This window comes from Colletotrichum gloeosporioides, assembly GCF_011800055.1.
Source record: "Colletotrichum gloeosporioides strain Lc1 chromosome Unknown consensus_24, whole genome shotgun sequence".
In the NCBI taxonomy this organism is placed as follows: domain Eukaryota; kingdom Fungi; phylum Ascomycota; class Sordariomycetes; order Glomerellales; family Glomerellaceae; genus Colletotrichum; species Colletotrichum gloeosporioides.
This window is the reverse complement of record NW_025544669.1, coordinates 320428-441362: the sequence shown is the minus strand read 5'-3', so window position 1 is coordinate 441362 and position 120935 is coordinate 320428. Positions and strand designations below refer to the sequence as shown.

The following is a 120935-nucleotide window of genomic DNA, read 5'->3' as shown; positions in this document are numbered from 1 at the left end:
TATATTAGATATTATCTAAGTAGATATATTAATCTTAACCTTAATTTCTAGTACTAAGTTATAATATCTTAATATTAAGGTTTTAATAAATACTTTTTAAAATATCTTAAATATAGTTTATATCTCCCCTATCTAAATAAAAGTTCCTAACTTTATACTATTTTAACTTCTTTTTAGTATATTATTTATAGGAGCTATAATATAAAAGTATTTAGTAATAAATTTATAGTAAAAGTTATAAAAATTAAGGAAAACTTAGATATCCCTAAAGGACTTTAGTATTAGCTATTTAGTAACTACTTAGACTTTATCTAAGTCTATTTTAATACTATCTTAGGTAATATAAAACCTAAGGAAATTTATTTCTATTTAGTAGAAGTTATATTTCTTTAGTTTTATAAATAGCTTAATAGCCCTTAAGTAATATAGAACTATATAGAGGTTTTTAGTATACTACTCTTTAGTATCTAAATAGATTAAAATATTATTTAAGTATATAATATAGTAAATATCTAAAAGGTTAGTAAATATTTAGTAAATATATATTTAGAAAGTTACTAAAACGTTTATAAGCTTAAATAGTATTACTATATACTTAAAATACCTATATTAAGTCTTAAATATAGTTTTCTATCTATCTACTTTATTAATTATAATTTTATAATATACCTTATTTAAATTAATCTTAGAAATAAATTTTATATTAGTAAGTTTATCTAAAAGCTTACTAATTAGTAGTAGAAAGTATTAGTTCTTTATTATAATTTTATTTAATTCTCTATAATCTATATATAACTATAAGTTACTATCCTTTTTAGGTATAAATAAGACTAATACCTTAATAAAGCTAATTAAGTAGTAGATATATCTAGCTACCTCTATTTCCTAAATATATTTAGTAAGAGTTTATAGCTATTTTATTAATATAAAGTATATTAGCTTATATAGAGGTTTTTTACTAAGTTTTAGCTTAATATAATATACTACTCCTTTTAATTTAGAGACCTTCTTTACGTTTTCTTTATTAAAAATATTAGTAAAAAGTTTAAGTTCTTTAGGGATATTCTTCTTATACCCCTTATCTAGTAAGCTTTTACTTAAAGTATTAATATTTTTTTTATTTAAAGCTAAAGCTCCTATTAAGTATATTATATAGGTTTTTTAGTTATTTTCTATAATCTCTTATATTATTACCTCTAGCTTAGTAAGTAAGATATAATTATATAACTAAATATAAGTATAAATATCTATATAGATACCTTCTCTACTTATTAAGTTATTAGATAGAAGGATATCTCTTACTCCCTTAAGATATAAGCTAACTATAAATACTCTTTAAATCTTCTATAGATAATTTTAACTATTAATTAAAAAGAAGGTAAGCTAATAAACTTTATTAGTAGGTATTAGTTTTCTTTAAAAGTTTATTAGCTCTAAAGCTATAATGCTAATAGCTTCCTTTAATAAGAGTTTCTTAATAAAGTCTTCTTATATAAAGTTTATTATAATATAAATATCTATATTAACTAATAGTTTAACTTTATTATATACTTAGAGTATAATTACTTAACCCTTAATAGTCTACTTTATAAGAACTAAAGTAATTTCTAGTATAATACCCCTTAAGGTTACTTCTACGCCTATTTATTTCTTAAGTCTTTAGTATTATTTATATAAGAGACTATAATAATATTAATCCTACTTTATTTTAGGTTTAGGTTCTAATTACTACCTATAAGCTATATATATAGTTTAGTATAATTAGGAGATATATACCTATATTTCTTATAATTATAATATTAGGTTCCCTAAAGATTAGGGGGCTTATTATTAGAGCTAAGCCTTATATAGGGGTTTACTAAGTAGTTATTCTAAGATAAGGTCTCTAAATAGTACTCTTTTAGGTTTATTAACTAAGGGGGTTATAAGTTACTTTTATAAGGGTAGTCTAAAAAGCCTAAGTATAGTTACTTATATAACTTAGAATAGTTAGTAGGTTTTCTTATATACCTCCCTTCTAAAATCTCTTATAGCCTCTATATATATAAGGTTATAGTGTATATATTAGTATAATTAATATCTTACTTAAAAAGCTTATTTTTTAGGGTTTTAGTGAAACCTTAAAAGAATATATAAGCTTTTATATTATTTATATTTAGCTTATTAAAGGCTTAGTTAATAGACTCCTAATAAGCTTAATATATAATAGGTTTCTTATTATCTTTTTAGTAGTACTACTTTAAGGTATTATAGTAGTTCTATTCTTAAAGTTTAAGCGCTATATATTACTTTCTTATAAAAACTCTAAAATCTTCTTATATAAGGTTAACCTACTTCTTTAATATATTTATAAGTATTTACTAATAAGTTTACTATTTTATTTATAAAGTATACTCTACTATACTTAAAACTTATTAGATATACTAGCTATTAGAGTAGCTAAAGTAGTATTTATAAGCCTCCTCTATTATAATAAACTAATCTTCCCTTTTTATACTAGTAGATTTACTAATAAGGTAAGCTATATTATAGTTTAAAGGTTTCTTATAAACTTTTAGTAACTATTTAATAGGTACTTAGTTACTTAATATAGTAGTAATTAGCTTATACTAGTTAGCTATTATAATTATAATCTACTATATTAATACTTAGCTAGTAGCTTCCTCTAGCCTTCTAGTTTAAACTAGCCTATTAGTAGTAGTTATAGATATCTAGCTCTATAGTTTATCTAATCTATAAGGAGGGGTCTTATATTCCCTATTCTCCTATATATACTTATTATCCTTTTAATAAATATTTAGTATAAGTAGCCTATTCTCTTTAAGGCCTCTAGCTTCACTTAAAGTATAGTTTCTTACCTCCCCTTATTAACTTATATTATCCTCTAATTATTTATTAAGGTTATTTTCCCTATATAGGTTTATATAAGTTATCTTACTTAGTACTTAGTAAATATTAAGTATAAGTTCTTTAGTCTAATTAGTAGGTATTACTTAGATATATAGTACTATTATTATTATTAATCTTCTTAAAGTAGAGTAGAAGTAAAAGAATTATAAAGGTATTTAGGGGCTATAAGCTATAGTTAAGTTAAATTAATAGAAGAAGTACCTAAAAGGTAGGTATAGTATTATTATACTACTTTTACTTACTTCTTCTAAGATCTTCTTTTCTAACTCTTTAATAAGTACTTATTAAGTCCTCGCTATAGAGGGTTTTATACCTTATCTCTATAAAGTTCTCTATCCTTTTAGCTTAGTCTAGCTAAACTATCCTTAAGCCCTTCTAGTCTAGGTAGCTAGACCTTTATATACTACTCCTCTCTTATAATATATTAAAACTATAAAAATATAATAAGATAATTATAAATATTAAGAGCTAAGTATATATAGGCTAAAGTATTTAATTAGTATACTTAAAGAAGAAGTTAAAATTAGAGGAGATAGTAGAGAGTGAGTTAGTAATTAATATAGCTCTTACTAACCTTAGAACTAATTTTTAAAGTAAATTAATAGTAGTATAGTATATTATAGTTATAAGAGAACTATTATTAAAACCTTAGAACTTTATAATATTATTAATAGTTTTTTAGAATAAAATAGAAAGTAATAATAAACTTAAGAGATTATATATAAACTAAATACTAGAGAAGTAGAAGGAGGGCTTTTTTTTAGTATTTTTTTTATATAGATACCTTATAGTGTTAGTATTAAAAAAAAGAGTATTTTTACTATATATAACTATATCTACTTACCTCTATTAATGTTAATATTAACTTACTTACTGCCTTACCTATTACCTCTTTTTTAGAGCTACTTTAACTATATCTCTACTACTATAATATTATAAATTTTACTTATTAACTTACTTATATAGCGATTATCTACTTATTACTATAATATATTAATATTAATATTATCTTAACCCTCTCCTTCTATCTATTTTATCTTTATTAATAAGTAGATTATTAAAAAGTTATAGAGTGCTATTACTATATATATTATAGTAGTTTATTACTTTAAACTATACTTTAGTACTAAACTTTAAATAATATAGAACTTCTTCTTAAAGTAACTAAAAGCCTACTCTATAATAACTTAAAGATAACTATACCTTAAATTATATAGTTTTTAGGTAGTTATTAGTAGTAGGTTTATATCCCTCTAATCCTATAGATAGTAATAAGTTTTATAGTATAGAATACTAAAATTACTCCTACCTCTAAACCTAGTATTAATAAGGAAATATCTACTTTCTAGTATAATAAATCCCTAGTTATATATAAATATTACTAACTTTAAGTTATAAATTAACCTTTTTATATTAGTAAGTATATATAAGAAGCTACTATTAAACCTCACTACTATAAAGACATTCTAGTTAATAAAGCTCTTATAGTATTACTACGTCTTCTACTTTTTTTCTAATATAAAAGTATAGATTAAAGTGCTATTAATAGTACTTATATAACCTAAAAAGGCCTCTCTCTTAAGGTCCCCTTTAATCTCTAAAGAGATCTCTCCCTCTATTATAAGTTAAATATATACCTTATATAGTTTAATATAATATAAAGTAATAAGCTAGGGGCCTTAACTAGGAAAGATCTAGAAGTTATAATAGGGGTTAAATTTAGTATATTAACTACAGCTTGCTTCCTCTAAGTTCCTAGGAAGCAGAGATTTTACTATTAAGGTTAGAATATTACTTAGCTGAGGTTTTACTAAGCGCTTACTAGTAACCCCACTTAGTAATCTTTATAATTACCCCCCTCTCTAAAGCCTTAGTCCCTAAGGTATATATATATAATTATGCTTTAAGTAGACCCCTTCTATAGTTTCCCCCTACTTAATTAGTACTAACTCTTAATTACACCTTCTATATCTAAATTACTTTACTAGTATATCTATAGCTTTATACTTATAGATATATAGTTTTTTTAAGCTATTTAATTAATTTAGGTTATTTATATTATTCTATAGGTTTATTAGCTAAAAACGAATTTTTCGTTTATTATTAAATTTTAAATAATCCTTTATATTAATTAGCTTATTATTATTTTATTATTATATCTCCCTCTTTAAGTAGCAGTCCTCTACCTATTCACTAGTATATACTTAAAGCAGCTAATAATAATAAGATTTTCGCTTACTACTTTATAGCTTTAAAGTTTTCCTTTCTTAGTATACTTTTTAGTAATCTCACACCCCTTTAGCTTTATTTTTTATTTATTATTTTTTATTTTTTTACTAGATATCTTACTAATAGCTTTATATACCTTTACTTATTAATCTATTATTTCTTCTTTATTTTTCTTATTTCTTATTCCCTTCTTACCTCTTATTACCTATTTTAGCTAGTCCTTCTAGAAGGTTTCTAACTATTTTTAAACTTAATTAAGTTTATAATCCCTTTAAGTTTTATATCTTTTTACGCTATACCTTTATTAATAGCTTACTAAGATATCTTATATTATTTAAATAGCTAAAGTTCTCTCTAAGTTTTAATATAATAATTAATTCTTCTTTAGAGATTACTAAGGTTCTACTAATAAAAGATACTCCTATATTAGCTACTTCTCCTCTATAAACCTTAATATCCTAAGTATATTATATATCTATAGTAATTATATTACTATCTATATTATCTATAAGTAGTAGAAAATTAAATATACTACTATAAGTTTCTACCTTACCTTCTCTTACTTTTTATTAAGAACTAACTAAGATTTTTAAGTTCCTAAAGAGCTTTATAGTATTACTTAGGCTAGTTAAAACGTAATTAATAATATCTATAAGCTAGAGGCTAATAATAACCTTACTCTATATAAGCGCTAGTATACTTAGTTTGTTTTAAATAAGCTTAATAAAGCTTAAGAGTATATAGCTATCCTTATTAAAAACCCTACTTAGGGTACTAGTTCTACTAATATAGATTAATTATAGTTCTAAGAGCTTACTTTAATTTATAAGTTACTTATAATTACTACTATAGCTTAAATAAGTTTTTACTAAAAGTTTAATATATATATACCTATTAATCCCTTATTAAGCTAGCCTTATTACTAAGTAGTTAGATATTACTATCTATATTAACACTACTTAGCCTACTTATATTTAGAATAATACCCCTACTAAGCACTTTTAGGACTAGCTCTATCTAGCTTATAATACCCCCTACTCTTACTCTCCTCTTAGTAACTATTTAGAAAAAAATCTAAAGGAATTCCTAAAGCTTTTTAAAGCTACTTAGAAGCTCTTTAATAAGTATACTAATAATAAAGTTTCTAACTACTAAATTGCTATTACTAATAGCTACCCTATCCCTTATAATAATATAAAGACCCCTATAGGTTAGTAAGTAGCCTAATTTAGCTAATACTTTACTATAAAAGCTAAGGGTACTAAGAAGTATAATACTACTACTTCTATTACTAAAAAGCCTCCTAAGAAGGCTAGAGGTACTATTAAGCCTTTAGTAAAAGCTAGCTATAGTAGTTATAATAGTAAAGCTACTTATAGTAGTTATAATAATAAGGCTAATACCTCCTCTAGCCCTCCTCCTACTAATAAGGAGGTTAATAAGCTTAGTTTTAATAATAACCCTCTTAGTTTAGATATTAACTCCTCTACTCCCCCTTCACTACCCCCTAGCCTTAATAAGTAAGTCCTTAGCCTTAATAAGTAGGTCCCTCCTTTTAAAACTAATAATACTTAAAGGATAGATATTTTAAGGTGTTTATAGTTATTCGCAGTATCTTATCGCTAAACCCTTACTATAGTTCTTATTATTTCTCTTAAGTTTCTTACTTTTAGATAGTTACTAACTTTAAGGCTAATTAAGTTCTTCCTTTCTATACCCCTATTAAGCTAAATAAAGTTTTTATTAGTATTACTTTATATTTATATAAAATTATCTATAAAATTAGGAATCTCTTAGTAATATCTTACTAAGTACTTAGTAAATAATTACTATTTCTCTATATCCTATTTCTTATAGGTTTTTTAGATTTACTTCTTAAACTTATATATAGTAGTTTAAGCGTTCTCTAAATAGCTTTTTAGCTCCTAAATATTATATTTAATAGGCTATCCTACCTACTTAATAAGCTACTTTATATTATTACCTTATCCCTAGTAATTAATAATCTCTTTAATTTCCTATTCTTTAGGTTCTTCCTTAAGCTCTAGTAAACCTACTTTAGCTTCTATAGCTACTTACCTTATTATCTATAACTTAAGTAATAAAACTAAGAATATATTATAAAACTTATAATATTTCTCTAAAAGGTTTATTTAATATACTTAGCCCCCTATATACCTAGTTATAATAACTTTAATATATTATAGTACTAGCTTCCTATATTTAAACTTAAAGAACTTTATTAAGAGGCCTACTATCTACCTAAGTTTAAATAAAATCTCTTTATACTTAAAATTATAGTATTTAGCTTATAACTCTATAGCTTTTTATTAGTACTCTATAGCTTTTCGCTATAAAGAAGTAATATAATTAATTCGTTCTCTAATACTTTATACTACTATATAGCTTTCTATCTATATATACTTAATACTTTATAGATAATACTTATATAAAGCCTCTATTAGTAAATAGCTAATAGTTCTATAGCTTAAGTTATTATATATAAACTTAACCTCTAGAAGTTAGGGCATCTATCTTTTTAAGGTATCCTTAGTATATACTTAGAGGTACTTCTCTAAAGTTTAATATATATATTCTATTTAATTATTAGTATATAGGTAATATACTATAGAGAGGTAGCATTTAATTACTTTTTTATAAGTAAACTCCTCTTAAAACTAGCTTATAAGTAGTTTATCCCTATTACTAATAATACCCTCTAGTATACTAAAGTTATACTTAATCTTCTTATAAAAGATCTATAAGAGTTAGGTAGTGTTTAGCTATTTAGTTATAAGAATAAATAGCTTAAACTTTATTATATAGTATATAATTACTAGGATTATATTATACTTAACACTATTATCCTAAGTGCTTACTAAGAGACTTATAATAAAGTCTATACTAATTTCTTAGAATAAGTAGGCTAGTAGAAGTAGTAACTATAACTTACTATATAGCTTATACTTTAGTATTTATACCTCTTAGTAGACTTTATAACTAAAGATATAATCTTAAATATCTATAGCTAAGTTTAGCTAATAGAACTTCTTTTTAATTAGTTTAGTTATCTTATTAGACCTTATATAGCCTACTCTATAGTTATTATAATATTAGTAAAATATCTTAAGTCTAAGTAATTACTCTATAGGGATCTTAAGTTTTCTCTTATAGAATAAGGTACTATCTATATCTATATAGAATCCTTCTACTTTACTAATTAGTCTATAAGCCTTCTCTAGCCTACTTTAGTAGTATTTATCTTTAGCCTATAGTCTTCTAATAAAAGCCTCTATTACCTCAGAAAGTTATTAGGTATATGCTATTTTATTTTTTATAAACCTCTTTATAATCTAATATAAGATATACTACTTTAGAATAGTAACCCTAGCTTACTATAAGTCCTCTTAAGATATATCCTCTTACTAAGTGTTCCTCTATACTTCCTATACCTTCTAGCTATAAATTATAATAACTTAGGTTCTTATAGAATTACTAGTATACCTATATATATATAACTAATATAAAACTAAAGTATCTCTACCCTTAAAGCTAAAGCGTTATTAGTAGGCTTTAATAGTATTAATATATACTTTTTTAACCTCTAATTCTACTTTAAAGCTAGCGATTTTTACTTATAGGTTTTCTAGGAGTTTACTAATAAAGTTTAACTTCTTTATAAGGGTTAGTAGTATATTATTATACTTTATCCCCCCCTCTATATAGTTTAGCCTCCTAGATAGCCTATTAATAGGGTTAGTAGCTTCTAGCTAATACTTTAGATTAAAGTTAAATATTAATAGCTTATATACCTAATAGGTAAGCTTTCCCTAAAGGTCTTACACTAAAGCGTTAATTACCCCCTTAAAGGCTTAGTAATTAATTAAAACTATAAATTTAGTTAATATCCCCTAGAGGTAATATACTTACTAATTAAGACTCTTAATAATAGTAAGGAGTTCTTATTAACTTATTACTTATTATTATTTTATATCTAAAAGCTTCTATAAGTAGTAAGTAACTAGTTACTATTAGTTATTAATTTTCTAGGAGAGTATATTAGAGATAGCCTTTATAGAGGTATCTATCTTAACTCTTATCTTATATATTAGGTCTTAGTACTAGAGAATAGTTATAGAGTAAAAAGTAATTTTAAGTTTATTAAAAGCCTTTTAGGCTTCTTCTAGCTATTAGAATTCTATTAGTTTCTTATTATTCTTACTACCCTTAAGTAGAGATATTATAAAAGCTATAATACCTAAATATCTTATAATAAATTTATAATAGAAATTATAAAATCTAAGAAATACTTAGATCTCTTAGTAAGATTTTAGTAGCTTCTACTTAGTAATAGCTTATATATATCTTAGGTCTATAGAAATACTATCTAGTAATATAATATATCTTAAGAACTTAACTTCTTATTAGTAGAACTTATACTTATTAAGCTTTATATATAACTTAAACTTCCTTAAGTAGTAAAGTATATAGAGAAGGTCTACTATATAATCCTCCTTTATCTCTAAGTATATTATAATATTATCTATATATATTATATAGTATATATCTAGAAACTTAATAAATACTTAGTATATATATACTTAAAATATTACTAATNTATATTAGTTAGTTTAAAAAGTATAACTATATACTTAAAGTACTTATATTATATATAAAATGTAGTCTTTTATTAGTCCTCTAGCTTAATTTAGATCTAATAGTAAGTATCTTATAAATTAATTTTTAAAATCTACTTTGCTCTATAAAACCTATCTAGAAATTTACTAATAAGTAATAATAGATATCTATTCTTAATTATAACCTTATTAAGGTTATAGTAATCTATATAAAACCTTAAGGATCTATCTTTCTTTAGGATGAAGAGGATTAATACCCTTACTTTATTTATAGAAAGTTAGATCCTCTTATTTACTCTATTCTTAGTAATATACTAGCGAAGTTTTTTTAGTTATTACTTATTAAGGGGATAGATTAATCTATATAGTAGTTTCTTACTTTTTTTTAGATTAATTAAGTAGTTTACTCTATTAAGAAGGTTTATTTCTTTTACTACCTATTTATTAAATACTCTCCTTTTAAACTTAAGTTCTTATAGTAGCTATATTTTTTTATTTCTTTTATCTTCTTCTTCTTAAAGCTTTTTAACTCTTATCTCTTTAGAGCTAATATTACTTAAGATATATAGGATATATATTTTATAGCTATTTTTAATAATTTCCCTTATAAATATTAAGGGTTTAGTAAGTATAATCCTATTATATTCCTATTAGTTTATCTATATATTAATAATAATCCCCTTAAGCCCTATAGAGCTTTATAAGAGTAGTAGATCTCTTATACCTTATAATTAGGGAATCTTAGTAAAGATCCTATAGATCTTATAAGGGTAACCCTTAGAGTCTATAAAGAAGAATATAAGTTTAAATATCTATCTTAAGGAGGCTATATAGCTATTAAATCCCTTAAGTAAAGAGGCTATAACGTTAGAAAGCTTTAAGCTTAAGAACTTAATAAAGCTAGAGCTAATAAGATTAATTTATAAATAACTATCTATATCTATAGTAACTTCTTTCTTAGTATACCTCTAGAGAATAATTACTCTACCCTTTACTATAGTATTAATAAGTATCTTCTTTAGTTTTATAGGTAGTATAAAGATACTTAGATTAAACCTTTAGTTTATTTATTTTCTAATAAGTTAAGCCTATTATTATATTATTCTTCTTCTTTAATTTAAATTATATTTATATTAACTTTCCTAGTGAACTATTAGTTTACTATTAGAGTAGTATTTATATCTCTTAGTTTCTTTAGCTTAAAATAGTTAGTAGACTTATACCTCTTATTTCTATAGTTATAATAAGTAATAAAATAATCCTTTTAGAATATATTATTTAATTATAGCTAAGCTATTTACTTTTAGCTATCTTTCTACTAAGGTTTCTTACTAGAAGGCTAAAGAATACTTATACTCTTTATAGCTATATAGTTATTCTTAATAGAGTCTCTTACCTCTAGTTAATACCTTAATCTAAGCTAACTTAAGTAGTTATCCCTAAAAGGTCTCTTATAACTATCCTCCTATAGTTTCTTACTAAGGTATTACTAATATAAATCCTAAAACCTCTTAACCTTAATAACTATATCTCTAAGTCTTTTTACTTCTACTCTCTACTACTATAGTTCTCTATATATAATAAGTAAAAGTCTAAAGAAGTATATATAAGCTTCTACTTTACTATTCTCTTAGTCCTCTATACTTAAGCTATAATATATTACTAACTACTTAGTAAAAAACTAAAGTAGTAATTAGCCCTCTTTCTACTTAATAGTATTAAGCTTCTCTTAATATTAAAACTCTTATATCTTTAAGTTAATATACTACTAATAAATAAATATAGTATAGTTAGCCTAAGGGACCTCTTCTATAAAACTCTTCTTATAGTAGTACTATTATATCTATTAAGTATAAGAGAGCTTTATAAGAGATTACTTAACTTATTAGTTTAGTATACTCTTAAGGTATATCTAATAACTATCCTCTATTACTTAGATCTAGTTATTAGTTTATTTAACTATAGTATCTTCTCTTAGAATTTTATAGTTATATATAAGGGGTTTATCTTATACTTTTACTACTACTTAGTTTATAGAACGCTTAATAAGTCTCTAGAAGAGGAGCTTTATTAATTCTTAATAAGCCTCTTATTATTACCTTAATATCTAAATATAAGTATCTTATTACTACTATAATAGTAATTAGAATATACCTATTTCCTTACTACTATTTATATATTATTCTCTTTAGGGAGTATTTATATTATACTTATATAGTAGTTACTCTATTACTAAGGTATACTCTTAGTTATTTAAGATAGAATAGTTATAAGGCTAGCTTTATAGGCCTATATACCTAATTACTTTATTAATAAGGTTATTAATTATCTCTTCCTATTTAATTAGTGTTATTCTTAGCTAACTTAGTCTTAATATAAGGTTATAGGTACCTCAGTAAAACCCTAAAGAAGATAGCTTTACGTTAAACGTAGACTCTTATAGTTTATTTATATTAAAGTCTAATTACTAACTATTTAGTAAGGTGTTACCCCTTTTATAAAATATTCTAACCTATACTAGTTACTTAAAATGAAGTAGAAGCTATAGAATTATAAGGTAATAAGCTAGAGGCTTTAACTAGGAAAGGTTTAGAAGTTATAATAGGGGTTAAATTTAGTATATTAACTATAGCTTACTTCCTCTAAGTTCCTAAGAAGTAGAGATTTTACTATTAAGATTAGGGTATTACTTAGCTGAGGTTTTACTAAGCGCTCGCTAGCAACCCCACTTAGTAATCCTTATATATAAGTAGTAAGTAAGAAGTTAATATATTATGAAACTATACTTTAGCTAACTTTAAAAGTATAAGTAGTAGTATATTAAGAGTAGTTCTAGTTTAAGATATATAGGAATATTATTAATTTCTACTTAGTATTTATATATTAAGAATCTATTAAGCTAGTATACTTACTAAGCTATTTAATAAATATATTAAACTACTTCTTAGTTATTTAGAATATCTTAAAGAAGTAATAAAATAACCTTATTAGTAGCCTTCTAGTATATATATATACTACTATAAAGTTACTCTTATTAATAGTTATATAGTAATTACTTAATAATACTCTTATTAAGTTAAAGTAATATAAGTACTCTATATTACTAACTCTATAGCTTTACTTATAGCTTTATTATTAGAGGAGTTTATTATAGAGGGGTTAATTCTACTATTTAAGAGGTCTAATTACCCTTAGTACTAACTTTAGTATATAGAGAGGGTTAGAAACTACCCTCTCTACGTATTAAGCTTTTTATATAGTAAGAAGAGGTTAAATAGTAGAAAACTTTAGTATTAGTACTAAAAAGAGGGGGTATATAGTTATTTTTTATATAACTATACTACTAAAATATTATAATAGGGTCCCTTTACTAGTAGTAATTTATTAGTACCTAGAAAGGTTAAGTATATTAAAAAGAGGTTTTTCTAGGCTTCTATTACGTTAGAGAATATACTAGTACTAGAAATCTCTAGTACTAGTGCTAGTACTAGGGAGAAGATCACACCCCTAGAGTCCATCTTTCAGAAATCCACCAACTATAAACCTATCGACAATGATGGTCCACGCTGTGGCCCGTTGGTTGATAGAAGCCACTGCAAGTAAACGTGGGACGCCTCAAACCCCACAATTGTTTCTGCAACAGCTGGCGAGAACACTAAACGAACCGAAGAAGTGTAGGTCAGGAAGTAGGAAAAACGAATTACATCATACAGGCCATGAGATTGACTAAGAGGGAGACAGACGAGGCGAACAGACGCCAAATGGCAATTGGTTGTCATGTTGAGAAAAAGCATTGGCTTTGTAGGACTTTGGGCCGTCGATAGCAGACTCACAATCTGCCAGGGTCACAGGGGATAGCCAACGTGACACGTCTGCACCAGTGAAGGCGCCCCCCGAGTACGGTTCCGAATCTATGCTGAATGCCAACCCCGGTCGGCACAGAAAATGGGTCTGAATCCCGGGTAGTGGGGCCGTAGATGGCCGACTGAAGCGGTGAAAATGACTCGTTTCCTGCAAAATCCAGCACACTCGTACGCAGATCTGCCTCGGCTTGATGGGGTTTGTAATCTTAAACGGCCGCAGCTCATTTGTCTCCATGAACACGAGCACGGCAGCTGTGCTGAACTGCTGATCCCACTTGGCGGTGCCAGCCATGTTGCGCCAGGGCTGCGTAGCCCAGCCAAGCTCAGTCTCTGGATGTTACATAGTAGATCAAGACATCTATACTAGCTTTAGAGAATTTTGGAGCTGATAAGTAACTATGATTCTCTTTTCTTTCCTTTTTTCCCCCTTAAGAATGGAAAAGATACGCGCAAGCAAGAAAATGGAGACTACATGTAGACCCAACGCTCAAGCGGTCTCGTTTTATCTTTCGAACACGTTAGGTCCGACAAAATCCCAGGCCACGTGGCTAGTAAGTCCTATTTCGTAGACCTACCGGATACATCCGGATAACAACAGCATGGGGTAATCGCAAGGTAAAAATTTCGCAACACTTTGTCATAAACCTTGTTGACATCGCTTGCGTTGGTTTCCCAGTATTGCTTGCCGCAGAAGTCACTGCAAGGGGCAGTTGAACCTTGGCAGGAACAGTCCTCGTGTGATTTTAAATTTCCAGGGCCTGGAAAAATTCATCAACAGACCCAATCTCTTGATATGTTGACTTGACTGTCCGTGTAGCCTTCTGGAATACAGTCTCTGGGTCTATTGCATCCCAACTCAAGTTGCCACCATACTGCGATTGAATACTGTTTGACACGGAATAAGTTCTCAACTCAATCCATTCCGTTTGGCGCTTTTGTTTTTGGGTTGTAATCTATACTACGAGTAGATGGTGCATTTCCAATACTCTCCACATATCACAACGACGATTTCTCGCCAATGATCAGTAGTATGGCAGCACCCTCTGCTGCTGGAGTGCTAGTATGCTTCCTACCTTTTCAGCGATGAAGTTTAGATGTGACGAGGCTGACATTGCGATCACTGCTGTTAGGGCTGCTTGTTCACGCTCCTCGGTTTGTCAGGTCTTCTCATCATAGCACGACTGTGGCTTCGGCTGCAGATCCAGTCACAGCCTCTCGCACTCAGTGATGGACTTTTGGTCATCGCATGGTTTAGCTGTCTAGCACAAGCTGTTTTGGTTATTCTTATGCGCAACGAAGACGTGCTGCATCCTGATATCAACTACACCCTCTTCAACTGGGAGGCCGACCCCCCCAAGCTTGAACATGTGAGAAAGGTGAGTGACCACACATGCATCCACTTGAGCCCAATATCGGAAGAGACTCATGTCTAGAGTTTAGTTAATCTGGGTGACCATTTTCCCCTTCTTCAGCGCTCTTTACTTCTGCAAATTTGCACTACTCGCAACATATCTCCAATTATTCCCACCATTTATGACGGTCTTGCGCAAAATGCTCTATGCCACAATTGTCTATTGCGTGTCGGGTTATATCGTTTCGATTTCATTACAGTTATTCCTTTGCTGGCCCATCGAGCGTAATTGGTATGGTGATCCTTGAAAAGCCCTTCTCCTAGTCTCTTGCTTAATGCCGCCTCTCCAGGTCGTTCTTGAACCCGTCAGGTCTCTGCAGCATCCAAATCATGACAACTATCTTCCATGTGTCGTGGGCATTACATTTCAGTGCCAATCTATGCAGTTAGTTGAGAGTTCCGCTGCCAGGCTTTCAACAAATGAGTGCTAACGAGTGTGGAAAGTACTGGCTATGCCATTCTTCATTCTCAAGGGTCTACAGATGAAGAGAAGCACCATGATTGGCATTTATACAACTTTCGCCCTGGGTCTTATTGATATTGCTGTTAGCCTAGCAAGGTTTTTGAGCATACAACTTGAGCCAACGTCCTCAAAATCGCTCACCATGATTCGTAAGCTTTCTCCATCAGTTTGGCTCAAACTTGAGCCTATACCTCCTTTCAAGGTATCCTCGGGGACTCCAAGTGCTAACAGACATCTACCCAAGAAATATGGGCTATTCTCGACGAGCACATTGCGCTGATAGTTGCTTGTATCCCATCATTACGTCAATACCTTCGACTACGGTTTGACGCTAATTCTGCCGCTAAACGGTCTTACGGTCATAACCACAGTCTACATAACAGACACCACGAAGCCAATCCAAGACAGGGAGGTGACGACGAGAGCGGCATTGAGATCAATAGACCTGTATTTGCAGAGACCTGCCGTTCAGGACGCAGATGCAGAGAGTCGGAAGACGATTCCTGGTCAGATGGGAAGAAGAGCAATCGTAGCGACGTGGAACTTGTTCCCATTCAAGTGCGGGAAGGCCAGAAAGGCAACGCGTCTCGAAGGACGCGTTCTGTCATCCGCGTCGACCAAGAGTTTACAATCACAACTACTATGCTAAGTTCATAGCAATAATAATACCATCGACGATTGAAACATACTGCCAGTACCAGACAAATATCGTATTGTCATACATCGCATTCATTACGACTCTCTTTAGGAGCCAAAACTTGCCAATGCGAGTCCTCTGAAGTGTGAAGAAATCGGAAATCTTGTTCGAGTACGTTATGAAAAGCCCGGCCGGTGCCACGAGCTCGAAACTATGGACTTCGCCGGCAAAGAGTCATACAAATGTTCAGCTTTCGTTTGAGGGAACCCCGTCTCCAGATGCAACTCGATATTGCAGGCTACATTCCCAATTTTCAACCAACTGATGGACGGTCGCAATGCCTCTCTTTGCCCGTCACATTATTAAAGGCTGGTAGAGGTTACGCAATCGTTTCACGAGACCATGCCTGCCGGCTACAACCTCAAAGACGCACTGCACTGTTGCCTGCAAAAAAGCCTGCCTGCGTCCATTAGTATTTCAAGCCAATCGATTATGTGCAAAGCTTGGCAGCACTACCATCTACTTACCTTAGGTAGGTTGTCGGGCGAAGAATCAGCGGGTGGGTGGCAATGCAAAAGTCAGGGGTGGTTAGTGGGACCTTCTACCAATGACACATGCAGCAGACGTGAAGATGGCACAGTCACTGTGGTGAGGCAGACCGGGTGCGGGTTGGATCAGGCTGGAGGGTACAGCAATGTCCATTTTCTCCTTCCATTTCCGTCATAACTTCCGTCGCTCTTGCGCGTTCTCATGATTGCTGCAAAAACGCATCGTGGACCTTCACCGCCAAACTTGCCGAGGCCTTGACGCTACTTCCATCGAACCCAGAGTGGAAGCCCGACACCCATATGTGCACAGTAGGGAAGTAGCAGAATGTTCAACGAGCCAAATGACGCTGACTTCCTGCGCAGCCTGACGTACAAGGTCTTGCCCATTCGCGCCTCCTCCCTTCTGTAACGAAGTCGATGCCCCCGCATTGCTGTTCAAATGGAGCGGAAGCGAAAAAGTCCTCATGGTAACCCCGAATATGAACCACACGCGCATCTCGATAAACGACACTACGTCGAACGAGAGCCAAGACCCAGACGCGGACGTCACGAATATACTATCGGCTGGATTTGCGCCATAGTTACGGAATACGTCGCCGGACAGGCGCTGTTTGACGAAGAGCACGAGCGCTATCACGACCTTCCCTTGCATGATGCGAGCCACTATACACTGGGCAGGATTGGGCCGCATAACGTTGTCATGGCCGTGCTGCCAGAGTATGGCACATCGGCTGCGACAGCCGTCGCAAGGGATATGCTACATAGCTTTCCCAACGTCCAGATTGGTTTGATGGTGGGCATCGGTGGTGGCGCTCCGACCCAAAAGAACGACATCCGCCTCGGAGATATCGTGGTTGGCACTGCTCGTGATGGGCAGAGCAGTGTAGTTCAGTACGACTTCGGAAAGACCGTGCAAGGTCAAAGTTTTCGGCAAACCGGTTTGTTGAACCAGCCGCCATGGCGCCTAAGCACCGCAGTCCACGGACTCCAGGCCCGGTACAGGAAAGACGGGCACCAAATCGAAGAGACCATCAGCGACATTCTTGACGATTACCCAAACTTGAAGAGTGAATATGCTCGTCCAAGTCTCGATAGCGACAAGCTTTATCGAAGCAGTGTTGTCCACCCTTCAATGTCCGAAGGGCCCTGTGCCGCAGTTTGTGGGTATGATCCTTCAAAGCTTGTGGAACGACCTGCGCGGGCTGTAGACAAGCTTGTTGTTCATTACGGAGCAATTGCCTCAGCCAACCAGGTGATGAAGGACGCCCTGACTCGCGACAAACTTGCTATCGAAAACAACTTCTTGTGTTTTGAAATGGAGGCTGCAGGCCTAAGCAACACCCTTCCTTGCTTGGTTATTCGCGGCATATGCGACTACTCGGACTCTCACAAGAACAAGGCATGGCAAGGGTACGCAGCCATTGCTGCTGCTGCATACGCTAAACATCTCCTGAATGAGCTTAGTCCGCTATGTTCTCCCACGCCAGCTCCGACATCAACTCAGTTGGGCAACCTGGAGGTTGCGGTTGATGGGGAACACCTGATTGACGAGCGGAGAAAGAAACTGCTGCAATCATTGACATTCGACCAAATCGATGCTCGGCAAATGACCATCAAGAGAGCGCACGCCAAAACGTGCAAATGGGTGCTGAAAAGTTCTCAGTATCTTGACTGGCTGGATCATACCAAACGCGACACACACCATGGTTTCTTGTGGATCAAAGGAAAACCAGGAACGGGGAAATCGACGCTGATGAAGTTCATCTCCACAAACTACCGGAATAGAAAGCAGCAAAGCACTCTCATCACCTTCTTCTTCAACGCACGAGGCGAGAAACTGGAGAAGTCCACAACAGGGATGTACAGATCGCTGCTTTTTCAACTCATCGAAGGGTTTCCTCAGCTTCGGACGATCTTAGACTATCCAGCTCTGATGACACCAAGCACCGGACCTCGAGAGTGGACCCTTGAATCCCTCAAAGACCTTTTTGAAGAGGCAGTCTTGAACCTGAAGAATGTGTCCGTGACATGCTTCATAGACGCTCTGGATGAGTGCGACGAAGATGAGATACGAAACATGGTATCATTTTTCGAACACGTTGCCGAAGCTACTACGCGGAAGAGCGTCAGCTTTCAGGTCTGCTTCTCGAGTAGACATTACCCTTACATCACGATTTCGAAGGCAGTCAGCCTCATTCTCGAAGGACAACAAGGGCACCAGGATGACATTATCAACTATGTGAGCAGCGAACTGAAGATCGGGGATAGCAAAGTCGTCCAGCAGATCCGCCATGATCTTGAGGAAAAGGCGTCCGGAGTTTTCATGTGGGTTGTTCTGGTCGTGGATATTCTCAATAAGGAATACGACGGCGGTCGCATGCATCGACTTCGACAAAGACTTCGAGAAATCCCTGGCGACCTGAACACTTTGTTTCGAGACATTTTGGTCCGTGATCGCCATCACAGGGATGAACTGCTTCTTTGCATCCAATGGGTGCTCTTCGCGAAAGAGCCATTGAGACCGGAGCAACTGTACTTTGCGATATTATCCGGGGTTGAGGTCGATTCAACCGTAGCCTTGTCTGACTGGGACCCTGAGGATATCACAGCCGACATTATGAAGAGATTCATCCTCGATTCCTCCAAGGGCCTTACTGAAGTCACCAAATCAAACACTCCGACAGTCCAGTTCATCCACGAGTCAGTGAGAGACTTTCTTATGAAGCATGGCGGGCTAAATCAAATTTGGTCCGAGTTTGGGAGTAATTTCAGCGGACAATGTCATGAAAGACTTAAAAGTTGCTGCATCAACTATCTAAATGTTGCTACTGCCATGGAAATTGGCGAGACTCTCCCTCATGCCTCATCACAGGAAGCTAATGAGCTGCGAGAATCAGCAGAGAAGAAATTGCCCTTTCTGCGATATGCGACCCAGCAAGTCCTGTATCATGCCGATGCAGCAGAACAATCAGGCGTAAGCCAACTTGAATTTCTTCAATCGTTCGATCTTACCGATTGGATAATTTTGGACAATCTATTCGAAAAGCATAGAATACGTCGGCACACCCCCAACGCCAGTCTCCTATACATCCTAGCAGAGCACGACAGAGCAAAGCTCGTCAGCATCGACCGCTCAAAGCTGGACTGTTTCAAACTCGAAGACGAGAGATATGGGGCTCCAATACTTGCAGCTCTGGCCACTGGGAGTTCTGATGCTCTACGTGCATTCTTGACGGCCCACAAAGAGGCCAACCCCAACAGCGCAGCACTCAAAGACTTTGAAACTCCAGACCGTCAGCAAAAGACAACACTGATCAAGCCGTCACGGGACTTCAAATTCGCGGCAAAAAAGGGTATCTTAGCCAATGCCCTTGAACTTGGCAACGAAACGGTCATTGTCCTTCTCCTCGAGCTAGGGAGGGGTGCTAATTGTCTGGACCATCAATCCAGGGCGCCAATTTCATACGCCGCTGAGAGAGGTACCCTGCATGTCTTCCGATTCCTGCTTGCGAATGGCCAATTTTACATTGACCAAGGGGACAATAATGGTCGGACGCCATTATGTCATGCTTCTATGTGTGGACATGATATTATTGTCAAGCTACTTCTGGGAACTGGTGGAGTCGATATCGATCGTAGAGATAAGTTTGGTCGAACACCACTCTCTTATGCTTCCGAGTACGGACATCATGCAGTTGTAAAACTACTGCTTGGAGTCAGTACAGCTGTGGTTGACTCTAGAAGTACCTCAGGCCGAACACCGCTGTCATATGCTGCAGGGTCACGGCAGGCTTCAGCTGTTGTCTTGCTTCTGCTTGAGACTGGCAAAGTCGACGTTGATTCAAGCGATGAAAAAGGTCGAACACCACTCTCATATGCTGCAGAGAGTGATGCTGCGAATGTTAAGCTTATACTTGACACCAACAAGGTCGAGGTGGACTCCCAGGATGGCATGGGTCGAACACCACTCTCATATGCTGTCGAGGCCGAAATGTACCACGTTACATCATTGCTATTGAACAGGGGTCATGCTAGCTCTAGTATAGAAGATAAGCAAGGACGGACACCATTGTTGTATACAATTGAGGGAAGTGTCGTGCACGCGATGCTACGACGAAGTAGAACATGAGTTTGGAAGGAGGACACATATTGCAGATTGCGCACTTTTGATAAATCCATTGTAGATTGACATTTATTCTCTGGTAATGCCATAGTGGTCCTTCCCCGAGCACCATAGGTTGGAAGAAGCTTACAGCCGGTGACCATCCTAGAGCCTGGAACAGCTGCCACCACTACATTATCTTGAAAGTAAACCATGAACGAGACTTAAGCAGCTAAAGTGTAGAGAATCGTGGATGATCTTAACACCACTATGTAGGTTTCAAGAACAGCAGACAGCGTAAGAAATTCCATTATTCTCGTTAACTAAAATACGTAAATACGTCTGCTCGCCTAATACGATAAGCGTCTCCTAGGGGTTTTATATTAGGGGTTAACACCCCTAGTCTTGAGCCATGCCCACAAGGCTGGCTACAACCTCTTGATCATTGCCGAGCCAACTGTGGCCGATAGACCTTAGATGTCCTCTTCAACCTCAAGGAGCATCGAAGTTGTAAGAGTTCTAGAGCTGAAGCTTATACTAGAGTGTGTTGCACACAGTATTGCTTCATGTTCTGTCTTTGACATAAGGCAACTGCCAAACTGCAAGTCTCTTCACTTACATCGGCGATCGATCTGATTTGCATCCATCAAGTCTCCAACGGATCCTTCCTAAGCCTGATTGATCAGCCTTGTAGCACTTGTGAGATTCATCTCGTGTCCACATTTCCATTGAAATGAAACCTTGTGTTCGCTGGTTGGCATCGGTATCAGAGACTTCGCTTCGAAGCTCGTTTTGCTTATTTCGAGTGACGAACTCTGGTTTTCACAGTAGACCAAAATAAGAAATAATCTGTTGCTGATCGTATCCCTCACCGTTAAACCTAGGGAACGCTCTCACGGCGTCAGCCTGTTGCATAATCCATTCTCAATACAAGATCGTAATCAGCGTGTTTGATGGACTTCTTAAAACATAGCATGGCTTGGTTTGTGAGGTTGTTGCAGTTGTGAACAGGGAGTGTGAGCGAATGCCGTCATCGAGCATTGTTCGAGTATTGCTGGAATATCTTAGGAGATGAACCCTCGTGGCGCAATCACCAAACATTTGAAGAGAGGGATGAAGCTGGTATAAGTAAGCTGCAAGTCTTGCGCCCGCAGACACGTGAATGACTACGGCAAGCGTTCAGATGGCGAAGAGAGATGATATGAGTGGTTCTGGTCGGGTGTTCGGCCAAGACATGGATGGGTGAGAACGCCCGCAAGAACGCAAGTCAGTGGGACGATACCAGATTGACGGGACGGCAGGAGCAGGAACAGGTGTGGTCTAAGAACTCTAAAAGCTCCGTGCGGCGCTGTGTGACGTGATGAAGAGTGTTCTAATAGTTCAAGATGGCCTATTTCGACTTCACTTCTCGAAAACTATGATAGACCTCCAACATTGACAGTTTTCTTCGCGTTTGCGAGGGGCTGCTGGGCACAAAGTCTAGATCTGGCGTTGAGTTGATCTTCACTTAGAGGCATGCTTGGCCAGAATGATGGCCAGAAGTCCATGGGAATGGCGGGGGATGAGATTGACCCCGAGGACACAAAGCGAGCAACAGCTGAATCAAAATGCGCCAGCGCACGGCCAGCGGGAGGGGCAAAGACGTGTCAGACAATCGGTGACCAGCTATCAGAGATTGCTGCGATATCTGCGGTATCAGACTATCTGCATCACAAGAGCAGAAAAGCGCTATCCGGCTTCTCTGAGCCGATGCAGTCCAGGCTGGGCGGGGATGGAAGTCGAATCAGGAGGCGAATGGGGACGCGGATATGAGACGGTAGGGATGTGGCGGTCGACCGTAAAGGTGCAGCATGACGGCTAGTCTCGCGACCCGTCTCTTACATGACTTCACAAGTGCTCAATCGACGATGGAAAACAATGATTTCCTCATGTCTAGATAAGGCGAGTGAATTTCATTGAATAGATATGAGCTGGTGACGTTGGCCGTATGAATTAGACGATGAGGGGCATTTCCCGGTGGTCCATGTTTGTATGAACCCGACGGCCTGGGTTGTGAGCTGGACAAGGGCTCCGTAAAATGCAATAGCAGGATAGATGTGCAATGTCACCCAGCGGTATGCCTGCAATGCCTCCCTCAGGCTTCCTTCGGTCAAAGTTGGTCGACCGTCAGTCTTTCATTCAACAGTCCAGTCCATTTCAACCGGTCGAGGTGGGAAGAGAAAGGGGGACATGGGGGGACCCTTGCATGACGGGCATGGGCTCGGTTGGTTCCAGCGGACCCTGGCTGGCCTTATCAGTGCCAAGATGACACTAAACACAAGCCTCCACCGTGCCGAGAGATAAGAAGCTTTAGCGAATGGGGAAGCACCTGTGAAGCAGCTTTTCTTAAAGGCTTCGTGGCAGTGGAGCGAGTCTTTCGCGGCGGGTAGGTGGAGGGTGGTGGTTCATGTCCTGTCACTTGGGAGATTGTCCGCTGTCCACAAGGCAGCAGAGATGGGGCCAGACGCAGCAGCTTCCTATTAGCGTACCCTTCCTCTGGATACATGGCGAGTACAAGACGCTTTCCCGGTGCTGCTATTGGAGAAGCCTCGGTCTGGGCATCCGGAGAAAAAGAGGTGAGCACTGGCCTTGGTTCATCCACTTCGAATCATTCCGTCCGTCCATGATCCATACTGCGTGCCATCACCATCGACAGAATTCCCTCTTGATGGATCATATTGAACACCCATGAGACTTTGCCATCGAATGAGAGGTCTCGGAGGCAATTCAATGTCTTGGCTTTAACATCTCCGTGCTCCATCCGGGCAACCATGACGACACTTTGGCTTCTTCCAAGACACCACCATACACTTTTGGCTTGTGAAGTCGTCCACCTGGCGTTCTCGTCACCCGCATCGTGGGCAATCTACGGCGCCACAGCCACGGCTCTTTTTTCAGCTCGGTTGGTGAAATCAAGTAAAGTCATTTTGGCTATCAATCGATATTCTCAAGCCTGCGATCCCCATACCATCTTTCCCTTAAGCCGTCCGCCGTCACCTGCCAATGCCCACCAGTCAGCCCCGTCATCTACGAGTCGCTTGGCTGCATCAGTCAACCATCGATATCCAACAGCCACCCCATAGTTGAAAAGATACACCACATCAGGCCACACTCAATGGCGTCTCTTAGACATTCCAATTACTTACCGCTCAACGTTCTTTGAGCACCCGCGGCCTGCCTATTGCACATGTGCCAGTGTCTTATCTATTGGTGGACCTGAAGGATTCCCGACATTTCAGCCTACGGCGCAGCACCAGAAGTCAGACCAACAAAAGCAAAAGTCTTGCGTCCTGCAGGATCCTTCCAACGGTCCTGCGCGAATCAACGTGGCCAGCCGCTGCAATCAAAGCCATCCACGGAACCAGCCCCGGCCACGCTCGCCTAACCAACCCACCTTTCCGCTTCTGGGGTCCGACATATCCCCATCCAGCTCGCTCCGATGTAAGCTCAGATTAGCGATTCGGTCTCTGTCCACCGGCCCTGGGGCCTCCCAGACCGTCTGCTGAGTGCAACTCTTGGACATCTGAGACCTAGCCCAGCTTCGAAGAGGTTTGGCACCCAAGTCGCGGTCCACGATTCAGCAAGGTCTGCGACATCGGGCTTTCTTCTTGTGAAGCCTTTCCCTCGGGGCGTTGGTGGAGAGGTTCTCCGGTATCGTTGCTTCTTCCCGCACAAACGGGACCGGAAGCCATCTTCTCCAATGTCAAAACGCTCCCTCCTTATTGCTTTTCCGTCCCGAACGTCTCGATAGCTCAGCAGATGGCGGGAAGCTAGTGTTGTCAAACCTTAACGGCAGTTTGCTGACGATCCAAGCCTTCTCGCCGCGCACAGAAGCTTGTGGCTGCGTCAATGTATCTAGGATTCGGAACTGCTGATCCTGCTGGCAGCCAGCGTCGTCTGTCAATACTCGATTGGTTGATATTTGTAGAAGCTGGAAGGATCAGATACAACGTCGCCTAAACAAGTCGTGCAACTTTGACACAGCTTTCCATGTTTGATGTCAACATTCAATGAGGTTGTGGCGTCGCACGAGCTGCGAACCATCCAGCCCTGTCGACAGGCACGGTCGCATGCATCCCTTCGCACACAATCGCTTTTGCGAAGATTTGAGTCGGTGCGATGACAGGCATCCTCCCATCAAGCGGCCCGCTTCAAACCAAGTCCCGTCCGCGTCTCCGATCGGAAGTCTTCTGGAACGCGGCAACGCGCAGGATTCGTTTGGCGCCTGGCTCTAATCTTGGACCAGCGCCGCTATGTGTTGTCATTGCTTCTCAGATAGCAGGCGGCGGCTAGGGATAGCAACAAATAACATCTTTGCTAGATTTAATGCTTCAACGTTCTATCGGATGGCACCACAAAGATGTTGTTGCATCAAAACAATACGCAAGTAAACCGCAATCCGATCCACGGCGATGCCTCCTGCCCCGAACTCACCCCCACTCGGCCGTGGCCAGGAAGAGCCGGCGAGCGCGGGCTTACGAGGTGCCTTAAGCATCTCGCAGGGAAGGGAAATGAAACACTTTCAATTGGCCGCGCGCCTCACGAGTGCGTCTCTGCCGTTGCGGCTCGCGTTGCTGAGGCACAGCATGCCTCCTCATCGGTTTTCCTTCAATCTCAAAGTGTTCTGATCGCCTACTTCTTGCAGCCTTGGCTGTCTCGGGTCAGGCTGTTGCTTGCGCCAGCACAGTCTGGATCGTGTCGCAATCTGGGCGCTAGACGAGGAAAACTTTGTCCTGGTTTTTAGTGTTGCATTCAATGTCGACATACTCTCGAGCCCGAGGGACTACCTTGCGCTGCGGTGAAAGACCCCGAAGCTACCTACCGTTTCCCTACGAGTTTCCGTGCCGTCCGATAAACAAACGAACAGCAACACCGGACGATGGGGCATCCAGACCCGCGGGCTGCTGAGCCTGCGGATGACCCTGGGGCTTTGTTGATTCTCTCCGCATACGGGGATCTGATCAACTGAGCACAAGCCATCAGTGATGTTGGGGGCAAACACCTCATCGTATTTACAGTCCTTTGAAGATGTCTTCAGCGCCAAAAGGCTGGTTGACTGTGGTCAACGGACAAAAGAACGTTCAATGGCCCAGCTTGCCAAGAACCACGGCACCGTCGAAGGGCCTGAATTAGCTTCCATCCGAGTCCCCCGATCCTAGACGACTCACCTCACGACCGTCCACTCCCCGGTCTCTCCCACTCCAAATTCCTTATCAGTTCCCACATATTTTCCCGACCCACATAAGACCTGGAGACATGGGCCACGAGCATGGGTTCGCAAGCATGTGGTGTACAGGTACGTACCTATCAGCGTGGGTAGGGCGTTCTCGATGAAGCTCTCCCACAGCCAGACGGACCTCGTACCACTGCTACCCGGTAGAGGAACACGGCGCGGCCTAGTCTCGTCTCTCGGAGACAGAGAAGGATTTGGGAAGCTCGTCCCAAGATGCCCTTCTCAGCATGCACCTCGAATCCATCTCGCCCTTTTTTATGCTTTCCTCCCCACCCCTTGGCCCTGCGCTACTGGTGTTCCCGGCATAGAGGACTGAGCAATCAGCTTGCTCCCCGTCCCATCTCTTCGGTCTCTGAGCTCCCCTTCATCATCTCTTCTGCACCAGTTCCATGGGCTGCCCATCCCTGCCCTGTTCGGGGGAGTTCCATATCAAGAGATACTGTATGCACAATGTCGGCCAGCTTACCACGAGGACCGAAGGTCCAAGGCGACGCCCACGCCCCGGCCTGCCTGATAATTTTGCTCCGTATTATTTATCTAGTCTGGACCCGGAAGGAAGACTTCATAACCGTGGTCTCCCCCTTCCCTCCATCCCTCTCCTCCCTGCCGCACCCCATTTCCATTCCACCCCCTTCGACGTCTGCTCGCCGTTCACGAGGACGAGTGGCCCGGCGAAAGAAGAGACGATTCTTAGGTTCTATCTCGCCAACTAATATCCATTGACCGCACTCGCGCCGGCGCACAACCACCAAGATGTCTCTCTACGCCCTTCCTTACAATGGAACCGAGGGCGAGGCCGACGCCGGCTACTCGACCAATGTCACCGACTTCAATGTCTTCTACGAGGTCAGTTCACCGTCGACAAGGGGTTTCGAGCATTTCTGACTTTGGTAGTCTGGTGATATGGCCTGGATCATGGTCTGCTCAGCACTCGTGCTGCTCATGATTCCCGGTGTCGGTTTCTTCTACTCGGGTCTGGCTCGCCGCAAGTCGGCGCTGTCTCTAATTCTGATATCGATGATATGTGTCGGAGTGGTGGGCTTCCAATGGTTCTTTTGGGGTTACACCTTGACCTTCTCTCACACCGGCTCCGTCTTCCTCGGCGACATGTCGAACTTTGGTCTCAAGGATGTCGTCGCCCAGCCCTCCGTCGGCTCGACTAAGCTCCCGGATATTCTGTTCTGCCTCTACCAGGGCATGTTTGCCGCCATTACGTGAGTAGACCTCCTCCCCTTCCGTCGTACCATCGCGCATCTGTGGTGAGATTTTGGTCGACGCCGCACATGTGCATGAGAGCGCCCGCTGCGACGCAGGTCTCAAATTTTGCCGAAAGCACCAGGAACTAACACGCAAAAAAAGTCCCGCCCTCGCTCTTGGTGCCATCGCCGACCGCGGTCGCATCCTCCCCGCGATGGTCTTCGCCTTCATCTGGGCCACCATCGTCTACGATCCGATTGCTTACTGGACCTGGAACGGCAACGGCTGGCTGTTCACCCTCGGCTCCCTCGACTTTGCCGGAGGTACTCCCGTCCACATTTCCTCCGGTTCCGCCGCGCTCGCCTACTCCCTCATGCTAGGCAAGCGCACCGGTTACAACAAGGTTCACGGTCTCCCCTACCGTCCCCACAATGTCACCCATGTTGTGCTTGGCACTGTGTTCCTCTGGGTCGGTTGGTTCGGCTTCAACGGCGGTTCTGCCCTTGCATCCAACATCCGTGCCGTCATGGCCTGCTTCAACACCAACCTTGCTGCTGGTGTCGGTGGTGTGACCTGGATGCTGCTCGACTACCGCCTCGAGAAGAAGTGGTCCACGATCGGATTCTGCTCCGGTGCCATTTCTGGCCTCGTCGCTATTACCCCTGGTGCTGGTTTCGTCACTCCCTGGGCTTCCGTTATCTTCGGAATCGTTGGTGGAATTGGCTGCAACTTTGCGACCAAGCTCAAGTTCCTCCTTGGCATTGACGATGGCCTGGATGTCTTCGCTGTTCACGGCGTCGGTGGTATCCTCGGCAACATCATGACCGGTATCTTTGCTGCGTAAGTCCCTTGCACCTCTTCATGGAGAACACTGCTAAAAAAATGTAGTTCCTACATTGCTGCTCTCGATGGTGCCTTGGTCATCGATGGTGGCTGGATCGAGCACAACTACGTCCAGCTCGGCTACCAGCTTGCTGGTTCCGTCGCCGGTTTCGCCTGGTCTTTCGTCTTGACCTGCCTGATCCTCTTCCTCATGAACCTCATCCCCGGTCTCAGCCTCCGTGTCCACGCCGATGATGAGGACCTCGGTCTCGATGACACCCAGCTCGGCGAGTTCGCCTACGACTACGTCGAGGTCACCCGCCACGTCTCCGACCTCGTCGGCAGCGGTAGCAGCCACGACCAGGCCGTCAGCGGCTCTGCCCACAGCTCTCTCCCTGAGAAGACCGTTTAAAGTCTTCTCTTTGGGAGAAAATCGCTAATATCAATATGGAGGTCATTGTGGAATGTTCATAGACTGTCACATTGACAATCAAAAAGAAGGGGGGAAATCGTCTATAATACTCTTGTTCATATCTTGCTTTGATACCACTATGGCACTCGCTTGCTAGATTTACTTTTAGTTTCTGTGGACCAATTCACAAATAACATACCATCAATCGTCCCCATGTGACATGGTGTTCCGAGGCACGTGTCGCACATTCTGGCAGTCATTCAACTGCTTCAGGGTGAAGTCTTGCATGCTCGTGCTGACTTGGTCTGCGGGATTGAAGCTACATCGATCCTAAGTCCTTCAATACGGATTCAATTCGTCGATGATGGGTGTTTGAGATAAGCACACGAGACACAGTCAGATTACTGCCTCCGTATCCGCCAATGTGAAGCTGACATGGATAGACGATGGCACTTAAACCTCCAGCCCGACGCGACCACCAAGCTTTATGTTCTGCTCGAGTCCCGTTTAGCCATCCATCAGATCTTCCTTCGCGTCTAGGAATATATCCAGAACCACCAATACCCTACACTACTATCCCGCCATCGACGCAAATGGCTTGGCCGGTGATATACGACGCTCCATCGCCCAGCAAGAAAGCAATCAAATCCGCGACCTCCTCTGGCTTCCCGAACCTCCCCAACAAGCACGGCGAGGGCCCAAACTCGGCCTGAGGCGCCTCCAGAGCCTGTGCCAAAATCGGTGTCTCGATGGTCCCACTGCGAGAAATCAGTTTAATACCGGTGCACTCATCTAGCCGATGCACTCACGGACAGACAGCATTCACCCTCAACCCTCTCCATCCGAACTCCTTCGCAGCGGTCTTCGTCAATCCAACAACCGCGTGTTTGCTTGCAACATATGCCCCGTTCATCGGCAGCCCAATCTTCCCCGCAACAGAAGACACGTTCACGATACTTCCTCCGTCAACGATGTCCGGTATCTCAGCGCGCATCGAGTTTCGAACCCCGCCAGCATTTATATCCATCACGAAGTTCCAGTCCTCATCTCCAATGTCAGGGATGCGGACGTTGTTACCTTGGGCACCGAGAACGCCTGCCACGTTGGCTGCGCCGTGGAGCGGGCCAAACATTTGAACGGTTTCCGTGATCCAGGCCTTTACTGCATCCCTGTCTCGGACATCCACAACCTTGGAGTGTATGTTTTCTGGGCCAAAAGCAGTGGAAAGCTTGAGTGTTGAGCTCGCGAGGAGGGCAGAGTTATTGTCTGAGAGCGACACCTTTGCACCCAGGGACACCAGGCGGCGTGCTGTTGCTAGACCTATACCGGAGGCTGCGCCTGTAATTGCGATCGTTTTGCCTGACAAAGAAGACATTTTTTACTCTCTTCGTGTACTTAGATCTCACTTAGATCTTCGATAGAGAGCAGGGGTAAGTGGCAGGTTAATATGGCTCAGGACTTCGGAGCCGAGTTGCCTGCCAGAGAAACAAAAGTAAGCTTCCCCCGCAGTGAGGCATGAGAGGTGACGACCGTCCGAAGTCGACAAAGTTTAAACATACTATGCGCTGTGTCATATACATACTAGTTAGAGGGCGGTCAGCTGGGACATTGACCAAGGTCAAGAACGGGAGGGGGCCGGGCCGCGTCCGGCAAAGGTGGGGCTTCCGGCGACGGCTTCCGGACACCAGGACCGGGTAACTCAATTCATTATATTCACGCCACAATACCGCACAAAGTGCGTTGAGGTCTTCCAAGCCCATTCGAATAATTGAGCTGAGGAACTGGGTGCGCGCATATGAAAAAAAGTAGCCCTCGTTTAAGCGGCAGAAGCAAAAAGATGCGCCGAGGGGGAATCGAACCCCCGGCTCCCCGACGCTGCTTGATGGCAACGGAGAATTTTACCACTAAACCATCGGCGCTGTGTTGATGATCATATTTCGATGCTGGTGCCGGGCAAGGTTGCGGTATTTCATGTCGAGTTGTGTGTTGGGGTGGAGATGAGGGCATCGTGAAGGATGGGGAAGGCATCCACAGAGGGTCCTTGATGGGGCCCCGTAGGGCTGAGTGAACACACTGCGACTTCATGTCGGCCAAGATTCAGCAGAAATATGAGCAAAGATAACACAAGGAGTTTCTTGTTACAATGTCTTGCAGCTCTGGTGAGGAGCAAGCAAAGTCCCACTGAGTAAATCAGACCATGTCATCGGCCTATACTTACCTAGTACCATATCTAACAAGATAGAAGTCCCCGAAGTAGTCCATCATTTCATTTAAAATCCCGGCGTAACAATTACAAGTTCAGCACCATGCCAAAATGACGAGTCAGAGGCCAACTTATCATTCATCTTTGCTCCCAGTCATACACTAGCAAGCGGATAAGCGGCCTGAATCCCTGTGTAACACTTGCTCTCGATTGGCCCGCCACCGATCCTTCAGCAACTTCACCTTCCTGTTCAGGTCAGCTCAACCGCACAGTCAGCCCCCTCGATCTCAATGTGGTACAGCTTCGAGAGGAGTGCGAGACTCACCCATAAGTCGCTCCGTGGTGCTTCTAGACAGATGTCGAAACCGACTCCTCTTCACATACAACCTGCCATCACACCCAGTAGTCCAACATCTCCTCAAGATGACAAGACGTCTAGTTCAGCAACCACCGCCAATGTACTCAACGTCTCTCGGCGGCACCTTTCGCCCCAAATATCCATCTGTCCCCTTCCAGAATGAAGACATTCACCCCCAGAAGAAAATGATCATCACCGTCATCAAAGCCGGCCTCCTGATCCCAGGCGACGGCGAGCCCACTAAAGACTCCGCCCTTGTCATCACAGACAAGCTGATTGCCTGGATTGGCCCGCAATCCGACATCCCGTCAAAGTACACCGATGCCCCCCACAGATCCTACACGGTGCCCTACCTCATGCCGGGACTATGGGACTGCCACGCGCACTTCACGATGGGCAGCCCCAACGACGCCGGCAATGGTGACGCGTACCTGGGCATCCTCACCGAGCACCCCTCCGCCATGGGCGCGCGCCTCACCCGTGGCTGCTGGCTGGCCATCCAGCGCGGCTACACCTCCATGCGCGACGTCGCCGGCCTAGGCTGCGAAATCAGCAAAGTCATTGACGAAGGGACCATCGTGGGGCCGAACGTGTACAGCTCCGGGTCGTGTCTGAGCCAGACGGCGGGACACGGCGACATCTTCTCGCTGCCGGCTGGAGATGTCCTTCTCAACCTCGGCGTGTCGCAGATTTCCCCGGGGCATTTTGGCACCTTCTCGACCATGCTCGTGGACGGGGTGGACGAGTGTCGCAAGGCGGTGCGGCTGCAGATCCGGCGCGGGGCCAAGTGCATCAAGATTCTTGCGTCGGGCGGTGTAATGTCCCGCGATGATAATCCCCTGTATGCGCAGTTCAGTCCTGAGGAGCTGCAGACCATCGTCGAGGAGGCGACGAGACAGGGAAGAGCTGTTGCGGCGCATGTCCACGGCAAGCCTGGCATCCTGGCGGCGGTCAAAGCCGGCGTAACCACGGTGGAACACGTCTCGTTTGCGGACCAGGAGTGCATCGATCTCATCAAGGAGAAGGGGACCATCTACATTGCCACACGTCTCATCATGGACATGATCATTGACAGCGGCGGCGAGGGGATCCCGAAGTACGCTTATGAGAAGGCCAAGATTTGCGCTGAGAATCACCTGGTGGCGTACAAGATGGCCATCGAGCAGGGCCTCCCCATCGCTTTGGGCACGGATACAGGACCAGGGTTCAACATGGCCATGGAGCTTGAATCGGCTGTCAAGGCTGGGATGAGCAACCTGGAGGCCATCAAGGCGGCCACAGCGAACGGGCCTTTGAGCGTTGGGAGCCAGGCACCCAGAACGGGGCAGTTGAAGGTTGGGTATGAGGCGGATGTGATTGGCGTGTTGGAGAACCCGGTGGAAGATGTCAAGGTGCTCCAGAAGATCGACAACATAGGCTGGGTGTGGAAGGGCGGGAAGATCTTCAAAGGACCCGGAGTTGGCCCATGGGGAGAGTCTGAATGGTGGGGTGACGAAGCTTCCTTCAGCAGTTGATTGATTACGGACGTCCATGCTTTCTGCTGGTGTCTGTGATGACAAGAAAATCCTCCTCTTCTTCAAATCAAAAGGTCTGACAAGGACAAAGATGTGCAAGGCGGCCTACCCTGTGACCACCCAGAAAGACATGAAGAACCTCTGCCCCTTGAAATGTCTTAGGAGAAAAGCCTGTCACTCTGCCAGATGGAGATGACAGCCTTAGAAACTGCACTTACCCGTCGTGCGGGATCTTGTCTCAACTCAGACAAACGGGCCTTCGGCCTGCCACCCTTCAAACAATTCCAGAAGCTTGTAGATATCATATTCCACCTCAGAGTGACCATTCATGCCGCATACAAATGTAGTCTTTCGCCGCAGGTCACTCTCATCCATCGTCATCCACAACTCATCTTCCTGACTCCTGAACTCCATCATTCCCACTCTGACCAAAACCGCCAACATGTCCGAACAACGCCTCGTCTTCCACCCAAGACACTCCCTGGCCTTCACCACAGATTTCATCTACAACGCAGTCAAAATCGACGATGCAGGCGACGCCCTCGAGGCCGTCTGCCGCATCCTCAGTGCGGAGGCCAAGGTTCACGCAGGCCGCGATACGGGCTCGCAAACCCTCGACCAGGCGACGTACCTCGTCGGCTGGCACGACGCGATCCACTCTCTCCGAAACTTCATCCTCGCCCGGAGAGACCTACAAATGAACAAGAACACGCACATCCACGGGGTCCCCATGTGTATGTCATTTCCGCTCTCGGCCACTATTCCGGAGGCTGCGATTCTGGTCGCCAGCCGGGGCACCGCGTCGGTCTTCAACATCCCCGAAGTCCCGCTCATTGCCCCCAACAGAGCCGAGAAGCAGGCCGATGACGGCTTCATTGTCGTGAGCTCCTCGTCCGCCACCCCCTTCAACACGCCCACGACAAGCTCTTTCCTCCAGAACTCCTCGTCTGCGCCCACCGCCCAAAGCTCCCAACTCAACACGTCCAAAATCCTCGCCGGCATGGACACCAAGACCATCCTCATGAACTACGAGCGCGAGGCCCGCGAGTCGGAGCAGAGGATCGCCACGGAGATGGCTAAGATGAGCCTGATGCGCCAGGCTATCTTCAAAGACCGCTTCTTCGGCGAGGAGCCCTCACTCCTAGACAACGGCGGCTTTGTCAACAAGAAGCAGCAAGACCGCGCCATCGACGCCGTGAACCAGATCTTCCGCAGGTGGAGAGGTGGACAGGTGCCGCCGACAACCCGGCCTTCTCACGAGGAGCCGGCCGTCAGGAATCTTGGTCTCTTCGGCGGAGCATTGCGCAATCTGCAGAGCAACAGACCGGCAGTGTCTCAGTCGCCCGGCAACGCGGGAACCTTTGGGGGTCCTTCGATTGGGAGCCCCTTTTTCAGCCCGTCTCAACCCAACACCAGCCAAGCTCCTCCTCGGAGCCAGCCATCCCTCTTCAACTATGCCTCGATGCAGTCCACTGCACCAAGAAGCCAGCCCAATCCGACGCCACCTGCTCCGCTCCTAGAATGGCAGCTCGACCAGCTTCTGCAGGATCGGAACGACACACACGACCTGAAGGAGTTGTGGCAGTCGTATCAGCCAGGCCCTTCCTTCATCGAGCGCAACGGGGTTCTTCTCCCTCCCCCTGATGCGACGCCCTCTGCTGGATCTTCCAAGTCCGTCGTATCCTCAGGCCCGCCCCAGACCTTTGGGAGGCGCTTGGGGTCCTGCGCCATATCTAATGGTGGCCAGCGTCAGTCCCGCCGTGAGCAGTTAGCGCCCAGCAGCATATTCCACATAGTCGCCCATCCCACGCCCTCGACTATTCCAGCCTCAACCCAAGGTACGCTTCTCCAGGCATCTCGACAGCAGCCATCTTCCTCCAGCCCGACCTGGACTCAACCCCAAGATGCCACCGAACGCGGGATGCAAGCAATGTACCGCGAAGGCGACCGCCTCCTCGATCTCGACGCCGGCAGTCGCGCAACTGCCGACAGATCCACTCGCCGAAGCCAGGCTGAGCTCGCCCACCAAGCTGCCCGGGACCTCCGGGCCCGCGTGCATGCCCGCAGGGCCATGGAGCAGGCGCAGACGCACACCCCGGAAAGCAGCGATTCCCTGATGACGGCGCCATCGCCGACGTCTAGTTCCACGGAGCCCGCGGAGCTGGACGCATTCAACACGCAGGTTGCCCCGAAGGCTGCTGCTCCTACGCCTCCCAGCCGGCCTTCTCTCTTCGAAAAGGCTCTCAGCCCGGAGGAGTACAACCCAGCACCAGTCCGGGGAGGTCCTGCTTCCGGCCGTGGGGGCCTCTTTGCGGAAGCTTTCTACAACCCAGCACCAGCCCGGGGCCATGCCACGGACAACACCTCCATTCCCAAGGCCGCCGCCCATGCTCCCGGCCGAAGTGGCCTCTTTGGGGAATCGCCTCACATGCCTTATGCCGGAGGTGGTCTCTTCGGTACCAGTCTAGCGCCGTCCCAGCAAGTTCCGTCCGGTATCTTCGGCTCAAAGCAGCCGTACCACACTACCACGGCAAATTCCTCTCCCAAGTCTAACGAGGAGGAAGATGACCTGTAATGGTCAAATGGCAAGTTCTTTGCTAAAGTAGTGCCACTTGGCTATCCGGGCAGTGGTCATCGCCGCCGTCCATCGCCGTCGTCCGTCGCCGTCGTCAACTTTCTTCGTAATCCAGCGTCGTTGTCCTTATCTTCACCCCTGTCTCTACTACTGTCGTCCTTGTGGTAAGTATTGGGTAAGCTGGATTAGAGGGTTCACTGCCCGGCTAGCAAAACTCTTTCTGAAACGCAAACAATCTTGTTATTGGGGTATCAAATCGTGTGTATTGTATTCGGACTGAATTCGTTCGCCTTTTTGTGCAATGTCTAGACTTGGGGAGGGTTAGTTTTCATAGATCATCCGTAAAAACAAAAGACGAAAAGCTCACAAAGCATGTCCACATCCGCCCCCCGTGAATTCCCTCCACGTCCCCCGCGTCCACCATCGTGAACCAACTCCTCTCTTTCCCTCCTCACGCAATGTTGTCCATCTCCACCTCATTAGCTGGCTTCTCCTCCTCCGCCTCCTCGTCTTCCTCGAGATCTACACCGTGTCAGTAAACCACCAGCACCACCACCACTACCCCAAGACCGAGCACTCACCCGCCATCTCCACCTCCCCATCCTCCGCCATCTTCCGCCTAATCGCATGCGCAATCTTCTTCTCGAGCTTCTTGGCCTTCTTCTTGCTCAGCGGCGCGTTCGGCCCGCTGTTGGGCATCAGCCCCGGCCGCGCGCCCCTCTGCGCGTCGCTCTTGGCGATCTTGTGCTTGTTCTCCTCGGACCGCTTCTGGCGCACCTTCTTGGCCTTGTTCGCCTGCGCCGCGAGGCGGTTCTTGGAGCGGTGGTTCGGGTTCTTGACGGACGGCATCGTGGCGGAGCTGTGTGTGGTGTGTTTTGCGGGTGAGGTGTCGGAGGTGAAGGTGGCAGAGAGTGCGATTGATAGCGGATTGGATTTGGCGATTGGGATTTTTTTTAGTGGAGCTTGGTGGGATGCGCCGGGCGGTCGGGGTCCAGGCACCGATCGCCCCGCACTCCTCACCGAGCTACTCCACAGTACACCGGGCACACCGACCACACCTTGTCTTCACCGAGGTGAGGCATGGACAGGGAATCACCCGGAGCATATCAAAAGTCTCTGGATCCTGAATGCAAGATTTGACATTGCGATTAATGCATTTCTCATATGACAAAAGATTCCTAGCCATCGATAGAGTTTGCGTCTTGCTAAGCGAATTAGATCTTTAACCAAAAAACTTTCATTTCTAGGTCGACGTAACCAGGAGGATTCTTGTTTGTCCAGACGCTTTCCAGCCCATTAAAAAGTATGCGGCAACCGGATCCAAACGCCAGCCTTCAATGCATGATGCCATCCCTGTCTATAATCCCACCACCACCAAGCTTTCGCTTTCCGCTCTTATCACCGCGCCACTCGGTCGCTGTTCTTGCCCACCGTGCTTGGGCTACCCAGGCCTTGATCGTCGTCGGTATCTTCGCGCAGGCCCTTCTGCGCGTCGTCCTCGTCATCGCTCATGAGGCCCTCTAGCTCAAACTCCTCGGCGTCTCGTACTTGGCGGTTCTCCGCACGCCCATTCGCCACCGGCGCGTCCAGGTTGACTTTGCCATCCACGTTGGAGTTACGGTCAAAGAGGTGAATGAGCATGTTGGCGAAGAGGAACACCAGGAAGGCAAAGGAGTAGAGAATCAAGATGTAGGAAACGTGATCCAGTCCGGAGTTGGCGACGAGTACCATCTGCTCCTCGGTCGCACCCATGAAGAGGAATCCAGAGGCGTACAACAGCTGCGACAGGCATGTCAGAAACATTCAAAGAGGGTCTCCGGGGGATTAGCACTTACGAATACGGGAATATACTGGAAGCTATTGGTCTTGCGGCCGTCGGCGGACATGCCGCTGGCGTCCTTGACGACAAAGGCAATCTCAATGATGCGAGTGATGCCGGCGGCCATCAACGTCTTGCCGAACATGGCGTGGGTCATGGCGCTGATGGGCAGCTCCTGGGGATGCGCCGACATGGCCCAGCCGGTCATGAAGAGGACGAAGCCGGGGATGAAGTTGCGCTGGGGGTTGCCATCGCGATCGCGGCTAAGCCAAACGCCTGCCAAGCCGGCGCACCACCAGATGATGCCCATGGTCGTGTGCTGCCAGTCATTCCTAACCCATTCGGTACCCCAGCGGTGCTCGGTGAAGGTGTTGACGCAGCCCCACGCGGCAATGACAACGCTGTCGAAGAACTCCTGGGATCGTCCGGATCGTCGGAGCCACAGCTGCCCCACGACAAGCAGCAGGGTCAGGATGATGCCGTAAGCGATGAAAGCGCTTCCCATAATGAAGTGAGCCAGACATTGTCCCAGGTGGTCGCCCTGGCAGAAACCCAGCGAAGTGATGCCTCCGAACAAGAATTGGACCCAGCCGAGGACGGGGAAGGCCTTTCCGAGAACTCCGTGGATGGGCTTGATGACCCTGCGAATCTTTCCGTTGAAGCCCTTCTCGAGGTGCAATTTCAAGTAGATTCCGACACCGACCTGGACGGCGAGCATCAACATCAACCATCCGGCGAAGCCCGAGTGAACGTTGCCGTGGACGAATTCTCTACCGCCGTGCATGTGGCCGAGGAAGTAACCGAGGATGGCGAGAGCGGTGCCGAGAACCTGTGTGGGAACATGCCAGCGATTCTTGGTGAGCTAGGTAGGGAGGAGAGGTCATGTTAGCAATCGCGTATTCTTTCGGCGGAAGTGTCGGATATTGACGTGAGGCCGCTTACTCCTAGCACCATGCCCACGGGGAAGATGACCCCGAAGGCCAGCATCATGATGAAGATGTGAATCCATAGTATCGTGTCGATGGGCTCTTGGGAGACTGTTTCGCCCTCCTGGATGTGGCTGACGCCGTGTTCGTGACCGAGAGCCATGGGGAGGGATGTGAGGATGACTGCAGCTGCTGCGGAGAGACGGATCGAGGATGGGATTCTGGAAGGCGGCGACGAGGCCGTAGAAAAGTGGTTGAGCGCCATGACTACTCCCGTACGGCGGCGGCTACCACCACGAGCAGACCAGACCAAGCTTGTTTGGTAGGCACAGAGGGCGCTGCTGCGGAAGGGCGTTTCGAAAGGCAGAGGCTCCCCTGTGCAAGTGCGAGGCCCTGGAGGCGGCTGGAGCCAGACGTGTCACAGACTTGGGCTTGGGGAGCGGGGCGGCGTCACGGCGTCGCAACGCAATTGGCGAGGTTCGGACGAGTGGTGGGTGTTTAGGGGTGGTGTCGGGCGGTCGTCTCGACTCTGTGGTGAAAGTATCGTACGGGCGAGGAGGTGGTTCGAGTGCCGCACCGCGCAGAGAGCGGGATGGAAGCCAAGCAAGAAGCGAGGCGAGTCGAGTTGAAGACTGTATCCGTCCGGTAGAACAAGCGAATGCCTACCACGGTATCTGTAATGTAATGGATGGATGGTACGTGGGGAAGAGTGTTGCGGTCGCGCTGACCAGGGGGGCCGGAGTCGCTATCTTTAGCTCGCTCGCTGGTCGCGGGAACCGTGGTGTTGTCGGTGTTGTTGGTCGTCGGATTTTGCGATGCGAAGGAGGAAGAAAGAAAAACGGCGAGGCGGAGGAGAAAAGAAAAAAGACAAAGAACGCAGTGAGGCTCGCAGCAGGCCGGAAGACGGCAAGGAGAGACAGCAGGACGGGAGTGCCGCTCTCTCTTTCTGAGGTGTCCTGGTGCTCCTTCTGTTCCTAGTGCTGGCTCAAATCAAACCAGAGTGGCTTTGCTGGGCGACACCCGGAGGCTTCGGTAACGCCCATATTGCCTGTGGAACTAGCGGGTGCGAGGTCACTCTGCATACACTTTTGTATGGCGTAGTACATTGCTGCTGAGTGAGTGCGTGTGTGTGTGCTGTGGAAGGGGCGGATCGCTGGAGCGTGGAGGGGAGGGGAGGGGAGGCCTGATGCCGGGGGCGATTACGCAGAGCTGATGTATTCTCCCCGCCAGATCTAGCAGGGGAGGTACAAGCGACGCCTTTCCACTATGTAGACTTTTTCTCACTGCAGAATTACAGGTGACTCTCTGCAGCAACGCTCTGCAACTCGGTGTTCTTCTCAGCAAACCACACAAAGTACCATTTAATGCGGCCATCCTGCACCCTTCTACCAGTCGAAAGCTGCTGACCACACATACTAACCCCAGGTTACCTTGCCTCCAGGTAGCACTTCGCAACGATCCATCCAGGAGGCCCCCCCATTCGCCAGCCAAAACACCGAGCAGTGTCCCCCCGGTTTGACCCTCTCGGACCGGCTGCATCGGTACGTACCCCTGGCCCACGCTGCCTTCCCTTCGTAGCATAACCGCATTGAGTCCGTTTCCATTGGCCACAGCTGTCCGTTCCCCGTCTTTTAAGCGGGGGCGCTGAGTAATGCCGTCATCGCCCAATCGCAGATCCAGACGGTCGTTACCGGCAAAAACTGTTTGCCCAATTCTCCGTCTCCTACTCTGCTTGCTGTACGTGTGGAGGACGGGAACGCGTACACTGAACGAAAAACACAGAAACACCGCCTCCGTTCTCACCGGCCCCTGCCAAGAACCCTCATTATTATTCCACATTGCCTGCGGATATTGCAAACTCAGTCACAACACGCTAACCGCCCCGTTCTGTCCTCTCCCTTATTGTTCCCCTAGACTCCCAAGACGGCATCCCTATCCCTAGTGGCAAGCCGAGCAACTCAAGAAAAACAGCGCCTTGGCCCAAGGGAGCCAAGCTTGCCTTTTCTTGCCCATCATGACTTTACGAGCAAACGTCAATAAACGGTCCCACTGTCAGTCGACCCCCTGACACGCCATAGCTTGCATTGCATTACCCGCACCGCCTGCCACCAACCTTCTGAGCGCCTCCCGCCTGTCATACCGTCTTGGTCAACGGTTCTCATCCCATCTGCTTGCATTTTTGACGACATGCACAGAACGTAGGGCATCTCATGCAATCATAAACCGCTCGTCTCGCGGCATCTGCAATCGTCGTCTGCATCGAATGAACAGGGCTCGAGCGTGCTTTGCTGAGCATGCCTTGAGGCTGCACCTAGGCCTACGCAAGTGTGAACCCTCACGAACACCTGGACGTGCCATTAATGCTGCCTCGATTTCTGAGAACTCTGCCACCAGACCCTGCCTGGGTTAATGACCAGCGGTTCCTGCCCAAAGAGGCTTAATCTGACATGACGGCCAAGCGAGGGTGACGGTTCACAGCATGATAGGGTCCACGAACACCTGGCCTCGACCGTCGAATCACCTTCTCTCGGGAGCGACGGATGTTCATGCCCTCACGAGGGAAAACGTTACCCACGATCAGATGGTATCCTGCTTCATGGTCCATTGTGTTGCTGCAGATCGAATTTGGAAAACTCCAGTTTGCGTGATATTGCATGATTCCGCGACGGCCAACCTTCCACCCAGACCATGTCCGAGAGGCTTGCTGGAGGAACGTCGTGTGCTTTGCCATGTTGAAAATCACAACCAATCCAAAGTCGAGCTAGTGGCACTTCCATTGGGCTGCAATATTGCCATGGTAGGGTCATCCGAGTCCGCTTCATGCTACAGCCACGTCATTCATGTCCCCTTCCGAATGCCCCGTGACACAGCTTCCGCAGGGAAATTGGAGCAAGGCAAGCAGCTTTGACTCAAGCCAGTATTTACTACACTGGAGATCTTTGATTACACCGTTTCTCGAGTACATTACTGTCATGACATTGAGGGGGGTAGACAGAAGTCTCGGCCTACTCTCCGGGATGTTCGAAAGTCCAGCCAACTGGATGACACGCAGTGCTTGCAAGTATCTCATAGGATGCATTTATAATCACCGTAAATTCCTCAAGTCGACAGGAGCCTTTGCCTGCCTCGAGCCAACGAATGCAACGGCCAACTCTGACCAACTTTGCGTGACGTTAAGCTCAACGGCGCCATAGTGCTTACCTCCCTGTCCTCCGGAGCCCGCCGCCCGGCGCCGGCGCCGAAACCCCCACGGCAACGGAGCGATCCATCCAACCACGACGCCGGAAGCGTCTAGCGCGGGGTGGCTACACGAACCCTGCAGCTGCCACCATGCACCGTTCGTCTGGCAGGACCAAGAACTGTCGCATGCCTCGGCTTTGACGGGCGATCACTAAACGATTACTCGACTATGGTACAGGCATATAATCACAAGGGAAGAGGCACGACACGGCATGTCATTTCAGCTTTCTCTCATTACTCATTGGCGCGTCTCACTCGGGTATGCTATCTCAGACTCAGCCCTCAGAATATGGATATCTTGCAACATTCACGATTCCCTCTCATTATCAAATAATCATGACGCCCTCTCACGCATCCGCTAGTAAGTATACCGGAATCCAGGCTGGGCACCCTCCTGCGATACAGTCAGCACAACACTCACGACCTCAGGATTCGCGGAGATACTCACATCAGACGCCTCAAGCTCCTTCTCGCCCCGGTCCGCCTTGCCGTTCTGACGCTTAAAGTCAAGGCTCAACAAGCCCACGAGAATCATCGTCAACAGGCTGCACGCAATGCAGGCGTACATGCCGGGTCGGTAGTGCGGCTTGTCCTGCTCGCGGAACAGCAGACTGCCCGCGATGCCGCCAATACCACCGAACGAGACCAGCGTCGCGCTGCAGAAGGCGCGCTTCCACTGGCCGCGGATGTTGTTCGCCTGGTACGCCATGACGGCGGGGATGTTGGAGTTGGCGCCGGCGGTCGTGAGGAAGACGCCAAAGTAGCGCACTTCGGAGCTCGGGTGGAAGCCCATGATCGGGAGGCCGACGATGAGGAAGAGCATGTTGATGAGGATCACGGGGCCGCGGAACTTGTACTTGTCGCCGAGCCAGGCGGTGGCGTACATGACGATGCCGGCGAAGGCGTACGGGGGTGCGACTGCTCCACGTTAGGCTTCATCTAGCCGACGTTTTGGGAGGGGGGGACTTACTGAGACACTGCGCCTTGGCAACGCTGAAGCCCATGTTGACCTGGAGGATGATGGGCAGGAAGTACGCCAGCGCATACGACACGGTGGTGGTGTTGAAGAAGATCATGGCGTAGGCCCAAATCTTCCAGTCAGTGCCAGCGCTGAGGAATCTCTTCAAGTTGAACGCAGGCATGTGCGCATCGCCACGGTCGCGGTTCACACGGGCAACAACCCAGGCGCGCTCGCGCTCGCCGAGGAAGTTCCACGACTTGCGCTTGGAGTCGGGGAAGTCGACCAGCAGCCAGTATCCGGCGACTCCGAGTGCGCAGGTCAAGACACCCTCGATGATGAAGATCCAGCGCCAGCCCGTGAGACCCTCGCGGCCGTTGAGCTGCATGAGGCCGTAGGCGAGAATGCCGGCGAAGGCGGAGGCGACGCAGCCGAGAAGGTAAAAGACGGAGTACCGCTTGCCGACCTCGTCTGGTTTTGTCAGTTCATTCTCATCTCCAGTCTAGATGAGGGGGTGGGGAACTCACATCTCGTGTACCATGTGCTGAGAAGATAGACGCAGGACGGGAAGAAGCCGGCCTCCAAGACACCGAGCAGGATTCTGCACGCATAGAGGTGAGAGTAGGTGCGCGCGAAACCCATGCCGATCATCACCGCACCCCAGAGCAGAGTGAGTCCGCCAAGGTGAAGTCTCGGGCCGATCTTGCGGACGATAATGGTCGAGGGCGGCTGGAAGATGATGTACGGGATGAAAAAGAGAAGCGAGGCAATGTTCTGCGCGGCCCATTCATTAGCAAATTCCACGCCTAATCAGCACCGACGCCTTCAATATCGACTCACGTATCGGTTCTCGAGCATGAGCTTCAACTCTACCGTCATGCCCGCAATGGCGGCCGCAGACAAGTTCGTGCGGTCCATCAGCGAGACGCAGTACATGGCGCCGACGGTCACGACGAGACGTCGGTCCACGCGGCGGATGATGGCGCGCTGCTCCTCCTTGGTGAAGCCGCCATCGACGTCGTCGACGTCGTGCGAGCCGGTGACGGAGTTGGCGGCGTTGTCGGCGTGCTCGAAGCCGACCTTCTCGGGGTCCGAGCCGGCGTACGGGTCGGAGTGCTTGTGACTCATGTTGGCGGCGCTTTCCCGTGAACGGATTGAGTTGGTGGTCTGGAAAGGAAGATCGGGACCGGGAGTGGGCGGTCACGAATAAGTCGTCGACGGAGAAGACGCAGACGTGCAGCTGCGAGTTGAGCGTCTACCCAACCCAAGGGACCGAGGGGGGGGAGGCTCTGGTCAGGCAAAGGGTCTGGAACCTGGGTTTGTCTGTACGTGTCGTGGGTGTTGCACAACAGAGCTTGGGGCTCAGCTGGAATCCCGCTCGTTTTTGTGTGTTGGGGCCGTACGTGGGACAGGGAGGAGGCACGAGGAGGAGGGACAATCGTGGTTCGGAAGGCGGGAAAGGCCAGAAGGTTATTCAACCCAAAAGACAAAATCTTGGAGGGTGCACAGAGAGGAGAGGAGACAAGAGAGGGTAGCATCAGACGACACGACGTTGATAAGGAGATATATACTCCTCCTTCAAAGACGACGGCAGAGTGAACACGACCCCAGCCCACAACTCCCGACCTCCCTTTTGAGGCTAACGAAATCCCCACGAAGCCATCCCAAACCGCTGGCGTCCCCTTGTTTCTCGTCTCTTCCCCAGGAAAAAAAGAGGATACCGCCCTCCGAAGCCAGCCCTCCGGCGTGCGTACGACAAGACACTTGGACCGCAGTTTGAGTCGCGAGATCCCCGCCTTCGTCCGGGGTGGGAGAGGGGGAACCCACCCTGGATGCTAGCTCTGGGGTGTGTTGCTGGCTGCGGGGGAACCAATCAAACTCAAAACAAGACCAGAAGATACCGAGGGTGGCGGCACCGGCGACCGACCCCGGGGGATGAAGGCATGGATGCACGGCGAGGTGTGGCCGCATTAGGGCATAAGGAAGGATGGGCAGGAGGAGAAGGACGCAGAAGAGGATGTAGGGCATGCGGCGAAGTACATACAGCACACAAACTGGCAAAGACATTCAGGGCCCAGAGAAAGACGCAGGATTAGAGCACGAAGAAAAGCAAGACACAGACAGAGACAGGCGGGCGATGTTCTCCCGGCAGAGACACCGCCCACGTTCCCAAGTGTCAATTGGCAATCTCCCACAACCACAGTCCACAATCCCATGTTTTCTTGTATTCTTCTCTTCAACAACAGTCCCGTTGATCAGTCAGTTGACAGTTATTGCCAATGTGGAAAACCCCCGTCGACCCGGACTACCTGCAAACACACAACAGCCCGTCAAATCCGGGGTACGAGGAGGGAGTGGGTTCGTCCCGGTCGCTGGCTGCGGGGTAAAACGCACGATGGGATGGGGGAGGGGGGAAATGATGGAGATGGATGGGGTTCGCCATGGGGTCAAGGTGGAGAGTCTGGAGCCTCCCTTGTCAACTCTCCCCTCCGTCTTACCTGGGTTCCTCCCCCTTTCCCTCTCTCTTTTCAGCCCACGCAATCGCTGCTTTCTCTTCCCGTATCCAGGATCATTAGATGGCGGAGAGAAATGGACTACGCGGCCAAGCCTAAGAAAAGAACCACACATTCGCAAAAGCCGGGGTAACGGGACCTGCCAACAGCCCAAAGCAGTTCGAATGGTCCGAACAGCAAAGTCATGATTCGGCCGGTCGACTCGGTACTTTGCACCGGGACGGCTTGGCGGGTATGCGATTGGACGGCCCGCCGGTCGATTGCCCGTTTCGGTGTTAGACGCGAAGCTCAGGCTAAGGCATGCAAGCCCACGCGATGAGACCCGAGAACGTACTAAGCTGCCCAGCACTGTCGACTTGACACCTGGACTTGGATTTCTCGCCTGCTTCTACACTACATACGACCCCCGGGCGGAGTGGAAGAACAGGTTGCAGGAGTTGCGGGAGGAAGGGGGTGGGAGGGAAGAAGATCGACGGAGCAGACAGGGCACCGAATGAGTGACACCCGGATTACGCATAGCATCCAGCAATGATTTGCCTGCTTCTCCATTCAAATGACAAAATCTGAGGGTCTCTTGCAGCAGTGACATAACTCATGGAGACGCATGGCCAAGATGGAACATCTGTCACCGTGCATCTTGACCGTATCTTTTTGCCCATCTCTTCAGATGGCAGATCTGGCCCGGGCTGGAATGACCGGGAGAACAGCAGCAACGATGTGTGGAAATGGATTCCGCGTCGGACCCCGAGACTAATTCTCCATCTTCTACCTAACTTCGCTTCAGTTACACTTTTTATCCGAGTTCAGAAGACCAACCGAGACCTCATCAAACCAGTCCGTCTCTTCAACCATCGACCCTCGCCTGCCAATGGCGCCAAGATGGCCCTATTACCCTTGGCAGACCCAAGTGCAACCCTCTTCCGCGCAGCTCTTCGTCAACGAGTCGTCGAATGCATCGAGCGGCACGCCAGCGGACCAAAATCACGGTCCATTCCCGACGCAGCGGTCTTCGAGAGGCATGTCTCATGCGCAACACCCTAGCGCCAATCATTCCCCCAGGATATACCAGACATAGAAGACTCGAACAACATTTCCCACTACCGTGCCCGCGGTTCAGACATCGTGTCCAGTCTCCCTTGCGTTGGCACGTTGACAATACTCGGGTCTAGACTCCATGCCGCTCGCTACCTGCGCCCTAATTACATGCCACGCTTCGTGCAACCATCAACAAATCCCCGGCGTCGTTGGCCACCGCACCGCCGCAACTCAGATCATGGACGATTCTGCCCTCACTCCGAATCAGAAAAGGATGCAGACACACCACCCTCCATCAGCCCGCCGCCGCTCATCACAGATCCCGCGCCAGAAGGAGCCAGCAGCTCTAGACCTGGCCGACCAACCCTTTCCCCTCACCCAACCTCGGCAACTTCAGCCCTTCTACGGCGTGTCATTGGGCGACGATCACCGTCTCCTGTATCCGATTGAATGATGCCCGAAGCTAATTTCAACGACACAAACTCCAATAACTAGGGAGATCTTCACCGCAGTGCCACGCGGTCGGGTCTTGGTAGCTCTGATCTCGAGAGGCTTCCCACCACTTCGGGAGACCAACCAGAGTAGGCTCGCAAGCTACGCCAAAAACGTATTATTCTGCCCAGCCCAGCCTCCATCGTGATCCTGCCTCAGGAGAGCTGTCCAGCCTCAGACTGAGTGTCTAGGTGTAACCTCTGCCGTAGAATAGACACCGAATGGGCAACGCGGCATTTCTGCGCCGCAGGTTGGCGCTGAAGGAACAGGGAATGACTGGAGGCAACCGAGGAAGGATTATCAGCTCTGATACGTACCTGAATAATGCAAACTGACGAACCAGAGCGCTTGGAATGCCCGAGCATCCTCGGTTGTTTTGGATGGCTTCAATCTGAGGGTCCCCAAGAGTTCCATCGAAATTCGCAAACCTTCGCCGTAGACTATCCTTTTCTTCATGGCAATAGTATTTTGCTGTCTGTTTTCTGATCAAGATGAATCTACGATCACATGAGTCTCCATTAGAGTTGACCGCAACCAAATGACGATAACTCGTGGGCTTCTTGCTCGACCCCTAGGCTCTAGCGTTGCGTACTTACTAACAAAAACCAACTGCTAACTTCACAGACCGAATTTTTCCAGAGATTTCTCTTTTGGCACCTCCTCCGCACATATCTACCGAGTTCCTAACGAAGCGAAGCCAAATACGCGTATCAAAAGTGATGAGGTGCGCCCTTGGAGAAGAATTTCCGTGGACTTCTCGCTGTCGTTTCTGCTTGAGACCTGCTAAGAGGCGCCTTCAGAACTTCTTCCATCTATGCGAATCTCCTTCCTAAGCGCATCAAAGTTTCAATACTACTGTGGAATCAGAAATTGATCGCAAGTGCAAGCCGGCCTTCGAAGGGGCAAGCCTACAGAGGAAAGCAGTATGCTGAACCTGATGCTCTCCGACTTGCTCCGTTACATGTATGAGTTGGCCTGTTTTCTCTGTCAACTTTCGCTGCTATCTGGGCTCTCCCGGGCATCCTTGGCTTGCATATTGTTGTTGCTATCATCGCGGCGATGGCTTTCATGTCGTACGTCGCCTCTGTTTCAGGTTCGCTGTACCAGCAACAAGCCCGCGGCAGCTTTTCCAGAGTCTGGTCCTTGAACATCATGATATTTTCCTTCGAATGCGAAGACAAATCTCCGAGATATTGCAGCCTAGTGACTTCCAGATGAGTCAGCGCGGCACAGCTAAGAATACCCAATCAACACACCACGATTGAACGGCTCCGGGGTCGCCTTGCCCCTCTTTCCATCAGCTGATGCTCCTGCTGGAAGCCTGAACCCTACAATATCACAGAGAAAGAACAAAAGAGGCCATAGATGCAATGATGTTCATCCACAGACTGCCACTGCACGTTGTTTCTAGCATCTTAGACCAGCTAGACACCATTGCAGAGCTTGGCATCGCTATTCAAAGCCACCGCATATTATACAACTCTTTCAAATACAACGCTCAGACAATATGTCGCAACATTCTATCAAGCCAAATACCACCCAACTTGTTTCCGTACGCGAACGCACTCCTCGAATCAAATGTAGTCGACCTAAGTAACCATGATTCCGTCAAAGATCTTCTTCGACGACTGGAATCTCGCATCAAGAACGATCCTAAATCTTTGGAACGATTCCCTGTTACTGCGTATGCTGCTCTCAGCCGTGCTTTGACAGCTATCGAAATCCTGAGAGAGGATTTGGTCTCGGAGGCGCTTCCCCTGTTCATGAGTAGCTTCGAGGCAGACCATGCGTCAGGGGCATCGCAGCAGGAAATCTTCCGGCTCAATAGAGCTTTCATGAGATACCAGATTATGTGCAACCTATTCTGCACGCCCTATGACGTGGGCAGTCGCTTTATTGACGAATATATAACACGATACTTCTTCCACCCTTTCTCGCCCTGGGTCAACGAGCAGATTCTCTGTGTGTACAGGTATCTCGAACGCAAGGTTGCTGAGGGTCAGTCGCTTCAACTTTACCTGAAGGGTGCAGACTTGTACTGATCATGTTTACAGCCTACGATGATGTTGCCGCTCACGATGTGGACTGGGGCAAAGTGCCCGTCGAGTGGGGCTATGACGCCAACGTCTGCCCTATGATACAATGGAATGTAAGTTCTCGTATTTCCCCGTGGCCTCCTTTCTTGTATTTAGTTTGAGGACCTAAGTTCATGGACAAAACGTTTTAATTTAATTGCTTCGAACAGCTAGGTCGCGGTCTGCCCGTTCTGCTTTCAATCATCCGTGCCACAAATTTCGAAGAAAGACGCCAGCTCTTACCTATGCATCCTCCACGCGCTTACAACATGTCCAATTTGCCTTTTCAGACGCTAGTTCATATGCTACCAGAGAACAGTCTCATAAAAGCCCTTAATCCCAACTTTTCGCAGCGCATATTAGACGAGTGCACAGAAGCGAACTTTCAACGGCTGTGCCAGCCTTTAGATGGCGTGCAGGACGATATCTCGTCAACACCCTACTTACTGTGGCGAGCCGTTCACAGTAAAGAGAGTGTGTCCTGGGTAGCAGTCGATTGGGAACTTCACAAGAATCATTGGGACTGCGCCTGCTTTGTTTGGGATCTCGAGAAGCCACAGAGATCCGCTGTCGTCCAGGAACGATCGAATGAACTCTCCGATATCGAGCCCTTCTTCCCTCGTCTTCAATCGTCTTGGGAACACGACGATAAGCTACGCTCGGAGAAGGAAAGGTGGCACATTTCTCTAGCCGGTGGGCAAGGATACTGGTCATCTATAACTAAGGACTTCAACGGAATCACAGGATTGCGCAAAGATCAACAGGACAGCTTGCTGAAGAGGTTCAAAGATTGGAAGGAGAAAGGCATTGGCCACACATGGCATCACGGATAAGTTTGCCATAGCCCGCGATGTGTCCGAGACGCGGCGAACTTAGGTAGTTGGATTCTGAGATAACTTGCTCCTCCATGATGTACATACATGTATGAGTCTTGCTATCCGGGCGGAGACTTCTGGCTACCCGGGCGAATAACTGTTGTACTAGGTCTGATGATTTATCATCTATTGACAATTGATTATCTCTATGCTACCTATCGCCCCTGTCGTCGCTATCGTCTTCGTTACTGTCCCTTTTATCGTTGATGCTTACTACTAGCCCGGACAGCAAAACTCATAAGTATGTATAGAAGCCTCTAGAGCCCCAAACTCGAATACGAGGCCGGCTGGATATCACCGCAGCTTTTCATATACCCCAGCTATCTCGCTTGTAATCGTGTCCATGTGGGAGCGGTCTTTGGCATCTATAACAAGCATCTTTTGCTCAATGATGTCCAAGAACTCAGAGATCGCAGTTGTGCAACGGCCATTACGTCTCAGCCTATCCAACCACTGGAAACAAAACTGTCAGTCACATAATCTGAATTGGACCTTGGTGAGACTTACTTCGGTGACACTTGACTTCAGCGTCGCATGCCTCCATCTCCGTCCGGCGGATTCGGCTTGCAAAATAACGAAATAGTTATCCTCTAGCACCTCAGGCAAGCAAACGTCCTCGAATTCATAGTAATCATTGGTCCTTGCGTCTTCGAACTCCATGAAACCTTCCATCCCTTCGACGTACCACGTAAAGAACTCAATATAAACACAGCCCAGGCTCCAAACATCATAAGTTGGAGTTATGGGCTCGTGCAAGTCGAACTCTGGGGCTCGATATGTAGGGGTACAGCCGTCAATGCGCGACACAAGTGACTTGGTGGCCGCCGAGTGATATCTAGTGAGTCCAAGATCGGAAACCACAAGAAGATTGCGATCATCTCCGTATGATGAGAACCAGAGAATGTTGTTTGGCTTTATATCTCCGTGGCGACCCCAGCTACTGTACGCGTCTCTTTCAGATTCTGACATAGAGCATCGCTCGCTCTTTTGTAAGCGAGATAGTCCGTGGATCAATGCGATTGCGTTAGCAATGCCCCAACATTGTTCAATCGCCCACTTTTCTCTTGTTAGGGATGGCTCAAGATGAACTAATGGATTCTGCCAGAACTCCATCAGGTTGCCATCTGCCCATTCAAATACAAGATAAAGTCTTCCTCGATATTGGTAGGTGAACAAAAGTTTGATCAGATGCTTCTCTTGCTTCACGTATGCACCGGACCTTTCCAGAGCTTTTAGTTCGTGTTTATAGCTCAACCGGTCAACGGCATCGACTTCTTTGACCGCAAAGTAGATAGATCCATCTGATGACTGGCAATTATTAGCCTATGATAGGGCACGGGAGCCTGAAAGTTTGGAAACGTACCCTGGTTTCCTTGAAATTATGGTGACTGGGGTGCATGAGCAACCGATATATGACTCCGTTTCCGCCATTGGTTTTAAGCTCATGTTCCTTCCAAGGAAGCCTGATATCAGACTCGAAATCGTACGAGTTTATTCCAAAGCCCGTGCCAATGTCGAAAAACGGGACGAAAAAGACATTTTGGTAATTGTGAAACTGATCAATATGAAATCTTTCCCAACTGCGGAACAGCGTTTCATTATGTTGAGAAGCGCGGTCGACGAACACCCTGTTGTCTCTCTCGGTGTATTGGATAGGTAGATGACCGTCACATACGTTCTCTTCAATGAAGGCATCGATGTGGTCTAGTTGACCCATATGAATGAGTATTGCGAGGATCCGCCGCCGTCCGATTATCCGACTACCATCTGTTTCTGCTGGGCATTTCTGTTCGCATTGAGTGATTCGTAGGACTTTCTCCTCCAGATCTCCTTCGACCAACTCTGGAAACTTCTCTTGCATTAATTGTGTGATGTTCAAGACTGTAAAGATCTCCTCAAAAGAGTCAATCGGCAAGTACTGCTCCCTCTTCTCCGCATGCATCTGATTCCACTCCAGTCTGTCCCTAATCTTTTGGCGGATGCAACCTTCGATCGGAAACCTTATGCTGTCATCTTCGCCGTCGTCGCTGGTAACTGAACTTTGAGAACTTTGGGTGGCGCTGATACCCAGATCTCGTACAGGTGAGACGGAACGACTGCCTGATGTGATCGAGAAGCGTCTGCTTGCCAGCACGTTATCTGAACTCTCGTAGGATGTCTCTGTGTCTCCTGTGAAGTAGTTGTTTTGCCACGGAAGACTTATCCTTGTGGGCGTGTTGTAGGCAGAATCGGTTGGAGACAGGACTATCGCCGGACTGGATTGGTTCCCAGACGACAGGGATATGGACGAGTTTCTTTCGCGAAATCGGATAGACAAAGGCCTTTGCAAAGATTCGGTCGCTGAACTCCCGCCAGTATATCGTACTTCGTAATCCTGCGTATCATTGGATTGCAGGGCCATTTTGTCCTAATATTCATCGTCAGCCTTGATCGTGGGCTGGACGAACCTTCCCTTGTTGTGCAAGAAGGCTGTGAAGATGAAAGACTTGACGGAAGATGTGACTAACCTCGGACGCGGCCGACATTGAATGGTTAGTCTATTGTGACACCCGGTGTTAGATGACAAGGGACTTGTCCAGGAGATTCGAATGTTAAGTTTGGGAGAAACTGCGTTGATTTCCTAAAAGATCATCGAGAACGGACAAACACTTGCGCTTGGGTTCCCGGAAGGTAATTGAAGGATGGTTATGGTTCGAGGTTACTTGGGGCTCCAAACTGATTGTCAGTAACGCACCTCGCCCCATACCTCCTAGCACGTGTTACGAGTTGATGAAGAGAGAGCCTTGTGTCAGCCCCTGAGCTTGATCGTCTTCAGCCTCATCTTCGGTGTCTCAAAGAATATCGAATGTACCTCAAAAAATGATATTTGTTTATTATTGGTGACTTAGCGGCTTGGTACAGATCTTGGACACAATCTCGCGCCTCATCTGGGTCATGTGCGACTGCACCATCGATTGGTTTAAGCCCGACATTGCGCAACAAATCAGCCGAGATAATATGCACTGCCCCTCTTCCGAGACCAGCCGAGGCGAACGAGTCTGTGGAGCTACATATCATTGAAATCTGACTGCCAAGGGTTGCCTTGTCTTGGATGCCTCGTTGCTTCGATCCCGCATTCGGAAGGGGTCCTTCATCGTTCAGGAATGCGATCGGGGATTCAATTTTGCGTCGTAATTTGCATGAAAGTAAGAAATTTGACGAGAATTTTTCTTTCAGGCCTTCTTTTGACTATGAAATCGTGCCCATGCCTGAGATGTGCTCAATCGCGAATAACTAACGCCCGCGTTCTGGCCCCCCTTTTAACGAAAGTGATCTGCGTACACGTGCACTCCGCCTGTAGAACTCTGCCCGCCCGCGGCAACGGAAGTCTTGTTATCTCAGAATACTTCTTCTGGTATTAAATCGTTTCGTTTGTTTTTGATTATTATTACTTTTGTGTTAGGGGATTTGGCTTTACGGATATTTGATAACGACGACGACGACGACGACGACGACGACGACGACGACGACGACGACGACGACGACGACGACGACGACGACAACGACAACGACGACAACGACGACGACAACGACGACGACGACGACGAAGATGACAACGACGACGGTGATGGCTCGTACCGCCTTTGGACCCGTGCAGTTGGGATTACGCCTCAAGTCTTGCCACCCTAGTCATCTTCAGAATATTCTCAGCCAAGCCGACATCTTTGAGCCTTTGACGGTAATCTTGTGACGCGAGGATTTTCGAAGTCTGTTCTCCTGGTCCTGCAGATTGGTTTGTCTGTCCTGTGAACTATCGCGGGGTCTGATTAGTTAAACGCTTGCAGAACGCATTTCTAGGGTCGTACCAAGTGGTCAACGAGCTCGCTCCCCGGCTCTTGCTTGACATAGATGATATAGATGTTTCTTTTCAGAAATATCTTGAACTTATTGTCTCCATAAGAATAGGAAAGAAATCTGGACAAGTCTCGCGGGTGTATGCGGTCGTGATGCTCCGTCAAAACCTTGACATATTGATCCTGCCGGACGAACTCAAGGTCTGGCTGTGATATCGCGAGCATAGTCGAAGATGCCAAGTGGAAACAAAGGAAAATAAAATGGTACTTTTTATCGTAGCGCTCACACTATTTCATGCGCGAAAACCCACCGGCGACGGAGTTATTATAAGACCTTGCGAAATCGACACAATACGAAATCAGTCGTTCAGACACACTAATTCTGCGGTTGATAAGGCTTATTGGCCTTAGTTCAGCCAGCGGCAGTGACGTATGACTGGTTGGATGCATGCAACTTTTCGGTGAGTGAAGATGGCTGTGTCAGTGTGGTGGCGCATCGCCCTTCCACAGCCTGATTATGTCTTGCCGAAATTAGAACAATGCCTCACATGCAACCAGCTGCAAGACAGATTAGGCATCCTGTAGGCTGACTGCTGTTCTGGTTGCCTTCTGAACTTGCGACCCACGGAGCCGACCTTACCATCCCGCCACCTCCGACGACGGATCGTCGATCTTAGGCATCTTGTCCGCTAGAGACTGACAACAAGCTCTTGATATCCCGAGAACGTCTTTCATTCTATGAGCTCTTAGGTGAATGACTCGGATACTTACTAGATTGAAAACTTCGCCAACGTCGTCCCTTCAATGCGTCCTTGGTTTTCATAACTCTTCCAAAAACTATCCAGTTCCCCGCTATTCGATTTGTCATTGTACTTGTCCAGACTGGCATCGAATATCTTTACTAGCAGGCAGCCATTGCTTGGCGATTTCACTGGCATCGGTGATATGCCCCGCCTGAAGTACATGAGCCTTCTCCTCACCGATCTGTGCCTCAATACAACGCCGCAGGTTGAATACTTAACCACAAGCAGGAAGCCAGGACGTACAGATTATCACAGGCTTCCTAAGCGCCAAGATTACAAATAATACTGATACTCTTCTGCCAACCTCACGCGAATCGATAAAAGTCTCCCCCAATTGGACATTCACTATTCACTGCTATTCTTGAGTGGCATCTTGGAGAAGATGGGTGAAATCCAGTATACTTGTGATGAGCTAGGAGAGGAAGTCGACATCCATTTTGAGTTCAACCATGAGAGACAGAAGTTTCTACCTTACAACAGGTTACAAGAACTGGTCGTGCACGAAAAAGTAAATGGAGCATTGAGAGACGCTGCCGTTCAGGATGCGCCGGTTCTACTTGATTTTGTCACCAGGCTTGCTCGAAAGACCTTCCTCATTCTTATCTTGATGTCAACAGTTAAGGACAAGAAGATACACTTGTTAAGAGAGCTGATGGCGAATGGGTTTACAGATGAATGGCTACCTGTTGAATTCACTGTTGATCGAAAGTCACAGCAATGGACACTTTCATCGATCAATTCGCCGGAAAACCCAACAGGTCTCCTCTCACCAGAATGGACTCGTACCGTGCGCGACGCCTTTGAACGATATCAGCGGCAAATTGCAGTGCCATTCTTCGACACGACTGCGAAATTCTACTTCAGTTTTCCTCCAGGCACAATTATGCCGTACTTAAAGGCTCCTCTCAAGCCCCAGGGTAGGGGGTTCTTTGGTGAAGTCTCCTGCTACGAGATGCACTCCGCGCACATACGCTTTCCCGGATCAAGTGCGGTAGGTTAGCCTTTTGAGCACTTTCTGGTACTGAGGCTAAGTAGTATTAGAATGCCGAAAAGCCTTCAATCAAACTGGCTGTGAAGAAGGCGAATGACAACGCAGATCTCGCCAAATTCTTCAGAAAGGAAGCCGAGAATCTCAATGCGCTCAAGAACAATACGACCCCAAATCTGATTAAGCCTATAGCTGCTTACGAGATCAACGGAGACAAGTGCTTACTTTTCCCCTGGGCGGACGGAGGTAGCCTGAGCAATTGCTGGAGATGCTGGAAGGCTGGTCCCCTCGACCCAGCCGGGATGGAGTGGATTGTCAATCAATTTAGGGGTATCTTCTTAGCCCTCGGCCAGCTGCACGACTCCAACTGTCGACATGGCGATTTGAAGCCTGACAATATACTGTGGTTCAAGGATGCACGAAATAAAGGCGAGCTTCAGATTGCTGATCTTGGCCTGGCCACATTTCACCAACTGGACGCTGACACCAGGAAGAGAGAGGAGCTTGTCATTCAAACCACAACACCAACCGGCACACGTCGCTACCAGGCCCCAGAAACGGATGGAGAGCAATATCATCGTAGCAATCCGCCTCGCTCAAGATCATATGACATGTGGTCAATGGGCTGTGTCATGTTCGAGCTGCTCATATGGCTGGCATACGGCAACGATGATGTTGAAACTTTTCAACGAAGCACGCCCGACTTCTTTTGGGAACGGGTCTCCAATTCCACAACTTTTAACAAGACATACAGCATAAATCCGGTTGTGAAACAATGCATTGATATTATGAGGAAGGATTTCCCACGCAACACAGTTTATGGAGACCTTTTCGATCTTATCAGCCATCAACTTTTAGTCTTTAATCCATCAAATGATCAAACTCCGTCCGAGGCACACCGTTTGACTGCCCACGAAACTGAGGCACTCCTTAACGATATCAGCAGGCGATTGGAAGATCCGTGGTACATTCCATTGCGGTCGTCCAGGTATCCTCGGTTCCAACGCAATGGTGGGCTCTTTCCATCAGATCAGCGATCCCGAAACAAGGCGGATTATCAAAAAGTAAGAGCAAGCTAGCCTTGATTTACATCCCAGAAATTTCTTGAGACTGACAAGGGACCTTGAAGTATGTAGGTAAAGTCTTAGTGGATGGCTCGTGCAAATGACCACTGCTAACTCACCTTTCTTTCCTCCCACGTAGAACATGGTAAGTACCGATTGCTGAGCAACGCGCCAGCTTGCCTCTTAGAACCCAAGGACACTTTCTAACCAACTCTAGATCGTAAGCATTGCCTTTCCAAGAGTCCAGGCAAGAAATCGGCCAGCTAATGTGCACCAGCTAGAAAGCAAGTTCAACGATGTATGGGATTCGACTCCAGATGAGGACCTTGCAGCGAAACTTTCCAAGACTACTCTTTGGCGTCAGTTGCAGCCAACTCAGGATGGCGACACGAGATTATGCAATCGATGCACTGCAATGAACATGGCCAATTTAGCTGGACCTTGGGTATTTCAACAGGGATGTGGACTATGCAATCTCGTCCGCCAAGCTCTTCAACGGGCACATATGCCGCTATCGTCAAGACTACAATTGCAGCGCGGTACAATACACGCAGAGAATGGCTCGGATCTTCTCTCCATTTACAAACCACCAGGTATTTGAATGTTCCGCATAGTTCATCAAATGGTGCAGTTATTGACGATGGAATCAGGAAGTATCTCCCAAGGGGAAGCGCAGGAAGGCCTACCGATGCTACCCAGTCAGGCAAGTCCTGAACAGTTCACCATTTTGAGCGAGTGGGTCAGGTCATGCGATTTCGATGCGTCTCACGAGGTATGCCGCCGCAGCAAGTATCGCGATGTCACTAGCTCGCCGACACGTCTCATTGATGTACGCGATGGACTTCGCCTTGTGCCATCCGATTCAGTGCCAGTTTCTGATTACGTTGCTCTGAGTCACTGCTGGGGGAAACTCGAGGAACATCAAAGGTTTTGCCTCTACAAAGACAATATCAGCCAACTGCAGAGATCGATCCAGTTTGAGCGGCTCCCCCAGAATTTCAAAGACGCTGTAACCGTCACTCGAGGCCTTGGGGTCAGATATCTCTGGATTGACTCTATTTGCATCATTCAGGACGATGCGCAAGACTGGGAAGTGGAGTCTTCTAAGATGGAAGAAGTCTTCAGCTCCGCATATGTGACTATAAGCGCAGTGTCCGCCAAATCATCCCTAGACGGGTTCCTTGGAGAAAGACCCTCCCGGGCCTGTGTTCAGGTTCAGGTGGATGGTAAGCAGCCTCTTTATGTGTGCCCAGCCATCGATGACTTCCACCGGGATGTGGAACTCGGAGAAATCAGCAAGCGCGGCTGGGTGTTCCAGGAAAGAGCGCTTTCACGCCGCACTATTTACTACACCTCTACGCAGGTGTATTGGGAGTGCGGATCAGGCGTCCGTTGCGAGACTTTGAGGTGTCTTTACAAGTGAGTTTCATCGGTGGAGATGATGGACAATTTACTAACAATGTGCGTTTAGCTCCAAGGCCGCATTCCTCAGCGACGCAAACTTCCCCCATTCGGCGCTCAACCATTACAAGGATGGCCGACAGATGCTGATCCAAGACTTATACGAGCGTTACTCTGCTCTAGAGTTTTCGTATGCATCAGACCGAGCAGTCGCTATACTAGGTCTTCAAAAGCGGTTGGCAAGAGCCTTCGAGACTCGGGCAACATATGGGTTGTTTGCGATATACCTGCATCGCGGGCTTCTCTGGAGGCGAAACCAAGCCGAGCCAATCAAAAGCATTGCACAGCCATCAGGTCGCCACGTGCCGAGCTGGTCATGGTTCTCCAAGATGGGCGCTATCAGGTACATGGATCTTAAGTTCGACAGTGTCAAATGGACAAATGACATTGAAAGCCCCTTCATCGGCGAGGCGTCCGGAGGCTCAATGGGATATACCGGCGTGAGGACTGCCAGCGGTGCTCCAGTTGTACGCGCCCTGGCCAAGGATTTGAAGCTCTCCAAAGCTGAGCTTTTGAAGAACGCCATATTTGACGATCGGAACAATTTCGAGGTTCATGACCTGTTATTTGCTGTCATTGGCTGTGATAAGGATGAGAACAGCATGGAGGTACGGGTTTCACACGGTCTGATCATACGGAAGCTTATAGAAAACTTGGATGAACGTAGTCAGGGCACATACGAAAGGGTGGGAGTGGCATCTTTGAAGCCAAGTCAGATCATGGACGGCGGATCATGGGTAAAGGTTTGCTAGGTTGTCAGGTATTCTCATTGATGTAAATTGAACGTTTGATAGCCTTCAAAAGAAGGAAAGATTATCTCCATAGTGTCCCAGCATCTTCGACGCCAATTTTACGGCGGATAATTAATAGTTTGTTCAAGTCTATGAAGGATCTGTTCTGCATTACGCCGAAGTCTGAGACCGTATGCCGTGCGTTTCACTCTGGTCAATGGAGACAACAGCAGTCTAATCCTAGAGACCGCCTCATTCTCCTGTGTCTGTGTATATTTCACGTATATTTAATTACTCCTAACGTCATCGATAGTATAAGTGATAATAATAATAACAGCGACGACGATAGCAGCGAAGACGATAGTAATGACGACGACGGCGGCGGCGGCGGCGGCGGCGGCGGCGGCAAAGAGTAGTCGCTCTAGCACAGGAAAATCAGGCGGTCCCTCGATCTGGCTCTTCAACATGGTTCTGCTTGTGGCTCCATAGTCGTGTCACATTCTCAGCAAGTCTATCTCAATGTCTTAGAAATATGACATGGCCTTGCACTTTTTATGGCATCATCTTGGGGGTTGGCGCGAATGCAACCGCTTTGATATCTTACTTCTTTCAACTGGGCTGCAGCCGCGGCTGTTATGCACTGCAGAGTGATAAAACAGGCACTAGAACGTCTGATTGAGCGGCACAGCAAATCCTACGAGGTATTTCTGTCGCCATCGAGCGCGGCTGACTTGCATGAGGAGTCGCATTACGCTGACCAGTCAGAAGGCAGTTTCGTTTCAAGCTGCCTTAGTTCATAGACTTGCCGGCTAAGACGCATGGATGGCTAGAATCCCAACAAGAAGCAAGCATCAGGCCATCGGCGATGATCTATCACACCTCCAGGGTGGGTGGGACGACGTTTGAATTTATTTCCCGATGCTGAGCGAACCGACTTCGCTTTGCTTTTGGGCCAAGGGCGCTGGATTGGGATCAACATTGGCACGTCGACGCTGTATGGATACGTACATTTCATTGGCGACGGACAAGGGTGACATTGTTCAACTTTACATCAAGAAACCATCGACCAATTTCACATTCACTTCCACATGGAAAAGATACGAAGCCACAAGGATCAAGTGAAAGACTTCTGTGATTGCGAACAAAATTGGCCCTGCTCGGAGCCTTTCTATAATATATATACAAGTATCATAAGATCGTATGCATCATAATGTGGTATCCTGGTTGCATCCCGTGCAAATGCGCTTACTGGACAGCGACGGCGGCGACGCCGGTGCCGTAAGCGATGTTGGTAACAGGCTGGTCCTTGAGAGCGGTCGTGACGCCGAGACCGCTGGGGCAGGAAGCCTGGTTGCTGACAGCGAGATCGAGGTTGCAGAGCTCGTCAACGCCCCAGGTGCAGGCAGAGTTCTGGATGTTGTAGAGAGCGTAGTTCTTGGCGACGAAGCTGTTGGGCTGGGCCAGGCAGGAAGCAAGGTAGTTCATGCTGTTGGCGGCAGAGAGAGGGAATTTGCCGTTGTCCTTGAGGAGGAAACCGCACTCGCTGGCGGGGACGGCCTCCCACTCCATGGAGATGGGACCACCCTGGCTGGGAGCCTCAGCGGCGCCCTTGCCGGTGCTGAGGTAGTTCCAGGCGTCGTAAGAGATGTCGTAGGCACCGCCGGACTGGTCGATGCGGAGCAGATGGACGTAGCGCTCGCCGTTGGTGACCTTGACGCAGATGTCGTCGCAGCCGACAGAGTTGGGCCAGTAGGCGACGCGGTTGGTGTTGATCTTGCAGCCAAGAACGCCGATGGAGGAGGAGAAGGCGTCGTGGGGGGTCATGCCCGCGGTACCGGCCTTGCCGGAGTCGCGGATCGGGATGGAAGCGGCGGAGACCAAGCTGGCCGAAGCAGCGAGGATGGTGGTGAAAGCGGTAGCGAACATATTGGCTGTTGTTGAAGTGGAAGATGTGAAATCTGAATCTGTTCCTAAAATGGGTCGGTTGCCGGGGTTGAAAGCTCGAGATCGAGGTATGAGATTCTTTCTCAGAAAGACTGGATATGGTATGCTTGCAAAGGAGTGAAGCTAGTAGTTGGTATCAAGGACTGGTTCCTGATCTGTAGAGCTTTCGGTGCCGGCCGAGGGAGTGACTGGAGGAAGAGAAGAAAGAGTAAGGATGGTTGGTTGGTGATCAGAACAGAAGCATCCCGGAGAAGATGAAACTGGGGGAGCTTATATATGAGAGTCCCATGTCTGCAAAACGAGCAGATGGCAAAGCTGAATAACAGCGTTGTACCCAGGGGAGATGAGATGTCACCCACACGGACGACGAACCAGAGTCCAATGCTCGGTCCATCTACGGAGACCCATGCAGCAGGCGTCGGCGACCCCACAGCTACGCCGCAGTCGATGATGACGGTCGGCTGAAATGATCCTTTGGGGGAAAAGTGAGATTGAGAGAGTCAGCAAGGGCCGAGGCTGTGGGTGCCTCCCGACCCGCAGGCGCGAGTCGGGTCGAGCTGGTCAATCAAAAAGTGCCAGGAATCTGACAAGCAAGTCGTGGAACCACTGGAAACGTCCCTGACGCTGCGGTGATCCATCGCAACATGGAGAAACAAGGTCACAAACAGAGTTGTCAGAGCCCTAATTGAGGGGGTGGAAGAGCGCAACGCTAGGCCGGGAACGCCCCTCGAGAAGGTTGAGTTTTCAAGCCCATTGTGAACGGTTTCGGGGAAATCAGCCATGAGGAAACATGGCCAAGGCCCAAGAGGGAAAGGAGGATGCGCGCTGTCAGGGGTGAAAATCGCTCATGGGTCCCCTTCGGACGACCGAATAGAGTTTAGTGACAGGAACCGCCAGGAACCAAACGTTCTTTGGGCGCCGGACAAGGGAGCGCCAAAGCCCCAAAGGAGCCGAGGGAAGGCCTAGCTACAGTTAGTACGGGCTAAAGGGGGACCAAAGAGGCGGCACAGCGGGGGCTACGGGAGTCAGGAAGGGTGGTGGACGGCACGGCACACGGGAGTCATGTTGGTTTGCGTGGTGCTTGTGTGTAGCTTGCCCTAGGCACGGCAGTGGGTTGTTGAAGGGTTTGCTGAATTGTCGGTGGACGGACGATACAAAGGATTCATGGGACGGACATGGGATGGCGATGGGACGGACATGCGTGCGATGTGTCATGTGCTCGTCCGCCAACAGACACGTTTGCATGTCGCCTTTCCCCTCTACTTGGGCTGACGGGACGGCGGATCAACGATGGCACAGATGGATCATGCAGGTACACGGCGCACCGCTCAGCGGGAAACAACGCAGAGAAGCAAGGCAAAAAAGCCGCGGACGAAACAGAAGGCCTGGAGTGCGCGTGGGAACCTGACGCCACGCGGTTCCAGCCCTGACGCTTGACTCGGCGCGGAACAGTCGGCGGGCCACCCGCAGAGCCGGACATGCTGGTCCATCCAGCCGGAACGAGAGAATTCGCATCCAGAAGCCTTGGAGCAGCCACGACAACGTAGCTTTGCAGCGATCGCCAGGGCGGATTTCTCAGAAAGATGCGGTGCAACCGTACTTTGACACCAAAGGAAGTAGACTTTTCCTCAGAAACCGCTCCAACTGGTCCACGGCAGGTCCCACAAGGCTCCAAGCCTGGGCGGCTTTCTGTGCCAGCTGTTATTTTGCTTTTTGCTCGTCAAAACTTTCCAAGGAACCCAGACACCAGGTCACTCTTCCACATCCAAGTACCCGAGAACAGGGCACACGGCACAGCTGAGAGACTTGGTCGTGTGGTACACCCCGCTTCCTCTGCCCAGTTCTCCCGTCCCGCCGCCAGCTTCCCACGCCGTCAGCCGGGCAGAAAACCTCTCGTCCCAGCGGCCGTGATGGATGCGTGACGGCGCGTTGGCGTCATGTCGGCAGCTGGCGATGGGTCTCGCGACGTTCTGGCCAAAAGTGCTTGCAGCTGTATCCATGCAGCCGAGACGGCCGGTCTTCGCCAATGGGATGAGCCGCATTGTAAGAGGGCGCAGCAAAAATTAATAGGCCGGTACTTTTATGTAACGAGAAATGTCTTACAGTGGCGTTGCTCAAAGGCGGCAACCGGTATGCAACCGGTAGAAAACGCCAGGATCTTTTGGATTCCCCTCACGAGAATTTTGCGATTTCATTGTCCATTGTCAGTCTGCAGGTTTTTCTTATCATAGTCGCTCGCAATAAGTCCGAAAGATCTTACAAATTGAGCGATTTTATGTCCGCACCTTTCCCGACACTGGCACTTGCCGAGACCCGTGAGGAGTTCTAGCCTCTGGGCCGCTTCGGCTTCCCAAGATCCGCCCCGGCAGCGGAGATGCCTCCGTCGTGCGGTCTTTTGTTCACCATGATTCAGTCGACGTCGGCAAATATGATTTTGAGCGCATATTAGTCACAACAGTTAAGATCTTGGATCGGGCAGATTGTTCACCCGCTGGATGCATGTGATGATGCTTAATAAGTCAGGTTCTTGTTCATGAATCTTATGTCATCCTGTTGGTGCGCCTGGTGGTACATACATGGTGACGGTCTGTTAACATCAGCAACTACGAGCGGCGATGCCCGCGTTGATGGACAAGTCAATGACAGCGAACATGCCATTTCCCCGCATCCAGTAGACACCGCATTGTAAGTGACACGCTGCAGATTCAGACGTTAGGATGCGGGGATGACAACAATCGGAAATCCAGAGCCAGAGGTTCCACCGCAGAGTTGTGAGACAGTCTTGTGTCCCAGTCAGCTGGACTGAAGCGCGGCATCACAGCATACAAGGGAGAGATAAGACGCAGTGCTTTCGCCTAAACATGCCAGCTTGCAATTGTAAAATCCAATACACCGCCCACAACGAAGAGGCCTTCGGGCTTGTGAATCAGCCCTCCACAGCATGTTACCTGCAACATACCATGCGAAGGATCAAGGTCATGACTGTATTTCCATTGCGCCATGCGTGGGCTCCAGCTCTGAATGAGATTAGTGCTGAGAATCAAACAAAGTGCGGGCTTTCTCACCTTGGTCGTAAGTCGGTCGAAGCCTTCGCTGAGTTTGACACTGATGTGAGAGGTTCCTCAGTAGATAGGCAGACTACCCAAAGACCAACCCATGACTGAGTGTACTAGCATGACTTGAAGATCATCCTCAAGGCCGTGGCGCTTCAGAATCTCAGCTAATACCTGCATGATTCCGTTGACCTTTCCCACGGTCAGGCCATCATAAGAGACGCCGACGGTAAGCGCATTAATACTAGAGCCGGTCTTCAGGTCTCCATGAGCCATTGTGGCTATGAGGAGGGACTTGGTTTGAAACTTTTCTTCCAGTTCAGTACTAATATCTTTGTGAAGTACTGTTCGCACGATGTCGACTTTGTCCCTGATAGAAACAGGGAGATTGCCAAATATGATACTCCATTTGGGATCGAGTGGGAATGATGCTGCAAACGTTCCCATCCAAGGGCCCCTTTCGACTGTCATGGCTTGATCTGTGGGGTGGGGGTTGGGCATGGTGAAAAGTCGTGACAGGTTGTTGTTGACTCCCGTCAGCAAAGGACTGATGTGAGGGAAGATGTATTGTGGAGTAATTCGTGGATGCAGAATGGCTGATAGATGTAGGAGGGAAAGAGTTGTGGTTACACGTGTTGCAAAGGGCGATATTAATGGTCGTGGACGGAGAATCGGACAAGACACAAATTTAAACTCACACGCCACAAGATCTTAAGCGCATGGATTGTGTCTGCGGACTGCCCAGGTTCTCAGTGCGTTACGCTTCACGTGATGAGTCACATCATATTACGACAGCAGATTCTTACCGTATTGCAGGAAAGTTTTATCCTTTTGGGTTCTCGTTAATCCTGAAGTATCTATTCGGAAATTATCTGAGGAAAGTAGATGGCGTCGTTTATTAGCAGACTGCGGGTGGGGGAGAAACACGTGCATACATTCCGTAATGGTGTCAATACATAGATGGATTTTCATCGTCTTTAGAATATTTTTCACCGTGAGAGTCATACGGCAGTCAACAAGGTGCGCCTCCAGGCGGCAAACTGCAAAGAATAAAAGTTAGAAGGGAAGAAATATTCATCATCTTTGTTGTTTACACCAAGGTGGCTAAAAATTGACTTTAATGTGCCCACAATTATTCGTACCATTGAATACGCAAATGATAACAGAGTCGGTGTTCGGTTTGATGACACCGCTCAATATTCTGAGCGACGAACATCAAGACGAGAACTAAAGCTCTTTATCACGTGGCAACTAGATCTTCCGATTTCTCAGCTCGCTAAGTTATGAATATCTAGTATTATTAAAAGTTCTATTTAATATTATAGTGCTAAATTACCGTTTCCCGGTACCACGGGAAGTCTTATTCCAAAATAAACAGATCTTCTCGCTTTTCAGTTCGCTGAATCATCTTAGGTCAGTTTCATCACAACATCCTGTCTCATCGAAGACAAGTTGAAAGTCATGTGTAGAAACGGGGCATGCCACAAATCTGTGTATTATTGTCCTCGGGTATTGTACGCTAGTGTCGTCTGACTTTGACAGGTAGGATTTGTAAAGCCGCACTTTGAAAGCGCTTTCGTTCACGCTCCGAGTTCTCGCTTCAACTTGCTTCCTCAATTATCCGACATTTCAGCCAAGTGACTTAGTTGGAACAGAAGGTGGCGGCAATGGTGATCTGGCAGTGTCCAGAGCAGCAGTCGCCGTTGCTGGCGCAGGGCTCTGTTTCAAGAGACAATCAGCATTCGTTCTCATGATTAACAGCCAGATGTCCAGCCGTATTTAGTGATGCTAGAAGAGCTTTCAGGATGATTCAAGTATGACTTACTTCCACCAACGGTGCAGCGTTGCTCCAGGATCTCGGCTGCGGGGGCGGCAATGGCAGGAACGGCGGCAGCCAGGACGGCCAAAACAGTGGTGAGGGTCGAGAACTGCATTTTTGCGGGTTGGTGGCGATGAGCGGAGAGAACCGGTATTGGGATTTTATGAAGTATCTTGAGCTTGATTGAGGCTGAACATCAAACTCAGTCACTTGGCGAAACAGCCCATCATTTATAGGCAAATTTGTTGATCCCACCGGCGTGAAACAACTTATTCTGGCGGAAAGCTTCCCAGTTCCAAGTTCACCGCCAGTGGGATATCCTGTCGATCATATCTCATCTAATCTTATCAGATGAACCGAACCCAATATTGAATCTGTCTCCAGAGCGGGGTTGCCGGTGGTATACAGCAGTCATTGGCTGGTTCGATCATTCTGCATCAAGACTGATATATCGAATGCTCCTTTGGGTTTACTATGATGCATCGACCGGTGGGATACCGAGGGTATGAACCACTCTTCTGCATAACCGACTCGGACTTCCCAGATCTAGCAGGTGCTACCCACTTGCCGATGTCAGAGATCTTGATCATAAGGGTTCTCAAGGAGCGAAATAACAGGCCCTGGTCAGCAGGGTCAGAGAGTTACCCGAGCAGGTAACCGGAAGCGCAAGCGCTGGGCAAGCCCGATTAAGCTTATTCAATGATATATGCAAGGATGCTTTTTTACCTATCTGTTCTCGAGGGGCCAGTCGTTGGGTATCTCCGCGCGTCAGAACAACTACATTAATCAACCATGACCAACTGTCCAGCCGATCTCCCATTCGAAGTTATAGCCACAATCACTAACATGATTTGATCTCTTGGAACCTTTCCGGGGGTCGGGTATTTCTCCATCACAGGTTCCCGCTCCAACTCAGCTTGCCACTCCCACGTTTTCCCGTTGATCTCAACCGAGGAAGACGGCTCGCCATTGGCATAGACTAGGATGTTTTCGGTAACCACAGCAGGATCGCTCGCACGAACCGACCCCCTGATCGAAACCTTTCGGATCTCCGAACCCATTTGAGAGATATTCTCTACGTGGAGGTCTTCGATCACCAAGTCCGGACTGACACTTCCGCGCAGAGATCCTCCGGAAAGCTTCACAAAGTCGGTTTGCAACCGAGGTGTGGCTGGGGGGCTTTCCCTGCGTCTTGTCGCAGTCTCATACGCAAACGCATATCGAAGAAGATCACTATCACTCCAGCCTTTTCCAGCAAAAGTCAGGCCAACGGGCATTTTCTTGTCAGATAGAGTCCCCATTGGCACCGTCACCGCCGGCACACCGAGGTGCTTCATCGCTCGATTGCCATTGGAGTACTTCACGCCGTCTTGCAGTGTATGCAGCATTGAATCGCGCCTCTCTTCGGAATCGGCCCTTCCGACGTCACCGTTGGTAGGGAAGACGAGGACGTCGAACTTGTTCTCGTCCATCCAATCCTCCAAGTCTCTCTTGCGGGCGGCTTCCAAGGCTACCAACGCTTCGGCACATGCGGGCAAGTCCTGAATCTTTTCGGGGCGCTTGCGAATAAAGTCAATCATCTCCGCGTACCGCACGTGATTTTGTTGCTCGGTGAACTCCGCAGGGTCGTCCATTGGCGCAAATCCGGGGTTGATCTTTCGGCTATCCACGTTCTCTAGGCGCAGATAGATCGGGTCGTTGTTGTACTTGAGAAAATCATCCCAGGCGGTGGCAATCATTTGGCATCGCTCGGTGTCCATCCACGTGTCTGGCATTCCCGGTACGTTGGCGGCCTGCCCCGGGAAATCCTGCTTCGAGTAGTTTTCTACCATGGGGAAATCCGTCTCAATGATGGTTGCTCCTAATGCTTCCAAGTCGGCACGAGCCTGTTCCCACAGTTGACGCGTGGCCTCCGTGCAAACTACGGAGTAGCCGGACAAAGTCTTCTTGCCGATGTAACACTTGGGAACCGCGATACGCCTGCCCTTCAACGAATCAGAATCCATCAGGCTGCTGTAGCTCCGCGGACGAAGGTCTGAAACCTGGGGGATAGAAACAGTCGTTTGTTCTCGCCAAAAGTCGCCTCTCGGGTTCTTGTCATCGGCAACAATGACGTCCAAAACTTGGAGCATGTCTGCCACTGACTTGGTGTAGGGTACGACAACGTCACACGTGGGATACAACGGCCAGAGCCCTCGAGAGGGTATGACCCCTCTTGAAGGGGAGTAAGCAATGAGAGCGTTGTGGGAGGCTGGCGCACGACCTGATGAGACGGTTTCGCTGCCAAAGCTGATGGGAGCAAAGGACGCCGTGGTAGCCACGCCAGATCCGTAAGATGAGCCGGAAGCGAAGCTAGTACAGAGGAATTCCGGGTTGTATGGACTGAGAGATCTGCCGTAGAGGCCTCTTTGACTGCCGCCATCAGCCATAGGTGGCATATTAGTCTTTCCAATGAGCACGGCGCCAGCCTCGCGGAGAAGATCCACGACTGCCGCATCAGACGACGAGACAAGGTGTTCGAAAGCCGGTGAGCCTGCGGCTACTGTGAGACCTTTGGCTTGAAAGCTGTCTTTGATCGTGAAAGGAATGCCTTCAAGGGGTCGAGCTGGCTGCCCAGAGGCTCGGTAGTCGTCTGAGGCTTGAGCTTCTTCAAAGACCTTGGGATTGAGAACGCAGATCGAATTGAGGAGCGGGCCCCGGCAGTCATACTTCCCAATGCGATGTAGGAAGCGCGCCACGAGGTCAACGCTGGTCAATCTTGTTGTAGACAGTGCATGTCGCAATTGGCCGATAGTTGCCTCCGTTATGTCGAGAGTATGCAAGACGGTCATCTTGGTTGGTGCCGGTGGTTTCAACCTGTGTAAACGAAACAAGCGATTGCCGATGATTCAAAGGGTCCGAAAATGAAAATGCAACAACTGTTAGCCTTGGGCCAAAGATTTTCTGCCACATCACCCATTTTATACGACATCTCGAGCGAGTCTCTCGCGAAGCCCAACTGATGTTAGTGACTGGGAGGGAATGTCGAGACGATGTCGAAGCTGAAGGTGGAGACGAGGGAGGGAAGGTCGAGCCGGATATGGGAGCGAAAATGCCCAAATCGTGCTAAACACCAAAACCCGCAGCCTGTGATTGGTCAGCGCCGATTCCCGAGTCTCGCAAATTTCCGCGCACCGCTACTTCAACCCGGAAATATCTATCGATGTCGGGACGCAGTCCGAGATGCTCGGATTCACCCATACGACCGCCTGTTTGATAAAGGCTGACATGATTGTTCTGCGGCAATTTCAAGTGCAGCTGCCCAGCTCCGTGAAGTGGGCGGCGCAACATCACCCAGTGGTTCATTGCGTGTCTAACATCGACACGGTCTTCAGCTATGGGGCATGTACAAGATTTTAGATGTTTTGAGAAGCACGGCTTTGTGCAGAATTCACCAAGGCTAAGAATCGTGTGTTCTAAACAGAGCTATACGTGTGCATAGGAGACGTAACCAGCTTTCGACAGATGAAATGTCGGCTGCGGCTGTGGTTTCATGAATGATCGCCTGAGAAGACATCTATCTTATTCATCAACGAAGCCTACAAGATGGCCTCTTGTGCATCGAGTCTTCAGTAGCATCAGGTCTGAAATCAGCGTAGAACAGAACATTTTCCGTTTTAGGAAGTAGCAAGTCGTTGCTGTCAATCCACCAGATCATCGCGCTAAGGTGTCAGCTTGCACCCCATTATCTCAAAGAGGCAAGAAGACCTTCCCATAGCCACATAATTCCTAGCCTCTGAACCGTGGCATTGTCCAATCAGCACAAGTCCGAGACTCTTCAGCCACTGGACGGTCTAGGTAGCCTTCAAACAGAGGTCAAATTACGCATGCCAAGTCTTCAGCTGCCAGGCATGTTCCAACTCGTCGACAGAACAACTCCATGTTATCGATGGCCGAAGTCCGCTTCAGTTCACGTCATCAGCCCTACAGATTACCAGCCCTACAGATTACCAGCCCTAGTGAATGTCAGCATTTCAGCATGGCTAGGCATCTCTGGCTGTGTCTTTCAGCGGGAACTGCGGGCACGAAACAGGATGTCTTAGCCTGAACAATACCGATAGAGCTTACATCCAGCAGGTGCGCTGACATCGGTGGCTTCTCAGGTTGAAGATAAAATATCGCCGACCCCTCCGTCACAGGTTCCCGATTTGCAGAACACGACTCAACACCAATTCATTCAACTACCAGCAGTCTCTAAAGCAAACGCAACGAGCAGCATGCCATTTTTGCAAAAGAGCGACGAGCCTCAGCCAACCGGGCCCCCATGCGAAGTCCTCCGCATCAACAAGCGCTTCGGCGGCGCCCAAACGACAGTCGACCGCGTCGACCCGGTTACTGGCTTTGCGACACCATTCTATATCCTGCACAACAATGACGAGAAATCCATCACAGTCATCCACGCCGATCCCCGCGCGCAGCAAATGTCGGATCAGGCCCTTGGCACGGCGCAACGGCACTCGCTCTCCTCAAAGATCGACGTTGTCTTCCGCGGTATGCCGTTCAAGATGAAAGGAAACGATCTAGGCATGGGACACGATTTTGATTACATGGGGGTGCGGTACAGCTGGAGGTTGTCGAGTTGGACGGGTTCTACAGGGACGATTTTCATGGAGGACGGGAATGGGAGGTTGCTGGCGAGATGGAAGAGGAAGCCTGACGGGAATGGGACGAGCCCGGCGTTTGAGGTGTACGTGCCGCCGCAGAGTATCGATATGGACATGGTTATTGTGACGGGGTTGGCGTCGATTCAGTATTGGGTCAAGGAGAAGAAGGACTCCATTGCAGTTGTGGGGGAGCTTCTCGGTGCGTCGTTGTGAGGGAAAACGGATTTCTGGTCTCTTCTCCGGTCGTTCTCTCTAAGATGTTCATGCCCAACGAATTGCAGCTGCTTAAACAGACAGACTAGATTTCAACTTTGATCATCTTTCTCGTAATGCAGAACAATACAGTTCACGTCAAAGTCAAGCCCTTGAGATAAACACAGGGGGTTGCTCACAACTCTCATATAGAAGGAACGTCTATCAAATACTCTTCAACTCCCAAGGCACCTGCTGTAACTCAGGATGCCTCTCGCCCATATTGGAGCATGCTTCCGCTAGCCTTTCATCCCATCTTCTCTTGGTTGTCCCGGAAGCCTTTCCTAGCAAAACAGGAAAGCGCATATCTCGACGCTCTTTGACAAGTCGTTCCTTCTCTTGGGTCATTCAAGTCGCTTGGCCGAAAACGAAACTCGGCTCCAACCACTTTACCCTCTGCCCTACCACACGACAATTTTTCACAACCACACACTCTTCCCTCCTATTCTCGTTGGAGATCACTCTCTCAAACCTCTTCCTCCACCAACTTTGGCGACAGTCCCACCTGACCCACACACTCTTTCCCCGTCCAAACATTGTCAATCATTGCTTTCTTCCACAAGTCATATACCCTCTTTCGATCACTCATTTCCTGCAGCATGAACATGGACGAATACAACTGCCGCTTGCTCTCGTTCGTGCCCCGGGCCCTTGATGGCGAGGCCGAGCGTTGGCCCGTGGACACACTGCGTCCTGAAGACATGGCTGGTGCGGGCTTCCGATACACCGGGGAGAGAAGACATCAGGCGGACAGCGTGACGTGCGATTTCTGCGAGATGCAGGCGTGGGCGTGGGAGGCCAAGGATGATCCTTTTGAGGAACATCAGACTGGATCACCCAACTGTCAGTATCTCACCACCCAGCTCTTCAAGGACCGCCACGGGGTCTTCCTCTTGAAGAGAGAGGCCACAGACAAGGCTTCGCCTGCCGCGTCAAACACCGTCGACGAGATCTTGACACCTCCCGTGACGCCCGTCAAGCCCAAGGCCGGCCGCAAGCCTGGCCGGAAGCCTGGCCGCAGCATGGTCCTCTCGCCCATCGTTACTGTGTATGACAGCACCCCTTCCGATGACCAGAAGCAGAATGCCGTCCACCGCGAAACCGAAAACAGCCCCATCGAGATCGCCATCACAGCTGGTGGCACCAAGTTCACCATTCAGGTTGCCGACGTCGGCCCCAGAGGTACGTTGATCCGAGATTTGGCCTCACTCAACACGTCACTGACATTGAAGAACAGGCACGAAGCGTCGTCGGATCGATTAAAACGTTGAAGCCGCCACTACTTTCGCCCATTTCTCAGTCGATATCAGGCGGGATGTGACAGATCCGCAGTACTTGCTCAAATACGGTCAGTAATACCACAAGACCCCGTAAGGCAAGAACGGCAAGGCTGACTTTTGCGCAAAAGGATGAACGCATTTACAACAACACTTGCTCCGGCACAACGTGAAGACATGACGACATACACTTGCTAAGCTATCACCCGCCACGATCAAGTCCAGGAGTCGCGGGACTGGATCCGGTTCGCTTCCGACGAGCCACACGACACGTACACCGGTGGTTCGAAACGGAGGAAGAGGCTGTACCACAATTTCTACTTACACATTTGCTACGGTCCACAGGACAGATGTTGAGGATATTGAAGGATTTGACTGCACGTGGTTGAAGGATGTGTGGCAAATGGGAGGAGAAGGGAATCATCCGCCGAGTCACACATTCGAATAGCTTCTTCCAAATATCACTCGCTTCCTAGCTTAAATCTACCAACCTGCGTGATGTCGAAAGGAATTGTGGCGAATGAGGTTCGCACCCGTCCCGTGATGGGCGGTGAGACAAACCCGCTCAAGACCCTCTGCGCAGATGCGGTCAACCCAGCCCAGGCGACACTGATACCGCAGGCGGCAGCCACGTTGCCAGACTCACACAGATCACCATCCCCGGTCTTTAAATTTCACGATTCAATGTGAAGAAACAGGTTCTGAGGCTTGTGGCATCACGGGAGCTGGCATGCAGCAAACATGCCTCAGACGTCAAACGGCGATCGCCAACCTCACCGAGAGGAGGGCACACCTTCAGAAGCACATTGCATGCGAATCCTCCAAACAAGACTTGAGATCCTACCCGCCAATCCCCAGGCTTGAGCGACATTCAACCAAGCAGCGGACGCCTCAAGAAGCCCGCCCGCCCATCCTGCCTGATTCAGCACTTTGAAGTCGGGCTGTACCACACACACTGGCCGCAGACGCGGGGAAGTAGAAATGGAAGTATTCGTACTAACATACTCTCAGCGAACGAATGACAGAGACCGGCGAGCACCCTCAGCCACTTGACGTGCGGGCATGTGGTGTGGTGCACCGCCGGCCGGGTGCTTGTGGTTTGCCTGTTCGCGCTACAGTGGAACCCGCTGTCAGGCGGGAGTGGAGGGGGAAAGGCCGGCGGAGTTTTTGGCTGCAGTGTGCTTTTGTCGGGTGCCTGTGTGGCTGCGGCGCGGGAGCGGGAGGTGATGTGGCTCGTGACTTGACTGCCGTGCTGCGGCCGGGGCGGCGATGCGGCGGGCAGATGTGTGTGTGACTGTTGCGAGTAGGTAGGCTGACAATGTTTGATGATGCCTAGACATGTATAAATCGCAGGGAAAGGCCGTTGAAGAAATCATTACAATCTAGAGGTAGAGATATCAAAGAGTCATCAGAAAGAAGCAAACCAAAGCCATAAAACATCATCAACCACCACCAACAAACGGGAAACCACACAATAAGAAGAATGACGACGGTCACCCAGACATACCGACACGGACGCTCGGGGCGCAACCCGCTCAGGACAGTCTGGCGCGAGACGTACGAGGTCTGGGACGGCGTCTGCTACGGCGTGGGCAAGGCCTACTTCAAGGTCACCGGCCGATGGTGATTGATTTGCGCATGAGGTGCCTTTTCTACGGCCTACTTTCGGGGGCTACGGGGGTCGCATGCGCAGATTAATTCGCCGAGACGAGATACACGAAAAAAGGGCTGAGCGGAATCAAGCATTTTTGGTTTTCTTGTTTTTTTGGGACATCCCTCCCCCTTCTTTGACGATCGCGAGCGACACGATACGATAGACGGACGGTGCGACAACACATGACGGCGGCGGGACGAACGCTACGCTGGGCAGATGAAGATTGACAAGACGGAGCGTCCACCGATGACGTCGGGCGCTGGACAGCGAGCACAGCACACTGTGGACAAGGACAAAAAAAATCTAGATCAGCGAGCGACTGAGCGCGACCCCATCAACTTGACACGGACTTGAGGGGCGGCCGTCGTGCTGGCTACCGGGGGAGACCCAGGGGCTGGTGCTGGTCGGGCATGGAACGAGACGTCGGGTGAGGCGAGGCGGCGACCGGGGATTCCGCTGCGAGGAGGCCGCGGGAGGAGCGTTTGGCCGAGGGGGGTTCAGCGGGACGGGTGGGATGGTGAGCTGAAAGACTGAAGGCCTGAGATGCATTGGCAATGCTCAGCTGTGGTTGTTGTTGACGATTTGGATTGATTGAAACGCGGTGATGGAGGGGCGAAACGCGGGTTTGCCAATAATAACAGCGCCAACCCGGGCAATCAGGGGGACAGGCAGCAAACGCGAGACTTTTTCGCTTCAGAGTTTTGGCGGGCTGGGATGAACATCAACGGGGCAGCACAGGCACTGCTGGAAGTTTGATAAGCAAGGCCAGAGATGGGGATGTGCGATGGATTTATTTTGGAGACACGATCAGTCAACCTGTGAAGGTACAGAGACAGAGGATAGATTTAGAAACAAGAAAAACAAGCAATGATTAACCTGTCGACTGGAGCAGGATTGTTGGATGATGGTGCTGCATCGCAGATGAACAAGTGTCGGTCGGTCCACTGAAAACCACAATTATCAATTCACAGTCTGCCAGGCTCACAGACTGGGAGCATGAACATCAATTCAAGGTGGTGCCAATGAAGGCGGGTGACTTGTCGAATCGGGTGTGCTGGGCCAATTTCGGCTCCACTGGACGTCTTGTTTGGGCTAAAGCGCGTAAATTAACTTAAGGTGGCCCCAAGAAAAGAGAGTTAATTGACTCCCGCCGCCGTCACTATTTTTGTTGGTATTTTATTCCCACTGCGCACTGTACGTTTCTGACTCGGGTGGTGGCCTGGGTGGGAGGGATGGATGGATGGTGGTTTCGTCGGAGACCTTGGAGGCCGTCCTGCAGTGTGCCTCGTATTCTTTTGGGGGTTGATGGAATTTCGACGTGTTGCTGCATCGATAATCGTCATTCTGCCTGACTTGCGTCGTCTGGTCTCGTCGTGATTGCGCTGAACTTTTCCCAAACTCAGGCCAAAGTCTAAAATACGAAGGACGAGTGTGCAGTAGGGCTATGCAGCTTGGCACAGTAGCGTCGTCATAGAAGAACGAGATGGCAAGTCACCACCTACCAAGTTACCACTTACACTAAGTACGGACATAGCGCAAGACATCGGACCGGTTGGTTCGAGGTTGATGGATGGATGCGCGATGGACGATGGGTGGCAGTTGGACGTGTGGGATGATTGGAGGTGGACGTCCGTGACAGTGCCTGTGGACTGGACCGAGATTGGGAATTTGGCGCCAACGGCCCCTCTGTGAATCTCGCACGCATCCAGGCATGGTCTCCTCAGTGGATGGCGAGGAGTGGCTGTGGTGCAGGTCTACGGGAGATCTGGACCGTCCGTCGGCAATGAGTTGTGTTGTTGGTCTTTCGTAATGTTTGGTTTTCTTGGTTCGGCGAATGTTTGCATTGCCATTGCATGTGGTTCATTCTGATGAAGTGCCCCCGGGGGGAGTTAAGGGACACAGGGAAGGCGGACTGATGTGGAGCAATATCCGATGGCCGGATGTTGATTGTAATAACGATTGCAAGGAGTGCCGTCGGCGACTGATTTCCCATTCGACGTGTGTTTGGCCGAGCGGCCTTGGGTGATGAGTTGGCATTGGCAGCGTTCCCCAAGATCTTGGACGGCCTGAAGGAGAGACGGTGTCGCGCTGGGCGGCGGGCTGGGCAGAGGCAGCTGAAATGAGTTTGATCTCGACCAAGCGATCCCCGACGTGAAGTCTGGCAGATGGAGGGGCGGGTTGACAGCGGGAGTTGGGGTCTTGGGGGGATAAAAAGAGGCGCAGAATGGACGACAAGAAATGCCAATGCTTGAGCGGATTGATCTCTTGGCGGTCTTGACGCTTTTGAGTAGGGACCTGGAGATATCTGGATCTGGCGATGGTGAGTCGGTGCTTGGCGGCAATACTGCGGTAGCTTGTCGAGTGCTATGTAGGTATGGCGAAGACGGGCGGCGGAAGTCATCGAGAGTACTATTGGCGATGATTTACCGTTGGACCGTGACGGGCGGTACTCGATGCCTGCATCATTGACCGGAGGGATGTGCGGTGATGGGTGGATGGGTGATGGGGTGGTGGTGGGTGGTAGGGGGGCCGGCGTCCGTAGGTCCCGGTCTGGGAAAGTCAGCCGCTACTCCAGGCCGGAGCTCACCTGTGTGGAGATTGCCCCTATTTCTCGACATCTTGACTAACGGCCTTGGGGGAGAGGAGCAGAGCAGAGTGATTGATGGTGGAGGAAGACAAGAGGAAATGATGGCTCGCTAGCATTGTCCGTCGCAAATGGGGTGGCAGCCAGATAGAGCGGTATGTCGCCCGTTATGTCATCCGTCATTGCTGACCGTTTGCACACTGTGGCGGACTGTGATGGACTGTGGCAGGCAGGAGGCTCTCACAGGCTTGAAACGAGATGAACCTGGCCTGGGCGGTTCCCGGGGGAGAGTGATGCGTGACTGGGTACGCAGGTACCTCGTGACCCAGCCATGTCTCGCAGCGGCTTCAGGTACCATGTCGACCGCCTCAGGTTTTGTGGTTTGCGGCCATTGGTCGCTGGTGTCGGGTGCGATGCGGTGGTTTCTGGCGAAGGGCTGAAGCAATGAACAAGACAGACTAAACAGCTGCGCCTCCTCGAAACGTGCGACGACCGTTTGAATACGGGTTCCTTCCTGCCTTTAGCACCTTGGGTAAGAAGTAGTTGGAATGGGATGAGGTGAGGGATGGGATGAAGAAGGGGAAGGAAGCAGACTCATCGCTCACACTGTCCTTCCTTCCGCGCTTCCATCGCATCGCACCTGCTGCTGCTGCTGCTGCTGCTGCTGCTGCTGCTGCTGCTGCTGCTGCTGCACCGCTAAAGAAAGAAGGAACAGACACAGAAGACGAGGAAAGAACCTTCAAGCTTACCTGCAAGGAAGGGGCTAGTCCCAAAGTGGCTCCAGCCAGGAAGGAAGGCGCCCCCTGGCCCCCACACCCCTGTCCGTGTTCCTGGCGCCTTCCCTGCCGCAACCCTGCAGCCTGCACTCGCAGTCTCTCGCAGAGGGCAGAGGGCCAGTTGCTGCACCTTGTTGCCCGCTGTTCATTCCACGTCCTTGGTGGTCTAGCCTGCTTTTCCTGCTGCTTGCCCAGGCACACCAGGCGATCCCATTTGGCACTTGCATCCTCCCCAATCTCTCTTAACTGGAGTCCTAGAGCAATGGAGCCCTGGAGCGCTGGACCACCACTGGGGCTGCCGGTGGAGGCGGGCGACGGGGGAGGGAAACGGTACGAGGATACGGATGGGAGCAGGACCCGCTTCGCCAAGGCATTCCATTCCAGGGCCCGTTTCCAACTGCTTTTCTACCGTCGCTCCCTCCCTTCACATCGCCTCCTTCCTCCTGCTACTTCTCCTTTTCTCTCCCCCGTGTGTTTCCTCTAAACCGTCACTCTCTCAACAATCGCTTTTTCATTTTTAGGGGAACTATTCTTTTTAGGAGAGAAGAGAACTTATTCATTGGTCTTGATTCATCTTGCCGAATGTTGTGTCTCTGAACCCTATTCTTTTAATTTCATCACCAATCCAACCCAAAACTCTCGACTTCACACACTCATTACCAGAACTCGTTATTTTACCACCCTTTTCGTCGCGTCCAAGGAATTCTCCAGTCTCCGATTTGATTTAGGTCTCCGACGTCATCCACCCGACCGACGACATCTTCCCACATCGATCCCGACGACCGAACTTCCACCCCTTCACCAACCCAACCCAAAAACCAATCCGTCACAATGGGCAAAGTCGCTGCTGCCGTTTCCGCGGCCCTGTTGCTCGCCAGCAACGCCGCTGCTCTCGACCCCATCGTCATGAAGGTATGCCGTCCATTCAATCGCTGTAACCCAGCTGCAGCCAGCTAACCCCCCTCCCAGGGCACCAAGTTCTTCTACGAGAACGGCACCCAGTTCTTCATCAAGGGTATCGCCTACCAGCAGGACACCGCCGCCGCCGGTGGTGAGTCCAAGACTGGCGAGTTCAAGGACCCCCTCGCCGACGAGACCGCCTGCAAGCGCGACGTCCCCCTCCTGGCCAAGGCTGGCACCAACACCATCCGTACCTACGCCATTGACCCTACCGCGGACCACTCCGCCTGCATGAAGCTCCTCTCCGATGCTGGCATCTACGTCGTCTCCGACTTGGGAGAGCCCAAGACCTCCATCAACCGTGACGACGCCCAGTGGAACACTGACCTGTACACCCGCTACACCGCCGTCATCGATGAGCTCGCCAAGTACGACAACACCATCGGCTTCTTCGCCGGTAACGAGGTCTCCAACAACAAGACCAACACCGAGGCCTCCGCCTTCGTCAAGGCCGCCGTCCGCGACTCCAAGAAGTACATCAAGGACAAGGGCTACCGCTGGATGGGTGTTGGCTACGCTGCCAACGATGACGCTGATATTCGCGACAACTCTGCCCACTACTTCAACTGCGGCGACCAGGACACCGCCATTGACTTCTGGGGCTACAACATCTACTCCTGGTGCGGTAAGAACACCATGGCTGGCTCTGGCTACGAGACCCAGGTTCAGTTCTTCAAGAACTACTCTGTCCCCGTCTTCTTCGCTGAGTACGGCTGCAACATCCCCGACGGTGCCGAGGGCCGTATCTTCCAGGAGACCACTGCTCTGTACGACACTGAGATGACCGAGGTCTTCTCCGGCGGTATCGTCTACATGTTCCACCAGGAGGCCAACGACTACGGTCTCGTCAAGGTTTCCAACGGCAAGGCCACCACCATGAAGAACTACGACGCTCTTGCTTCCCGCGTCCTGGCTGCCACCCCCTCCGCCGTCCAGATGGACTCCTACAAGCCCACCAACGAGCCTGCCGAGTGCCCCCCTGTCGCCTCCAACTGGGAGGTCAACGGCAAGGCCCTTCCCCCCACCCCCAACAAGGACCTCTGCTCTTGCATGGTTTCCAGCCTTTCTTGCACCCCCAAGTCCGGCCTGAAGGCTTCCGCCATCGGTGAGATGTTCGGCTTCATCTGCGGTGCCGACGCCTCCGCCTGCTCCGGTATCTCCGCCAACACCTCTACCGGTGTCTACGGTGCCTACAGCATGTGCAACGCCGAGCAGAAGCTTGCCTTCGTCCTCGACACCTACTACAAGAACCAGAAGAAGGCCAGCACCGCCTGCGACTTCGACGGCCAGGCCCAGGTCATCACCCCCTCTTCCACCAACGACACCTGCAAGACTGCCCTCGCCTCCGCCGAGGCCGCCAACTCTGCCGCTGCCACCGCCACCGCCCCCGTCGACTCCACCGCCAACCCCAGCTCCAGCGCCTCTGGCAACGCTGCCCCCGGCAACGTCTACCAGCCCCTCTTCACCCTCGGCTCCGTTGCCGTCGGCACCTACCTCGTCGCCGCTGTCGGTGTCGGTGCCGCCATGGTCGCTCTGTAAGCGATGCCAACCATTTGATGATTTGAGGAGGACCAAACCCGGGCGCCCGAGGAGATGTGGGCGACGTACTATTATGCGAGCGTGTAAGATATCCAAGCAGGGCGGCATCAGTTGCCAGCCCTGGTATAATACAGTCACGGCTCGACAGGATTACTCATTTTTATTATGGCATGAGAGGCTCTTTTGTGTATTGTCATCATCACATGGCGTTGGGACCTCGCTGGCAGCAGCTATACTCTGCTTCATGACTCTGGCCTCGCGAAAAGAGGCTTGTATTGTTTTCTAGGTGTCTTTTGTGCGATGAATAGAACCCTTTTTCTCTTTGTTCACCTTATTTTGTCCCAATTTCTAAAGTGACTGGCTTCCCCATCTCGTGGCGTTCAATGTGTGATGTCTTGGCGGCTACGACGCGGCTGCTCATCTCGGTAAGCGGCCTTGGCATCTGGGCGACTTTCCCTCTGTCGCCGGCACTGCCTCTTCCTTGGTGAACTGGTCATGTCTTGGCGACGGAAAGGGGCAGACCAGTGCTGTCAGTGGAATTCATCTTGAGGCATTTCACGAAGTCCTTGGCGGATGCGGTGAGTTCCTCGGCGCGCCTGGGTTTTGGGCTAGAAGGCTTGTAGATCTTTCTTGGTGTCTTTGCTGTCGAGGCTCCGCTTCGACTTCGCAAGATGACTTTCATGCCTATCCGAGTTTTAGCCCGAAGAGACTGGTCTCGGCGTTTGGTTTGGAGATTGTCCAAGATATGCCCAGGAAAGAGGTTGCAGGCCTTGGGGGGTTGATGAGTCTCAGTCCGAGGTAGCTCGAGTACGATCTGTGTAGCCTTGGCGTTTCTGATGAAGTGCTTCTTTCGGTTAAGTGCTTCTTTCGGTCTCAAGGCCTCGTCCCGCAGCTCTGAAATGGGTGGTGATGAAGGATCACTCGTCGATGGCGTTGCACACAAGTCTCCGCGGAAGTCAACTTTGAAATTGTTCAGGGTATCGTCAAACGTTGGCGCTCAGTGCTTCGAAAAGATGTGCCCTTCTCCTTGCACATGTCCTACGTCCGTCTGCACCCACCAGCGCGAATGCGCAGGTGCCTTTACCATCCGACATCCCAAAACGACACACCGCTTGCAATATACAGTCCGCAGCATCCCGTTGATTTGAGCTGAGGCCTCTCATCTTGCCGTTGCCCGTCTGTGAAGATGGGGAGATTCAAGACGGTACCCGGCCTTGAGCGGGCTGCTTTCTTTTAGGCTCAGCTGCCAATATCAAGTTCACTCACATTCTTCTGTGATTTATCGGGCTACTTTCCTCAGAATATCTTGAGGGTGCGTCCTCTTGCATCACAGTTTCCCCAACTGTCTTGCGGTACTCCTACAACATTGTCACCCTCACCCGCTGCTTGCTCTGGCTCTATTCGTCTACTCTCAGGCCACAGCCTCACCCTTACCGCCATACTGATGACTACAGATCTTAATGGTCTCTATGAGGTTTAATTACGCGGCCGGCCTCGGCCCCAGCTCTTCTTCCAGACCATGTCGACTGCCCTAAGATTACATCCCGCGCGTTGATGGCTTTCTTGCGTGGTGCTTCCGCAAATTTGGAAGAGAGTTTTGCTATCCGAGCGGATATTCCTAGCTACCCGGGTGGGTAGCGGGTGTAGATGACGACAGGGACGACAACGACGACAACGATAGGCATAGGAAGAGGGATAGAACAGTGAGGACAGGGATAGCGGGGCAGTTATCCGCCCGGGTAGCAAGACTCCTGAAAGAATGGAAGGCCTCCGGATCGCAGGCTCACCCGCACACGCAGTGCATAGGTGATAAACAGTGGAAGATATCTAATTGAGAAATTTTCAGGATGCTACAACTTGTCTGTGTTCTTTTCGCGCCCAATACCCAAGACAGGTAGTTTGTCATTCCCAACAGCAACCACTCCCAGTCGAATTCGCTTACTCCTCATTCTTCGGGATAAATCAATGCTGTCCATCCATCCCGAATCGGAATCGAGCTCTACATGTCGTGAATCTCGTAATGCTGTTGAAACGTAGCCTAGGGCCTCTGGTCCACGCGCGATATGTTTGAAGACAGCCCCCATAATGCTAGCTGCAAGAAGAACAAGACTAGATATCAAACATAACACTGCCCAACCCTTTGACACATGAACGACAAGAAATTCTTGTCTGTCAGAAGCCAGAACTGTGATATTAGGTTCAAACTTTCCATCCACTTCGCCTGCAGTTGTGATGTTGAGGTATAATTGACTGAGTTGGAGAAACGTGTTGATCAACTGCGTCAAACGAGTGCTTACGTCTTCTCTAGTAACATTTTGGAGAAAATGTACGTCTTTGTCCAGTTGGCTCTTGAGTGACGGGTCTTTGATGTAGTAAAGAGATGACTCGGATTGATATGTGACCTCCTTGTCATCTGGCATTCCTTGGATGATAGTCCAGAAGACTCCCGGAAATGATAGTTGGGATATATTTTCAGACGGGTGCGGTTTTTGCGAAGGTCTTTGTTGGACTACGGCGCATTCCCTCTTGGATGTAATACCCGAGCAACGAATGATAGACTCGACGTATCTTTGTTTGACCCCGCAGTGTGACTGGAAAGAACCATCGCGCGGGGTGTAGTTGGATTGGCATTTTGCGGCAAAAAGTAATGATGTAGGGCCTGCATCCACGTCCAACTCGTCGAGGAAAAGAATGGGACGATCCATTTTGTCTTTGCGGCCTGACAGGAAGCCTTGGTAGTTGACTGAGTTTTGTGTTCCGTTATCTCCTAACCAAAGAGGATTAACGAAACGATCAAGCGCAAGGCTCCAACTCCTGCTATAGGTGTGGTTGTGTCCATGCCATGTGCCATTTGAGAGGCTGTATGGATTGCTGCCCAGATCGCACCTCGAGGCGCGATGTAAATCCTCGCTCTCTACGGGCACACGCGGTGATGGATCTAGCCTTCCCCCAGTTAAGTAGTACGTAGCGTTGATACATTCGAGTTGTACGTAAGTTGATTCGATGTGAAATGATGCGTTGCCCTCGCCAACATGGTTGACAGGCACTCCCACCAGAGAGGTGTATTGCACGGTGGCATTTGGTGATGATGTGTCCTGCCATTCCTGTCCTTGCATGTCTTTCAGAATCGGTATTTTTACATTGCCCCAAATGTCCATTGTGTCGTTTTTTATTTTCTCGGGCGCAGTAACAATCGTTGTATACAGTGATTTCAGGACAGCTAGCTTACCAATGGCAGTTAGACGTGACGCACTACCGAGGGTACTTCTGAACCAGTCGGCAGTTTGGCTCTTGGCGGTGGTGTCGAAGAAGGTTGCGGTTGTCTCTATCTCGCGATAGCTGAATTCCAATTTCGTCATGCGCAATAGTGATTGTGCTCCCAGCGGGGAAAAGGACCAAAGCATGAGTAGCAGCGGTGACAGTACGCTTAGAGAACGTAGCCGCAGTACCATAAGGACAGATCCGCCAACTGTTTGGCTGCCCATGAGTTGTTCGAGGCAGCCGATTGTGGAACCCTTCTCTAGATTCCACCTGGTGGCTTCTGTCATCAGTCGACCGACGATCGAGGCGAAAAGGATTGGGAAGAAAGTTGCAAGCTGAAAAAAGTAATCTTTAGCTACAGCTTCATGATGTTCATCAACACTGGGTACTTACAACGGTGATGGCATTTTTCCAGGAGTCATACGAGTTGTTGATGACCCTAGAGCCATCTAAATCCCAAACCAAGGAGACGAATAGGATCATTGCCGTTGAAAGTAGCACTGCTGCACAATCGGTTGACAGAGACGCTATTCCCACACGGCGTCGTGCACCCTTGACTTCAGAAGCAGCGTTGTCCTCTGTGGATACAGGCTTGTACTTGAAATAGGTGTTGCTCTGCTGCTCTACTGATATTTCATTGGTCTCCTGCTCGACAAGACGACCAGGAAGGTATGCCTGGCCAGAATCATCCTCAGCAAGAAGCGACCTCGCTGAAGGGAGTGGTTCGCCATTGGAAGAGAAAGATTGTCGGCCGAGAGGTTTGCGCTGTAGTGACGTGTTTGAAGAGGAGTCCCGCATCTTACTTTTCTCGAGCGGTTCAACGCAAATAGCTGCTATGCTTCGATTGCGAGCTTAGAGAAAGGAATCACGTGCTGCAAACTTTGGAGAGAGCGGGTGAAGAGAAGAGCAGGTCTTCGTATTTCAATAGTTGAGGCTGTGGTACAGATGGTGATGCATTGATTTGGGATTTGAGACCCAGATATATGTTGGAGGCAGCCACGCAGCCTAGCAGCTTAAGCAGGTTTCAACCAATCTGATGGAGACATCTAAAATTCAAGGCAGCCTCCGTTGGTTGCACTTATCGGGACTCCCATATTGTTGTCCTCTGTAACTGGGTGCGTGAAACTTGTTGGTGTTATGATTATGTCTTAGCCACTTTTACGTGCTCCGTGAAATTAAGGGCGGGACAAAATCACATATCTGGCTGAACGAGAATCAGGATTTGATTGGATGAAGCAACGGAATTCATGGCACAAACGCCATAGAAACATGACACTCGGGCCAAATAAGGAAAATGAATGTACCCAACATGACAACGGATGGGCAGAAGCTGGATGCGGCTAATTCGACATAGGTATGGAAATCAGTGATGTCTGCTACAACCTCAACTCCAAGTTGAGTGTGATCCGGGCACCTAGAGGAATGCTGTGTGTTGCCCACGTTGCCTGCTGGACTGACATTTCCCCCTCTCTTGATTTAACTTCATAGCATCTTATCAAACGACGAAAGAAGCCCCGAAAGTTCGACCCAATCATTCCGAATGCACATGGAAAAGCTTCTTAGATTGAACTGACTCGGTATGCGACAACTTGATGTGTCGTCGAGGAGAGAACTCCAAGGACATGGCCGTGCTCCCTTCTCCAAACTTGCTTGAACCATTTCATCTTCTCCTACGTTGTGCATCCAATGCCTGATGAGACCAGCACGGGTGGGAACAACACGACAACATGCCACGGACTACCACTCTTATGAACCCATATCTCACGTCACAAGGCAAGATGAGGGGCAGACACCACCATCCCCTCGCCAAGACCCTCCGATCCCAAATACCACGTCCATCTCTTACATAATTCGGCCGCTTACCACCGCATCCCGCCGGCCATGCCCTCCATCGCCATCCTCCTCCCTTTTCCAATTGGTCTGCTCCCGCGATCATCGGTGGGGGATGATCAGATAAGATTATCCCATGCCACAACGTTGCATCAACCTTAAAAGACTTCAACGCTCGCCCCCGGGAACCATCCGAACTCGGGGTGGGACGAGGACGCCCCGCCAATGAAGACGTGCTGCGGGGACGGCGCCCGGCGGTCGAGAAATCCGGCATTGGCCCGTTTAAGCTATCGGACGCTATCGCGCTGATTTATGTACATCCCGCGCGGAATTCCCATGTAAGTCATGCTGCGCCCGCCCCCTCGACCGCACGATCGGTGTCATTCTTCAGCGCCTCTTCCCGTCCCCCTTGCATCTTTTAGATCACCGACATCATGGACGGCACGAAACTCCCCGAGCTACCGGACCTCCAGCTCCAACCGGGCGTCACCAAAGAATCCGTCGACGCCGTGCAAATAACGACATCCTGGCTGACAACCCTTTCTCAGCGCTTCGCCGAGAAGAACCTCACCCTCTCCGACCTGTTCATCGAGAATTGCTGGTGGAGAGACATCGTCGCGCTTTCATGGGACTTTTCGTGCAAACAGGGCCAGGCGGCCATCGCGGCGTACCTTTCTTCCGCAGAACACGGCCTCTCGGAGCTTGAGCCGAACAAGTTCGGGGGCCTGCAGCCTTTACTTGTCGACTTTGGCGGGCAGATCTGGATCCAGTCTGGCTTCACGTTCCGCACGCCTCATGGAGAAGGGAAGGGATTGCTGAAGTTAATGAACGTGGGCGTGGGAGAGTGGAAGGCTTGGACCGTGTTCACGCAGCTCGAGAGGCTGGATTATCAGAGGGAGTTGGAGAAGCAGAGGGCTGTGTGCGTGCCGCCTGCGTTAGCCAGTAATGGGACGAATGGGACGGACGGAGAGGAACTGCAGGTGTTGATCGTTGGTGCAGGTGAGTTGCCATGAGCTCTGGCAAGCTTAGTGACTGACAACATGGTAGCGCAAGCTGGACTGATGCTCGGTGCGCGGCTCCAGCACATGGGCATCAAGACACGTCTCCTGGAGAGGAGCTCTCGCCTCGGAGACTCCTGGCGGAAGAGGTATCAGAGCGTCACGCTCCACACGCCGACTTACACGGATCACTGGGCCTACATGAAGATCCCCGAGACGTGGCCCAGGTTCCTTACCGGAGACAAGGTGGCAGAGTTCATGGAGCACTACGGCCAACTGATGGGTCTCGACATCCAGTACGACTCCAACGTCACAAAGGTTACCTTCGATGAGGTCGCCAAAAAGTACACTGTCCAAGTCACGACACCAGGGGGAACACGCACACTCTCCGCGAAGCACGTCGTTCTAGCTACGGGCCTCTTTGGGGACGAACCAATCGTGCCCGAGTTCAAGGGCCAAGAGACTTTCAAGGGTCAGATCTACCACTCCAAGTACCACAAATCTGCTGCCGACATCCCAGATGTGGGCAACAAAAAGGTCGTGGTGGTCGGCTCCGCCACCAGCGGGCACGACATTTCCGCAGACTTTGTCGCCCACGGCGCCAAGGAGGTGACGATGATGCAGCGCCGAGCAATCTACTCCATCTCCCGCGAGTCCTGGGAGAACTTCATGCTCGCGCTGTGGGAAATCCCCGGCCTCAGCACGGAGGAAGCCGACATCGTCGGCAACGCGATCCCGCTGGCGGTCATCCGGAAGATGAGCATCGGGCTGACCAAGATGATGGCGGCGCACGACAAGGTCGTCCACGACGGGCTGAAGAAGGCCGGGCTGGCGCTGAAGGAGGGCGGCGACGGGTACGGCCTGGCGGACTACCAGCTCATCAAGGGAGGCCAGTATTACATTGACCAAGGGGCAAACCAGATGATCATCGACGGCCGGATCAAGATCAAGAGATGCGAGGAGGGGGTGCGGGAGTTTGTGGAGGATGGCCTGGTCCTCGCTGACGGGACGAAGCTTGAGGCAGACATCGTGGTGCTTGCCACCGGCTTCCAAAAGGAGACGACGACCATTGAGAAGCTGATGGGCTCGGAGGTGTCGAAGAGGCTGCGCAAGTTTGGGCAATTGGACGAGGAGCAGGAGCGGTCTGGGGTAAGTCAACGTTCCGATGATGATATGGGTTAATGCTGACTGGGTGTAGTGGTGGCGATCAACAGGCGTACCTGGATTCTGGTACATGACCGGCAGCTTCATGTACTGCCGCCAATTCTCGCTGCCGTTGGCGCTGCAGATTGCGGCTGTCGAGAAAGGGCTGAACAAGTCTTATTACAAGAAAGCGTAAGACTTGTTAATCCAGCATGAGTTAAAGCATTGGGATGGAAATCTGCTTGTCGGATTGGTCTGGGCAAAAAAGGAACTCAACATGGCGCTCGACGTGGTTGGATGGCGGGTAGCATTCTGATGGGCCGGTGCATCAACTGTCACCAAAGGAACGACGGAGTTATTATATTTAAAAACATGGACAGTTCATGATTATGGGCCTAAATCTAGTGACTTCAAATCGCTGGTCAAGCAATATGGCGATGCTTTCACAAAGTCTGCTAGCGACCTGGTGGCGATGAGGTTGTGACGTCTTGGGGAGCCGATGGGAGGACGATGTGAGTATTGTCGCTTCAACTCGCTCCCATAAAGAGGCCTCCAAAGTATGTAGTTGCGACTACCTCAATGAAAGAATCATAAGCCAAGGATGAGGTTGACTGGACGTACACTTGCTACGGCGCAAGCTTCACGACTTACACCAACAGATGCTACGCGATGTGGACGTGTTCTCTGATGGATGCACGTTGAAGCGCCGTAATGAGATATGAGCCGCCCGCGAGGATCTTAACTAATGGAACAAGAGACGCGATCGGAATGCTACGTCAGAGCTGTTTCACTCCTTGGAACGAAAGGTCTCTCTTCTCCGCCGCCATCAAGGTGAGGCAGCTCGACTTCGGTGAGCCCGGTCAATCCCACTTTCGGCACGTGATCCACTTACCGCCTAAGCCCGATAAGGATAACGTTCGGAGAAGTGTCCTCTCCCCCAGAGAGGTCCTGCGCAAAGCGACCGACTAACTAACCACCTAGGCGTCCGCTCGCTCGTCTCGCAACAAACAACCTCTCTTTTTCTTGTCTTCACCACCACCACCATCACAACAGCAAACGAACCCTCACGCCGTCACGAACACGGTCGCCTTCACTACCACTAAAAAAGATACCCGAAGACGAAAGACACCTCACCCACCTTAATACACCACACACACCACCAAAACCGCCCAAAATGTCGGAACTCACACACTTCGACCTCCTCCCGCTCCAAATAGACCCCCAGTCCAAAGCAATCTCCTCCACCTCCTCCTCGCGCGCGCTGCAAGCCGAGCTCGCCCAGCTCAACGCCCTCCACCGCTCCCTCGTCACCTCCGACACCACCACCCAGCACGGCGTCCCCCCGCCGCCGATGCCCGTCAACCCCAAACGCTCCGCCAACGTCTCCAAGCTGCGCGACTCCGGCAACGCCGAGTTCCACAAGAAGAAGTACGCAGAGGCCGTCAAGTTCTACACCCTCGGCCTGCAGATGGCCCTCACCCGCCCGCTGTGGGAGCCCTCGCAGCTCGTCCGCGAGGAGGTCGCCAGCCTGTACGCCAACCGCGCGCAGGCGCACATGGCGCTGCAGCAGTGGGCCGAGGGCTCCGTCGACGCCGAGGCGAGCGTCGAGGCGAGGAAGGTCGGCAACGCAAAGGCCTGGTGGCGCAGGGGCAGGTGTCTGATGGAGATGGGCCGCCTCGAGGAGGCGAGGGAGTGGGTTGGCAAGGCGCTCGAGTACGAGGGCGAGGAGGGCGAGCTGGTTGCGCAGCTGAAGGAGATTGAGGCCAAGATTGAGAAGAAGGAGAGTGCTTGAGGGAGAGGTGTTGGAGCAGGAACTTCTTTTACGATTGATAGGGACCTGGATGTCGCGAGGGCTTCACATGTGCCACACGAGCGTGCCAGCGGAGGAGAGTCAGGCCGAGGGCAGAGAGCTTGGGAGTTGGGCACAACCTGACAGGTCCGCGCCGAGGGGCTGCTGCATGCGCACCGAGGATTGCTGGAGCTGGGCACTTCCGTGGACACATCATACGGTAGTCACATGGCCATCGTGAGCATTCGACCGACGTGGGAGATATGGTCGTTTAGCATTTCTAGTAGTATACCACATGTACCAATACCATGACTATGAACCCCAAGTCTGCGGAGGAAGAGGAAGAAAAACCCCGCGCCGTGATTCAGTTCGCATCTTGTGGTAGTCATGCCTCAGAGCGAGAAATGAAGAAGAAGAAGGTATGTAACGTGGACAAGGGGAGCATCGTAGTAAACCATTTAAACACTATGCGTGGGATGCCATCATGGCGTTTCGCTCCGACATCCTCTGGATATCCCAACAGACCAAATCAAAACATGCGTGAGGGGGTGCTTATGTCCGCAACCGCCATTCCTATTATCCTCCCTTGCTACCGTTCGCAGGTCCGTAGGTTGATATTCGGCTCGACAGCTTCGCACGGCCGGTTCATTCATCTGCCGGTTTGGCCCGCCTCGGTTCCTCCGTAACCAGGGCCGGAAACATAATCATTCATCCTGTTGATCCTGTCGGCCGCTATTCATCGGCCCTGGTCCCTCGTCGACATCCGGGTTGGTGTTGAGTGTGGACTCTGGCGGCCGTTTCTTTTATTTGCCATGATTGACTGAGTGACGAATGGTGCAGCGTCGCTTATGCAGCAGTGGTCTTCTCGGTCAAGGTCTTGCCGCGGGGGCGCATGACGGCGTCCTGGCTGCTCATTCTCCGGTCCAGCGCACGCTCCAACTTGGCACCGAGAGCCAGCTTGCTCATGTTGGCCGTCTTCTCCTCGCTCAGGGTGACTCTTTGGGAGCTGAGAGCCTTGTTCTCCATGCGGTCGAGGCCGGTCGCGATGTCGGCGATCTCGGCGTGAGCCGAGTCGGTGGTCTGAACGGTGTTCGCAAAGGAGGGCGCCATGCTGTAGGTACTGTATCGCACAGAGGCTCGCACCTGTGGAACGGGAGTCTCGGTCAGAACGGCGGTCATTTTGGGCGGTATTGGGTAGGATAGAGAAGAGGGGAATGGGAGGAAGGGGAGATCGAACGGGAGGAGTAAGGATTAAGATAGTAGCAGCGCAGCGGCAGCAGGAACGGAGGAGGTCCACGTGTGGGATGAGCTGTCGGGAGGTGCGGCGTCAAAGAGCCAAAAAGGCAAAAAAAGGGATCGAGGACGAGGCGCAGCAGGGAGCAGAAGGGATGGAGGGATTTGCAGCCAGCAAAGCAGCCAACGGGAGGGACGTCAAGGAGGAGGACAAGGCAGGAGAGGGCTAAAGCGCGAAAGGCAACATCAGGAGACAGAAGAACGTACTGAGGGTGCCATGATGGGACGAGAGGAATCGAGTGAGGTGGGCATTGTAATTTTTGACTTTAGCGGGATCCCTGCTTGAAAAGGTTCGTCAAAGTGGCCGTCCGGACCAGTTCGTTGACGAGAGAATGGTTCGAGTTTCCACAGCCCGGGGCTTGCTTCACGACTGTCGGACCAAGGCAGACAGGTGCAGGGCGCAATTGGGATGACGGAAGAGAGCGAGCGGGCTCTGCGGGTTGGGTTGGCTTGCAGCGGCGAGCGGCGTGAGCGTAGGTAGGTTGACCGTGAGGTAGACGGCAGCGGCAGCGGCAACGGGAGTCAACGACAGGTGTCGGTAGGGGGCTCCGGGGGTGGGCGAGAAGAGGAGAAATTCGATCGCTTCGGGGGGTGTGGCCGGTATTGCGTATTCTGGAGTGTATGTGTACACTACAGTGATGGTAAGGTATGGAGGCGAGGAGGAGACCAGCGACGGGGACTGGAGAAGGGTTTTGAGGTTGTTGAGTGGTTGAGAGGAGTGCCGGGTGGATTGTTGGCGAAGAGTGTGTCGGTCAGAGTGGAATCGAAATGGGAGGTGAGAGAGGGCAGCGCAGGCGAGATTGAAGTTCGGGGGGGACGATCGATGGGTCCGGACTGGGGACTGGGTCGTATCGGGTGCAAAACGGTCGTGGGCACGATGATGCGGTGGGCAGCAAGGCAGCGTGATGTCCGGGAAAAGGAGAAGAGAGAGATTGAGGAGAGGGAGATGGAGATGAAGAAAGTCGAGACTCTGGTCAGAATGAACGACTCGGGGAGCAGCAAGTGCAAGGCAAGCGGTACCTTGCCTTAGTCAAGCGAGACAAGGTGAGGGAACAATTGCAAGAGCAGGAGCAAGAGCGGCAGCAGCAGCGGCAGGAAGGAGCATGGGACACGACACGGGAAGGAAGGCAGGCAGGCAGGGAGCAAATAATAATTAATTCAAGCAAGCAGCCCAGGCAAGAAGCGCGTCAGGGACAGCATTCACCACACACTGCACACTGCACACTGCACCACCTCAGTGACAGACACACCTCACCTCACCCTTTCCCCGTCTGCAGACAGTGCAGAGGCCAAGGCTACGCTGAAGGGAGACTAGCAGAGATGAGAACCGGTGGCCATCGGGGATGATTTGTTAATCACCTCACTCATGTACAGCACTGCGAAAGGCACCTAGGGCACTTGGGGTAAAGTACCGTTGGTACTCGCTCAGGCCGGCCGGCTCGGGTGCCTCTCACTTGCACTAAGCAAAAGTCAGGCAGGAACGGAGGGCGGGAGGTGACGAAGGAGGGCAGCCACGTTCGATCAAGGCAACCTCCTTCCGCCCACGGAACCGTACCTGCTTGCAAGACAGCGGTTGGGTCAGTGACGATCAGGCAGGTGCAGGTGCAGGTGCAGAGGGTGCAGACTGCCTGCAGTGAATGAGCCCAGCTGCAATGGCAGGCACGCAGCAAGGAAGGGAGCGAGTGCCCGTCTGGGAAAGGCGGCCCAAATCTCAAACGAGATCAGGAGAAGGTGCGCCTGAGTGGGAGACTTCCTCCCCTGTGTGGGCCCTTTCCCGGGAGGTTGCGATGTGGAAAGAGCGACTTGCAGCTGCAGCAGCAGCACAACAGTCACAGGCACCTTATCGTGCCTAATAACCGCTGCACACAGGTGATTGTCACAGACAGCCCGATGTTCGGGTACTTCGTACAGACGGGCTGTCCGCTAAGCAGAAAACGGCACGCAGACAGCAGCCATGTGCAGGTCAGGGATCTGGAGAGATCCCGGGACAGGGGCCAGACCAGCGCCCACTGGGCAGACACTTACTTAGTACTACCACTTAGTAGGTTGGTATGCATACTACGGGGGCATGTACACATCTTCAGGGCCGATCCATGCCCGCCGTTTTCTTGCACCTTTTTTTTTTCTTTCCCGCGCACCCGCTGAGAGAAGAATCAGTGACAGGCAGCGCGAGATCTTAAGGCAGAGATCTAGAGCTCCATGTCTCTGTGTCTAATGTCTAGTGCAGCGCCATTACCAGCCGCCCTACCAACAGAACAGACCAGTTCCTGCGTCTTAAAGTAAGACGGACGACTGGACTGCGACCAGCCTTTTCTTTTCCCCAGGGGTCTCCAGCTGAGGTGAGCTGGTAAGGGGGAGCTCTGCTCTGCTGCTTGCTTCCCAGGTACTTCGTAGACCAGTCATCTAAGCCACATGAGTCTTCGTAGGTAGATGCCAGAAATAGGACCGCTGACGGCCTCGTCCACCGTCAAATCTGCCTTCCCGTTCGGACATTTCCTGTGGTACGCGTACCTACCTGCGGAGGGGCCGGGTACGTACTCTCGTCCCTCCCTATCCACGGCTATCTGTAAGGCGAGGCAGGCAATCAATCAATCCGTGGCAGGAACAGCCTGGTGTTCAACAGTGCAGTGTCAGCAACGCCGACCCGACGATAGACGTGCCTTCCTTCCCCTTGATACGGACTCACCAACCTTCAAAAAGGAAGGATCAAGGGAAGAAAGGACATCGCGTGTCGCTGTTGCCATTCCTGATGAGGGGAGTTGCTTCTTTCCTCCCTCTCGCCTTCCTTTCATGGATGTCGGGTCTGATCTGGCATATCAGCTTCCCTATGCCGGGCCTGGCTGCCCTGCCCGTCCTTCCTGGGTTTCATTCCCGACACCCAGTCCTGTGGATGCCCTGTTTCCCTCTGCCTTTCCCATTCCCATCTCCCATCCACCCATTCACCCATTCACCCATTCACCCATCATCCATCATCCATCATCCATCACCCTCACCCTGGTACACCACAGTCCACCACCCACCAATCTGTTTCTCCCAATCTTTGTTTTTTCCGCCCTTCTCCCCCATCCCATGTCGCATATCCCCCCGATGCTAAGTCTGGATGCCCCGAAGCCCCATGCCCCGGTCGCCGCAGTGTTTGCACCTTGCAGTTTGCACCGCGTCTGGGCCCCCGGCGCCCATTGTCGCCTCCCGTTGTTGGCCGCATGCGTCCGACCTGCAGCTCACCAGCTGAAGAAACACATGCCCAACTTCTCATAACCACGCCTTGCCAGATATTACATTCAGAAATACCTGCACAACCGCCTTCGCCGCCGCTGCCACTTTACGCAGTATTCCAGGCCAAGGCCGCTATCTGCTGATATCAGTCCACACACCCGCCACCACCAGCCTTCATCGCCCGCTGCCATCCACCCATCATCGCTTACAGCCCGATACAGACACCCATCCCTTCCGGCCTCCCTCTCGCCCAAGTCACCACAGAAAGGGGGAGACAGGAGACGAGAGCCTAGCCCCCATCGTGCCTGTGCCCCGGCTTACGCCTGTGGCCGCTATCGCGGAGATACGATGCGCTACGCTGAACTCACAGGGGGCCGCTTAGACGTCCTTCAACACTATCTGCAATAGGGGGCTATACGCGGTACACCTCAGATCAAAGTACCCGCTGCTGAAGGTCATACACTAGGTGCTCTGCAGAGTATCCGTACCTCGCTGCCAGTCACATCCATCCCATCCGCGACGCCTTGCATTGTGTCTCCTCGCCGGCTCCAACACCTTTCGACGCGCCTACGGGGTCCGAGAGCCACTTCAGTCAATCACCGTTTAACCTGCCTCTTCATCTTCACACCCACTCGCAAGAACCACAGACACTTGCCCAGGAACACATCGCCAATTCCACGTGTCACCTGCATCAATTGAGTTTGGTCCGCCTCCCACTGCGGCTATCCAGCGCCTACCAAAGTACACGCCAAGTAGCCTGCCCTGCTTCGGCTCAGATGCACGATGCATTCAACTCCGGTTGACAGTCCTTCCGCCCTTCGCCCCATCCCCGCCTGCTTACAGATCTCGCACTCTGGCCTAATATGCCCTCGGATATCGGAAACAAGCCGATGGCACTGACATTGCCGGACGCGCCTGGCAGACGCATTCGCAGCCAGACAGGTCTCGCTCACCTTCAAACATGATGTGGCCATCGCTGCTGTGTCTTGTAAGTCATTTCGGCGTACTGATGGTTACAGCTTAGCACCAGTCCGCAATGCGTTTTAGCCCACTGTCGATCTCGTCTTGGCCAACACTCCAACACGCCCAAAAGACCCTGACTGCGACGCTGTGACGCCGCAACGCATCAAGCCCCAGTCCTGCTGTTCTCCGACAGGGGAAAACACGCACTTTTTGTGCCAGCCAGGCAGGGCAGGGTAGGGTGGCAGGTATGGATAGGCCATGAGGGTAACGGGGACGGTCTTCAATGTTAGTGCCACACTGCTCGCGGCGGGCTTGTCGAGACAGGCGAGGCAAGCCAAATGGCGCTTCACCTCTTCGAAAACGGCCATTGAATGACGATTATCGATCACTGAGCTTGCACCTGTCGATCGGCATCTGACGAGACCAGCCACCAACCGGCAATTCTCGTCTCCATCAAGCATCTCGGCCTCTTCACTTGGCCGGGAATGGCACACACTCTCATAATTACACGCACACATGGCCTCGTCTCAGATCGTATGCCTCTTTGTGGCCCTCGGTCCTCTCACCCCATCGATACGACCAACTCGCCCTCCTCAGACCACTTTCAATATCACTCTGTCAATCTCGACACGCCAGTGGCTGCTTCCCCTCATCTTCTCACCTTCCCCTCTCTCGCGCCTTTCCCTTCTGCCTCGTCCGCGGCATGCTTCGCACGTGGCAAACGCACACATTCCCGGCCGTCAGGCACTACCTAGCCTCGTGGACTGCATGGGTTTTCTGATCTCAACGGACGGCACATTCCCATCGCTGGATGGCCAATTGAAGGCTCCTTCCTGCCTGCCGTGGAACATGCTTCGCAGCCTGTGCCACCTTTAAACATAGCATCATCTCGGATTGCCTTTTGAACGAATCACTCAGACTGGCAATTGCCCATTTCATGATTCACGTCCTTGATCATGACAGGGTTCTTGAAGCTCACCAGGCGGAACTCATCTCATTCTTGGTCCCCCTCACGTCGCTCAAGAAGCTTTGGGCACTCCTTCTTCTCGCCTGCCCGCCCTGGTCTGTCGAAACTTTCCAGCTCTTGAGTTTCATTAAGCATGTCGACCCCCAAAACCCCCTCGTTTCCGGACCTGGCCACGCCATGGCTCTCATTTGACTTCATCCGTCTGTCGTCGTGTCAATATGTCCAACGCAACCGGCGCTCTTTTCTCGGAACAGCTCATAATCGCCAGCCAGCCTCGAGTCATGGAAATCGTTCGGCTCGGACTTGATTACGACGGAAAACGGATACTGCCCACTCACACGCGGTCCGAGTCACTGTGCCCACCTCTTCCACGTGGTTTCCCGCAGATGGGAAACAGATTCCTGGGAGCCCCCATACGACGCCAACGTTCGGGTCGGGTGGAAACCTCCAAAAGGCTGGTGGCTGTCGACATATTTGGCATTTCACGCCGACGTCCAGATGGCTATCCTGGATGGCCGTAAACTTACCTGCGTAACTGGTTCCGCGACAGCCGCTAAGCGCCAGCTTTCTTGTCTTCTTCAGCTTGGAGGCGTGTCGCTTGGGTCGCGTGTCGTCAAGATCGATGGACAGTCTCCGCGATACCTGCTCCAACCTCAAGCCCTGGGGCCTGGCTGTTTGCTTGCAACGCTGCGTCGCTCTGTGGTGGGGGCGATCTGCCAGTCCAAAACAAATGCTACCCGCAAGCGCCGTCTGAGTTTTCCCTCAATCAACCTCCTGGCAAACATGTGTCAGCCGTACCGGGGAAAGTAATGACCGCCAGACGATCGCCCCCGAACACGATGTCAACGAGACAATTTGCGCACGTCAGGCCTAAAACTGAACTCCGGCCAAAGTCAGAAAGGCGTCGACTGCTGGGCTGCAAGACTGATTCAGCAACCATGCCCGCAACGAGCCCGACTCAACCGGCCTGTCTCAGGGCACAATTTCTTCTTAGCTCGCCGTCAGTTCCGCTTGGGCCGCCGGCAGCCCTGACAAGCGTCTGCCGACTGCCGTCTGCGTGCTGCAGGTTGTCAACGGATGCACTGGCCACCCTGCAGCGCCGGGGCGGCGGAGACTGACGAACCCTCAACGGAGCCAGCTCCAACTGCAGTGTAGCCAAGATTTCTTCTTTTCCGTGGAGGGGGCGGTAGGACCACTGCAAAAGACAGGCCAATGCCTCAAATAAGTTTGTCGTCTCCTCTGGGGTGCGTTGCCCGTGGGAAGGCAAACGAACGGTCAAAGTCCCGGGCTTTGTCGTCGTCTCATAAAACGCATTGTTCACGGGCGGCTGCATTGATGATCGCCGCCTGGCGAAGGAACGGGACGAGGGTTGACATCATCAACTTGTCCAAATTCAACCTGGCCACCTGGCCTGGAAAGGGGTGCACTGGAGCCGCTCGCCAGCGATACCATCATCTTCTAGAAGAGCCACTGCGAGACTCATGTTGATAATTCGCTACCAGGCCGATCCACCAACTACTTCGCAGGTTTTTGGAACGGTCTGATGAAGTGGCCCATGACTCATCGGGTGCTATTGTAAGGAGGGAGCTCGACGCTTTGGATGCCGGGACGATGGGCGCCGCGGGAAGGCAAACGGCTCAGCTTTCCGCGGCGCCCATCATCCACGTATCCAAAGCGTCTCGTCTTCCGTTGTCCTTCCCAGCGGAGGCGCTTTCTGTAGGCGTCGATACTGGCTTCCCGGGCCAGTCATTGTGGATGGTCCTTCCTAACCAGCTGAGTGACATAAACAAGCCGGCGAGGAGCATTCTTAATTGCTGTGCTAGAGGTAGGCTCGGGACGTATTAGATGCAACAAAATGTGCCTTGAAATACCCGCCTTTTATCACCGAGTTTCCATCTACCTCATCTCGGCTACGTCCTTAAGCCAAAAGCGCCGGCACGTCGTAAAGCCGGTCATCCGCAGGGCCTGAAGGTCACCTGCATGAAGCAAGCCATCTGGAAGCCAAGTGTCAATCATGTTGTTATCATTCTATGTGGAGAAAGTGTCGTTGTACTACAACCAGCCAGCCCTTCATCTTGCGGAAGCCGGCAATACGTTACACAAGATCTTTCAAGTCTGTGACCTACACTAGATACAATAGCAGTGACTTCACAGCCTCGCGCAACCTTGACGGTGCAATGTAGCCCACCTTCATGTGCTCCGATGCTGATCCGGAGCAACGACCGGCAGACGAACCCGTGGCCGTTCACTCCAGCGTCTACACCCCTCCTCCAACATCCGAATGCCCTCCTTGAACCGCGCGGGAGCACAGTGAGTCGTGTCCGCAGCCATCTTCAGGCCTTCCTGGCCTTTCTCCCGCTGATTCGGAAGACGAACCTCGTCCCCAGGTTGGTCCGCCTCCCAACGCTCCACAACCTCCAGAATCTCCTCCCACCGCAGCTCAAAGTGCGCCGCGACGACCTCGCGCCACGGGCTGGACTCAAGCTCGCCGCCGTTGAGCTTCCTCAGCCACTCGGCCAGCGCGTATCGCGTCGTGTCGGCGCGGACTTCGACGTTGTATACCCACGAGTGCAGCGGCTCCAGGTCGTTTTCGATGTCTGGCTCGTTCCACAGCGGCGACTCGGTGAAGACCATCGCCTGCAGGGAGACGAGGAGTTGTAGGAGGGTTGAGTTCTCGGGGTCCCAGCCGGGCCCTTCCCAAGTGCCGAGAAGGGATAAGCAGACTGCGTCAAAGGGGTCAGCAGAGACCTTCTTAAGTAGATACAGATGGAGGAAAAGCTCACCGAAACCGTTAGTGTAAAGGTTAGGGTTGAATTTTCGGTCGGGCGGAGAAGTCCTGAAGGACACTTGGGGCGGGCTCTGGGGGTAGTTCATGGGGCAAAAGAGATCGAACTCGAAGAGTCCATTCTCATACGGTGTCCCGGCAGGTCCGACAATCAAGAAAGTCATGGCATCGAGCCGGTCGCTATGGTGCCGGACAAAGATGCCGTCGGGGATTGACGTTCGGAGGATCGAGAGTTCCCACACGAGGCGCTTCATGCGACCTGGCGGAGAGGTGTGCTTCTCGGTCCTCCTCAGGTCATTGGCAAAGTGGTATTCTCGGTGCCACGCCTTTTCGTCAATCTCAACAACATTGATCTCAGAAAGCCTTTGTCTGAGCTCGTCTACACGTTGCTGTCCAGCACTGTGAGTTCCGGCGATGGGCGTATCTTCTCTTCCTGCGGCGGTGGCACCGTCAACGGAGAGATGGGCCTTCTGGTGAGCTTCACACTGTGCGGCGAATTTGCAGATGCGATCATACACACCGCGTACCTGCTTAGCGTGCTCATCGCTATCCTCGTGGTGCTTTAAGGCAAAGCGAACCGGGACGGCTAGGCCAGGGAACAGGCTAACGAGTGGTGGCAGCATGTTGAGTTTCTGCGACCCGTTGTGCTTTTCCTCGTACTTTGCGTTGAGAATCCTTGGACAGGAATGCAGCGAGTAATCATTGTTTCTGGATACAATGCGCAGAAGCGTCTGTTGCAAAGGGTGTTCTGGCCGGGGCCTAGTGACAAGCGCGCGTGAGACGTGGTGTTGATTCCAGACTAGAAGCAAGTTGAACAATGAATTGTACAGCTTGGGTCGACGCATAATCTCTTCGATGCAGTCGTCTTGCATGAGCTCGGCAATTTTGATAATAAGAGGGCTTCGTCGCGTCATGGCGGCGAGAAGACGCGGAGGTTTCTTGTCAAAGGCGCTGTTATTTATAGACGTCGATGGCCACGCCTTTGCTAGCGCGTTGAGCACCTCAGGGAGTACATCAAGGCTTCGAGAAATGTCCTTGAGCGAGTTCTGATTGGATCTCTTGAATGAAGCATCACTATCAGAGCCACCATAGCCTGTTCCAGCACCGGGTGTGGTGCTGACTCTCGTCTTCGGGCCAGCGTGAGATGACCTTGTCTTCACCTGGGTATCTTGGTAGACGGACGCGGATTTGTCTCCAGGATGCGGATACGGACCGCAGAGCAGTGCGAAGATAAAGAAAAGACGGCCTCCGTTGCAGCACCATACGTGGGTTTCTGACCCAGGTGCAATGCATATCGAAGCGGAAGATTGGGTAGCGCAGCAAGGACACGATTCGGTTTTACAGTCAGGGTAGGGACAGGCGATTTTGGGACTCCAACGAGGATTGACAACGATTGGAAGACTGGATACCGCAGGATCTTGACAACCGTTAGAAAACTGACAATAAATAAGCACCAGATGTGACTCAAGTGCGCTAAGAAGGATCAGTCACCTTGAGACGCGGCAGCCATGACGGTTTGGTGCATCATACGTTGGGTGTAGGCGAAGAGGACTCTGCTGTCATCCGTCATAGTTTCCCGTCGGCAGGTGGGACATCTGTGTTGGATAATACGGTGTACAAAGTATCTTATCGCTTGCTCTTCCTTGGTCGGATCTGATGACGGAGAACCGAAGGTGTCAAGGACGGGGTCGCAAGAGGGTATCGAAGGCATGTCGAGGTCTCTACTCTCAGTGTCAGCATGTGGTCGGTCGTTTGAAAGTTGCATCGCGGGATTAGCTGTGTACGTACGATACATTAGCCTGCTCGCAGCTCAACTCGAAAGGAAATGGGTCCAAGATGGAAGGCGGGTCAAAATCAGACCACGGGGCCTTGGTATCGGTCCACCGCATGTCGGAACCCTCAAAGGAATAACGTTGAGGAAGTTTCATAGCCCAATCTGTAAGAGATTACACGGTAGGTAAACAGAGTAAGAGCACTTCGGCCAGTTCTTCGTCCAGCAACGTCCCTAGGGTAATAATGAGAGTTAGAATTCGTCGATTGTGGTTGCGAAACGTTATCTCAAGATGCCGGATCCGGTGTTGATGAGGCAGTCGGGTTGTCGTTCGGAGTTGAAGAACGACCATTAGACAGAGTTGCCATTGAATGGTTGAAAAGGTAGCAAGGTTAGTCAAACAGGTTTGTATTCAACTCATGTGTTAACGCCAGCCGCCGTCGTTGATATTGGCCAATAGGAGAGTACAGAGACTTGGTTGGCTGACAGAAAGGTACTGCCTCAAAGTATGCCACAGGCAGGAAACGTTAGCAGGGTCGGGCTTCAATGAGAATCAAGCAATATTTTCTGTGCTGTATATACAATCCTTCGCCAAAATGGTGTTAAGTATGTACAAGAAGTGGCAAATAAGGTCCGCTTTGAAAGATGACAGGGTGCATCGGAACCAGACCAAGCCTCTTAAAAGGCAGGGTTGGCGTTGGTAAGAAGCTGCACGAAGTAGGCCTGGAACCACGTGCCGGCCTCAGGAGCGGGCTTGAGGGCATCATTCTTTCCACAGTTGAAGTCATAGCGAGCCGCACTGGTGTCAGAGGTACCGTCACTCTCGCCACCGGGCTTCACCCAGACGAAGGCGTCAACAAGCGAAGAGCCCGTGTTGGTCGATGGGCGCAGCCCGAAGCCGGTGCCGACAGCATTGCACCAATCACCCCACGCCTCTTGGCCAGTGGGTTGCTTGCCAGAGCGGCCTTGATCAACAATGAACTGGGCGTTCCACCCTTGGGCGCTAAGAAGAGGAGCAAGTGCCTCAACGTAATGCTTCTCGTCGTAGTTGGAGTTGCCTAGCAAAGTTAGATCTGACGACGTTGAGTTAGGGCGTGACGCCTACCTTGAGTGTAAGAGGGAGGAGAGCTGAGACTCCAGGCATTGTCTGCGAAACGTGTCAGAAAGAGTTCAAATCAGATGACAGGCAGATACGGACAGTTGGCGACATTGGTAACGATGCCACGGAGAGCCTTGGGGGACCCGGCATCCTTGTAAACCTTTGCGTACATGTTGGCGGCAGGGCCAAGGTTGGCTTGCCAGCCAAGCCAGCCGGCATGCCCACCGTCGAGATACATGGCTACGTTTGGAAGGTTAAGCTGGGTAACGGCGTAGTTGGTGCACTCAAGGTACGCAGCCTGGGCACCAGAGCACTTGGCAACATTCAAGTTGGTGACAAGGTTGGCCAGGGAGTCGGGCTCTAGATTATATGTCAGACACAGCACGACACAGCAGCAAGATAATATAATGACGAACCAATGACCAAAAGAATGCGAATGTCGGAGTACTTGAGAATCATGGTGCGAATGGCATCAATGTACTCCTTGTACTTGGCAACGCCGCCGTTGGCAATCGAGTACTCGCCGTTGGAGGCGGCGGCAGCACAGTCACGGTCTGGGAGATCGTAAACGACGAACTGGCCCGCATAGTTGGCGCCGGCCTGGTTGGCCTTGCGGATGTCGGCGAGAGTGGAATCAACCAAGGGAACCTTGGCGCGAGTGTCCATCCACATGAAGGTAGGGACCTTGGCAACCTTTGCGGCCGCGGTAGCCTGGGCCGGGGTAAGAGACGGGATAGCCAAGGTCGAGATCTCGGAGGCGTAGTACGAGTTGGCATAGAGGTCGACGCCGGCGAAAGGGTTACCGGTGTAAGTGGCGCCGCCGGTAGGGACGGGAGTGGTGCCAGAGCTAGTAACGCGGGTGGTCGTCGCGCCGGCGGTGGTTGATGAGGCTCGAGATGTGCTCGCGACAGTGGTGGAGCTTGCGCGGGTAGTCGAAGTGGCAGACGGAGCGGCAGCACCAGGAATGCACTGGCTGTACCACTCGTTGGTGACGACACAGCTGCTGCCAGAAGCACAGCACGTCGCGCCCGTCCAACCGTTGCCACCGCACTGAGTCCTACAGGATGTTAGTCTGAGTACATGGTAGTCTTTCAGGCAGCCTTACCAGGCGGCTCCGCAAGATTGTCTCTCCTCGATGGGAACGGCGAAGGCAACGCTGCCCAAAAGGGCAGCGGCAAGGAGCGATCGAGCAGCCATTGGTGATGAAGTTCAAGAAGATGTTGTTGGCTGATCTGATGATGCTGTCCGTGGCTGATAGATGAAAATCTTGAAGGAAACCGGGCGACTGCCCTTTTATCATGTATTGAGCCATGGCAGTCTGCCAGCTCCTGATGGGCTCACTACTTAGGCTTTCGGATCGACGGGATAAGTGAAGTCTGGGCCCGCGAGGTAGGGAGGCCCTTTGCCCCACGATCTCGGAGGGAGGTCTCGGCATTTTGAGTCCAGTTTGCCCCTTTCAGACAAGCGCTGAGGGCACGGGCGAAGCCGAAGGAACCATCGTGCTATCGTGCCCATGGGGTTGTGGAAGAGACATCCGGAGCTGGAATCGGTTCCATGGATTGAACCAGGACGATGGCACGTCAAGACCGGGGGCGAAAGCTGGGCATTGAGGTAAAGTTCGTCGAAGGCGCATCTTGACATGGCTGATGGTGATATTGAATGGCGTTTTGGGGGAAAGTCCGCCAACCAAGGCGTGGCCAGGCTTCGGGTTGGATGTAACGCAGTCTAAGTTATTTCGGAGGCGACGCTCCATGATAGCCGTGTACGGAAGAGCGTTCTGGTCATGGGGGCGCGGCGGATGTGGAGACGGCCGAGGAGGGTGCCATGAGGGGTCGGAAAGGCTTCAAATGTTTCCGACCGGGTGGGATTTCGACTGATTCTTGAGCTGGAATACCGGCTGAGCCATCCGAGATGAGCTGGTTGGAGAAGCTTGCCGGGCGCGATTAATCAATTACCGGAAGCTTGCGTGATGAGGCGTCGCGAGTCCATCATCGGAAGAGATGGCGGCCGGGCGTAGCTGCAGCAGTGGCAACAACTGAGCTGGGTGATCGGAAGGCGTAGCGAAAGAGGCTTGGCTCCAGGTACCATCAGCGACGATATGTGTCTCTTGTCCTCATGCTTGCTGGAACCGAGCCGCACGCAAGGGACGGCAGGGGATGGCAAGCGAGTTGGGGAAATTGGGGTTCTGGTGGTCGGGAAGCGGCTGTGTGTGGTGCAGTAGTACTCGGCTCTGTCTTGAGTTGATGAAATCATTAGGGAATGCAATCAATAGTGATTGCTTTGGCCTGACAAGCTTTGATCAGCATCTTGCACTCCCAGGTTTGTGGAAACGATGGATATTGATGTTGCGACCAATCTCTTGGTTGAATGACTTCATGTCGTCTCGACAGTGTCACGATCATGACTGACGAGGAATGCCGACGCAAAGTCTGATGGAACAAGTGCAGATTGGATATCGAATCGAGACAGACTGTGTAGCTAGACGAAAGCAATTCAAGATACTGAGTACAGGAGTGGTCTTTAGCCGGCGTACGAGGCCATCTTGGCTGTGCTGACCAGGTGCGGCAGTCGATGATGACACTGGATTGTCTTGGTTATCTCATAGGCAAGGAGACTGAACGTAGGCGAAATGTGCTTGGTATTCTGAACTGTAGCTCTAGACGGAAATGATGTCGTATTGGATTGCAATTGGAATTTTTATGTCGTCCGACGATGTTGGTGGTCGAGGAGAGCAGACAACAGGATGGTGAAGGGAAGGAGGGCAAAGAGGAGTGCCAATTGTGTCATCGCACTGTCTTGAAGACTGTGATTACATAAGGCAAGAGCCCCACCACCGACCGTTGCGCGCACGTGCCATTCTTCATTAGGCAGGTGGATCACGTAATGCAGGCTCCACCGCCTGCACGGGGCACTCCAGCTTCACCGCCCGGACCCTCCAATGGACGGCAGAATTTCGCAGCCAGCGCCCAAGCCCGAAACTCTCGAAATGAAGCTCCCCGTTCCCGCTCCCGTCTTCGTCCCCTGACAGCCGACCGAGTTCCCGTCGCGACCCAATTCCCACCCCGCCCTGCGCCCTGCGACGTCTGCCCGCGACAAGCACCTCGAAGCTTCTTCTACGCGTCGATAAGCTTCCTCCCGGCTCGACGAGACCCATCCTCCCACCGACACCGAGTCCCGAATCGCTGGCCGCCGTCCGTGGGTGCCGATAACACCCCCCAACATGCTGTCCGGCATCCTCATCTTCAACCAAAAGGGCGAGAATCTCATCTTCCGCGCCTTCCGCAACGACTGCAGACCCCGCCTGGCGGACGTCTTCCGGATTCAAGTGATCTCGAACGCCCAGGTCCGGTCTCCTATTCTCACCCTCGGAAGCACCACCTTCAGCCATGTCAAGCACGAGAACATCTACCTGGTCGCCATCACCAAGAGCAATGCCAATGCTGCTCTCGTCTTCGAGTTTCTGTACCGCCTGATTGGCCTCGGCAGGGGCTACTTTGGCAAGTTTGATGAGGAGGCTGTTAAGAACAACTTCGTGCTTGTCTATGAGCTGCTCGACGGTACACGCTCCCCCGATGTCCTGCTTACAAACTCTCTTTCTAACGACCTGCGCCAGAGATTATTGACTTTGGCTACCCCCAAAACACCGAAACCGATACCCTCAAGATGTACATCACCACCGAAGGTGTCAAGTCAGAACGCGCCGCCGAAGACTCGGCCAAGATTACGATGCAGGCCACTGGCGCCCTGTCATGGCGCAAGGCCGATGTTAAGTACAGGAAGAACGAGGCCTTCGTCGACGTGATTGAAGACGTGAACCTCCTCATGTCCGCCACCGGCGCCGTCCTCCGCGCCGACGTCACCGGCCAGATCATCATGCGCGCCTACCTCTCCGGCACCCCTGAGTGCAAGTTCGGCCTCAACGACCGCCTCCTCCTCGACAACGATGGCCTCCTGAGTCTACCGAGCGGAAACAGAATGGGCACAAAGGCGACCAAGGCGGCTGCCGGCAGCGTCACCCTGGAGGACTGCCAGTTCCACCAGTGCGTGAAGCTCGGCAAGTTCGACAGCGACCGCATCATCTCCTTCGTGCCCCCCGACGGCGAGTTCGAGCTCATGCGCTACCGTGCCACCGAGAACGTCAACCTGCCATTCAAGGTCCACGCCATTGTGAACGAGGTCGGGCGCACCAAGGTCGAGTACAGCATCGGCATCAAGGCCAACTTTGGTTCGAAGCTGTTCGCCACCAACGTCGTTGTCCGCATCCCGACACCGCTCAACACTGCTAAGATCACGGAGCGGTGCACCCAGGGCAAGGCCAAGTACGAGCCAAGCGAGAACAACATCGTATGGAAGATTGGCCGTTTCACCGGTCAGAGCGAGTTTGTGCTGAGCGCCGAGGCCATATTGTCGAGCACGACGAATCAGCGCGCCTGGTCGCGGCCGCCTTTGAGCCTCAATTTTAGCTTGTTGATGTTTACAAGTTCCGGGCTGCTGGTTAGATATCTAAAGGTATTTGAGAAGAGCAACTATTCTAGTGTCAAGTGGGTGCGGTACATGACGAGGGCGGGGTCCTATGAGATACGGTAAGTCTTTGCAGCCAACTCCATTCCATGCCCAGGCTGAGCTAACACGCCGACAGATTCTAGTGGGGTAATTATTTTAGTTTCAGCTTGTGGTATATGCATAGTACGGCGTCAAAGGGTATTCCCAGTCGAAAAGCTGGAGGGCAGCACGTTTCGTCGTTGTTTACGGTGGCCACGTTGTTATCCGTCTCCATTCGAGGCAATAGTAATACAAGGTGTTCCAGCCAACCCCACATCATCATCCTCTTAACCATCGCTCGCTTCGTCAACACACGTCAGCGCCAAACATCCGGGCTCGGGTAAGCTTACACCCTCTCAGAGACCGAGTTTGCATCCAATACACTCTGGTTGATCTCAGCACGACCATCGCAGGCTCATCTCCCAAACCATGTCCATCTTCTTTTCCGGAGCGCCCTCCGGATTACAGTCCATCAACGTTGTCGTATCCAGCCCATCCACGTCTTCGTCTTCGACCACCAAAACCCTCACCCCCTGAAATTTCCTCGCATCCGCATCGGCCTGCTGACTCCGAATGGTCTCGTCCATGGCTCTTGCAAAAACGAAACTCGGGTGTTTGTCCGTCCACCCCATTCCCTCAAAGTCAAAAACCTCGCGATACCTCTCGCCAACCCCCCTTACCACATCCGGTTCCCGGGGTTGGGCCTCGTCGTAATGCAGCTGCCGGTACAGCTCCCCCCTCTCCTGCAAATTGTCCGCGGCCATTTCTTTCCTCCCGCATCGTGAACACCGTCCAGGACAATGATCAACCAAGTACAACACCCGCAGCCCCTGCTGCAAACAGCACCCCAAATACGCAACCTCCTCCAACAACACCGCCCCAACAGTCTCATTCGTCCACGTCTCTGCAATGTCCAGCGCAATCTTTCTCCCACCGTGCAAAGTCGCCGCCATCTCCGCGCTCCACGGCCCCTCAAGCACTTCACTCAGACTGTTCGCCCCAGAGGCATCATACTCCCCAAACAGCACTCCCTGCGATAGCTCCGTCACCGCGCCCCCGTCTCTGAACCTCAGGAAAAGCACGTCCTCCTCATTGTCGTACACGATCTTCTCGTTCCGCCCAGGCAGACACACTGTATTGACGTCCCTCCCCGGCTTCGCCGTCGCTCCCGAAGCCTCGGCGGACGTCAACCGCTGCGCGCGCCGTAGCTTATAAACGCTGGGGTCTGTCGCATGTCTCGCGACGCGCGTGGAACGTGCCAGCTCCTCCGGCCCAGCCTCCAAGGCGTCGAGGAAGACGCACTGGCTGTATTTGCTCCAGCGCGCCTGGTTCGCCTCCGACATGTGGCCGTCGGCGTCTTGGAAGGCGCGTTTGCTGCGTTCTGCGCCGCGCCAGGATGGGAAGCAGACGTCGAAGACGTGCATTGAGGGTCCTGTTGATGCGTCCTCCCATATTTTGAGACGGAGTTCGGCGGGGAGATCGGCAAATCTGTGGAACGATCTCGATGACGCTGTGAGGTGTCTGGTTGCTGCCATTGTGCCAGTTGGTTTGATCGATTGAGGTTTGATCCGAGGCAAAAAGCGATGGAAATATCTGGACGGAGTGGTTGCGATTATATCTTTCCGAAGACGCATCGTAACTTGTTCCAGCAGCCACTCATAATACTCCGCAGCGAGGTCGAACAACTTATCCATCTGTCTCCGGTGCTCAAGCACGCATAAGTTTCATTTTAAGTCATTCAAACGGGCAGACCGTAAACATGATGCTCCTCAAAAGATCATCCTTTCCTTATGAGGTCCTGCGCACAGCTCAGCACTAACATAACCCGACCCAGTCACGGAGACAATGAACCCTGTAACGTTCCGCGCAAGAAGCCACGCGAACGCGCCCGGCGTCTGACGGGCTGGTCGCCAATGCTTACACCGGGTGTGCGGCGCCATTTCCGTATTGGCCGTTGATAAGCCCCTTTCGCTCGTACCGCCGCTCTGGGTCGCGTTGACAAGGGCCTCACAGGGGTGGAGAGATGCCAGCGCAGCAATGTCAGAATTGTTTGGAAAGAGGCTGAGCTGAGCGAATTCGATCTTGCGCATTGGATCCAGGCTTGACGGTGGACCAATTACCTCGAAAGTTGATGGCCTTACCGGTGGAAAGAATAGGATACTCGGCTGGTGGCAGGTCTTAAGTGCTGACGGGCGCAAGGCATCAGCGTTAGGACGGATCCTTCAATGCCGCCAAATTCCGGCAATAGGAGAGGCAAAGGGCGAATTTCTCGATCTTGGCGCTTGGCCTTTTGTTCCCCGCGTCCTTCAATAGAGCCCCGGGAACTGAGTATGCAGCCCACCGGCCACCGGCCATCGGACCGGGGCAGCGGGCGCGGGACTCAGAGAGGTGGGGCGCAAAGCCGGACCAGACATGAGGCTCGCCGTAGGACAGCATCCGTTGCGGTGCAGCTTCAAATGTGTCGTGTTGTGTTCAAAAATCATCGTCTTATTGCACTTGTAATTATTTCAGTTTCCAGTCGATCGGTGCTTACACACCGGAATCGTTCTGCAGCATAACCGCATCCTCACAAGCCGGCCAATGAGTCTGGTTCGTCGGATTTCCATCCTTATCCTTCCTAGCGACCTCTCCCGGCCAAAGGTTTCTGCAATCGTACGCCCAGCTGTTCCAGTTCTCACACACTCGATACGCCTCATCCAGATCTGCCGAGTTCCCAGGCGGCCAGAACTCGTTAGCTGCGCTCTGCCTTTCCATAATCTGCATCGAAAGCCCGCCCGCGGCGTGGAAGGCGATGTGGCAGTGGATCAGCCAGACGCCGGGGTTGTCTGTCTTGAAGCCGATGACGACGTAGCCTTGCGATGGGAGGAGCACGACGTCGCGGCGGGGAGGGTTGTTCAGGTTATTTTTGGTGGGGTCGTACGTTGCAGGGTCCCAGAGCTCGTCGTCCACTTCGCGGAGAATGGCAAAGTCGTGGCCGTGTAGATGGATCTGGATGCTGTCAGCTTCAAGGCACTAGGTTATTGAACACAGGTTTGACTGACTGGATGAGGCCCAAAGGTCCCCTGTGACGGATCATTTGCACCGAACATTACCAGGTGAACCTATGCGACTTGGTCAGAAAAGACACATAAGTACACCATTCCCCAACCGACTCACCCAATCTTTCTCAGTGTAGTTCTCAGGAACCACGACCCATCCGACAGGCCACTTTTCCCGGACGTTGGCCAGGTTTAAAAATGTCGGGTTACCATAGTCGGTCTGGAATGGATTTTGCTGGTCGCTGCCCGCGCGGTCCAAAGAGATGAAAGAAGTTCCATACGGACCTTCGCCATGAAGCAGAGACACGTTAAAGTTGTCGTTAGTCTTATTATTTTGCGGTAACCCAACCGTCCAAGGCACGACTGGATCCAGCCTGGAGTTCGCTTCCGTGTCGGAACAATTCTGATTGAACGTCCAAGGCAAACTCGTCGGGTTCGTCGTGCTCTCTGCGTTGTATCGAAGGATTCCTGTTTGTGGGTACTCCGCGGTAGTTCCGATCCTGCCGCATTCCACGCCGTCTCCAGCAACCCAGGTGCGGATCCAGAAGTTGCAGTCCTCTGGCAGAGGGTTTTGCGCTGGGTTGCTGCTGTTTACAAGGGGACTGGCTTCCACGATGATGTTGTAACGTTGCCCAATCGAAACCAGCAGAGACGATACATTGAACGGATTGACGGGGACAAAATCAGCTTCGACGATGGTTAAGAGATGGTTGTCGATAGAGAAGATAAAGGTCGTTTGCCAGGATGTGTTGATGAGCCGTATGAGGTAACGCTTGGCTCTTGTGAGAGGATTAGGCTCCATGTCATCAAAGTGAATTTCATAAGGTGCCGGGACGGGCAGAAGAGCCTCCACACTACTGTTGTATCGAGTGATGTTACCAACAGTATGCCCGACGCTTCCAAGCAGAATGTCAGGAAAGATGGCGTCTTGATAAAGCGCATTGAAGGCACCGTTGTGCACTGGTTCATACGGGTCAGCGTTACCAGTCGGAGACAGTCCTACTACGTCTTGACTCACACCAATCAGTGACGATGAGTGGCTCGATTGCCTCGTCATACGGAGCTACTGTAGGGCCATGAATCGTCTGGATCAAGTCAGTAAAATATCCTTCTCCCGGGTGACACCCTCTTACAATCGGAGCCTGAAGTCCATCGGCGTACTGGACACTGTAGTGACTGTGGTACCAAGAGCTCCCGTATTGTGTGGCATTCCAAACATACACGAAATAGTCTTCTGGGGCAATAGGACATTGAGTAATGCCGTTGACGCCGTCCATGTGCATCGTGTCTTTTTGCCGGATTCCATGCCAGTGAATGCTTGTTCCATTCAACCCCAGAGAATTTGTGACGTTGACGTGGACTCGGTCACCCCAGCAGGCCTCTATCAAAGGGCCGGGGAAGGTGTTGTTGAACAACTTTGCCTCAGTGAAGTTCAGACCATCGACATTAATCCAACCATCCGAGACATCCAGGATAAAGTAGCGATCAATGCCATAAGGCATCTTGTCTTCGTAATCAGTGGTGATGTTGAATTGCTCACCGGTCTCAGGATTCCGAAGCCAGCATGATTGATCTTCTGACCCACCGCAATAATGCCAGCCTTCCATACTGGGATACTGGCATCTGAAGTGATCAATATTACTGCCGGTTGGACTAAAGTCGGGGTATCCGGGGTATTCATCCGCGGCGGTGACATTTTTGGCCAAGTCGAACTTTGTGTGACCTCGTGATACATCTCTTAGTAAGGGATCGCCAAAGAGTGAGCGGGAAACATCAGTTGCGATGACCCAGATCTGCCGTAGTGATAGCATAGCGACGTTTGAGAGGCGGACTGGCTGTCGCGCAGGTGATCTAGAGAACTTGCTCAAGAGTTGGCAAAATTCACTCACAGAACTCTCAGTCCCTTGGACTCGCTCATGACGGGAGCGCGGTAACTTTCAAGGCTGGTCCCTCGTGTGGAGGGAACGTAAAGAAATACACAGGCTTGCGCCACTCGGCGATTCAAGAACCATGTCCAATTTACTTCAATGATATGGCTTGCGAAATGTCAAGTCAAAGTTGTGATGTTTTATATTGGGAACGGAGTGGCGCCGTCCATAAGATATGGCTCTAGTCTCTGCTAAGTTTCCATTTTTTCGATGGAGGAAGTCTCAGAGCTGAACGTGTCGTGTTTTTGTTTTCCTAGCTGCCAAGCAATTGAGACATTTGGCAATCTAAGTCATTGAACCAGCTAGCATTCTTCCACGCAGTGGCTCCTTCCCAAATAACCAGAAGAATGTCCGAAGAATGCAGGAAGTCTGTGAAATAAGCCGATACTACTTTCTGGTGCGGAATCGAGATGAAGCACTGAGAAATGATACACTGCTTGTTCCGGTATCACGAGGTCAAAATTGAAGCTTGCATTTTGACGGATTGCTGCTTCTTCCTTGCACAAGGGACGGGCCGTTGCAAAGATGATGCGGAGCTAAGAGGCATCATCATTTGATCCTGCTTGTTTCCGTTCTTTGTGACAGGATGTGTTCGAAACACGCATTTTAGTTGCGTATATAGAGCAGACAGTCGCGCCTTCATTTGAATCCAAAGGATCACTGCTTCTCTTGCAAGACATCGTGAATGCCAAGAAGCGGGAAAATGCAGATGTTTCACCAACAAGTCTAGGAAGTTCGAAGTATGGCCAACTGAAGCTATGCTGAACATCGAACCCCAGCTCAGAAGTCCTAGCAGAATTTCTTCAGAGGGAATTCGACGCTTTTCAGCGACAAATGTTTCATTGGGCTTGTCAGCTGTGCGGGCTTGAGGTCCGGGTTATTCCGTTTGATTCTTTTGACTCAACAACTCAGCCCGGTCCTTGGTTTTGCAGTCGTTCGATCCGACCCTTTTATTCCCATTATCTGTTTCTTGTCGTCTTGTTTCCAGGAGAATAAGCTCTCAATAGATTTACCAGAAAGGCGAAGATCACTTCAAAGGTTTCCATAAATTGTGACATGTAATTTTCATCTCTTGAGGCGTACTCCGGGACTTCCCTCGCCGTCCACTCAGGCCTGATCCAATGGTGCGTCAGTCAGACGTACCCGTAATCGACACGACCAGCGGCACCGGCTCATGTCTCCCGGTATGCGGGCTGCTGCAATATTATCCGTTTTCAAAGCCTCACCTTTCGGTGGTCTTCGGCATTGAACAGAGCTCTGTCCCGAGGAATCGGTCCAGGCCCCTGGTGTAACCCCTCGTAAATACCCACACTCAGCATCAAACGCCCTCGTGACACGAAGCATCTGCATGGCACAAGCCTCCTTCGGAAGTGATGGACATGCAAGATTAAGTTGCCTTTGATCACACGGCCGTAAGCTCTCAATTGCTGAATAATTCTTAAGCTATTGCTCAGCTTCCAACGCCATCAATGGACATAGCCCCCTCGATATTATCTCTTTTATGGCAATAGCTGAAATTTCAAAACCAGCGCATTTTAGAAGCCCAGCTGAAAGCAGCGCAATGTCCGTTCGGCCAGCTTTGTGCAACCCACGGGAAGCCGCAGCTGCATCTCAGTCTCAGGACGCTGGTGTGGTATCGTATGATATATCTCCGGCAAATGTTCTCTTTGTGGTCATATGCTCCGGGTGAATGTCTGGGAATATTCGAGGTCGCAGCCGGCTCAAAACATTGAAAGCCTCTTCGACCGATCTGAAAGCTTCGAAGTCAAGACCAAGATCATTGAAAAAGAAATGGGAGGAAACAACGCCCAAAGCGGCGTTGGCTCTTTGAATATGTGCTCACCGAGGAGTTGACCCCGTTTCCAAGGGCCAATCAAGTTTAATGCATGCAGCTGTTGGCTCACCGACTGACCAAACCCCTCAAAGCCCAGTCCCCTTGCATTAACGCGAAAGCCCAGGGTCTTGGCGTGTGCTGATCTTCTGTTGTGCAACCTCTTCTAAACAGCCACGGGGGTGGAGTGAGGGGCTCTGTGATTAGTCTACCTTACCACCGGAACCGAGGAAAACGCCCGTCGGATGTGCCCGAAATGCCTTGGCCATCAGCAGAACCTCATGACCATGCATTGCGTCTGCAGAAGTCAGGCCTGCTCAGGTGAGAGGCTCAAAGCCGAAATCGACCGTATCATTGAACCATTGATTGAAAAGAATGGTTCCGGCATTGTTTGATGTAAGACTCGATGATTCTATAGACCTCATGGGATCCGTTGTAGCATTACACACGTCATTGACTTTTCGTAGATATCGAAAGTGCTCCTGAAACCTCGATGTCTGGTTTCTTAGATCTGGCAGGTTTCTGAATAGTCAGTGAATTCAGAGAGAAGAAATCAGAATTATGATCCGGAGCAGTCTGTCAGTATCCATCCGGGCTCGTGAGATGCTATGAAGTGGCAAAGTGACCTGCCTGTCTCACTTCCTCCGACATTTGAGACACCAAAGAAAGGAAACAGACGTCAAAATGTCAGAGTATCAAGACCTGAAAGCTGAAAATTAGTCTGCATCTCCTTATCCGCTCCGGTCTCCATACGACGGGTTTGGTCGGAGTGCGAGTGCTTCGTGCCGTGGGAGCAAGGGTACCATTTCCGAGACGATGATGATGTGATCACCGATGAATTGCATGCAGCAATCAATCCCCAACATGAAGTCCTGTCAATCTCATCACAAATATCTTCTGACTCATACTGACACTGACACCTCGAGCATCCCCGGGAATAAGCTGTGATAACATATCAAGTAACGACGTCGTGTGATAAAGCAACTCTGGGGTACATTTCGTCGCACGAACTTCAAGCCAGAAGCAGACATCTTCCGCACCAACTAGATTCCAGAAACGCCCTTGGAATATTCCATCGGCACATGAAATCTGGTTGAATTCCATGGCAAGCCCGGTATTTGAAACAGGGGGCTTTGCAATGGAGGGTAACGCTCGTGGTAGCTGGGATAAACACGCAATCCTGAAGAGCCACTCTCGCACCTGTGGCTCGTTGCCACGACCATCACATGTGGCTCCCATATGGGAGTCTGGAGGATGGCCTCCCAAAGCTCGCGTGTTGTTACATTTATGCGCCCCCTTGTCTGGGTTTCTTTTCTCTCACTGGTGGTATGTTCTGAAAGGGTCTGCGGGTGCAGGGCCGGTAAGCATGCGGACGCCACGTGCTTTGCCATCGTCCGGAAGAACAGGAAGGAATTGCGACCCACGGGTTTGACAATGGCGGCCAATTATTGAAGCCTGGTACCAGAATCATACCATCTCATGTCTATGGCAAGGCGACTGCCAGCAAGATGTGGTGATTGGCACCCTAGAAGGACATCATGAATGGCCGAGTGAGCGAGATTAGTATGTGTCATCCTTGAGGCCGGAGGCACGCGGTGGTGGCCCATAACGAAGACACTATGGATAAGATGTTCACCTCTCATGATCATATAAGACCATTGATACTCCACTCACAAACATTAAGAAACCTTCACCAAGCAACTCAACCCGGAAGCCCACAGATCAAACGCTCGCTTCTGACCCCTCAATATCAATTTGAGAGCTTCAGCACTCCATTCTCATTACCCCAAAATACCTGGCTGATTGTTGCCTTGCATATGCAGGCCGTTGGTCCCCATTGACTCGGTCAGGCAAAAATATCTATTTATTGTCTGAGTCGGCCGCCGGCCTCATCGAAACCGCTCACCCTGGTTCGCCGAGAGTTCGCCATAATCACACCAGGAAGCCCAATCAAACAGCTCTAAGCAATTTCCTCCTGGGCCCACCAATTTGTGTCACCTCGACATCCGATCACGAAATTCATTATTCGGGACGGACCGCTGATCGCTCGATACTGCCTAATCCAGGGCGAGGTGTCTGAAAGTACCGAACACAAAAGCAACTCAACCATTCGATTGATTCGAAACATACACATCGATACGTAGATATCAGGCCACAAGTGCGCAAGTCGCAAGACATAACAATGTGTACCTATTCTTACCTTCACCATCATCATGTCCAGCCCTGCGCTCGGCCGATCGATTATGTCGTACATTACGAGTTCTGTCGGGATGCCGGCGTGGACTCTGACGGCAGAACTCGACTTCCGTGCGAGAGAGTCTTCTACGATCCAGTTCAGTCGATCGACTTCGACAACCCGTGCGCTACGGGAGGATGTCTCATCTCACCTGACTGCAGCTCCGGTAACTGCCGTCTCCAGGAACTCAATGGGCACTGGATATGCTGCCAATGCAGCCGCGGCAGCAACTCTCTCCGATGGTGTCGGCACAAGATGAAGAAAAGTCCAGACACTTTCTGTTACCACCGAGTTTGTCAGAATTGCACTCCCGACTCCGCCACATGAAAGCAGGCTTCGGCTAAAATCACGGCACAAATCTGGAGGCTTTCAAAGCCATTTCGGTTCATAAGCAATGACAGACTAACGAGGAAGGAATACACGAAAAGCCCAACAAAGATGAGCCTCAAGTCTGTCAGAATAGCAAGTTTACAAGAGCTTGCAGGACAGAAGAAGTTTGGGTCCCGGAGTCTAGACAGCGCCACATGCCGACTGATGCTAGTCACCGGCTGTCATATCCAAGTGCTCGGTATCTGATGTGGACCTACCTTTTAGGGTTAGCGGAGTCTAGACATACGACCCGCACTCCGAGAGCTGAAAGTATGTGGTACAAAGATCGCAAGGGGGCCAGTCACAGTGAAGGTCGGGGCTTTCTCGACGTGGATCAATAGCTACAAGGGACGCCTCCGAGAACCGGCTACAGCAGTAGGTGGTCATCAAAAGTCCATCATTGGCGCGAGGCTGAACAGGGAATTCGGGGTGGCTTGAGAGCCTTGATACTTCGTTGTGCAAGATAGACCAATCATTATTATTTCCTTGCAGTTGCATGTTTCATACACATGGTTCGCATGCTTGCCTTGCCTGGAATCATTTGCGATATACTGACATTCTTCCACTGGTAAGGGACCCGGTTCCGGACTTCAGGGTCATTCGTACAAGTTATTAGTGGCCACTGACAAATATCAGAAACCTGGCTGCCACGTTTTCTCTTCAATAACCCTCAGACTATTTGCTCTTTTGGATGCATCTTGCGAGTCAGTCCTCGTCAGTTTGGCGACGGAACACGACGGGCTCTCGGATAGATCGCATCTAGATGGAGGGTCACTGATCGACAGGGGAATAGTTGAGATCGTGGCCGCCTCCACGTCATTCAATATTCGAAAACTCGGGACAGAGGAAAAATTATCGGCGAACCACCCTGCATTCACAGTGTAGGCATCGACTATAAAGATCAAGATGAGATGCCTCGAATTTCGTAAAGTTAAAGAGCAGTAGATCAGATAGACATCAGCTTTCCCTCGTTGCATGAGCACTCATCGAATTTCCTTCAAATACTGCTTATGCACCCCTGAGATCTCAAAGCCTCTCTAAAAGTCGTAATCTTCATCTTAAAAGCTTCTCAAAAACCCCGAAAACTCCGAAACAAGACAATATGTGCAACATCACCTCCTACAAGCTTCCGTGCGAGCACGTCAAGTCCCAAACCAGCTATTGCTCCAAAGCACCTTCTGCATCAAAGAAGAGTTCATCGAACCGCAAGACTTGCAGAGACGTCACCCAGCAAAACATTCCTTACCCTCCTCCTCCTGGATATGACCAGCGGCCGCTGCCCAAGTGCCCCCTCGAGAGCTGCCCCTACGAGATGCGCAATCGCTGCTGGAACTGCTGCTGGTGTGGCAAAGGTTGGAACGACGGGGGTCGCTGCAGCTGCGTCATGATCATTGACGGAAATGAGTATCGTTGCGAGCACATCTGCTGCAACACTTGCACGGCTGCCCTGGACGGATAAAGTCAAGCAGTCGCCAGAGTCCAGGATATCAGGTAATCGATTCAGTGAGCATGGAAACTGTTGGACGTTGTGTCGTTTCTCACTTCTCAAGTAATGTTGTAACCATTGTTTGATTTCAAGTTCCCTTCACAATGGAGTCGAATGGGTCTTAAATGCACACAAGAAACTTTGGCAGCTCACGAGAGATGAAGAAATCCTAAGCCCTATTGGAGAGACATCTTCATGGAGAGGTTACTCAAAGTTGACGATCATCAGACGATTCCAGTGGCAATCATACATAGTAACCAAGACTTATTCATCTAACCCGTCTTCATGTTCACGAGTAACCCTGATATTCGGCCGAGTGATGAGTGATCTACGGATCTGCCTAAAAAGCTGTCAGGATTACTGATTAACGAGATCCGTCATTGCCGGTACTCGTACAAAACGCCTGAAGCTACTGCAAATGCGAGATCGGGTGCTTCTCAGATACCCAAGTGGAAGGAACCTTTGATAAGCCTCCAGATCCTGCACTCTTGCATCTCGATCCAGCCACATCGTCCCCAACCCCCGTGCGCAGTACTGCTTTTGTCCACTCAGATGCCATACCAGCCGGTTCGCAAACCATAGTCCCGGGCTCCATTTCAGCCCCATGGTCTCACAATTACCGTAAGACCCCACCAACAAGGTGAATACGAGACACTTTGCTCACCATATCGAGGGTAAGATCTCCATTACCCAAGGCACCGGGAGACCGGCATTGATTTCCACTGATCGCTGACTCGTGGAGTAATTCCTACTCATCGAAAGGAGAGTAAGCTGTGTGACCGAGGAAGGCTTGACGAGATCGCCGTGATTCAATACTTGTGGATCGGTGTAACCCCAGCTGCAGGTAGCCGTCGGGGACTTCACCCAGATTTGTCTACGGTGTCCTCGATGTCTTTGAGCAACGTCGCGTAAGAATCCTATTGGACACTGTATACAAGGCTTCTTCCTGCCTGGTAGCTGTACAACACCTTGTTCACACCACCATATCCACCAATATCGAGTTCCGAGACATTGGGTCCTGATAGAGTAAACTTTGGCCATCTCCACTGCAGGGTAGCACAATCCTTACTGTCGGTGAAGCAGCCATGATGACAGAGGCGATGCAAAAACGTGACCATGTTCGAGATGGTTGGCGAGAAGTAAATGTGTGTCAGATGTGGTGGGAAAAGCAACCAAGTGAGGCGTCCACCGGCAGACCAAGTGGAATAGTGATCATTTTGAGTGTTCTTGGCCATGAGAAAATAACAAATTACCACTAATTGCTTGAAAATAGATCACGCAGAGTATATAAGATGCAGCAGGTGGCATGCAGTGATATGATGTGTTCTTGTCTTTTACAGCATTATCAGTCGCTGAATACCTTCACCCCAAAGTTTTCGTCCCTTAGGCATATTCCCTCTTTTTCATCAACCAAGCAGTCCAAAATGTGCCACGGTCATCCTCGCTGGCATCCTTGCTCCCACACATCTATTAACTGGCACTATTGCCCTTCGGCTCTCATCGATCTCGAGACTGGAGTGGAGACTCCCTGCACCCACCTGAGTTATGCAACCGCCCAGCCCAGCAATGCCGATTGCCCCCTCCTTAACTGTCAGTATAAGGCCATGGGTGGAACTTGGACTTGTTGCCAGTGTGGTCAGGGACCCAACACGCAGGGCTGGTGTACCATGCCGAAGCCAGTGCAGGACTCTAACGGCATGTCAACGGAGGAGACCAAGACATGTGATCATGGATGTTGCGCTGAATGTGCACGCTACCGTAAGCCATCTTCCGCATCTTTCCGCCGGTCGGCCGAGTAGCTAACCGCTCATCCCCAGTTCCAACTCGTGCAACAACCCCTGACATGACGTTCAGCGAGCTTCGCAAGGGAACTGCTAGTCGCAAGTTTGGGTACAGCTCCGCTACCCGCTCTCACCGTCGAGGCTCGGCTTTGTCCAAGATCAACGGGCTTCTTCCCGTGGAAGAGGACGCAGAAGCATTTTCAACGTCGACTTCCGGCTCCTCGTCACAGAGCAGCGTCTCTTACAAGTCGTCTGCCGGCAGCAGCACTTCGTATGGCTCATCTACATCGTCATCATCGTCAGGCCGAGGCTCAAACTACAGAGTCGACTTGGAGTATAACGCAAAGAGGCACAAGTCCTCATCTGGTAAAAGTAGCAAAAAAAGCCACTCACTGAAGGCGCGGTAGTCTCATGTATACTACGACAAGGTTTGCTGGCTTTGCGACGACAGCTACTGTAGGCTTAATCAAGGGGTCTTTTGTATAATACGTTTAGAACTATCGACTTATATTGAAACGAAATCTGGTGAAGTCTCTGGAGTTTGCATTCAGAAACTTACAATACGGTTTTTCGAAGGTGGAAAATGAAATGTTTATGCAATGCGAAATAGTAAAACGATGTATTGTTGCCTACAGGATTGAATGGTAATAACCGAATAAGAGGTGATCGAAACAGGATGTCAACCCAGCCACAGTCTCAGCATAAAAGCTGCCTTCAAAGTACCCCATATTAGTATGGAGAAAACCACGGTTGTGTATACTGAATCAACGCCATGGGTACATCGACCACCCGATGTTTCCCCTCATCCCCCACATGAGTTCGTCAATTCGTGGATAGCATGACATTTCAAACACGGCTCTACGAGCTTCTTTCGGTCAGCTTGGATCAGATGCGGCGATCCTCTTCCAGCGATGGTATTTCTGGTGGCGTCCTTGGTGTCCACGGCGCGATCGTGGACGTACCTTTGCGACGGGCCGAGACGTGTTGGAAGGGTACCCAGTTTTCAACAAACATTTGCGAAGCCCAATAAAGGGGATGAAAGTCAAGTTCAAGTCCCCCCGAGCCTTGGAAATCTGATAGACGTGTCAGCGAAGACTTACGACCAAATTGGACCATTTGAGATTACCATTTTCATCAAAAAGCTCGTTTGTAAACTTCTGCTTTAGGTCAACCCAAGTCTTTTTGACAAGAAACTTCTGACTTCCAGAGACGTCTGACAGAAAGCCTTTGTTCATGTCGTCGCCATAGAAGTTGTCGCCTGCCACCGAAGCATTGGGTTTCCTTCGGTAGTAGTGCCAATGCAACAACAGAATCTCGGCGTTGTGACACATTTTGGTGGCAAAAGGGTCTGTTGTTTGAGGCAACATCGGCTCTTTCTGTGAATGTATGTCAGGATGAAGGAATGTCCACGAACATATGGAACAACTTACTATGATGCCGGTAAAAACCTCCCTTCCATCCTTCCAGTGGCCCACAGTCAATGAGACTTCATGGAGAAGCAGAAAGGTAACCACATAGACTGTGAAGAACGGCTGGAATTTCGCTCTGCTGTAAAGCTGCTCGAGATTATGGAGCACTTTCTCGGTAAGTGTGTCCACGAATTTCGTACAGACAATCGCGTACAGCTGGGCCACAATCATGCGAGGTGTTGGGATCCTGTGAAGAAGAGGATGCTTCTCGTCCTTGACTCTGTAGACCCCGAGGCATTTGTGGCTCCCTGTAGACTCATCGTACACCCAAGAGGGACTCATGCAGTGATCTACCATTTGGAAGTCAGCTTGGAGGCGTTTCTATCTCGATGTAGAGACTTTGTTGTTCGAAACACTTACGGAGTGCCATTCTGAGCTTGAAAAAGTCTTTGAGAACTTGTCTTTCCTTGTTATCCTCATCGAAGTCGTCACAAAGTTTGTCGTAATGCATCAAGGCCTCCAAATAGTGTTCCCTGATAATGGGATGAGTGCCTTCCTTGTCGATCTGCTCCTTCAAGCTGGCAATGAAGTTTTCGTCCAAGTATGCTTGAAAGGAGCGCCTCGTATCCCTCACATTGGCCAAGGCATACGGCGGTAGATGCATGTGCTCTTTGTCTCCCGATCTAGTCCTGATTGAATAGTTGAGTCTGTCGTATCTCTCCTGGGAGAAAAGTCGCACTCGAATATTGAGGGGATGCCGGCACAATCCTCTAGTCATAAGCTGGACCGTTTCAACCTTGTTGGACATCCACTCGTTATCAGTGAGGTCGTGCTCTGCGAGGCTCTGAAACTTTCGTTCTGTTATACCTAGATTGCATGGCAAGGAAAGTTGGATCTCGCCCATCTTGGCCCGACAGCAAAGGTTCTTGTGGACGACTTTGGGCGACTTTCTGTTGAGTTTTGTGCAGGTGAGACAGGGTCCCTCGGGATGCTCAGGATTAGGTTCACACTATGGATGAATGGATTGGTTAGCTTCTGCTGGACAACTTGCAACCTTGGACCAAAACATACCGTCAAATGCTGCATTCTGCAACGGATGCATGCCCCCAACTTCCTCGTCGATGCTGCATCTTGTCGCTTTTTCTGCGTCAAGGGGCCGCCCCGACAGGGAACCTTGCCGAGCCCTTCCTCCGCCTCCAGATCCACCAAATGTCTCTTCGCAGGAACAGCTGAAGGGGGAGGCATCAACTGAGAGTCAACGCTTGCTGGAAAGTGAACCTTTAGCCCGGGTTGATGTGCCATCTTTGACGCAAAGTAAGACGAAGGCCGACCCAGCTCCGGGTCAACAGGGGTCATTGATTGTGTGTCTCTTGGGAATTCTTGTTCAAGTAACGGCGATCTCGAAGTTTCGCCGGGAGTTGAATATCCAAGCGAAGGATAGCAAAAGGTTCCAGGAGGAGATCCCTGTGACGATTGCGAGCTTGTCTCGCTCTCTGGCGGCGAATGGTACGACTGAGCCCCATTAGGGTGTATGTCTGCAGAGTACTGGACGGTTGAATGGCTCTGCCTAAAACCTTGAAACTGCATGCGTGCATCACAGCCCTCGAATCTCATAGGCGTATTCGTATGCGGCTGTAGAGGTTGCTTCTCCAAGGGCGCAGACTCGTAGTGCTGTAGAGGGATATACATAGGGGACTGAAAAGCATTGTTGGCATTGATGTGATGCGCAGGAGCGAATATGCCATCAACATCCTGCGCCCAAGAATACTGTACAGTCGTAGGTTGCGGGCCCATATTGACGCCAGACCCGAGCATGTTGACACCGCCGAAGCAATGCATTACTGGCGTCGTGATTCTGCTGTGAGGAGACCGAGTCATTACATTCGCTGTCAAGGGGAACGCCGAAGAAAAGTGCTCTGCTCCTTGCGACGCCGGGTTGTCGACATGTTCCGGCAAGCTTGTGCTCGAGAGATACGAGCGTTCTGAGTGCTATGATCGTTTGTTAGGAATCTCTCTCATGTCTCTGACATAGTTATTCCTGTGGAACATAACGGCGTCAACTTACCAGCCCGGCCGGCTCTTCCCCCCTGAGCCATAACGGCCGCTCATGCTCACTCCACTGTCCGCCTTCGACTTCCATTGGTCTCGTTTCCTATTCGCTAGATCTTTCAATGAGGAGTACCTAATCGTACCGAGGGCTGTTTATTCCGCGATCAGATGACGGACATGTCCGGGGGTGGAACGGTATCGGGCCTAGAAGCACCTATGCCGACCAGAAGATCGGGTCGCAGCTGACGATGGTGTGCAGGGTCTATGTGACAAGGATACACAGCTTCAGGCCAATATGGTTATCTGATAGATCTTGCCAGATCCGACACGCCAGGTGAACCGTTGTGTGTGACTGGGATAAAGTATGCCGCTGCGAGTGGTCAGACCAAAGTTTCTGTCGGACAAGATTGAAAGAAGACAGCAGTGGAACAATAGTTGCGAGCTGTAAGATGAACAGTGTGAAAGAGATATACTGGAGCTCTATGATATGAGGAGGATGTTATCGCAGAAACATGCTTAGCATGGGCTGGTGACATGGCTGCATAGGCCACAGCCCTAACAGTAATTCTTTCTGCGGCCCGCCATGTTACCTTACCATGTTGCTTGCTTTTTGGACGCGGCAAGATATTCGAGCGTCTCATCATGGTATAGATCTTTGCGTGGTCGTTGCGTACACTCCTGCCC

The 120935-nt window shown here is 50.0% G+C and overlaps 32 protein-coding genes and 1 pseudogene across 33 annotated transcripts; 18 read left to right on the top strand and 15 right to left on the bottom strand.

The window, feature by feature from the left end:
• Nucleotides 1-14657: 14657 nt before the first annotated feature.
• Nucleotides 14658-15298, top strand: GCG54_00012700 (uncharacterized protein; the record flags this gene model as incomplete). Its single annotated transcript, XM_045412574.1, has 3 exons — nucleotides 14658-14699; nucleotides 14770-15015; nucleotides 15080-15298. 3 exons carry the CDS (start codon nucleotides 14658-14660, stop codon nucleotides 15296-15298), a joined length of 507 nt encoding a protein of 168 aa, XP_045267279.1.
• A 204-nt stretch (nucleotides 15299-15502) lies between these two features.
• GCG54_00012699 (uncharacterized protein) lies at nucleotides 15503-16170 on the top strand (the record flags this gene model as incomplete). The annotated part of the gene is made up of 2 exons (XM_045412573.1): nucleotides 15503-15715; nucleotides 15745-16170. 2 exons carry the CDS (start codon nucleotides 15503-15505, stop codon nucleotides 16168-16170), a joined length of 639 nt encoding a protein of 212 aa, XP_045267278.1.
• An 853-nt stretch (nucleotides 16171-17023) lies between these two features.
• GCG54_00012698 (uncharacterized protein) lies at nucleotides 17024-20337 on the top strand (the record flags this gene model as incomplete). Its single annotated transcript, XM_045412572.1, has 3 exons — nucleotides 17024-17103; nucleotides 17158-20246; nucleotides 20300-20337. The coding sequence occupies 3 exons, from the start codon at nucleotides 17024-17026 to the stop codon at nucleotides 20335-20337; spliced, it is 3207 nt and encodes a 1068-aa protein (XP_045267277.1).
• Nucleotides 20338-26825: 6488 nt separating this feature from the next.
• GCG54_00012697 (Ammonium transporter 1) lies at nucleotides 26826-28503 on the top strand (the record flags this gene model as incomplete). Its single annotated transcript, XM_045412571.1, has 4 exons — nucleotides 26826-26918; nucleotides 26967-27286; nucleotides 27432-28109; nucleotides 28158-28503. 4 exons carry the CDS (start codon nucleotides 26826-26828, stop codon nucleotides 28501-28503), a joined length of 1437 nt encoding a protein of 478 aa, XP_045267276.1.
• Nucleotides 28504-29068: 565 nt separating this feature from the next.
• On the bottom strand, nucleotides 29069-29878 carry GCG54_00012696 (3-oxoacyl-[acyl-carrier-protein] reductase FabG; the record flags this gene model as incomplete). The annotated part of the gene is made up of 2 exons (XM_045412570.1): nucleotides 29069-29261; nucleotides 29313-29878. 2 exons carry the CDS (start codon nucleotides 29876-29878, stop codon nucleotides 29069-29071), a joined length of 759 nt encoding a protein of 252 aa, XP_045267275.1.
• A 1251-nt stretch (nucleotides 29879-31129) lies between these two features.
• Nucleotides 31130-32578, top strand: GCG54_00012695 (uncharacterized protein; the record flags this gene model as incomplete). The annotated part of the gene is made up of 1 exon (XM_045412569.1): nucleotides 31130-32578. One exon carries the CDS (start codon nucleotides 31130-31132, stop codon nucleotides 32576-32578), a length of 1449 nt encoding a protein of 482 aa, XP_045267274.1.
• Nucleotides 32579-33020: 442 nt separating this feature from the next.
• GCG54_00012694 (uncharacterized protein) lies at nucleotides 33021-35153 on the top strand (the record flags this gene model as incomplete). The annotated part of the gene is made up of 1 exon (XM_045412568.1): nucleotides 33021-35153. The coding sequence occupies one exon, from the start codon at nucleotides 33021-33023 to the stop codon at nucleotides 35151-35153; it is 2133 nt and encodes a 710-aa protein (XP_045267273.1).
• Nucleotides 35154-35604: 451 nt separating this feature from the next.
• GCG54_00012693 (uncharacterized protein) lies at nucleotides 35605-36002 on the bottom strand (the record flags this gene model as incomplete). Its single annotated transcript, XM_045412567.1, has 2 exons — nucleotides 35605-35675; nucleotides 35735-36002. The coding sequence occupies 2 exons, from the start codon at nucleotides 36000-36002 to the stop codon at nucleotides 35605-35607; spliced, it is 339 nt and encodes a 112-aa protein (XP_045267272.1).
• A 549-nt stretch (nucleotides 36003-36551) lies between these two features.
• On the bottom strand, nucleotides 36552-38163 carry GCG54_00012692 (Protein YTP1; the record flags this gene model as incomplete). The annotated part of the gene is made up of 3 exons (XM_045412566.1): nucleotides 36552-36932; nucleotides 36989-37834; nucleotides 37915-38163. The coding sequence occupies 3 exons, from the start codon at nucleotides 38161-38163 to the stop codon at nucleotides 36552-36554; spliced, it is 1476 nt and encodes a 491-aa protein (XP_045267271.1).
• A 3333-nt stretch (nucleotides 38164-41496) lies between these two features.
• Nucleotides 41497-43224, bottom strand: GCG54_00012691 (putative transporter; the record flags this gene model as incomplete). Its single annotated transcript, XM_045412565.1, has 4 exons — nucleotides 41497-42056; nucleotides 42109-42567; nucleotides 42624-42870; nucleotides 42937-43224. The coding sequence occupies 4 exons, from the start codon at nucleotides 43222-43224 to the stop codon at nucleotides 41497-41499; spliced, it is 1554 nt and encodes a 517-aa protein (XP_045267270.1).
• A 4285-nt stretch (nucleotides 43225-47509) lies between these two features.
• GCG54_00012690 (uncharacterized protein) lies at nucleotides 47510-49044 on the top strand (the record flags this gene model as incomplete). The annotated part of the gene is made up of 3 exons (XM_045412564.1): nucleotides 47510-48134; nucleotides 48191-48285; nucleotides 48382-49044. The coding sequence occupies 3 exons, from the start codon at nucleotides 47510-47512 to the stop codon at nucleotides 49042-49044; spliced, it is 1383 nt and encodes a 460-aa protein (XP_045267269.1).
• Nucleotides 49045-49380: 336 nt separating this feature from the next.
• GCG54_00012689 (uncharacterized protein) lies at nucleotides 49381-51487 on the bottom strand (the record flags this gene model as incomplete). Its single annotated transcript, XM_045412563.1, has 3 exons — nucleotides 49381-49539; nucleotides 49594-50394; nucleotides 50450-51487. The coding sequence occupies 3 exons, from the start codon at nucleotides 51485-51487 to the stop codon at nucleotides 49381-49383; spliced, it is 1998 nt and encodes a 665-aa protein (XP_045267268.1).
• Nucleotides 51488-54104: 2617 nt separating this feature from the next.
• On the top strand, nucleotides 54105-56375 carry GCG54_00012688 (Serine/threonine-protein kinase nekl-2; the record flags this gene model as incomplete). Its single annotated transcript, XM_045412562.1, has 3 exons — nucleotides 54105-54713; nucleotides 54764-55774; nucleotides 55992-56375. The coding sequence occupies 3 exons, from the start codon at nucleotides 54105-54107 to the stop codon at nucleotides 56373-56375; spliced, it is 2004 nt and encodes a 667-aa protein (XP_045267267.1).
• A 39-nt stretch (nucleotides 56376-56414) lies between these two features.
• GCG54_00012687 (uncharacterized protein) lies at nucleotides 56415-57987 on the top strand (the record flags this gene model as incomplete). Its single annotated transcript, XM_045412561.1, has 2 exons — nucleotides 56415-57193; nucleotides 57246-57987. The coding sequence occupies 2 exons, from the start codon at nucleotides 56415-56417 to the stop codon at nucleotides 57985-57987; spliced, it is 1521 nt and encodes a 506-aa protein (XP_045267266.1).
• A 1224-nt stretch (nucleotides 57988-59211) lies between these two features.
• GCG54_00012686 (uncharacterized protein) lies at nucleotides 59212-59892 on the bottom strand (the record flags this gene model as incomplete). The annotated part of the gene is made up of 1 exon (XM_045412560.1): nucleotides 59212-59892. One exon carries the CDS (start codon nucleotides 59890-59892, stop codon nucleotides 59212-59214), a length of 681 nt encoding a protein of 226 aa, XP_045267265.1.
• A 3140-nt stretch (nucleotides 59893-63032) lies between these two features.
• On the bottom strand, nucleotides 63033-63464 carry GCG54_00012685 (uncharacterized protein; the record flags this gene model as incomplete). Its single annotated transcript, XM_045412559.1, has 1 exon — nucleotides 63033-63464. One exon carries the CDS (start codon nucleotides 63462-63464, stop codon nucleotides 63033-63035), a length of 432 nt encoding a protein of 143 aa, XP_045267264.1.
• Nucleotides 63465-65564: 2100 nt separating this feature from the next.
• Nucleotides 65565-67613, bottom strand: GCG54_00012684 (Glutamyl-tRNA(Gln) amidotransferase subunit A; the record flags this gene model as incomplete). Its single annotated transcript, XM_045412558.1, has 1 exon — nucleotides 65565-67613. One exon carries the CDS (start codon nucleotides 67611-67613, stop codon nucleotides 65565-65567), a length of 2049 nt encoding a protein of 682 aa, XP_045267263.1.
• Nucleotides 67614-69038: 1425 nt separating this feature from the next.
• GCG54_00012683 (uncharacterized protein) lies at nucleotides 69039-69638 on the top strand (the record flags this gene model as incomplete). The annotated part of the gene is made up of 1 exon (XM_045412557.1): nucleotides 69039-69638. The coding sequence occupies one exon, from the start codon at nucleotides 69039-69041 to the stop codon at nucleotides 69636-69638; it is 600 nt and encodes a 199-aa protein (XP_045267262.1).
• A 638-nt stretch (nucleotides 69639-70276) lies between these two features.
• On the top strand, nucleotides 70277-70940 carry GCG54_00012682 (uncharacterized protein; the record flags this gene model as incomplete). The annotated part of the gene is made up of 2 exons (XM_045412556.1): nucleotides 70277-70859; nucleotides 70915-70940. 2 exons carry the CDS (start codon nucleotides 70277-70279, stop codon nucleotides 70938-70940), a joined length of 609 nt encoding a protein of 202 aa, XP_045267261.1.
• A 5859-nt stretch (nucleotides 70941-76799) lies between these two features.
• On the top strand, nucleotides 76800-78467 carry GCG54_00012681 (1 3-beta-glucanosyltransferase; the record flags this gene model as incomplete). Its single annotated transcript, XM_045412555.1, has 2 exons — nucleotides 76800-76880; nucleotides 76938-78467. 2 exons carry the CDS (start codon nucleotides 76800-76802, stop codon nucleotides 78465-78467), a joined length of 1611 nt encoding a protein of 536 aa, XP_045267260.1.
• A 1850-nt stretch (nucleotides 78468-80317) lies between these two features.
• GCG54_00012680 (uncharacterized protein) lies at nucleotides 80318-82526 on the bottom strand (the record flags this gene model as incomplete). The annotated part of the gene is made up of 2 exons (XM_045412554.1): nucleotides 80318-82063; nucleotides 82122-82526. 2 exons carry the CDS (start codon nucleotides 82524-82526, stop codon nucleotides 80318-80320), a joined length of 2151 nt encoding a protein of 716 aa, XP_045267259.1.
• Nucleotides 82527-83992: 1466 nt separating this feature from the next.
• Nucleotides 83993-85889, top strand: GCG54_00012679 (putative oxidoreductase CzcO-like; the record flags this gene model as incomplete). The annotated part of the gene is made up of 3 exons (XM_045412553.1): nucleotides 83993-84557; nucleotides 84606-85705; nucleotides 85755-85889. Coding segments are annotated over 3 exons (1800 nt in total), but the record flags the coding sequence as incomplete, so codon positions are not given.
• A 984-nt stretch (nucleotides 85890-86873) lies between these two features.
• Nucleotides 86874-87491, top strand: GCG54_00012678 (uncharacterized protein; the record flags this gene model as incomplete). The annotated part of the gene is made up of 1 exon (XM_045412552.1): nucleotides 86874-87491. One exon carries the CDS (start codon nucleotides 86874-86876, stop codon nucleotides 87489-87491), a length of 618 nt encoding a protein of 205 aa, XP_045267257.1.
• An 843-nt stretch (nucleotides 87492-88334) lies between these two features.
• On the bottom strand, nucleotides 88335-88667 carry GCG54_00012677 (uncharacterized protein; the record flags this gene model as incomplete). Its single annotated transcript, XM_045412551.1, has 1 exon — nucleotides 88335-88667. One exon carries the CDS (start codon nucleotides 88665-88667, stop codon nucleotides 88335-88337), a length of 333 nt encoding a protein of 110 aa, XP_045267256.1.
• A 7450-nt stretch (nucleotides 88668-96117) lies between these two features.
• Nucleotides 96118-98601, bottom strand: GCG54_00012676 (putative ubiquitin-conjugating enzyme E2 38; the record flags this gene model as incomplete). The annotated part of the gene is made up of 3 exons (XM_045412550.1): nucleotides 96118-97985; nucleotides 98204-98433; nucleotides 98501-98601. The coding sequence occupies 3 exons, from the start codon at nucleotides 98599-98601 to the stop codon at nucleotides 96118-96120; spliced, it is 2199 nt and encodes a 732-aa protein (XP_045267255.1).
• Nucleotides 98602-99161: 560 nt separating this feature from the next.
• Nucleotides 99162-100779, bottom strand: GCG54_00012675 (Exoglucanase 2; the record flags this gene model as incomplete). The annotated part of the gene is made up of 5 exons (XM_045412549.1): nucleotides 99162-99541; nucleotides 99589-99630; nucleotides 99682-99942; nucleotides 99999-100639; nucleotides 100688-100779. The coding sequence occupies 5 exons, from the start codon at nucleotides 100777-100779 to the stop codon at nucleotides 99162-99164; spliced, it is 1416 nt and encodes a 471-aa protein (XP_045267254.1).
• Nucleotides 100780-102802: 2023 nt separating this feature from the next.
• GCG54_00012674 (AP-2 complex subunit mu) lies at nucleotides 102803-104169 on the top strand (the record flags this gene model as incomplete). The annotated part of the gene is made up of 2 exons (XM_045412548.1): nucleotides 102803-103139; nucleotides 103196-104169. 2 exons carry the CDS (start codon nucleotides 102803-102805, stop codon nucleotides 104167-104169), a joined length of 1311 nt encoding a protein of 436 aa, XP_045267253.1.
• Nucleotides 104170-104519: 350 nt separating this feature from the next.
• GCG54_00012673 (uncharacterized protein) lies at nucleotides 104520-105659 on the bottom strand (the record flags this gene model as incomplete). The annotated part of the gene is made up of 1 exon (XM_045412547.1): nucleotides 104520-105659. The coding sequence occupies one exon, from the start codon at nucleotides 105657-105659 to the stop codon at nucleotides 104520-104522; it is 1140 nt and encodes a 379-aa protein (XP_045267252.1).
• Nucleotides 105660-106653: 994 nt separating this feature from the next.
• On the bottom strand, nucleotides 106654-108973 carry GCG54_00012672 (Laccase; the record flags this gene model as incomplete). Its single annotated transcript, XM_045412546.1, has 5 exons — nucleotides 106654-107112; nucleotides 107166-107225; nucleotides 107281-108122; nucleotides 108181-108247; nucleotides 108296-108973. The coding sequence occupies 5 exons, from the start codon at nucleotides 108971-108973 to the stop codon at nucleotides 106654-106656; spliced, it is 2106 nt and encodes a 701-aa protein (XP_045267251.1).
• A 4161-nt stretch (nucleotides 108974-113134) lies between these two features.
• GCG54_00012671 (uncharacterized protein) lies at nucleotides 113135-113416 on the top strand (the record flags this gene model as incomplete). The annotated part of the gene is made up of 1 exon (XM_045412545.1): nucleotides 113135-113416. One exon carries the CDS (start codon nucleotides 113135-113137, stop codon nucleotides 113414-113416), a length of 282 nt encoding a protein of 93 aa, XP_045267250.1.
• A 1212-nt stretch (nucleotides 113417-114628) lies between these two features.
• Nucleotides 114629-114985, top strand: GCG54_00012670 (uncharacterized protein; the record flags this gene model as incomplete). The annotated part of the gene is made up of 1 exon (XM_045412544.1): nucleotides 114629-114985. One exon carries the CDS (start codon nucleotides 114629-114631, stop codon nucleotides 114983-114985), a length of 357 nt encoding a protein of 118 aa, XP_045267249.1.
• A 1451-nt stretch (nucleotides 114986-116436) lies between these two features.
• Nucleotides 116437-117200, top strand: GCG54_00012669 (annotated as a pseudogene). The gene has a single exon. A coding segment is annotated over exon 1 (764 nt).
• Nucleotides 117201-117678: 478 nt separating this feature from the next.
• GCG54_00012668 (uncharacterized protein) lies at nucleotides 117679-120342 on the bottom strand (the record flags this gene model as incomplete). Its single annotated transcript, XM_045412543.1, has 6 exons — nucleotides 117679-117866; nucleotides 117920-118169; nucleotides 118224-118552; nucleotides 118623-119211; nucleotides 119274-120191; nucleotides 120268-120342. The coding sequence occupies 6 exons, from the start codon at nucleotides 120340-120342 to the stop codon at nucleotides 117679-117681; spliced, it is 2349 nt and encodes a 782-aa protein (XP_045267248.1).
• Between the last annotated feature and the right edge of the window lie 593 nt (nucleotides 120343-120935).